The 144179-nt window shown below is 49.9% G+C and overlaps 1 protein-coding gene across 2 annotated transcripts; it reads left to right on the forward strand.

Moving 5' to 3' along the window:
• Nucleotides 1-15565: 15565 nt before the first annotated feature.
• Nucleotides 15566-115687, forward strand: gripap1 (GRIP1 associated protein 1). Of its 2 annotated transcripts, XM_063034673.1 has the most exons (28): nt 15569-15755; nt 28994-29060; nt 31604-31665; nt 36852-36878; nt 37498-37605; nt 42953-43103; nt 46098-46285; nt 46748-46796; nt 55043-55113; nt 56994-57041; nt 58854-58885; nt 59758-59805; nt 61507-61606; nt 62458-62535; nt 67931-68023; nt 73761-73895; nt 93910-93984; nt 94386-94598; nt 95833-95946; nt 98536-98613; nt 99138-99233; nt 101645-101701; nt 105031-105130; nt 106546-106667; nt 112280-112396; nt 112736-112829; nt 113897-114051; nt 114859-115685. In XM_063034673.1, exons 1-28 carry the CDS (start codon nt 15714-15716, stop codon nt 114949-114951), a joined length of 2613 nt encoding a protein of 870 aa, XP_062890743.1. In that variant the 5' UTR covers nt 15569-15713; the 3' UTR covers nt 114952-115685. The 2 variants fall into 2 exon arrangements, with proteins under 2 accessions (XP_062890744.1, XP_062890743.1); XM_063034674.1 differs by lacking the exon at nt 67931-68023 and having other exon boundaries at nt 15566-15755; nt 114859-115687.
• The last annotated feature ends 28492 nt before the right edge of the window (nt 115688-144179 follow it).

A 144179-nucleotide genomic window follows, 5' to 3' on the forward strand; every position in this document is an offset into this window, starting at 1 on the left:
AACCATTCGGAGACTTCCCCAGCCAAAGCCCTGGATGAATCATGAGATATGCAGTAAGCCGAGGGCCAGATCAGAGGCATTCAAGTCTGGTGACCAAGAAAGTCACAAGAGGTCCAGGTACAATCTCTGAAAAGCCATCCCACGGGCAAAGTGACATTTCTGGACTAAACTTGAATCAATGAAGGATGCTCGACATTTGTGGCAGGGCTTGAATGCTATCACCTCTTCTAAAGTAAAATCAAGCAACATAGGTTTGCAGATGAGCTCAATTCTTTCCTTGCTCGCTTTGACCATCAAAAGATGGAGGAGCCAACACAAACTCCCACAGACCCTGATGATTCTGTGATCTTTGAGGCTGACAGGTGAACATCCTTCAGGAGGGTGAACCAGCTGGCCCAGAAGGGGTACCTGACCAAGTATTTAAGACCTGTGCTGATCAACTGGCTGGAGTGTTCACTGAGATTTTTAACATCTTGCTACGGCAGTCTGAGGTACCCAGCTGCTTCAAGCAGGCTTCAATTATACTTTCAGTGCCTAAGAAGGATATGCTAACTCCCCGATGACTATTGCCCGGTAGCGCTTACATCCACAGTGATGAAATGTTTCGAGAGGTTGGTGATAAAACATATCAACTCTTGCCCGAGAAGCGACTTTGATCTGCTCCAATTTTCCCGCTGGAGCAACAGGTCTGCAGCTGATACCACCTTATTTGCTCAACCCTGGAACAGCAAAGATGCTTACATTGGGATGGTCTTTATGGACCACAGCTCGCCATTCAATACCATCATCCCCTCAAAGTTTATCAATTAGCTTCAGGATCCTGGCCTCAATATCTCTTGTGCAATTGAATTCTCAATTTCCTCACTTTCAGACCCCAGTTATTTTAGACTGGCAACGTCTCCTCCATGAGGCTGTGTGCTTAGCTCGATGCTCTACTCGCTTTGCAGTTATGACTGCGTGGCTACGCACAGCTCCAATGCCACAATCAAGTTGACCGATGACACCACTGTCATAGGTGTGACAATCAGCATATAAGAAGTAGATTGAAAATCAGATGTCAGCAAGACCAAGATGATTATTGACTTCAGGAGGAAGAAACCCGAAGTCCACGAGCCAGTTCTCGTGGGGGTTCAGAGGTGGAGAGAGTCACAAACTTTAAGTTCCTTAATGTTATTATTTCAGAGGACTTGCCCTGAGCTCAGCCGCTACTTTCTTAGGAGTTTGCAAGAATTTGGCATAACATCTAAAACTTTGACAAACTTTTATAGATGTGTAGCGGAAATTATATTGACTAGCTGTGTCACAGCCTGGTATGGAAACACCGATGCCCCGAACCGAAAAACCTAGCGGGTGCGGCCCAGTCTATCATGGGCAAAGCCCTCCCCACCATTGAGCACATCCACATGAAGCCTTGTCTCAGGAATACAGCATCCATCATCAGGAACCCCCACCATCGAAATCAGGCTCTCTTCTCACTGCTGCCATCAGGAAGAAGGTACAGGAGGCTCAGGACTCACACCACCAGGTTCAAGAACAGCTATTACCACTCAACCATCAGGCTTTTGAACCAGAGGGGATAACTTCACTCAGCATCACTTGCCCCATCAGTGAAATGTTGCTACAGCCTATGGACTCACTTTCAAAGACGTTTCTCTCACAGTATTGATATTTATTACTTAGTAGTTATCATTTCTTTGACTCTTTTATAATTGCACACTGGTTGTACACCCAGCCGGAGCTGCTTTGATAATGCAACAATAATAGGGTTGTTGTGTTCGGAGATTTTAGCTTTCCTAGTATTGATTGCTATCTGCTTACTGCAAGGGATTTAGATGGGATGGAGTTTGTTAGGTGTGTTCAGGAAGGTTTCCTGATGCAACTTGTAGATAAGCCCACTACAGGAGAGGCTGTACTTGATCTGGTATTGGGAAATGAACCTGGCCAGGTGTCAGATCTCTCGGTGGGAGAGCATTTTGTAGGTAGTGACCACATCTCTATCTCCTTCACCATAGCACTGGAGAGGGATAGGAGCGGACACTTTCGGAAAACATTTAAATAAGGTAAGGGGAAATATGATGCTATTAGGCAGGAACTTGGGAGCAGATGGTTCTCAGGGAAATGCACGGCAGAAATGTGGCAAATGTTCAGAGCACATTTGCATGGAGTTCTGCATGGGTATATTCCACTGAGGTACGGAAAGGATGGTAGGGTTAAAGAACCACGGTGTACAAATGATATGTAGGACGTCTAGTTAAGAAGAAAAGAAAAGCTTATTATGCAAGGTTCAAGAAACTAGGTACCGTTAGAGCTTTAGAAAATTACAATGTTGCGAGGAAGGAGCTTAAAGGATGGAATTAGGAGAGCTAGAAGGGGGCATGAGAAGGCCTTGGTGAGCAGGATTAAGAAATACCCCAAGGCATTCTACAAGTATGTGAAGAGCAAGAGGATGAGCCGTGTGAGAATAGGACCAATCAGGTGCCATAGTGGAAATTTGTGCATTGAGTTGGAGGAAGTAGCGGAGGTACTTAATGAATACTTTGCTTCGAAATTCATCAGTGAAAAGGACCTAGGCAATTGTGGGGATGACTTACAGCTGACTGTAACACTTGAGCATACAGACATTAAGAAAGAGGATGTGCTGGAGCTTTTAAAAAACATTTAAGTTAGATAAGAATGAGATATACTCCAGGCTACTGTGGGAAGTGAGCGAAGAGATAGCTGAGCCTCTTGCGATGATCTTTGCGTCATCAATAGGGACAGAAGTACCGGAGGATTGGAGGGTTGCAAATGTTGTTCCCTTGATCAAGAAAGGGAGTAGAGATAACCCAGGAAATTATAGACCAGTGAGTCTTACTTCAGTGGTGGTGAAGTTGTTGGAGAAGATGCCGAGAGGCAGGATTTATGAGCATTTGGAGAGACATAATCTGATTAGGGATAGTCAGCATGGCTTTGTCAAGGGCAGGACATGCCTTACGAGTCTGACTGAATTCTCTGAGGAGGTAACAAAACACATTGATGAAGGTAGAGCAGTGGATGTAGTGAATATGAATTTCAGTAAGGCACTTGATAAGGTTCCCCATGCCAGGCTCCTTCAGAAAGTGAGGAGGCATGGGATCCAAGGAGACCTTGGTTTCTGGATCCAGAATTGGCTTGCCCACAGAAGGCAAAGGGTGGTTGCAACTAGTTTGTACTCTGCATGGAGGTTGGTGACCAGTGGTGTTCCATTGGGATCTATTTTGTGATTTTTATTAATGACTTGGATGAAGAAGTAGAAGGGTGAGTTATTAAGTATGCTGATGACACAAAGGTTGGGGGTGTTGCGGAGGGTTGTCAGAGGTTACAGTGGGACATCGATAAGATGCAGAACTGGGCTGAGAAGTGGCAAATGGATTTCAACCCAGATAAGTGTGAAGTGGTTCATTTTGGTAGGTCCAATTTGAAGACAGAATATAATATAAATGGTGAGATTCTTGCAGCGTGGAGGATCTGAGAGATTTTGGGGTCTGTGTCGATCGGACGCTCAAAGCTGCTGCGCCGATTGACAGCGTTGTTAAGAAAGCGTATGGTGTGTTGGCATCATCAACCGTGGGATTGAGTTCAAGAGGATGTGAAGTAATGTTACAGCTATATAAGGTTTTGGTCAGACCCCACTTGGAGTACTGTGTTCAGTTCTGGTCAGGTCAGCTCACTACAGGAAGGATGTGGATTTACAAGGATGTTGCCTGGATTGGAGGGTGTACCTTATGAGAATAGGTTGAGTGTTCTTGGTCTTTTCTCCTTGGAGTGACAGAGGATGAGAGGTGACCTGATAGAGGTGTATAAGATAATGAGGGGCATCGATCTTGTGGATAGTCAGAGGCTTTTTCCCAGGGCTGAGATGGCTAACACGAGGGGGCATAGTTTTAAGGTGCTTGGAAATAGGTACCAAGGTGATGTCAGGGGTAAGTTTTTCACACAGTGTGGTGGGTGCGTGGAATGCACTGCTGGCAGCAGTGGTGGAGGTGGATACAATAGGGTCTCTTAAGAGCCTCTGAGATAGATATGTGGAGCTTAGTAAAATAGAGGGCTATGTGTTAGGTAAATTCTAGACAGTTTCTAGAGTGGGTTACATGGTCGGCACAACATTGTGGGCCAAAGGGCCTGTAATGTGCTGTAAATTTCTACATTCTATTATGGTTATTAGATTTTTTGAGTATGCCCACCAGAAAATGCATCTCGGGGTTGGATAGAGTGTCATAAATGTACTTTAATAATAAATTTACTTTGAACTTTGAACATACATCAAGATACAGTGCAACACACATCAAAGTTGCTGGTGAACGCAGCAGGCCAGGCAGCGTCTCTAGGAAGAGGTACAGTCGAGGTTTTGGGCTGAGACCCTTCATCAGAATTGACTGACAGAAGAGCTAGTAAGAGATTTGAAAGTGGGAGGGGGTGGGGAGATCCAAAATGATAGGAGAAGACAGGAGGGGGAGGGATGGAGCCAAGAGCTGGACAGTTGATTGGCAAAAGGGATACGAGAGGATCATGGGACAGGAGGCCTGGGGGAAAGAAAAGGGGCAAGGGGTATAGTCAGAGGGACAGAGGGAGAAAAAGGAGAGAGAGAAAAAAAAGAATGTGTGTATATAAATAAATAACGAATGGGGTACGAGGGGGAGGTGGGGCATTAGCGGAAGTCAAAGAAGTCGATGTACATGCCATCAGGTTGGAGGCTACCCAGACGGAATATAAGGTGTTGTTCCTCCAACCTGAGTGTGGCTTGATCTTTACAGTAGAGGAGGCTGTGGGTAGACATATCAGAATGGGAATGGGATATGGAATTAAAATGTGTGGCCACTGGAAGATCCTGCTTTCTCTGGCGGACAGAGCGTAGGTGTTCAGCAAAGCGGTCTCCCAGTCTGCATCGGGTCTCGCCAATATATAGAAGGCCACATCGGGAGCACCGGACGCAGTATATCACCCCAGCCGACTCACAGGTGAAGTGTTGCCTCACCTGGAAGGACTGTTTGGGGCCCTGAATGGTGGTAAGGGAGGAAGTGTAAGGGCATGTGTAGCACTTGTTCCGCTTACACGGATAAGTGCCAGGAGGGAGATCAGTGGGGAGGGATGGGGGGGGACGAATGGACAAGGGAGTTGCGTAGGGAGCGATCCCTGTGGAAAGCAGAGGGGGGCGGGGGAGGGAAAGATGTGTTTAGTGGTGGGATCCCGTTGGAGGTGTCAGAAGTTACGGAGAATTATATGTTGGACCCGGAGGCTGGTGGGGTGGTACAAGATACAGTGAAAAACTTTGTTTTGAACGTCACCCATGCACATCATTTTATCACATTCAGGAAGTACAAGGGAAAAATCAATGAGTTGAACAGACTCTTTATTTGTAAATTCCTCTGATTCTATGACTACTGACAGGCTGAGACATGTCGGGTCGTGGATGTACGCTGAATCAGGAACTCTTGTAACAGAGTGTTTTTTTAAGGCTGGATCTTGGCCAATCCTATCCTTTAGGTATTGAAGATTTCTGCTGACCATGCATGTTTACACTGGAATGTGTGGTGACATTTTGCCCCAGCACGTCCTTGGTATGCTGTTTGTTAATGCAAACAACATATTTCACGGTGTGCTTTCAATGTACATACGATAAATGAATCTGACTCTGAGTCAGCATGGTAGTGAAGTGGATAAGGATATCACAGCACTACTGGCCCAGGTTCAAATCCTGCTGCTGTCCATAGGGAGGTTTTACAGTCTGTCCACGACCACATGAGATTCCTCCAGTTTGCTCTCACGTTCCAAAGGTATATGTGTTAGGGTTAGTAAGTTGTGGGGATGCTACGTTGGCACTGGGAGCATGACAATCCAGGATGCCCCGAGCACACCGTTGGTGGTTGATGCAAATGATGTTTGTACGTTTCGATGTGCACAGTCAGGATGGGAAGCAGCTTCTTCCCTCAGGCCATTAGGGTTTCTGAAAACTCCCTGACGCATTCAAAGTGTCACTGGATAATTCGTGCTGTGCTTATTGCACCTACAATATTTAATTTATGCACTTTACTTTGTTATTCATTGTTGGTGATAGACTTCAGGACGGAGAAAACACCCTGCATTCCCATCTCCCTCAACGGATGTGGAAGTCGACTGGGACTACAGATACCTGGGAGTTCACCTGGACTGGACTAAAATAATAGGGTCTCAGTACAAGAAGGGACAGAGCCGACTGTACTTCCTGAGGAGGCTCTAGTCATTCAACATCTGCAGTACGTACTCTGCTACAGATGTTGTGCGACTCAGTGGTGGCCAGCACTCTATCCTACACTGTAGTCTGCTGGGGCAGCAGGGTGAGAGCAGCTGATGCCAGGAAGATCGATAAGCACGTCAGGAAGGCTGGTTCTGTTCTGGGGGTGGAACCGGATTCCCTGGTGGTTGTGACTGAGGGGAAGATGCTGCAGAAGTCACGGAGCATCGTGGACAATCCGTCTCACCCCCTCCATGACACACTGGACAAACAGCAGAGCACATTTAGTAAAAGACTGATTCCATGGAGGTGCACCACTGAACACCACAGCAGATCCTTTCTCCCTGTGGCTATCAGACTCTACAACTCCCCCTCCTTAAGCATATGATTTCATTGCACTATTTGCATTCATACCTTTTGTATTTTAAAGTATGTATTTCTGACTGGGTAACCTTGTAACAATAATTTCCTTCGGGATAAATAAAGTTTTATCGTATTTGAAGATGTAATTCTTACTTTCCGTGATGTTTTATGCATACCACCGTGCTTTACACCCCTACACTGTTGTCTCGTTTGACATATATAGTTAAATGACAATAAACTTGACTTGACAAATAAAACTCGAAGTTTTGCATTACAGTACAGTATGGTGCAGTTCGTACTCTGACCAGAAGATGGTGCTGAGTGACAACGTTAAGCTTGTGACCAAATACAGTACCAGCAAGTGGCCGATATGGAATATCAGAATCAGGTTTAATATCCAAACCCGCTGATAAGGGGGGTGCTGTTGTAGTCTGGCGTACTGACCTCTACCTTGCCGAGGCACAGCGACAACTCGCGGATACCTCCTCTTATTTACCCCTCGATCGTGACCCCACTAAGGAGCACCAGCCCATTGTCTCCCACACCATCACAGACTTTATCCGCTCAGGGGATCTCCCATCCACTGCTACCAACCTTATAGTTCCCACACCCGGCACTTCCCGTTTCTACCTCCTACCCAAGATCCACAAACCTGCCTGTCCTGGCCGACCTATTGTCTCAGCTTGCTCCTGCCCCACCGAACTCGTTTCTGCATACCTCGACACGGTTTTATCCCCCCTTGTTCAATCCCTTCCGACCTATGTTCGTGACACTTCTCACGCTCTTAAACTTTTCGATGATTTTAAGTTCCCTGGCCCCCACCGCTTTATTTTCACCATGGATGTCCAGTCCTTATATACTTCCATCCCCCATCAGGAAGGTCTCAAAGCTCTACGCTTCTTTTTGGATTCCAGACCTAATCAGTTCCCCTCTACCACCACTCTGCTCCGTCTAGCAGAATTAGTCCTTACTCTTAATAATTTCTCCTTTTGCTCCTCCCATTTCCTCCAAACTAAAGGTGTAGCTATGGGCACCCGTATGGGTCCTAGCTATGCCTACCTTTTTGTTGGTTTTGTGGAACAATCTATGTTCCGTGCCTATTCTGGTATCTGTCCCCCACTTTTCCTTCGCTACATCGACGACTGCATTGGCGCTGCTTCCTGCATGCATGCAGAACTCGTTGACTTTATTAACTTTGCCTCCAACTTTCACCCTGCCCTCAAGTTTACCTGGTCCATTTCCGACACCTCCCTCCCCTTTCTAGATCTTTCTGTCTCTGTCTCTGGAGACAGCTTATCCACTGATGTCTACTATAAGCCTACTGACTCTCACAGCTATCTGGACTATTCCTCTTCTCACCCTGTCTCTTGCAAAAACGCCATCCCCTTCTCGCAATTCCTCCATCTCCGCCGCATCTGCTCTCAGGATGAGGCTTTTCATTCTAGGACGAGGGAGATGTCTTCCTTTTTTAACGAAAGGGGCTTCCCTTCCTCCACTATCAACTCTGCTCTTAAACGCATCTCCCCCATTTCACGTACATCTGCTCTCACTCCATCCTCTTGCCACCCCACTAGGAATAGGGTTCCCCTGGTCCTCACCTACCACCCCACCAGCCTCCGGGTCCAACATATTATTCTCCGTAACTTCTGCCACCTCCAACGGGATCCCACCACTAAGCACATCTTTCCCTCCCCCCCCCCTGCATTCCGCAGGGATCGTTCCCTACACAACTCCCTTGTCCATTCGTCCCCCCCATCCCTCCCCACTGATCTCCCTCCTGGCACTTATCCGTGTAAGCGGAACAAGTGCTACACATGCCCTTACACTTCCTCCCTTACCACCATTCAGGGCCCCAAACAGTCCTTCCAGGTGAGGCAACACTTCACCTGTGAGTCGGCTGGGGTGATATACTGCGTCTGGTGCTCCCGATGTGGCCTTTTATATATTGGCGAGACCCGACGCAGACTGGGAGATCGCTTTGCTGAACATCTACGCTCTCTCCGCCAGAGAAAGCAGGATCTCCCAGTGGCCACATATTTTAATTCCACATCCCATTCCCATTCTGACATGTCTATCCACGGCCTCCTCTACTGTAAAGATGAAGCCACACTCAGGTTGGAGGAACAACACCTTATATTCCGTCTGGGTAGCCTCCAACCTGATGGCATGAACATCGACTTCTCTAACTTCCGCTAATGCCCCACCTCCCCCTCGTACCCCATCTGTTATTTATTTTTATACACACATTCTTTCTCTCACTCTCCTTTTTCTCCCTCTGTCCCTCTGAATATACCTCTTGCCCATCCTCTGGGTCACCCCCCCCCCCGTCTTTCTTCCCGGACCTCCTGTCCCATGATCCTCTCGTATCCCCTTCTGCCTATCACCTGTCCAGCTCTCGGCTCCATCCCTCCCCCTCCTGTCTTCTCCTATCATTTTGCATCTCCCCCTCCCCCTCCAGCTTTCAAATCCCTTACTCACTCTTCCTTCAGTTAGTCCTGACGAAGGGTCTCGGCCTGAAACGTCGACTGCGCCTCTTCCTATAGATGCTGCCTGGCCTGCTGCGTTCACCAACAACTTTGATGTGTGTTGCTTTAATATCACCAGATAGGTCATCAAATTAGTTGTCTTTGCAGCAGCAGTACAGTGTAATAATACTGTAAGTATCTAAATATTAAATAGTTAAATTAAATAAGTCGTGCAAAAAATTTTTAAAAGGAACATATACAAAATGCTGGAGGAAGGGCCTGTGATGTGCTGTAGATTCTCTATGTTTCTGTGATAACTCAGCAGGCCAGGCAGCGTCTATGGAAACAGAATCAGGTTTAATATCACTGGCATATGTTGTGAAATTGTTAACCGTACGGCAGCAGCCAATGAAATACAGGATATACAAAGACAGAGAAGAACAGATACATTAAGTATACATACTGTCTGTCTGTTAAATCACTAAAAATAAGCAGTGCCAAAATAACAGAAATATAAAAAGTAGTGAGGTAGTGTTCCCCGGTTCAATGTCCGTTTAGAAACCGGATGGCAGAGGGGAAGGAGCTGTTCCTGAATCACTGTGTGTGTGCCTTCCCGATAATAACCGAGTGAAGAGGGTATATTAGGGGTAGAGGGAACACGCACAACACGCCGGAGGAACTCAGCAGGTCGGGCAGCATCCGTGAAAATGAACAGTTAACGTTTCGGGCCGAGACCCTTCGTCAGGACTGTAGAGGGAAGGGGCAGAGACCCTATAAAGAAGGTGGGGGGAGGGTGGGAAGGAGAAGGCTGGTAGGTTCCAGGTGAAAAACCAGTAAGGGGAAAGATAAAGGGGTGGGGGAGGGAAGGCAGGGAGGTGATAGGCAGGAAAGGTGAAGAAGGAATGGGGGAAAACACAATGGGTAGTAGAAGGAGGCGGAACCATGAGAGAGGTGATAGGCAGCTGGGGGAGGGGGCAGAGTGAAACTGGGATGGGGGAAGGGAGGGGCAGGGAATTACCGGAAGTTGGAGAATTCAATGTTCATGCCTGTTGCTTTGACCCCAGCATCTGCAGAGTATTTTGTGTTTAGGGGTAGAGGGGGTCCTTAATGATGGATGCCACGCTCCTAAGGCACCACCCCTTGAAGATGTCCCGGGTACTACGGAGGATAGTACCCACGATGGAGCTGATAGATTTCGTGCAGTAGCCCCCCCGCCCCCCCGTACCAGATGGTGATGCAGCCAGTCAGAAAGATCTCCATTGTACATTTGTAGAAGATTGTGAGCGTTTTAGTTGACAAACCAAATCTCCTCACACTTCTGATGAAATATAGCCACTATCTTGCCTTCTTTATAGCTGCATCGATATGTTGTGCCCAGGATCGGTCTTCAGAGATCTTGACACCCAGGAACTTGAAGCTGCTCACTCTCTCCATTTCTGACCTCTCTATGAGGATCGGTTCGTGTTTCCTTGTCTTACTCCTTCCTGAAGTCCACAATCAGCTCTTTGGTCTTGCTGACGTTAAGTGGAAGGTTGTTGGTGCAACACCACTCAACTAACTGGTATATCTCCCTCCTGTACACCCTTTAATTAACATCTGAAATTCTGCCGACAATGGTTGTATCATCAGCAAATTTATAGATGACATTTGAGCTGTGCCTAGCCACGGGGTCATGGATGTAGAGAGCGTAGAGCAGTGGGCTAGGCACATACCCCGGTGGCGCGCCAGTGTTGATCGTCGTGAGGTGGAGATGCTATTACCAATACACACAGTTTGTGGTCTTCCAGTTAGGAAGTCAAGGATCCAGTTTCAGAGGGAGTTACGGAGGCCCAGAGCTTTTTGATCAGGACTCTAGGAACGATAGTGTTAAATGCTGAGCTATAGTCAATAAACAGCATCCTGACATAGGTATTTGCGTTGTCCAGGTGATCCAAGGCTGCCATTGAGATTGGCTTCTATTGTGGCGATAGGCGAATTACAGTGGGTCCAGGTCCTTCCCGAGACAGGTGTTGATTCATGACCAACCTCTCAAAGCATTTCATCAGTGAGTGCTGCTGGGTGATAGTCACTGAGGCAGCCTCATGCAAATCTTCTTGGGCCCCTTTGAAGCAGGTGGGAACTTCCGACTGTAGCAGTGAGAGATTCAAAATGTCTTTGAATACTTCCGCCAGTCGGTTGGCACAGGTTATCAGAGATACTCCAACTGGCCCTGCTGCCTTCTGAAGGTTCACCTTCCCGACAGACACCCCAACATCGGGCTCTGAGATAAAGATCACAGGGTGCTGCAGGGATCCTCATAGCTGGCTTTATTCTCCCTTTCAAAGTGAGTATAAAAGGTGTGCAGCTCATCTGGTGGTGAGGCATCACTGCCAAACGTCGACTGTACTCCTTCCCATAGACGCTGCCTGGCCTGCTGAATTCCTCCAGCTCTTTGTGTTTTGCTTGCATTTCCAGCATCTGCAGGTTTTCTCGAGTTTGTGATTTTAAAAAAAGCAAGAACGTTTTCAAGGCTACTATTCGTCAATACATACACAAGCTAGAATAAGGTGGGTCAAGGTTCTGGCCCCCTTCTCTTCCAGTCCTGAGTGAAATATCTCAGCCCAAAATGGTTATCCCATTTCACAGATGCTGTCTGACCTGCTGAGTTCCTCCAGCATTTTGTGTATCTTGCTCAGGATTTTAACATCTGAATCAGTCACTGGTATATGTTGTGGAATTTCTTATTGTATAAGTTACAACTAGTCCTGGGTATGACTCTAAACTGCAACCAGGGATGAAGCTCTGACAGGGGACTTTCAGAGCTTTGGGGAAAGTGGAGCTACCCCTCAGTCATCCATTGCTTCCAGGGCCACTCTGACCCAGAATGGTAGCACCTGCAAGGGTTCCTGCTCAGGATACGAGTGAAGGCCAACGGCAGATGCGGCAAGTTCAGTCATTGAACTCATGACGGAGAAGGCCACGACCTCAAATGTCAACGGCCATAGTACAGGCGGATGAACATTTGGGAAGAGAAATAGCAATTTCTTTAGTTCGCCCAACGGTAGGCAATAGCAAACCACCGTTGCTAAATACTAGGTTTCCTAGAATCTATTTGCTAAAAAAACCATGGTCAAACTCACAAAATGTATCACACAACAACAGCGTCAAGAGGATCTTCAAGACGATTCTGAAGATGTTTCGCTCGGTAGGGTTGATCCTGGGCAGCAGGGGATCCCTGACCGTCATCAAGCTACTGCTCATAAAATTCAAGTAACACAAAAGAAAATTATTGCCACTTGGAATGTAAGAACCCTATATCAAGCAGGAAGATTGGACAATGTGATAAAACAAATGGAAAGACTAAAGATTAACATCATGGGAATTAGCAAAGTTCGTTGGATAAGTGCTGGAACATGTTAGAATAGAAATAAAACACTAATTTATTCGTGTGGAACATCCCATACTAATGGAGTGGGAATTCTTACGGATGAAAACATGGCAAAAAGTGTTTTAGGACATTGAGCAGTATCAGAAAGAGTACTCCTTGTTAGATTCAGAGGACAACCATTTGATTTAGCGATTATACAGGTATATGCACCAACAACAGATGGAACAAACGAGGATATAGATAAATTCTATGAAGAGCTTGAACAAGCGAAGAATGGATGCAAATCTCAAGATAGTGTTATTGTTATGAGAGATCTAAATGCTAAAGTAGGACAAGGTGCTGATGGAAATACCACAGGAAAATTTGGACTAGGGGAAAGAAATGAAAGAGGTGAGAAATGGGTAGAATGGTGCAAGATGAATAATCAGGTCATTATGAACACCTACTTTAAAAACTATCCAAGAATGTTGTGGACCTGGAAAAGTCTAGGTGATAACACTAGAAATCAAATTGATTTTGTTACTATAAACCAAAGATTTAGAAACTCAGTGACTCACTGCAAAACATATCCAGGTGCAGACTGTAACAGAGACCATAACCCAGTAGAATGTCATGTGAAAGTAAAACTTAAAAAACTAAAGAAGCAAAAACCTGAACAATTCCTTGACTACTTGCAATTAATTAAAGAAGAAAACTTAAGACAAAAATTTACAATTGAAGTAAGGAATAGATTTCAAAGTCTAGAAATAGGATCTGTTGAAGATGATAGCAATCATGTAGAAATGAAGTTTAACTCTCTAAAGGATGCCTTGGTAGAATCAGCAAAGTTAGTGATTCCTGAAAAAACGAAAAAAGCATAAAGAATAAACGGATGACGGATGAAATCAAGAATCTAATGGAAGAAAGAAGACAGAAGAAAGCAAATCCTATAGAATATAAATCCTTAGATTAAAAAGTTAAAAGCTTATGTCAAAAAGCCAAAGAAGAATGGTTAAACCAGGAATGTGAGCAATTAGAAAGAATCCCTATTACTGATCCAAAAAGGTTACATCAACAAGTCAAGAATATCACTGGTAAAAAGCTCCTTTGTTCTTCAGGTGGATGTTTGAAAGCAAAGGACAGTACCATTATTATGAAAAAAGATGAGATTATGAACAGATGGACTGAGTATATTCAGGAATTGTTTGAAGACGATCGAGGCGAAAAACCAGAAATTAAGAAGAACATTGAAGGTCCAAGTATTTTAAAATCTGAAGTTCGTAATGCAATAAATAAGATGAAGAAAGGAAAGGCAGCAGGTCCTGATGAATTAGTAATAGAACAAATTATCGCCCTTGAAGATTATGGAATTGAAAAACTTACTGATTTAATCAATGACATTTATGAGACTGGAATAATACCAGAAGAGATGAAAAAATCAGTATTTATCACTCTTCCTAAGAAAGCTGGAGCAATAGAATGTGAATTATATAGGATCATAAGTTTAATTAAGCTTATCACCAAGATACTTATAAGAATTTTGATGATGAGCTAAAAGTAAGATACAAGCTGAGACAGGTAAAGAACAATGTGGTTTTGTGAAAGACAAAGGCACAAGAAATGCGATATTGATGTTAAGGATACTATCAGAACGAGCTATTCAAGTGCAAAAAGATTTGTTTGTTTGTTTTACCGACTACACAAAAACATTTGATAAAGTGAAGCACAAGTTATTCGAAATATTACAGGAAACTCTAGATCTAGATTTGAAAGACTTCCGTCTAATCAGAAATCTGTACTAGGAACAAACTGCTGCTGTAAGAATAGATGGAGAAGTGAGTCAGCTTATGAAAATCAAGAGAGGTGTTAGACAAGGGTGTGTTTTCTCCCCTGATTTGTTTAATATGTACAGCGAAACAATATCACAAAAAATAAGAGACATCTTGGGAATCAAAGCAGGCGGTGAAAACATCAATAATTTTGGATATGCGGATGACACTGTGTTAATTGCAAGTACAGAGGAAGAACTACAAAACTTAATTGATATAGTTGTTGAAGAAAGTGCAAAATGGGTCTATCAATCAATTGCAAAAAGACAGAATGTATGGTGATATCCAAAAAGAAGGAGAATCCTATCTGCAGGCTGAGAATAAATGGGGAAGACATAAAATAAGTACAGAACTTTTGCTACTTAGGAAGCTGGGTGACATCAGATGGCAGGTGTGACATGGACATCAAAAGAAGAATAGGGATGGCAAAAGACACCTTTACGAGAATGAAGAGTATACTGACCAATACTAAACTAGGCATGACAACCCACCTCAGAGCACTGAAATGTTACGTTTATCCAGTTATGTTATATGGTTCAGAATGTTGGACAATATCCAGTAACATGAGGAAACGAATTGAAGCAGCAGAGATGTGGCTTTTGAGGAGGATGCAAAGAATATCATGGATGAAACAAATATCTAATGGGGATGTCATGAACAGAGCAAACACAAAAAGAGAAATAATGTATGAGATCATGAAAAGGCAACATAACTTCATTGGATATGTGATTAGGAAAGAGGAGTTAGAATGCACGGTAATTATGGGAAAGATTGAAGGGAAGAAAGCAAGAGGAAGATAAAGACAAATGATGATGGAGACAGCAGCCAGAGAACTGGAAATGAATACCAATGAATTGATCCACTTGACCCGAAACAGGAGTGTGTGGGCCATGACAGTCAAAGCTCAAACTGGGCATGGCACCTGATGATGATGATGATAAATTACAATATACAGTATATATAATTAAATTAGTAGGAAAAAGAAAGGAAAAATAACAATGATGGTGTGGGTCTTCAGACTCCTCCCTGGAGAGGAGAGGGCCGCCTTTTAGAGGTGTCCTCGATGATGGGGAGTTTACAACCCTCTCCCGCAGCGGGGCGCTCCCTCTCTGCCTCTCCCGCAGCGGGGCGCTCCCTCCCTGCCTCTCCCGCAGCGGGGCGCTCCCTCCCTGCCTCTCCCGCAGCGGGGCGCTCCCTCACGCACAATACTCTGTGGCAATAGTAGCTTTCTCAATCCAGAGAGCACCTTCCCCTTTAACACCTCTTTAAGGAATTTACGTCGGTCCAAAAATAACGTGGGCGAGCGCCGACCTCTGACCGTCAGAGTCCCGATTGTTTCTGCGATTCACCGTCCATTTTCCTCAGGATATTGGGGAGGGCGGACGCTAAAACAAAACCTATTTCCCCCTCTCGGGACTGAGGCTGATTATTGTGGTCGGAGGCGCCGCCCGCTCCAGCACGGGTTGGGCAAACGGAGCAAGATGGCGCAGGCTCTGTCGGAGGAGGAGTTCCAGCGGATGCAGGTGAGGCACTGAGGGAGGGTGACGGGGTCCCTGGCCCTCCCCTCACTCACATTCACCGCCCCTTCCTGCGGGGTTGGACACCGAGCCGGGACGGGGTGAGAAGTACCAGCTAAACGCCGTCCGCCAGACCGCAGCAGGTGGTGCAGGCCGCAGGCAGTCCCCGGCCTCGAGTAGCGGCGTCAGCCGGATGAAGGGCGCTGGGGCTCGGCCACCTCTCCGAGGCTGTTTTTTTAGTCCCCGCCCCTTACAGAACCAGTAACTGCCTGGATTTAATGTAGATGTTTTAATCTCTCTCTACCTCTACATAATAAGCAAGACCAGGAAGTAATCCTACCTTTATTTGTAATGTGTGAACATTTCTGTATGTGTTTCTAGTTTATATATACACGTATGTTCTTATTGTACGTTGTGTATATATTTTTCACATTTTGTACAAACTAACTGAAATGTCATGTTTCATAATGCACGATTGGAGATGGTTTTTTTTGTGTTCACAAAACACTGGGTTTGCATGCCGATGACACAAATTGTTTTTTTATTGAGATGCAGCGTGGAATAGGCTATAATGGACCTTCTGGCTGCACCGCCCAGCAATCTTTGCTGTCTGTACGCTCTCCCTGTGACCATGTGGGTTTTCTCCGGGTGCTCTGGTTTCCTCCCACAGTCCAAAGACGTGCCGGTTAGTAGGTTAGTTGTCCTCTGATTAGGCTAGGGTTAAATCAGGGAATCACTGGCTGGTGTGGCTCAAAAGGGCTGGAAGGACCAGTTCCACTCAATAAGTAAATAAAAATAAATCACGGGACGATCTACAAATGCCCAATTTACCTACCAACTGGTCTGTCTTTGTACTGAGGGAGGAAACCTATGCTGTCATGGGGAAAATGCACCAACTCCTTAAGGGCAGTGGTGGGAATTGAACCCATATCGCCTGTACTAAAGCGTCGTGCTAACCGTGTGTTGCCCAAAAGCCAATCTTCAGCTACTGAGGTCGTGTAGGGGGTGGGAGAGAATTCTTTTAAAGAAAAAAAACTGCTCCGCGTGGAAACAGGCCCGCAGCGTCTGTGCTGATCATTTCCCAACAACATACGGAGACACACCGACAGTGGTGGGGGCAGTCCTGGTTGCCCTGGTTACTGGATCTCTCTAAGGCCCTGCAGCTCCAGAGACCCGGGGTTTAATCCCAAGCATAGGCTGTGGACTCAGTCTCTTTCCCCTCTGACTTTGCGAGTTCCCAAAGACATGCAAGGTTGGTTTAATCAGATGCTGTAGACCATAAGACCACAGGAGCAGTTAGTCCATTCAGCCCATCGAGTCTGTTCTGCCATTCCATCATGGCTGAATTATTATCCCTGTCAATCCCTGCCTTCTCCCTGTAATCTTTGACACCCTTACTTAACAGGAACCTAACAACCTCTACATTAAATATATCTACTGACCTGGCCTCCACAGCTGTCTGTGGCAATAGATTCACCATCTAAAGAAATTCCTCCTCATTTCTGTTCTAAAGTAACATCTATTTTGAGGCTGTGCCCTCTGGTTTCTAGATCTCCCCCTCTATTGGGAACGTCGTTCTTCCGTCCCCTGTCAACCCCATTCTCCTGCTTTCTGCTTGTAACCTTTGACGCCCTGACTAATCAAGAATCTGACAACCTCTACTTTAAATATAGTGCATTGTGGTTTAATTGAGCCATTGGTTAATCGGGGCAGCTGCTTATTTGGGACAACTCTTAAAGATCAAAAGTTAATCAAGAAAATTGCTGGGTTCCCTTAGTATATTTCTCCATTAAGTGAATAACATCATACTGGACTCAAGTGTATTGAGGAGTTTTGGGTATTGGGGGTAAGGTATTGGTGTGGGTGGAGAATTGGTTAGCAGACAGGAAGCAAAGAGTGGGAATAAACGGAACCTTTTCAGAATGGCAGGCAGTGACAAGTGGGGTACTGCAAGGCTCAGTGCTGGGACCCCAGTTGTTTACAATATATATTAATGACTTGGATGAGGGAATTAAATGCAGCATCTCCAAGTTTGTGGATGACACGAACCTGGGCGGCAGTGTTAGCTGTGAAGAGGATGCAGGGTGACTTGGATAGGTTAGATGAGTGGGCAAATTCATGGCAGATGCAATTTAATGTGGATAAATGTGAGGTTATCCCCTTTGGTGGCAAGAACAGGAAAACAGATTATTATCTGAATGGTGGCCGATTAGAAAAAGGGGAGGTGCAACGAGACCTGGGTGTCATTGTACACCAGTCATTGAAAGTGGGCATGCAGGTACAGCAGGCGGTGAAAAAGGCGAATGGTATGCTGGCATTTATAGCGAGAGGATTCGAGTACAGGAGCAGGGAGGTACTACTGCAGTTGTACAAGGCCTTGGTGAGACCACACCTGGAGTATTGTGTGCAGTTTTGGTTCCCTAATCTGAGGAAAGACATCCTTGACATAGAGGGAGTACAAAGAAGGTTCACCAGATTGATTCCTGGGATGGTAGGACTTTCATATGATGAAAGACTGAATCGACTAGGCTTATACTCTCTGGAATTTAGAAGATTGAGGGGGATTCTTATTGAAACGTATAAAATTCTAAAGGGATTGGACAGGCTAGATGCAGGAAGATTGTTCCCGATGTTGGGGAAGTCCAGAACGAGGGGTCACAGTTTAAGGATAAAGGGGAAGCCTTTTAGGACTGAGATTAGGAAAAACTTCTTCACGCAGAGAGTGGTGAATCTGTGGAATCCTCTGCCACAGGAAACAGTTGAGGCCAGTTCATTGGCTATATTTAAGAGGAAGTTAGATATGGCCCTCGTGGCTAAAGGATCAGGGGGTATGGAGAGAAGGCAGGTACAGGGTTCTGAGTTGGATGATCAGCCATGATAGTACTGAATGGCGGTGCAGGTTTGAAGGGCTGAATGGCCTACTCCTGCACCTATTTTCTATGTGTCTATGTTTCATAGTGATCACACTACTATTAATGTAAATAAGTCGAAGGTCAGCAGGGAGTCAATGGGCTGAAGGGCCTGTTTCTGTTTTTGGTGACAATTAACAATAAAACAGGTGGTGATGAAGCTGTAACAGGAGCCAAGAGCCCCAATCTTTCCGAATGTCATAGTCATAGAGAAGTACTGCAAAGAAACAGGCCCTTCAGCCCATCTAGTCTGTGTTGAACCATTTGAACTGCTTCCTCCCATCGACCTGCACCGGACCCATAGGCCTCCATACCTCTGCCATCCATGTACCTATCCAAACTTCTCTCAAACGTTGAAATCAAGCTCGCATGTACCACTTCCGTTGGCAGCTCATTCCGCACTCACACCACCCTCTGGGTGAAGAAATTTCCCCTTAAACTGTTCACCTTTCACCCTTAACCCATGACCTCTAGTTGTAGTCCCACTCAACCTCAGTGGAAAAAGCAACGCACATAAAAATTGCTGGTAAACGCAACAGGCCAGGCAGCATCTCCAGGAAGAGGTACTGTCGACATTTTGGGCCGAGACCCTTCGTCAGGACTAACTGAAAGAAGAGATAGTGAGGAAAGTACCCCTTATCTGTACCCCTTATAATTTTGTATACCTCAAAATCTTTTGTATCTCCTCAAAATCTTCTACGTTCCAAGGAATAAATTCTTAACCTATTCAACCTGTCCTTATAGCACTGATCCTGCAGTCCTGGCAACATCTTTGTAAATTTTATCTGTACTCTTTCAACTTTGTTTACATATTTGCTGTAGGTAGTCACTCCTCAGTGCCCCACCTACTGTGGCTGGTTCTACCAAAGTGAAACACCTCACACTTGTCTGCATTAAATTCCTGCCCAGTTTTCAAGCTGGTCCGGATCCCGCTACAAGCCATGATCGTGTTCCTCGCTGTCCACGACACCCCCAATCTTGATGTCATCTGTAAATTTGCTGATCTAAGTTGACCACATTATATTCCAGATCATTGATATAGATGACAAACAACAACAGACCTGCGGCACTCCACTAGTCACAGACCTCCGGTCAGAGAGACAACCGTCTACTACCACTCTCTGTCTTCTCTGACAAAGCTAATGTCTAATCCAATTTACTACCTCATCTTAAAGGCTGATTTATACTTGTGTGTCAAATGTATGCCATAGGTACGGTGTAGCCGTGTACCCTCACTGTACTCTACGCAAACCCTACGCCGTAGCCTAACGCCCACCTCTCCCAAAATGTAACTACGCGTTGCGGTGATGCAGACCGCAACAACTGTGATTGGTCCGCTTGGTGGCATCGCATTTCCTCCTACGCTGCAATAGCTTCCCATTGGGCGACTGAAGGGCAGGGAAGGAACTCTGGCTGCAATGCTTTCCATAAAGCTTTACAGACCTCCGAAATTATGGAGGACCCTGTGCTTGATGCCAGTTTGTAGCTAGCTGCTACAGCCTGTTGACTTCCACCTGAAGCTAAAACTCGAATGGTGATTGCCAGTCTCTGAGTATACTGTGCATACGATGAACCAAATCGTCAAATCTACCTGCCGACATCCGAAAATATTTGAAATGCATTTCCTCGTCCATGTCTCTCAGTGGCCGGACAAGCACAGAAAATTCACCCTCCTTCAGTTCCAGTCACCATTGTTTGAAGTTTGAGTTTCTTTGTGTTGAGTTTCAACACAAAGAAACTCAACACAGTGGCATAGAAACCCCACCGCCAACTAGCGTTTTGGTGGTGAATTGCAGCGTGACGCAGACACACCAACACACAAGTATAAATGCTCACAACGGCGTAGCTCACTTGCGTAGGCTACGGTGTAAGCTGGTACGTACAGGTATAAATCAGCCTTTAAATGTCAAGCAGCTGAACCGTCCTGACCTGTCTGCTGGGAGCCCTCATTCAGTACCAGACATGCCTGCCCATAATCATCGAGTAAAACAGCACAGGCCCTTCAGCCCGTTCAGTCTGTGCCCACCTGGTCTTCTGCCTAGTCCTGGACCCCGTCCAATCGGTGTACCTATCCAAACCTCTCTTAAATACTACAATTGAACACACATCTGGCACCTTGTTCCAACCCTCACCACCTTCTGGAGAAGTTTCCTCCTCAGGCCAATGCTTGAGTTGGAGGAGAGTGAGTGTGTGTGTGTGTATGTATGGGGGGGGGGTGGCGGAGGGAGCGAAGTGATTTGTTTTCCAGTTTTTTGTGTCACATGTGTTCTGTTGTTGTTCTGCCGAGCATTGTGGGCATGCTATGTTGGCCCATCCTTGGGCTGTGTCACAAAAACGAGAAAAGTCTGCAGATGCTGGAGATCATCAGAGGCTTTTTCCCAGGGCAGAAGTGGCCAGCCCGATATGGCACAGTTTTAAGGTCCTTGGAAGTAGGTACAGAGGGGATGTCAGGGGTAAGTTTTTTACACAGAAGGTAGTGAGTGTGTGGAATGGGCTGCCAGCGACGGTGGTGGAGGCGGATACAATAGGGTCTTATAAGAGACTCCTGGACACAGAAAAATAGAGGGCTATGGGTAACCCTAGGTAGTTTATCAGCTAAGGATGTGTTCGGTACAGCTTTGTGGGCCGGAGGGCCTGTACATGGCTGTAGGTTTTGCTATGTTTCTAGAAACACACACAAAACACTGGAGGAACTCAGGAGGCCAGGAAGTATCTATGCAAAAGAACAGACAGTCAACGTTTCAAGCCGAGACCCTTCATCAGGACTTGGGTTGGATTGATTGTTGGTGGAGATGATGTCTCAAAGGGTAACTGATTTTGGAGTGTGACACGGACCCGATGGGCTGTAGTGATTGATGACGGTAAATGTCAGCAGGTTGAGGAACAAACTGGTGCCAGGGGTGGTGTATTGACGACAGAATGAGAGGCTGCAGTGGATGTGAAAGGCCTGGGATTTGTGTTCATTAAATGCAACAGACTGTCAGCGAGTGTAAGTTGCCAGTGATCATTCAGTGATTCATCTGACAATCTGGGAACAAGGCTGGAGGCCCGGAAGTGGCCTGTCCTGGGTTTGGAGGCCTGTCTGTGTGTGAGGGATGGGAAAGGGGTTTATTTTGCTGTTGCTGTCTTGTTTTGTTCCGTTGTTGTGCTTTCCCTTGGCACCAGAATGTGTGGTGACTCTTGCGGGCTGCCCCCCCCGCGCATCCTTGACTGTTGCCTGTAAATGCAAGTGACACATTTCACTGTGTGTTTCAACGTTCACGATAAATAAACCTGAATCTGAATCAAAGTTCAAAGTAAATTTATCATCAAAGTACTTGTAAATCACCATATACTACCCTGAGATTCATTTTCCTGTGGCCATTCACAGTAGAACAAAAGCCTACGGTAGAATCAGTGAAAAACTGCACGGAAAGACTGACACGGTACGGCACGGCAGTAGCGGCCTTTCGGATCTGGTGCCACTTTAATTTAGTTTTTAAATTTAATTTTAAGGCACAATTAGGGTTTAGGACAATGGGTAACAGAGCGACTATCTACCATCGCCAGATACTGCCACAATACAGAGATCGCCCAAAAACAAACCTTCATGAAGATCTGGTTAAATTGCGCGACCTCGGCTTGCTGAGGGAATCGGGCCTACAGTCCTCGGAGTCGCCTGATGCCGGTGGCCGGAGGTGGGGACATCGTAAGCGGTGTGCGAGGAAGCGGAAGCGAGGCGAGCCGGCAGGAGTCCGTGCCAGGAGAAAAGCAAGGCCTAGCCGGCCTGCTCTCCAATGGACATTAAATTGGACTACGTTCGACTCCGGCGAAATACTTGGCGGGAGTACAGAAACAGCCGTCGCCATTCAGCTGTTTATTTATGTAACAGTTTTCCCCCCAAGCCATCGGACTACCAACCTACTGCCCTCCACTGTCTATTGTCTTGTTTATTATTTATTGTAATGCCTGCACTGTTCTGTGTACTTTATGCAGTCCTGGGTAGGTCTGTAGTCTCGTGTAGTTTTTGTGTTGTTTTACGTAGTTCAGTGTAGTTTTTGTATTGTTCATGTAGCACCATGGTCCTGAAAAACCTTGTCTCGTTTTTACTGTGTACTGTGTATGGTCAAAATGACAATAAAAAGTGACTTGACTTGACAACCAATGTGCAAAAAAAGACGCACTGTGGAAGTAAGAACAAACAAATATAAATTTACTTTGAACAATCCCTCTTTAATTTCAGTCATTACAGCTGTCTCGTCAGCCCACCTCCAGCTCCTTCCTCCTTCTGTCATCCTGCAGAGTTTTCGAGTACAGTGGCTGCCACACCACACAGAATCACCCAGCCAAGGCACTGACACGTGGACACAAGAAAGCCTGCGGATGCTGGGATCCAAAGTAGCACACACAAACTGCTGGAGGAACTCAGTTCTGCGGAAACGAATAAACGGTCGACGTTTCAGGCCGAAACTTTTCTTCAGGAGTGGAAAGGAAGGGGGAAGACACCAGAATAAAGAGGAGGGAAGGGGGAAGGAGGATAGCTGGATAGGTGATGGATGAAGCTAGGTAGGTGGAAAAGATTTTGTGCAATTTTGATCGGGGAGAACGGGCTTTCTAGTTTGCAGTTGATGAACGACACAGAGCTAGATTGAACTGAATATGCCTGGACTCGTTCAACGATTTGTGGTTTGGTGTTTTTATATTCTGTATTTGTTGCTCACTTTCTTTTTTTGGCATTTGAGTAATTTGCTCTTTTGTGCGTTGGGTGGGTGGGGTGCGGTTTGATGTTACTTTGAAAGGGTTCCATGGTTTTCCTGTTTTGTGGCTGTCTGTGGGAAGCCGAATCTCAGAGTTGTACATACTTCGATTATAAATTTACTCGGAATCTGTGAAAGTAAAGGGCCTGAGAGGAAGGAATCTGGTAAGAGAGGAGAATGGACGATAGGAGAAAGGGGAGGAGGGGCACCGGAGGAGGTGATAGGCAGCTGAGGAGGGGAGGTAAGAGGCTGGAGTGGGGAATAGAAGAAGCCAAATGCACAACTTAAAATGGGAATCATTGGCTAAAAGTTCGCTGAGACTCCGTGGCACAGTGGGTAGAGCTGCTGTCTCACAGCCCCAGAGACTCAGGTTTGATGTTTGATCCTGGTCTGCGGCTGTGTGTGTGTGTGTGTGTGTGTGTGTGTGTGTGTAGTTTGTGTGTTCTCCCTGTGACCCTATACGGTTCCTCTGGGTGCCCCAGTTCCTCCCACAAACTGGAAATGCGAGGGAGGGGTCATTGGGTTAATTGGAGTTGTCACCTGTACCAAGACCATAAGACGGGAGCAGAATCAGGCTATGCGGCCCGTCACTTCTGTTCCACCATTCCACCACCCCTCTCTCAGTCACCTTCTCCTGTTGTGTGTTGGTCAGGGTTCAACACGCAACAAAGAACAACATTCAACAATTATAGAGAATAAAGAATTATATATAAAAATGAAACAGAAAACCTGCAGCACAATACAGGCCCTTCGGCCCACAAAGCTGTGCTGAGCATGTCCTTACCTTAGAACTACCTAGGCTTACACATAGCCCTGTATTTTTCTAAGCTCCATGTATCCATTCAGGAGTCTCTTAAAATACCCTATTGTTTCCGCCTCCTCCACCGTTGCCGGCAGCCCAGTCCACACACTCACCAGTCGCTGCGTTAAAAAAAACAACTTACCCCTGACATCTCCTCTGTACCTACTTACAAGCACCTTAAAACTGTGCCCACTGATGCTAGCCATTTCAGCCCTGGGAAAAAGCCTCTGACTATCCACACGATTAATGCCTCTCATTATTATGAAGTTAGAGGTTAAAGTGTGGATATGGAATAAAATAGGTATAAATAGATAAATAGCAACTATTTAGAATTTAACTAACTTACTGACCATTACGCCACTGGTGTTTAGGGCAGCAATGAAGGATCCATCTCTGTTGCATTCAGATGTAGAAGGATTCTTCATTGCTTTTTTAAAAATTTATTCATTTACGGGATGTGGGCATCGCCAGCTAAGCCAGCAGTTATTGCCCATCCCTAGTTTCCCTTGAGAAGATGGTGATGAGCTGCCTTCTTGAACCGCTGATCCTGTAAAAATTTTGTTCTACCTGTCGGGGTTGTTAGCCCAGAGGAGAACTCCTGAACCTGGAGGACTGCTGGACCTCTCTTAGTCTGGCCTCTACCCCTTGGCCTGTTTGGCATGGGTTACTCTGCCAAGAGCCAAAGCATAGAGCCCTGACCTCAGCCAACATATCTCTCTGGGTCAATGAGGCATGCAAACCTCCAAACCATGGCAGGATTTACAATTTAAACAACATTGTAAAAAGTGGTTGCAGAAGGAAAACTCTGATGTCAAACCTCCGCTGCCTTGGGGAAGGCTTCGGGAGTAAACCCTGGGAAGAAATCCGGAGCTGGAGTCCCTGAGGCAAGTCCTACGTCGAGTTCAATGCTGACTGGCAACTCCTGCGACACTGCTGGTGCCAAACTCTGCCGTTCCTTTGGATTCATCAGCGGCGTGGAGGGGGAGAGGGGCAACACATTATTATTATTATTATTAAGGCATCCGTTAGTCTTGCGAGACCATGGATCTGCGCCTGGAAAGTCTTCACTCTCCAGGGCGCAGGCCTGGGCAAGGTTGTATGGAAGACCAGCAGTTGCCCATGCTGCAAGTCTCCCCTCTCCATGACACCGATGTTGTCCAAGGGAAGGGCACTACGACCCATACAGCTTGGCACCAGTGTCGTCACAGAGCAATGTGTGATTAAATGCCTTGCTCAAGGACACAACACGTTCCCTCGGCTGGGGCTCGAACTCACGACCTTCAGGTAGCTAGTTCAATGCCATAACCACCTGGCTACGTGCCCACTCGAGGGCAACAACTTGCTCTTCATATTCTACAGCCCAGGCTTGTGTATCGCAGGACACAAAATCCATGGTGGACCCTGACCAACAGAGTACCTCATAAAAAGGGGTTTAAAGTAGTTACAGTGCAGGGTAGTGTCGGGTAATAGATTGGGGGTTTGCTAACTAGAATGGTTGACAAATTAACTGAGATGGCATGAAGTTTTTGTTTTAATAATCCTGTCGTGCTTCCCAGAAGGGAACTGTTGGAGAAGGCAGTTTGCTGGGTGGGTGGGGTCTGTAATGATTTAGCAGCAGCTAGATTTAGAAACCTAGCGCCAGGTGAGCTGAGTGGGGGGCAGGTCTGGCCGATCGACCCCAGCCCGGCAGGGGTATGGGGTCCACAGCTCAACCCCAGAGCACGTTGGGTGCCTGCGGGCGGTTAAGAAGCATGAGGGGGTATCTTATTGAAACCATGACATATGTGAGTGATGATAAACCTGATTCTGATGGGGATCTTTGTGGACTGAGAGTGGGAAGGCGGCAGGGAGAGGGGAGGGAGCGGGAAGTACCAGAGAGACATTCTGTAATGATCAATAAAACAAAGGCTTGGGATCAAATAACCTTGCCTGGTGTATCAGGACCGGGTGTGTCTGCACCTGCAACCCCCCCCGCCCCGTCCCTGACACTCCTTGTCTGTCACCTGTCCCAGACCCCTCCCGTGGTGCTCCACCCTCACCATTCTCAGTGCCCTTTGCTTCTGCTACATTTACAAGCTCGCTCTCCGCCCCACGTTGACAAATTTTTATTTCAAAATATACTTTATTCAAAAATAAATATATACAATAAACCATTCAATAACTTTTCATCCTTTACATACGTTTGCATTATACACAGTACATATCCGTATTTATAGCCACCCACGTGGCACTCCAGTAGTTCAGCTTACCATATCATTTCATTGTTGAGGGGTATACTCCCCGCCCTCCGACCCCTCCCACTCCCGCGGGTGGAGAAATCTATACTGTGGTCCCTCCCACAGGGCCCTTGCGGTGGCTGCACCGAGTTTCAGTGCGTCCCTCAGCACGTACTCCTGCAGCCGAGAATGTGCCAGTCGGCAGCATTCTCCCACGGACATCTCCATGTGCTGGTAGATCATCAAGTTTCGGGCCGACCAAAGAGCATCTTTCACCGAGTTGATGATCTGCCAGCAGCACCGGACGTTGGTCTCCGTGTGTGTCCCCGGGAACAGCCCGTAGATCAGAGAGTCCTCTGTTACGCAGCTGCTGGGGACAAACCGTGACACTAGCCCGTCCATCCTCCTCCACACCCTCTTTGCGAACTGGCAGTGTGCAAAGAGGTGGGTCACAGACTCCTCCTCACTGCAGTCCTCCCGTGGGCAGTGGGGTGCGGAGACGACGTTCCGGGCGTACAGGAGGGCTCTGACTGGGAGGGCCCCTCTCACCGCCAGCCAGGCGAGGTCTTGGTGCCTGTTGGTTAGATCTGGCGATGAGGCATTTTGCCAGATGAACTGGACAGTCTGCTCAGGGAACCACCCCACTGTGTCCATCACGTCCTTCTCCTGCAGTGCCTGCAGGACACTACGTGCCGACCACTGCCTGATGGCCCTGTGGTCAAAGGCGTTCTCCTGGAAGAACTTTGCTACGTAGGACAGGTATGCCGGCAACGACCAGCTGACTGGGGCGTTGCGCGGGAGTGGGGCCAGACCCATCCTTCGTAGCCAGGGCGACAAGTAGAACCTGGGCACATAGTGGTACTTGGTTCCCACATACCTGGGTTCTACACACAACCTGATGCAGCATACATACGAAGCTGGCCATCAGGGTGAGGGCGACATTGGGGACGTTCTTGCCCCCGTTGTCCAGGGACTTGTGCATGGCGGTCCGTCTCACCCGCTCCATCTTGGATCCCCAGACGAATCTGAAGACAGCCCGGGTGATTTCCGAGCTGTAGGAGCGGGGGACGGGCCAGACCTGCGCCAAGTACAGCAGCCCTGAGAGCACCTCACACCTGATGACCAGGTTCTTGCCCGTTATCGACAGGGACCGCCCTCCCCACAGTCCCAGTTTCTGTTTCACCTTGGCAGTCCGCTCCTGCCAGTTCTTGTTGCACGCCTCCGCCCCTCCGAACCATATCCCCAACACCTTCACGTGGTCAGACCTGATGGTGAAGGGGACGCTGGATCGGTCGGGCCAATTGCCAAAGAGCATGGCTTCGCTCTTTGTGCGGTTGACCCTGGCCCCCGACGCTAGCTCGAACTGTTCGCAGGTGCCAATCAACCTGCGAACTGACCTCAGATCAGAGCAGAAGACGGTGACGTCGTCCGTGTACAGGGAGGTTTTCACGTTGACAAATACTCTAGGTATATATGTGTGCCTAAGACTTTTACACAGTACTGTATGTAGTGTAGAAAGAACTGCTCCTCGCTGGGCACCATCCTTTATCTTGTGGCAGCGGTACAGTACAATACATGATTACTACAGTACTGTGCAAAAGTCTAGAATGAAAAAAAAATATATACACACAAACGTTTGTAAATAAAATTGACTTTATTTCTTATATTCGTCATGTACATGAGGAGTAAAAATCTTTCCTTATGTGCAATTTATAGTAATTTGTAGTAAATAGTGTGTACAACAGGACAGTCAATACAACATAGAAATACAGTTGTATCAGCGTGAATTGATCAGTCTGATGGCCTGGTGGAAGAAGCTGTCCCAGAAGAAGAAGTCCTGTTGTGTATACGCACACGCGCGCACACACACACACACACACACACACACACACACACTCTCTCACCCTCACTGCAATTTTTTTTACTGATATTCTATATGGGTTTGTTGGCTTGTATGCATCAAGCTGTGGTGTCGCGGTGGGGAGGGGTGTGAGGTGGGTGTCGGGACACTTACTATGTGATTGTGATCTTGTGTGTGCTTACTGTGTGTGATTGTTGGTAATGTGTCTTTGCACCCTGACCCCATAGTAATGCTGTCTTGTTTGGCTGTATTCATGAGTGCATACACGTATTTTTTTGTTTGCTCAGGACTATATCTACAGTGGACGGGAGATGATGTTTCCAATAGAGGGGGAACCTAGAACTAACTGGCACAGCGTCACAATAGAAGGCCATCCCTTTAGAACGGAGATGAGGAGGAATTTCTTCAGCCAGAGGGTGGTGAATCTGTGGAATTCATTGCCACAGACAACCATGGAGGTCAAGTCATTGAGTGTATTTAAAGCAGAGATTGATAGGTTTTTGATTAGAAATGGTGTCAGTGGTTACGGGGAGAAGGCAGGAGAGTGGGGTTGTGAGGGATAATAGATCAGCCATGATGGAATGGTGGAGCAGACTTGGTGGGCTGATTGGCCGAATTCTGCTCCTATGTCTTGTGGCAAACCAGCAGCCAGCATAGGTCTGTCCGTCTGGGACGAGCTGGCTATCAGATCCCGTATAACTTCTGCTTTTTGTCGCCTAGGCACAGCTGCTGGAGCTGAGGACCCAGAACTACCAACTCTCCGATGAACTACGCAAGCAGACTGCAGGTGAGGGCTGGCGCGCAACTCTGCCGTTTTTCCTCATCCTTTTCAATACCTGCGAGCCCGCAGGTCTGCTGGAGGCTGAAGACGGCCAGTCCTGGGCTTAGCGGACTGTGTATCTGCGTGGGGCGGGCGGCAGGCAGGAACGGGGTTTGTTCTGCAGTTGTTGCTTTGTCACTTGGTATGTTCTGTGTTGTTCTGCCAAGAACGTTGTTGCTGGAGGGTGTGACGAGGATTGCGAGCTGCCCCCAGCGCACCCTTGGGTTGTATTGATTGTTAATGCAAACGATACATTTGTATTTGAAGTTTATTCCGTGATTACCATAAGTCCATAAGAGATGGGAACAGTAGGCCACTCAGTCCATCGAGTCTGTTCCACCATTCCATTAGAGGAGCAGAACTAGGCCATAGGCCCATTGGGTCTGTTCCGCCAGTCCATCATGGCTGATTTATTATTCCTCTCAACCCCACTCCCCTGCCTTCTCCTCGTAACCTTTGACACCCTGACTAATCAAAAACCTACCCACCTCTGCTTTAAATATACCCAATGACTTGGCGTTCGCAGTCGTCTGTGGATCCTCCATCCGCTGGCCCAGTATATTTCCCCTCATCTTGGGTTCTAAATGGACATCCCTCTATTCTGAGGCTGTGCCCTCTGGTCCTAAACACTATAGGAAACATCCTCTCCATATCTACATAGGTGTTTCAATGGGTTTCAGTGAGAACCCCCCCCACCCCCCCCCCATTCTTGTAAACCCCAGTGAGTACAGGGCCAGAGTCATCAACTGCTCTTCATGTATTAACCCTTTCATTTCTGGAATAATTCTCTTCAGCCTATTCTGGACCCTTTCTAAATGCCAGCACATCTTTTAGATTAAGTGCCCAGAACTGCTGACAATACTCCAAGTGCAGTCTGACCAATGCCTTGTGAAGCCGCAGCATCACAGCATTTCTAAATGACAATAAACGAGGACTGAGTGTCCTCATAATCTAATCTAATTGAATATTCTTGTCTTCTTGAAATGAATGCTAACATTGAATTTGCCTTCCTCACCACTGACTCAATTTGCAAGTTAACCTTCAGGGAATCCTTCATGAGGTCTCCCAATTGCCTTTGCACTTCTGATTTCTGCCTGTTTAGAAAACAGTCTACACCTTTATTCCTTCTACCAAAATGCATGACCATACACTTTCCAACACTATATTCCAACGGCCACTTACTTGCCCATTCTCCCAATCAGTCTAGTCCTTCTGCAGACTCCTAGCTTCCTCAACACTCCCTGCCCCTCCACTTATCTCTGTATTGTCTGCAAACCTGCCACAAAGCCATCAATTCTGTCATCCAAATCATTGACATACAGTGTAAAAAGTGTGGTCCCAACACCGACCATTTTATTCCCACTCATTGCCCCTGCTAGTCAGCCAATCAGAAAAGGCTCCCTTTGTTAGCGCTCTTTGCCGGCTGCTAATCAGCCCTATTCTAGCTCCACATTTTTAGATTATTTCAGTATTCTGCTGATTGCGCAGTCTGAACCAACATCTTCAGATTGCAACACAGACACAGCCTTATTCCAGAACACTTTCAGGCCACTGTGGCTCCCTCTGGTACCTAAAGGTCCCCAATGTACCTGTGGATGCCACTTGCTTCCAGTCCAGGGGCACCTGGGCATGGACGTACCCGGGGAAGAGATGCAGACAGTTGGTCCCCGAGCCTCGCCATACCCCACAGCACAGTGCCTAGAGCAGTCAATAGCCAGAGCCAGGAGCAAACTGATGAGGAGGTCTCTGATCCTGGGAGTCTGTGATAGGATGGTGTGAAGTGTCTGAACCTGGGAATGTGTGATATAATGGTATAGAGGGAGCCTCACTCTGTGTCTGACCCCTGGAGTGTGTGATAGGATGGTGTGAAGTGAACTTCCCTTTGTGTCTGACCCCGGGAGTGTGTGATGGGACGGTGTGGAGGGAGATTCACTCTGTGTCTGACCCCGGGAGTGTGTGATGGGATGGTGTGGAAGGAGATTCACTCTGTCTGACCCTGGGAGCATGTGATGGGACGGTGTGGAGGGAGCTTCACTCTGTCTGACCCTGGGAGTGTGTGATGGGACGGTGTGGAGGGAGCTTCACTCTGTGTCTGACCCTGGGAGCGTGTGATGGGACGGTGTGGAGGGAGCTTCTCTCTGTGCCTGACTCCGGGAGTGTGTGATGGGACAGTGTGGAGGGAGTTTCACTCTGTGTCTGACCCCGGGAGTGTGTGATGGGACAGTGTGGAGGGAGTTTCACTCTGTGTCTGACCCCGGGAGTGTGTGATAGGACAGTGTGGAGGGAATTTCACTGTGTCTGACCCCTGGGGTGTGTGATACAATGTCCAGAATGAACACTATGAATACACTACAAATGTAAAGAGTCAACACCCTTTTTTTTGATGATTGTGCATATTTTTTTTTATCATGAATAATGCTTATTCCTGAAATAAAAAATCATCCCTCTTCCTTCCCCTCATCCCCTCTTACCCCCTTCTCCTCCCTTCTACCTCTCCTTCCCCCCTGTAGAGATGAACTCCTTGCGGTTGAAGTCCACCAATGTGGAGAAGGACCTGGCCAAGGCCCAGAAGGTAGGCACCTGACTGTCTGTGTAAGTGACATGGGGGAAGCAGCTCCAGGCGGGGCTGGTGCAGTGAGAAACACGGGTGTCAGATCCCGGACTTGATCTCCGTGAGGAATGGTGTGAACAGGTTCGGGCTCCTCTCCGCAGAACCAGAAGAGGCCTCGGGGAGATCCAGTTGAAGTAGTAAATGCATTAAATCGGTACACTGAGCTCCCGTTGGGAATGTGGGACTCCCCTCCCACTACCCCAACACTCCTGTTTCCCCCCTCCCCCTACGTCCCAATTCATCAGTCTCACTTCCCAGTGTGTGGGGGAGGGGGAGGATCTTGGAGGGGAGTCGATGGGAATAGGCTACAGGACACGAGAAGAACCCCAGAATGGCTGACGGGTATGGGGGGGGGGGAATGCAGTGTTGGGGAGTAGTTTCCTCTGTGTCGTCAGGGCAGGTGGAAACACTTAGCTGGTGCCCCACAGGGGAATCGGACTGGAGCTGTTAGGGGGTTTAGCAGAGTAGGGAGTAAATTAAGTTTGTAATTGGTAAATTAGTTTATTGTTGTCACAGGATATATTTATTTGGAGATTATAGACCCTTCCAGCCCAGCGAGCCCACGCCACCCAATTACACCCATGAGGCCAATTAGCCTTTTAACTCGCACGTCTTTGGAATGTGGGAGGAAACAAAAAACCATTGGCTCCATGATAACATAGCGGATAGCAGGATGTTATTGCAGCTCAGGGCATTCCAGGGTTTGGAGTTCAATCCTGGAATCCGATGTGAGGTGGTTCATTTTGGTAGGTCAAAAATGATGGCAGAATATAGTATTAATGGTAAGACTCTTGGCAGTGTGGAGGATCAGAGGGATCTTGGGGTCCGAGTCCGTAGGACACTCAAAACTGCTACGCAGGTTGACTCTGTAGTTAAGAAGGCATATGGTGCATTGGCCTTCATCAATCGCGAGATTGAGTTTAAGAGCTGAGAGGTAATGTTGCAGCTGTATAGGACCCTGGTCAGACCCCACTTGCAGTACTGTGCTCAGTTCTGGTCGCCTCACTACAGGAAGGATGTGGAAACCATAGAAAGGGTGCAGAGGAGGTTTACAAGGATGTTGCCTGGATTGGGGAGCATGCCTTCTGAGAATAGGTTGAGTGAACTCAGCCTTTTCTCCTTGGAGTGATGGAGGATGAGAGGTGACCTGACAGAGGTGTATAAAATGATGAGAGGCATTGATCGTGTCGATAGTCAGAGGCCTTTTCCCAGGGCTGAAATGGCTAGCATGAGAGGGCACAGTTTTAAGGTGCTTGGAAGTAGGTACAGAGGAGTTTTAACGCAGGACGTGGTGAGTGCGTGGAATGGGCTGCCGGCTGCGATAGTGGAGGCAGAAATGACAGGGCCTTTTAAGAGACTCCTGGATGGACACATGGAGCTTAGAAAAAAAGAGAGCTATGGGTAAAGCCTAGATAGTTCTAAGGTAAGGACATGTTCGGCACAGCTTTGTGGGCCGAAGGGCCTGTATTGTGTTGTAGGTTTTCTATGTTTCTATCCTGTGTCAGGAGTTTGTACGACCTCCCCGTGGATGGGGTGAGATTTCCCTGGTGTTCTGGTTTCCTCCCACAGTCCAAAGGTGTTCCAGGTTGGATAATTGGTCATTGTAAATTAGGTTAGGGTTAAATCAAGGTTGTCGGGTGGTTGCTGGAGCAACTCGGCTCGAAGGGCTGTATCGTTAAAGTAAAAATAATTTAAAAAAGTAAATGAAACCGGAGGATGCGGAGGAAGCCCACGCTGTAACGGGGAGAATGTACAGATGCTGGCAGGAACTGAACCCGGGTTGATGGGGATGTAATGGCGTTATGTTACCCGCTACACTATCATGCCACCTCAAAGACGTGGCGATACAGTGAAAAATCAGTTTTGCCTGCTGTCCATGCAGAGCATTTCGTTATGACACAGGGAGTTATTTACCCATAATACGAAGGAAAACAATAACAGAACACAGAATTAAGCGTCACAATCACAGAGGAAGTGCAGAGCAGACAGACGATAAGATGCAAGGGCCATCACGAAGTAGACTGGGGAGGTAAAGAGTTCATCATTCAAGAGGTCTACTCAACAGTGGGCTCAATGCCGTCCTAGAGCCTGGTGGTACCTGCTTTCAAGCTTTTGTTCATACAGATCTCTCCACCAGTAAAGCTCTTAACAAAGTGCAGAATATACACTCAGTAGCCACTTCATCAGGTACAGGACTGGAGCCTGTCATGGTCTTCTGCTGCTGTAGCCCATCCACTACAAGGTTCGAGGTGTTGTGTGTTCAGAGACGCTCCTCTGCACACCACTGTTGTAATGCGTGGTTATTTGAGTTACTGTCAGCTTGACCCTCTGACCTCTCTCATTAACAAGGCGTTTTCTTCCACAGAACTGTCATTCACTGTATTTTTTTTAAAATGTTTTTCACGCATTCTCTGTAAACTCAGAGACTTATGTGTAAAATTCCCAGGTGATCAGCAGTCTCTGAAATGCTCACACCTCCCCCCACCCCCCCAACAATCATTCCATGGTCAGTCACGTAGATCCACATTCCTTTCCCATTCTGCTGTTGCTCTGAACAAAAACTGAACCTCAACCTCTTGACCATGTCTGCATGTTTTTATGCATTGAGTTGCTGCCATGTGATTGGCTGATTAAATAGTCGCATTAACAAGGTGTAGAGGTGTACCTAATAAACTGGCCACGGAGTGTAGTGTTACAGAGAAAGTGCAGTGCCACAATATGGTGTATTAAGCATCAAATGGACGTTCTTAATAAGTATTAGACAGAGAATTAAGTTTTAACAGTGCAGCTCTTCTAATGTGATACAAGTCTAGAGACATTCTCCGTAAGCTATATAATTGGCTTGTGAATACTGTGTAGAATTTTGACCTTCATATTGAGTGAGGGACGTGAAGGCACTGGAGAGAATTCAGAGAGGGGCAGTGAGACTCATTCCAGGTCTGCAGGATATAAGCTATGAAGAAAGATTGAAAGAATTAAATCTTCTTAGCCCAAGTAGAAGTAGAATGAGAGGCAACATTGTAGAAGTGTTCAAAGTCATTAAGGGTAAAGTGGATAACAGCTGCTACTTCAAACTTAATCCATCAACGAGGACATGGGGCCATAGGTGGAGACTGGTTAAAGGAAGATTTCAGACTAACATCAGGAAGCATTATTTTACACAGTGAATTGTGGACGCATGGAACAAACTATAGTGCCTATAAAAAGTATTCAGCCCTCTTGGAAGTTTTCATGTTTTATTGTTTTACAACATTGAATCACAGTGGATTTAGTTTGACTTTTTTGACATTGAACAAGTGAAAACATCTCTACAAAGTGATCTAAATTAATTACAAATATAAAGCACAAAATAATTGATTGCACAAGTGTTCACCCCCCCCTTAATATGACACACCAAATCATCACTGGTGCAGCCAATTGGTTTTAGAAGTCACATAATTAGCTAAATGGAGATCTGTGTGCAGACACTGTGTTTCAATTGATTATAGTAAAAATACACCTGTATCTGGAAGGCCCAACTGCTGGTGAGTCAGTAGCCTGGCAAAAATACCATGAAGACAAAAAAACACGCCAAGCAACTCCGTGAAAAGATTATTGAAAAGCACAGGTCAGGAGATGGATACAAGAAAATCTCCCAAGTCACTGAATATCCGTTGGAGTGCAGTTAGGTCAATAATCAAGAATATGGCACGGATGTAAATCTACAGAGCAGGCCGTCCTCAAAAACTGAGTGACTGTGCAAGAAGGAGACTACTGAGGGAGACCACCAAGAGACCCATGACAACTCTGGAGTAGCTACAAACTTCAATGGCTGAGATGGGAGAGACTGCACGTACAACAACTGTTGTCTGGGTGCATCACCAGTTGCAGCTTTATGGGAGAGTGGCAAACGGACAGCCACTGTTGGAAAAATCTCATATGAAATCTCGGCTAGAGTTTGCCAGAAGACATGTGGGAGACTCTGAAGTCATCTGGAAGAAGGTTTTATGCTCCGATGAAACCAAAGTTGAGCTTATCGGTCATCAGACTAAACACTAAGTTTGGCATAAGCCAAACACTGCACATCATCAAAAACAAACCATCCCTACCGTGAAGCATGGTGGTGGCTGCATCATGCTGTGGGGATGCTTCACTGCAGCAGGAACTGGAAGGCTTGTGAAGGTAGAGGGTAAAATGAACGCAGCAAAATACAGGGAAATCCTGGAGGAAAACCTGATGCAGTCTGTAAGAGAACTGCGACTTGGGAGAAGATGTGTTTTCCAGCAAGACAATGACCTTAAGCATAAAGCCAAAGCTACACAGGAATGGCTTAAAAACAACAAAGTTAATGTCCTGGAATGGCCAAGTCAGAGTCCAGACCGCAATCCAATTGAGAATTTGCGGCTGGACTTGAAAAAAGCTGTTCACTCACAATACCAATGCAAACTGACAGAGCTTGAGCAGTTTTGTAAAGAAGAATGGGGGAAAAATTGCAGTGTCCAGATATGCAAAGCTGATAGAGACCTATCCACACAGACTCAAGGCTGTAATTGCTGCCAAAGGTGCATCTGATTTGAAGGGGGTGAAATCTTGTGCAATCAATTATTTTGTGTTTTATATTTATAATTAATTTAGATCTCTTTGTAGAGATCTGTTTTCACTTTGACACAACTGTCTTTTTGTGTTAATCAGTGTCAAAAAAGCCAAATTAAATCCACTGATTCAATGCTGTAAAACAATAAAACATGAAAACTTCCAAGGAGGTGAATGCCTTTTTTAGGCACTGTATCTAGTTGTGTAGTTGAGAGTAGTACCTTCTAGACCTTCAAATCTGAACTCGATAGTTATTTCAATAAACAACGTGAATAGGAATTTGCCAAGCTCTGTTAGGTCGAAAGGCCTGTTCTTGTCAGGAACTTACTAATGTTTCCTAATGTTCTGAAGTAATGAGTGTGTGTTTAGAGAGCAGCTTGCAACGAGTCACTACACTCCTGCTGCATTTCTTTTCCTGGGCTGGGCCTGTGGTGGAGGGAGGGGGTGTTGGCAGGGACAGAATGGGCTTGTGAGATCCCATCTGTCGTGCGGAGCTCCCAACTGGTTCCATTCTGCTGTACCAAGACCTCTTGCTGCAAATTTAACCTTCCTCCTCTCTCTCTTCTATCCCACAGGCTGTCACTAAAAGCAAGAAGGCACAGGTAAGGATCCAGAGAGGGACAGCTGCCTGCCCACATACTCCAAGGGTCCAGGGCTCCACAGGTTATTGGTGGTGGTGGGGGGGGGGAGTGGCAAATGGTATGTCACCTGGTCCCACATGTGCATTTGGGTTTGTGTCTCTCTTGCCCGTGTTACTCACAGGGCGCCTTGGCATCTAGTCCCTGCCCTGCCTTTCCCCATTTTAAGATGGCAGTCTGGTGGGAGGTTTTCTCTCCCTTCCCCTTGACCCACCTCTTCCCAACCCCTAGGGTGGTGAAGCCTGCATCCAGAGAGTAACCTCAGGATGAGGGCTCAGGGAGAGGGGGGCGCTGGGTCAACGATTTCAGGTGGAGCTCCGGGGGCACGAAGGATGGAAGGGTCATGAGCCTTTGGGCTGTGGTGGGGGTGAGGAGGCTGGTCCCGAGGCTCACAACTTGGGTGTGAGCAGAAGTGCTTTAGCTCCCTGGGTCATGGGTCTAGCGATGCCCTTTGTGCTGGCAGAAGCGGTGAGGTGGTGTTGGCGTGGCGTGTCTCGGAGCACAGCTTCTCGACTGTGGTGAAGTACGTGCAGGTCCTAAAACCACCTTCTGCCCTCTTGATGATGACCTCTTTCCCCCCCAGGAAGTGGACGCCCTCCTGAGCGAGAATGAGATGCTCCAGGGGAAGTTACACAGTCAGGAGGATGACTTCCGGCTGCAGAACAGCACCCTCATGCAGGAGCTCTCCAAGGTGAGCTGTAGCCCGCCCATCCAACCAGGGTAGAAATTCTTCCTCCCCCCAACTCCCCATCCTCCGGGCAGTGAATCGAATGCCCCCGGCTTTCCTGAGGCTCAGAGAATGGTCACGAGCAGGTTGGTGATCGTTGACGGTGGATTCTGATTTGGGTTCATTTATCTATCATGCATATAGGTTTCCCCCGCTATCCGAAAGTAGAGCATAATGAAACCGTTCGTAAGCCGAAATGACGTAAAGTGAAGAAGCAATCACCATTAATTTATATGGGAAAAATTTTTGAGCGTTCTCAGACCCAAAAGATAACCTACCAAATCATAACAAATAGCACATAAAACCTAAAATAACACTAACATATCGTAAAAGCAGAAATGATATGATAAATACACAGCCTATATAAAGTAGAAATAATGTATGTACAGTTTAGTTTCACTTAACAGAATCGGGAAGATTGAGGCAAAACTGATTTGTAGAAAAAAAATCGGCACGTACACGCATGTGCACACACCTACCGCGCAAGGCTTCACGGTCATGGTAGTCTTTCTTGGGGTAAACACAAGTTTAAAGCGGGCGTCTTTTTTCATAAAAGGAAAAATCCTCTTTTGGTTAGCAAAAACAGGTATTGATGTAGGTCTTTTGTAAAAGCGAACTGTCGTAAAATGAACGTTCGGAAAGCGGGGGACACCTGTATTCAAAAACGTACACTGAAATGAATTATGTTAACAACCAACACAACAAAACTAAGATTGTTCTCAGCCCTGTCATCTGTTTACTCCTCTCCACAGATTCTGACTAACCTGCTGAGTTTCTCCAGCATTTTCTGTGTGTGTTACTAGGGATGAGGAAGGGATACGTGCCAAATGCTGGCAAATGTGACTGGCTTAGAAAGATGATTGATTTTAGGAAAGTTGTAAATAAAGTTCAAAAAGTACTGAGAAAACTTACAAGGATGTTGCCGGTTCTGGAGGACTTGAATTATAAGGGAATATCGAATAGTTTAGGACTTTATTCTTTGGAATGTAGAAGACTGAGGAGAGATTTGATAGAGGCATACAAAATTATGAGGAGTACAGATAGGGTAAGTGCGAGCAGGCTTTTTCCGCCGAGGTTGTGTGGGACTACAACTAGAGGTCATGGGTTAAGGGTGAAAGCTGAAATGTTTAAGTGGAACATGAGGGGAAACTTCTTCAGTCAGACGGTGGTGGGAGTGTGGAATGAACTGCTGGTGCAGATGGTGCATGCGAGCTTGATTTCAATGTTTAAGTGAAGTTTGGATAGGTACCATGAGGGGAGGGGTAGGGAGGGCTATCATCAGGGTGCAGTTCGATGGGACTAGGCAGTTTAAATGTTCGGCGCAGAGCAGAAAGGCCTGGTTCTGTACGGTAATTTTCTATGACTCTGGACAGGCATCTTGGTCAGCATGGTGCAGATGGGCCGAAGGGCTTGTTTCCATGCCGATGGGGCACTGCAGAAGAGTGAGTAGTATTTCCTGTGTAAGTAATTAAGGAACACAGTGACGCGTAAAGGTAATCAGCCCCCAACCTTCTGTTCACAGAAATGAGTGTTACAACCAGGGATTTTGATCAATTTAACTGAGATTTTAAATTTGTGAATCACATGCTACCTTTTTCCACAGTAGAGCCCAATAAAGGGAAAATTGTAAGCATGAAAAACTGAAATGTCAGCAGTTCGAAAGTATTCACCCCCTTTACTCAGTACTTAAATGAACCACCTCTCACGGCTATTACAGCCAGTGGTCTTTTTGGATAAGTCTCTATTAGCTTTGCACAGCGGGATGGAGCAAGATTTGCCCATTCCTCCTTGCAAAATTGCTCACGCTGTGCCAGGTAGTTGGGGAGTGACGGTGGACAGCAATCTTGAGGTCTTGCCAGAGATGATCAGTCAGGTTAAGGTCAGGACTCTGACTGGGCCACTCAAGGACATCGATTTTCTTCATTGGAAGCCACTCCATGGTTGCTCTGGCAGTGTGCTTTGGGTCCTTGTGCTGCTGAAAGTTGAACTTCTTCCTCCACAGTTTAAATTTTCTGACAGAGATGAGCAGGTTTTTATCCATGTATTTAGCAGCATCCATCTTCCCATCCATCCTGACCAGATTTCCAGTCCCTGCTGCTGAAGAGCATCGCCATTGCATAATGCTACCTACTTTGCAGTAGAGATGGTGTTATTGGTTGATGTGCAGTATTAGATTTAGGCCACATGCACGTGCTGTTTAGTGTTGAGGCCAAAAAGGTCCACTCTAGTCTCATCTGACCACAAGACCTTTTTCCACATCTTTACACTATCTTCTCAGTGTAGCTTTTCAGAGTCTGTCTGGGCAAAGGTATGTTTTTTTTTTAGCCAGGGATTCTTCCTTACTACTCTTCCATAAGTACCCTTTTTGTGCAAGGCCTTGGAGATCGTAAAGCCACGGACTTCATCTCCAGTTGCAGCCACTGACTTCTGTACCTCACTCAGAGTGACTCTCTTACAAGTAGCACTCAGTAGCTTCTCTCACACGTGCCATTCGTCTCTGGTGACTGAGTGTGGAGAGGCAGCCCGACCTTGGCAGTGTGGCTGTGGTTCCACCTTTTCACGATGGATTGCACTGAGCTCTGTGGTATATTCAGTGCCTTTAAGATGGTCCTGTACCCTTCCCCAGATTTGTGCTTCTCTGTAATCATTTCCCTGACTTACCATGAATGCTGTCTTGTCTTCAGTTTGGTTTGATCTGTTGACAATCGACCATATTGTTGAGGGAGGGGGTATTTATTCTTATGAATTCACTGAAAGCGGCTGATCCTCCAATTTTTTGCATCAGCAGGATATTATTACAGTATTGCGCCTGAGGGAAATTAGCATAGTAATTACAGAGGGGATGAATGCCTTTTCAACCCTGTAATTTTGCATTTTTTCAATAAATTGACAGGATTTGGAATTTTTCTTAAGATTTGACAATGATGCTCAAGTTTTGTAGATTAACTTAAAAAATCTTACTCCAATATAGTTTAAATTTAGAGAACGAGACAGTGAAGTGTGAAAATAGTTGTGGCGGTTGAATACTTCAAGACATAGTGAAGAAATTTTTTGATTTTTGGTTCCTCTTGCTGGAGAGGAGGGGAAAGCAGAGTAGGCTTTACACGTGAATGGTAGTACACGGGAGAATGCGGTAAACAAAGGAACCAGGGAATAGCGATCCATAATTTCTTGAAAGTGATGTCACAGGTGGATAGGGCCGTAGAGAAACATGCTGGCCTTTGTAGATCAAATGTTGAGTACAGCACATGGGATGTAATGTTGATTTGTATAAGGCGTAGGCGAGCCCTAATTTAGAGTATTGTGTGTAGCTCTGGTCACCTGCCTACAGGAAAGCCATCAATAAGATTGAAAGCATGCAGAGAAAATTTACAAGGATGTTGTCGGGACTGGAAGACCTGAATTTTAGGAAAAGTTTGAATATGTTAGCCCTTTATTCCCTGGAACGTAGAAGGTTGAGGGGAAATTTGATAGAGGTGTACAAAATTATGAGGGGTATAGATAGGGTAAATGCAAGCAGGCTTTTTCCACTGAGATTGGGTGGAACTACAACCTGAGGTCATAGGATAAGGGTGAAAGGTGAGATATTTACCAGTAACTTCTTCACTCAGCGGGTCAAACCCCTAATCTCCACTTCTGCCAGCAGCTCATTCTATACTGTCGCCCTCAGAGGGTGGTGAGAACTGGTGGCTGCGGGTTCGATTGCAACATTTAAGAGAAGCTTGGATAGATACGTGGATGGGAAGCCTATGGTCCAGACGTGGGTCGATGGGACTAGGCATGGACTAGATGGGCTGAAGGGCCTGGTTTCTGTGCCGTCCTGGTCTGTGACACTATAACTGTAACCTAAGGGGGCACACATTTCAGTGCCAACGTAGCATGTCCACAGTATTCAGTAGAGAAGCAACAATAACACAGCCTCAAAACAAAATGAAACAACAGCAGCAAAACAACCCACTTGCCTACCTTTACACCAGCCCATCCCCTCACACGCAGACAGGCCTCCAGCCCCAGGACAAGCTACCTCCAACCACCGACGTCCAGTCCTTGGCACGGACTCTCTGAATTGCAGACATTGGGCCTCCAACCTTGCCCAGACTCGAGGACTCTCAGACCCTCCGACCTTCAAGCTTTGACCTCCAGACTCAACCTTCAGGTTTTGGTCTCTGAGTGGTGATCCCTGGGACTTTGACCTCTTACAACTGACTGCTGGGTTTCGATCCCAGGACTGGTCAATCATATGTATTTGATCACCAGACCTCAAACTCAGGACTCCTTAACTTGGGGGGGGGGGGGGGAGCAGTTAGTCACTGGCCCTCGGGCACGAAACTCGGACCCCAGGGTTTGCTGACTTGGAGGGGGAGTGGGAGGCACATAGGGTGCCTAAGACATTTGCATGGTACTGCTGCCACTAAGTAAAATTAAATTTCATAACATATGTGAGCGTTGGTAAACCTGATTCTGATATGGGTCTGTACTGTGGACTGAGAGTGGGAAAGGGGCAGGGAGAGGGGAATCATGTTTGGGCAAAGGGGAGGGAGCAGGAAGCACCAGAAAAATATTCTGTAAAGATAAATAAATCTATTGTTTGGAATCAAATGACCTTGCCTGGTGTCTCAGAGCTGGGGGTGTCTGCACCTCTCACCACATCCCACCCCTGACGCTCCTTCTCTGCCACCTGTCCCACACCCCTTCTGTGGCGCTCCACCCTCGCCACCCCCAACGTCCTTTGCTCCCTCCAGATTTATAAGCTCGCTCTCTGCCGCACGTTGACAAATACAGTACTGTGCAAAAGTCTTAGACACCCTATCTGTGCCTGAGACTTTCGCACGGTACTGTAAAAGCAAGAATCACATAACGAAGAGTGTCCCTTGTGATCAGACACCAAGGACTGTGCTGGGGACAACCCACAAGTGTCGCCATGCTTCTGGCGCCAACATACTATTCCCAATCCTAACCCGTAGGTCTCAGTAACGTGGGAGGAAACTGAAGCACTAGGAGAAACACATGCGGTTATGGGGGAAAAAATGCAAGCTCCTTATCAACAGCGGCAGGTATTGAACCTGGGTTGCTGGTGCTGTAAAACATTGCGCTGACCGCTGCGCTGGGTGTTTTATTACTAGTAATTCATTCCATGGGGATAGGGCAGTGAACGAGGTCTGCGTGGACCTTGGTACAGCTTTCAACAATGGGGAACAGATTCAGGAGAAGGTTTGAGGTTTGTGGTGATGGTGGAGTATTTGGACACTGGCGCACGGCGCAGATTGAGTCTCCACCCTCTGTCTGACATGGTGCGGCCACCTACTTTCAGCTCTGCACTCAGATCGAGGAGCTGGAGGCGGAGAACAGACAGCTGAAGGAGAAGGCTCCGGGATCTGACTCCAGCCCGGCGGGTACCCCTGTGGACGGGGAGTTACTCAGGCTCCAGGCAGAGAACACGGCGCTGCAGAGAAACCTGGCAGGTAATGTCTCCGTCCTCTCCCACGCACCTCCCTGTTGTAAAAGGGGTCACCAGTGCAGCTAATGACAATTACTTGGTGTCATTCCTGGTAATTGCTTTCTTTCTTTATCAATCTTTTTAATAATTAAAAAAAAAAGTACAAACAAGAGAATTATCTCAAATATCTATATTGATAACAATACATATAAAAGGTAAAATCAACATTATCAAGATCATACATAGTATTAATCTAATAATATATAATAAAAATAAGATAATCAATTCTCTATCATTTCATAAAAAGAAAAAAGATAAAGAAACTTATATAATTTTTTATATATATTAAAAAAAAAGAACCCCACTATTCTCTATAAACAAAAACAAAAGGTTAAAAAAAAAGAAAAGGGAAAAAAAAGGGACTGGGCAGCCCATACTGAGAGTAAAAGCAAGAAGAAAGAGAAACTTTCTGATCAAATTCAAAGTTTTGAGAAAGTAACTGGAAGAGCGATAAATCAAACCAGTACCTGTGCTAAATGATTGACATTTCAACACAAGGCCTGTGCTTCCTGCTAATGGGACAGTGTAGAGAGAGCTTCACTCTGTGTCTGACCCTGGGAGTGTGTGTTAGGACATTGTGGAGGGAGCTTCACTCTTGTGTCTGAATCCAGGAGTGTGTGATGGGACAGTGTAGAGGGAGCTTTACTCTTTGTCTGACCCTGGGAGTGTGTGATGGGACATTGTGGAGGGAGCTTCACTCTTGTGTCTGCATTTAGAGACTCATGGTCTGATCAGGGACAGTCAGCATGGCTTTGTGAAGGGTAGATCGTGTCTAACAAGCCTGATAGAGTTCTTTGAGGAGTAACCAAGCACATAGATGAGGTTAGTGCAGTGGATGTGATCTACATGGATTTTAGTAAGGCATTTGACAAGGTTCCACACGGAAAGTCAGAAGGCATGGGATCCAGGGAAGTTTGGCCAGGTGGATTCAGACTTGACTTGCCTGCAGAAGGCAGAGGGTCGTGGTGGGGGGAGTACATTCAGATTGGAGGATTGTGACTAGTGGTGTCCCACAAGGATCTGTTCTGGGACCTCTACTCTTCGTGATTTTTATTAACGACCTTGATGTGGGGATAGAAGGATGGGTTGGCAAGTTTGCAGACGACACAGAGGTTGGTGGTGTTGTAGATAGTGTAGAGGATTGTCAAAGATTGCAGAGAGACATTGATAGGATGCAGAAGTGTGCTGAGAAGTGGCAGATGGAGTTCAACCCGGAGAAGTGTGAGGTGGTACACTTTGGAAGGACAAACTCCAAGGCAGAGTACAAAGTAAATGGCAGGATACTTGGTAGTGTGGAGGAGCAGAGGGATCTCGGGGTAAATGTCCACAGATCCCTGAAAGTTGCCTCACAGGTAGATAGGGTAGTTAAGAAAGCTTATGGGGTGTTAGCTCTTATAAGTCGAGGGATAGAGTTTAAGAGTAGCGATGTAATGATGCAGCTCTATAAAACTCTGGTTAGGCCACATTTGGAGTACTGTGTCCAGTTCTGGTTGCCACACTATAGGAAGGATGTGGAAGCATTGGAAAGGGTACAGAGGAGATTTACCAGGATCCTGCCTGGTTTAGAAAGTATGCATTATGATCAGAGATTAAGGGAGCTAGGGCTTTACTCTTTGGAGAGAAGGAGGATGAGAGGAGACATGATAGAGGTGTACAAGATAATAAGAGGAATAGATAGAGTGGATAGCCAGCGCCTCTTCCCCAGGGCACTACTGCTCAATACAAGAGGACATGGCTTTAAGGTAAGGGGTGGGAAGTTCAAGGGGGATATTAGAGGAAGATTTTTTACTCAGAGAGTGGTTGGTGCATGGGATGCACTGCCTGAGTCAGTGGTGGAGGCAGATACACTCGTGAAGTTTAAGAGACTATTAGACAGGTATATGGAGGAATTTAAGGTGGGGGGTTATATGGGAGGCAGGGTTTGAGGGTCGGCACAACTTTGTGGGCCGAAGGGCCTGTACTGTGCTGTACTATTCTGTGTTCTATGTTAATCCGGGAGTGTGTGATGGGATGGCTTAGAGGGGGCTTCACTATGTGTCTGACCCTGGGAGTGTGTGATGGACGGTGTGGAGGGAGCTTCACTCTGTGTCTGACCCCGGGAGTGTGTGATGGGACAGTGTGGAGGGAGTTTCACTCTGTGTCTGACCCCGGGAGTGTGTGATGGGACGGTATGGAGGGAGCTGCACTCTCTGACCCCAGGAATGTGTGATGTGTGATGGGACGGTGTGGAGGGAGCTTCACTCTGTATCTGACCCCGGGATTGTGTGATGGGTCGGTGTGGGGGGAGTTTCACTCTGTGTCTGACCCCGGGAGTATGTGATGGGACGGTGTGGAGGGAGCTTCACTCTGTATCTGACCCCGGGATTGTGTGATGGGACGGTGTGGGGGGAGTTTCACTCTGTGTCTGACCCCGGGAGTATGTGATGGGACGGTGTGGAGGGAGCTTCACTCTGTGTGTGACCCTGGGACTGTGTTATGGGACAGTGTGGAGGGAGTTTCACTCTGTGTCTGACCCTGGGAGTGTGTGATGGGACAGTGTGGAGGGAGCTTCACTCTGTGTCTGACCCTGGAAGTGTGTGATGGGACAGTGTGGAGGGAGCTTCACTCTGTGTCTGATCTCAGGAGTGTGTGATGGGACAGTGTGGAGGGAGCTGCACTCTCTGACCCCAGGAATGTGTGATGTGTGATGGGACGGTGTGGAGGGAGCTTCACTCTGTATCTGACCCCGGGATTGTGTGATGGGACGGTGTGGAGGGAGTTTCACTCTGTGTCTGACCCCGGGAGTATGTGATGGGACGGTGTGGAGGGAGCTTCACTCTGTGTCTGACCCCGGGAGTGTGTGATGGGACAGTGTGGAGGGAGCTTCACTCTGTGTCTGACCCCAGGGACGTCCCTGCCATGGGAGGAACTCACTTCTATTGTGAAATATAAACGTGTGATTCTTGTTGACCTGTTTCAGCCCTCCAGCATCGCTATGATCAGGAGGTACAAGCCACGCGGCATGGTGAGGTCCAAGAAGCCAATGGTAGTGAGGTGGCCATCTTGGATGGACAGGGTGTCGATGGGAGCACGAGGGAAGATGTGGCTGATGAGATTCAAAAGGAGGCCCAGGAGTCAAGCAAAGCTACACTGGAGAAAATGGAGCAGGTGTGAGAGGGTTGATCTGGAATGGTCCTCCACAGCTCCAGGCAGAATCGCCGGAGCTTTGCTGCGTCTAGACACTGCCTCAGGGTTGTTTGTTGGTACGGTGCATTGGAGCTTCACTCTCTGACCCCAGGAGTGTGTGACGGGACGGTGTGGAGGGTGCTTCATTCCGTATCTGACCTTCAGAGTGTGCGATGGGACAGTATGGAGGGGGATTTAAGTTTACTGTGACCAGGGAATTGGTGACGGCAATGAATGCTTCTTGTGTCATTGCCCTTGTTGTGGTTGGACTTGGTGTCGCTCTGTATCTCTCTGACTTCTTGTGTCAGTAGCCGTGGTGTGGTTGGGGTTGGTGTTGATGGTCTTGGTTTTTTGGGGGTTTGGTGCTGATGCCCTCGGTGTGGTGGGCACTTGGTGTTGATCTGCCTCACTCTGACCCTGCTGCTCTGTCTGTTCCTCACACAGCTGGAGTCCAAGTGTGCCAAACTGGAGCAGAAGCTGAAAGACTTCAATGGTAGGTCCCTGAGGTATTGGGGGTAGAGTGGTATGCACGAGGTTTACCAAGAGCCTGAGACACACGATATCCATATGGCATAGGAGCAGAATTAGGCCGTTCAGCCTATCAAGTCTGCTCCTCCATTCCATCATGGCTGATTTGTTATCCCTCTCAATCACATTCTCCTGCCTCTTCTGGTAACCTTTGACGCCCTTACTAATCAAGAACCTATCAACCTCTGCTTTAAATATACCCAATGACTTGGCCTCCACAGCTGTGTGTGGCAATGAATCCCACAGATTCACCACTCTCTAGCTAAAGAAATTCCTCATCTCTGTTCTAAAGGGGCATCCTTGTGATTCTGAGGCTGTACCCTCTGGTCCTGGACTGCTCCACGATAGAAAGCATACTGTGCACATCCACCCTATCGAGGCCTTTCAATATTCGATAGGTTTCCATGAGATCCCCCACCCCCCCCCCGCCGTATTCTTCTAATCTCCAACAAGTTCAGGCCCAGAGTCATCAAATGCTCCTCTCACGTTAACTTTTTTAATCCCGGGGTCATTCTGGTGAACCTCCTGTGTCATAAAACAAGGAGAATCACTCGCAGGCTCCCCTGACGTCAGAGAAGGGAGTCAGCTGCAAGCTGCTCCCCAGGTGAGGTCTCCCTCTGAAGGTGTCCTCCCCCTTTACAATGGGGCCATCAGGTGGAGAATGTTGCACAGAGCATTAAAGGCACAGAACCGTGCAGATCCTTTGGCCCACAGTGTCTGTGCACACACACAATGCCAAATTAAATTAATTTTCTGTCTGCCATTGTCATCATCATCATCATTAAGTTTGTATCAGGTCTCCTCTCATGCCTCTGCCAATCCAGAGAAAACAACCCAAGTCTGTCCGACCTCATGCCCTCTAATCCAGGCAACGTCTTCTGCCCCCTCTGTACATGTTTCCTGTCATGGGGTGACCAGAACTGAATGCAGTACAGGTTTCCCCCGCCATCCGAAGGTAGAGTGTTCCTATGAAACGGTTCATAAGCCGGAATGTCGTAAAGTGAAGAAGCAATTACCATTAATTTATATGGGAAAAATTTTTTTAGCGTTCGCAGACCCAAAAAATAACCTACCAAATAACACATAAAACCTAAAATATATAATGTATAGTAACGTATAGTAAAAGCAGGAATAATATGATAAATACACAGCCTATATAAAGTAGAAATACTTTTCTGCAATCATTGCCGCACTGTCCGCCGTAGCGAAAATCTCACACAAGCGCTCTCGGCAGAAACACTCTCTCCAGTAACCTTTAAGCTATGAAACTGCCAAGTCATACCAAATAACACATAAAAATACACAGCCCATATAAAGTAGAAATAATGTATGTACAGTGTAGTATCACTTACGGGAATCCGGAAGACAGCACTGAGCACACTGATGATGGTGCGTTAGGCAGAGTTGTCGGAGGTTGGGGTGCTGCAGTGGTCCCCAATCTCCGGGCTGCGGACCGATACTGATCCGCGAAGCATGCAGTGGTGCAGCAGTAGCCGGGACGCACCCAGCACATCTTTAAGAAAAAACCCGAAATAAGCAAGCTAATTAATTAGGTGCTGCCCGGCACATAAATGTCGGCTCAGATCAGGATATCACGAGCGATTGCCGATTGCGTCGCCTCTGATCTGGGCCGACATTTACTTGCCGGGTGGCACCTAATTAATTAGCTTATTTATTTTGGCTTTTTTCTTAAAGATGTGCTGGGTGCGTCCTGGCTACCGCTGCACCGGTGCATTCTTCGCGGCAATGTATCGGTCCGCGGCCTGGACGTTGGGGTGGTGGGACACTGGGGTGTCATCTCATGGTCATCTGTTTCCATCAGGGCAGGCAGGTCATCTTCTATGTCTGCCTGCTTCGAGGTCGAAGGTCGAGGTTCGTCATCTGATGTGGAAGGCTTGAAAAGCGACAATATGCTTGACTGCTTAGCCTCGCGCATTTTTCTATCATACAGATCTTTGTAAGCACTCAAACCATCCTGCAAATATGCCCTAAACCTACGTACCCTTTCAAAATTAAAGTCGTACTTTTCTGCAATCATTGCAGCGAAAATTTCACACAGTTGCTTCACGTTCCTGGATGACTTCACTTTCGGTCCGTTCGCTACTGCATTCGTTTTCGATTGTTATCCTTTCCTCTTCCAATGGCATCAGCTCTTCATCTATCAGTTCTTGGTCATGGGATGCCAAAACCTCTTCAACATCATCTTCGTCAACTTCCACAAGCCAAACTCACTTTGTTCTTACTTCGTTCACCATGAGCGAAATGCTTAATTATGTCTAGTTTTGCACTAAGTGTAACACCCTTACGAGCTCTTTTAGGCTTTTCCGATACCTTAGAACTCATCTTGCTAACGGATGCGCAAAATAAATCGACATAAAGCACAGATACACACAGGCACGTGTTTAAGCAATGCCGGCTAGAATGCAGTTCCGGGGGAGGAGCTTGGCTGCTCGGGGTGCGCGCTGCCTTTTCTCGTAACAATGAAAACACCTTCTGTTTGCGAAAACAGGTGACTAATGTTGGTCTTTCGTAACAGCGAGGTGTTGTAAAGCGATCGTTCGAAAAGCGGGGGGACACCTGTACTGCAGATGTGGCAGAGTTTTATACTTTCCCAACTCCTGAACTCAGTTCTGCAGCAAATAAGGCAAGCATGCCATACACCTTCTCTACTGCCCTGTCAGCTTGTGTGGCCGTGGACTTGAACCCCAATATCCCTCTGAAGAGTACTGTGCAAAAGCTACGTCCACACTAGACCGGATAAATCCGTAACCAAAGCTTTTCCTCTTCGTTTTGACCCTCCGTCCACACTGAAACGGCGTTTTCCTCCCCCGAAAACAGGGCTTTTCTAAAACGCCCTCCAGAGTGTGTAAATTTGAAAACGCTGATTGGACAGAGTAGTGTGGACGGGGTAACCAGAGATTTCTAAACACGCTGTCATGACGTGCCGGAACAGATGGTGGCGGCAGTGCGGCATTTCATTGTTTTCTTTACCGTAACCCCCCCAACACAATCTAACAATTTCAGAACAGACGGCAATGAGACTGAAGCCAGAAGAGTTAGAAATGTACTCACCAAATACTTTGACCTATAACTTACTGAGTAAATAAGTATACTCACTTTTCCCTGTTTTCTGTCCTTGCTTGTATGAAGGTGATTTACCTATTTATGCAAGTATTTACCTGACAATAGATGTGTAACATTGTATGGGAATACAAGATTAACACTGATGCAGACAAGTTTTATGCATTTAACAAGGTGCTTTATTAATGCAACAGAGTTAGTCAGTTTTTCAATGTTCGTCGTCAGCCGGGTCATTCTGTCACAAACGCGCACTTTCACAGTGAGATTGGACACCAAGCACGCCGCTCGTTTTCTGTAGACGTGTCCTGCGCATGCCCAGTAGGAGGAGGTTCGCCCAAATACCCGCTTTAATGTGGACAGAGGTATTTTCAAAAACGGTTGGTGTGGACGCCTATCGTTTTTACGTGAAAGCAGCATCTTCAAAATTATCCGATCTAGCGCGGATGTAGCCTAAGACTTTCGCACATCACTATAATTTTATGTCTTGCTCTGTACTGCCGCCACCAAAAAAACACATTCATGACATATTTGAGTGATGGTAGACCTGATTCTGATGTGGGTTTCTTGTTGACTGAGAGTGGGAAGGGGGCAGGGAGAGGGGAATCATGGTTGGGAAAAGGGGAAGGGAGAGGGAAGCACCAGGGAGACACTTAGTAAATCAATTGTTTGGAATCAAATTACCTTACCTAGTGTCTCAGGGCTGGGTGTGTCTGCACCCGCAGCACCCTCTGTTCCTGGCACTCCTCCTCCGCCACCTGTCCCACACCCCACCTTTGCCATTCCCAACATTCTTTGCTCCTATCGGATTTACAAACTCGCTCTCTGTGCCATGGTGCCAAATAGTACTGTTAAGGCCCTGCTTGCGTAACAGTCTGCTACACACACAAAAAATGCTGGTGAACGCAGCAGGCCAGGCAGCATTTTGTGTGTGTGTGGCTTGAGTTTCCAGCATCTGCAGATTTCCTCGTGTTTGCGGTTTTAAAATAACAGTCTGCTGTCATCTTCCTTTTATCAAGTGCCAGACCTCACACGTCACTGACATTTTCAACAGAACTGCTCACAATAAGTGCGGCTGAAGCAGATTTGTCTGATTTTCTTGCTTTCCACACCCATCCTGACTGTCCAATGACTTTCTCCGGTCTCAGTCCTTAAGAAGGGTCTCAGCCCGAAACGTCGACTATTCATTCATTTCCGTAGACTTGCTGAGCTCCTCCAGCATTCTGTGTGTCTGATGTTCTCCAGTCCTTCCTCTCTCCCCTCTTGTTTCACTTCCCACTCTTCTCCCGCCTCCAGACTCCGTGTCTCTCCTAGGGGTTTTGTTTAGCCTGGGAGGTTATGCTGCAACTCTACAGGGTATTGGTGAGGCCGCACCTGGTCTGGTCTCCTTCCTTGAGGAAAGGTGTACTGGTTTTGGAACTGGGGGGAGGAGGTTCATTAGGTGGATTTGAAGGTTGAGGGTTTCGCGCATAAGTAGAAATTGAATTACCTGGGGCTAAAGTCGCTGAAATTCAGAAGAATGAGATGCAATCTTATAGAAACTAGTCTAGTCAAGTCAAGTCACTTTCTATTGTCATTTCGACCATAACTGCTGGTACAGTACACAGTAAAAACAAGACAGTGTTTTTCAGGACCATGGTGCTACATGAAACAATACAAAAACTACACTGAACTACGTAAAAATAACACAAAAACTACACTAGACTACAGACCTACCCAGGACTGCATAAAGTGCACAAAACAGCACAGGCATTACAATAAATAATAAACAAGACAATAGTCACAGTAGAGTTTGTATGAGGGGTGCGTGGGGACCTTCATAATGCTTTATGGATGCAGCGTGTGGTTGTAAATGCCTGTAATGGCGGGAAGAGAGACCCCAATGATCTTCTCAGCTGACCTCACTATCCGCTGCAGGGTCTTGCGATCCGAGACGGTGCAATTTCCGAACCAGGCAGTGGTGATGCAGCTGCTCAGTGGAGAGTGGTTGCTCCATGTCCTCCTGAAGTCAACAACCATCTCTTTTGTTGTGTTCACATTCAGAGACAGGTTGTTGGCTCTGCACCGGTCTGTGAGCCGCTGCACCTCCTCTCTGTATGCTGACTCATCGTTCTTGCTGATGAGACCCACCACGGTCGTGTCATCGGCGAACTTGATGATGTGGTTCGAGCTGTGTGTTGCAGCACAGTCGTGGGTCAGCAGAGTGAACAGCAGTGGACTGAGCACACAGCCCTCGGGGGCCCCCGTGCTCAGAGTGATGGTGTTGGAGATGCTGCTTCCAATCCGGACTGACTGAGGTCTCCCAGTCAGGAAGTCTAGGATCCAGTTGCAGAGGGAGGTGTTAAGGCCCAGTAGGCTCAGCTTTCCAGTCAGTTTCTGAGGAATGATTGTGTTGAATGCTGAACTGAAGTCTATGAACAGCATTGGAATGTACGTGTCTTTTTTTGTCCAGGTGGGTGAGGGCCAGGTGGAGGGTGATGGCAATGGTGTCATCTGTTGAGCAGTTGGGATGGTACGCGAACTGCAGGGAGCCCAGTGAGGGGGGCAGCAGGGTCTTGATGCGCCTCATGACGAGCCTCTCGAAACACTTCATGATGATGGATGTGAGTGTGACAGGACGGTAGTCGTTGAGGCAGGACACTGAAGACTTCTTCGGCACGGGGACGGTGGTAGCGGCCTTGAAGCACATAGGAATGACAGCGCTGCCCAGGGAAATGTCGAAGATGTCAGTGAGAATCTCAGCTAGCTGGTCTGCACATCCTTTAAGCACTCTGCTAGGAATATTGTCTGGTCCAGCAGCCTTCCGTGGGTTGACCCTGCACAGGGTTCTCCTCACATCGGCCACAGTAAGACACTGTACCTGGTCTTTTGGAGGAGGGGTGGTCTTCCTTGCCGCCACGTCATTTTCCTCCTCAAAACAGTTGTTCAAGCATCTGGGAGGGAGGCATCACCAGCACAGGCAGGTGGTGTTGTCTCGTAGTAGGTGGTGTTGTCTCGTAGTAGGTGATGTCCTGAATGCCCTTCCACGTGTGCCGCGTGTTGCCGCTGTCCTGGAAGTGGCTGTGGATTCGCTGGGCGTGTGCACGCTTTGCCTCTCTGATGGCCCGGGACAGTTTGGCCCTCGCTGTTGTTAGGGCTGCCTTGTCGCCTGCTCTGAAGGTGGAGTCACAGGTCCTCAGCAGCGCACGCACCCCCGCGGTCATCCATGGCTTCTGGTTAGCGCGTGTGTAAACAAGTTAAACTAAGAAAATTGAGAAAGGGATAAGTAAACCAACAACCTGTCTCTGAATGTGAACTAAACAAAAGAGATGGTTGTTGACTTCAGGAGGACACGGAGCAACCACTCTCTGCTGAACATCGACGACGACTCCATAGAGATCATTAAGAGCATGGTGTTCACCAGGCAGAGAATCTCACCTGGTCCCTCAACACCAGCTCCATAGCAAAGAAAGCCCAGCAGCGTCTCTATTTTCTGCGAAGACTGAGAAAAGATAGACCAGGTGCAGAGAAGAGAATAGGGGTGTCAGAATGGGGAATGAAAAAGAGAAGTGGAAGGGGAAAAATTACTGGGTTAGAGAAATCGATGTTCAATTTGCTGTTTGTCCATTGTTTTGCGTGTATTTCTCTGGATTTCTAGCATCTGCAGAATCTCTTGTCTGTATAGAAGCAAGAAAATTGTTTCCCCTGGTAAGTGAGACTGGAACTGGGGGACAGAGCCTCAAATTTCGAGGAGAGTAGATTTAAGATGGGGATGAGGAGAAACTGCTTTTCTCAGAGAGGTGAATCTGTGGAATTCTCTACCCAAGGCTACCTGGCCAAATATGTTGAAGACACAGTTCAGTTGTGTTTTTGCATGGTTATTGTCATGTGCCGTGACGTACGATGTGGGTGACCATGGTCTCCATAGCCATGATTGTTCTTGGCAAGTTTTTCTACAGAAGTGATTTGCCATCACCGCCTTCTGGGCAGTGTCTTTACAAGATGAGTGACCCCAGTCATTATCAATACTCTTCAGAGATTTTCTGCCTGGCATCAGTGGTCGCACAACCAGGACTTGTGATCTGCACCCACTGCTCATACGATCATCCACCACCTGCTCCCATGGCTTTACGTGACCCTGATCAGGGGGCTCAGCAGGTACGACACCTTACCCAAGGGTGACCTGCAGGCTAGTTGAGGGAAGGAAGGCCTTACACCTCCTTTGGTAGAGACGTATCTCTACACCGACAGCCTATTTTGCGTAGTGGGGGAATTAAGTGTTAAGGTGGGTAGATGCATGGCCTGATTGGCCATGATCATATAGAATGGTGGTGCAAGCTCGACAGGCCACCTGGCCTGCTTCTGCTCCTTGAGAGAGATTGCCCAGACGCTCCCCTATTTTCTGAAGGGTGGACTGTGTTCTGCACTCTGTTTGGGTCTTGTATCAGGATGGGGGGTGGGGTCTGCCTGCGCTGTGAGGCTTGCTCTCTATTTAGTTTAGTTAAGTTGTTGGAGCATATCTGGGCAATCCCAGGGAGGAGCTTCAGTTTTCCTGAACCTTTCTGTTAACAGCTGCCAAATGACTAATTACTCCCAGTTGGTGGTGATGAACCAATCGGTGCCTGTTACATATCTGGTTTGAAACCCAAGTGGGATCCGGCACCAACAAATTTCTTTGTTCTGATTGTTGGAAACCAACACTGATGGGTTGTTCAGCATGATTAGTTGGATCCAACACTGATGAGTTCTTCAGTCTGATTGGTGGGATCAGCACTAATCAGTTCCTCAATGTGATTGGTGGGATCCAAAACTTGATGGGTTCTCCAGTCTGATTGGTGGGATTCAGTATTGATAAATTCTTCAAGTTGAGTGGTGATATCTAACACCAAAAATGGATCCATCAGTCCTTCAGTGACAATTCTTTGGACTAATCGGTGGTCCAATGCAGGAATTCTCCAGTTGGACAGGTCGAGGCAGCAGTACTGATTAATTAGATGGGCCGGGGTGGCAGTGCCTGTTGACTGGACAGGTTGGGGCTGATGGATTTTAATTGCATTTTCTTTGTGGGAGCTTGCTGGTGGGGAGGGGAAGTGGAAAGAATAAATGGGCTTGCTCCTCATGACACTGTTTGTGTTTTTGTCAACACCCCTTTAGAGATGGAGCTGAAGTGTGAGACGGAGCGGGAGGAGAAGAGGCTGGTCAAGGAGCAGCTTCAATCTCTGGAGGTGAGGGAGTTCGAGGTCGTAAGTTAATCGGGGCAGGAAATGAGGTCCTTCTCATCCCAGGGTTTTAGAAAATTCCCAGAGACACCACAGGGCTTACAGAAGGATGGCCACTCAGTGACATTATTATCACCAGGGCACCCACCATTGATGTCCGGGTGACTAGGGGTCATCATTGATTAGAAATTCAAGCGGACCAGCCACACAAACACCTCAGGTACATCAGAGGGTGGGAATCCTCCAGGGAGTGACTCGCCTCCTCACCATCCCTTTTTCCCATGTACAGGTCAGGTGTGTGACAGGGCATTCCCCACTTGCCTGGGTGGAGTTAGTCCATGCACTCTGCATCCACCACGTTACTTTTCTTCCCCTCCATCAACAAGTCAGGATTGTGACTGGGCACTCCCTACTTGCTCCAACAGCTCTCGAGAAGCTTGACACCATCCAGGACAGAACAGCTTGCTCAATTGACACCCCACCCTCCAAAATGCTCCCTCCCTCCACCACAGTGGCCACAACAGACTAGGGGCTACTCTAACAGCTCCACCTGAGCAGCCCTTTAGAACAGAGATGAGGAGGAATTTCTTTAGCTAGAAGGTGGTCAATCTGTGGAATTCATTGGCACAGATGGCTGTGAAGACCAAGTTGTTAGGTGTATTGAAGGTAGAGATTGATAAGCTCCTGATTGGTAAGGGGAAGCACCACCACCCACAGGTTCCTCCCTCCCCCACATCCCAAACAGCCAACCTGAAAGTCAATCCCAGTTCCTTCACCATAACTGGTTCTAAATCCCAAAACACCCCCTTCACCCTCCAGACCACCATTACCTACAGGAACAGAATTAGGCTAACCGTGTCCCCCCCACCCGCCCCCGCCGACCAATCAAGAACCTCTGCTGTAATATACCCAATGACTTGGCCTCCACAGCCGTTTGTGGGAATGAATTCCATAGATTAACCATTCTTTGGCTAAAGAAATTCCTCCTCAACTATGTTCTAAAGGGACATCCTATTCTGAGGATATGTCCTCTGATATATTCCGAGGCTGTGGCTCCTGGTCCTAGACTCTCCCACTACTGGAAGCATCCTCTCCAAAGGCCACTCTACCTAGGCCTTTCAATATTCAATAGGTTTCCATGAGATTCAACCTCATTTTTCTAAACTCCAGGAGCTATCAAACCATCCTCATATTAACCCTCTCATTCCCAGGATCCTTCTTGTTAACCTCTTCTGGAGCCTCTGCATCGCTAGAACATCCTTCCTTACAATCGCTCACAAACTTAGTTCTCCTGCGGTTTCACTTTAACAGAAGTACATCACCTCATACTTACTTGAGTTACATTCCATTTGCCACTCCTGGGCCCGTGTCCCAGTTTGTCTCGTTTCCATTTGTTGTTTTGTAACTACAGATGACCTTCACTATTGACTGCCACTTATTTTCTTTCCCTCTCCCCTGTTTCCCCCCCCCACCCCTGGGGATTGGGAATTCCAGAGATTTGCCACCCTCTGTGAGAAGAAATTTCTCGGTGACTCAGTCTTAAATGATGTGTGCTTGTCCCCTTGTTCATGACCCTCCCACTGGTAAAAGCATCCCAACATCCACCCTGTTAAGTCCCATTAGGGTATCATATGCTTCAACAATATCACCCCTCATTTCCCTAAGTGCCAAGGAATACAGATCCAGATTGCCTACCCTTGTGTTAGGAAAGCCATCTCGTTCAGATTCTGGTTAGTTTACAGTGACACTCAAATGCACATAGACATGCACACAAATGTCTCTCCCTGTCTCTCTCACACACACGTGCATGTAATGAAATTCCTTGCTCGAGTGAGGCGATACGAATCCTCGGGCAAAATCCCACTGATTCTCTTCTTTGCCCACAGATGTCAAAGCAAAGCGAGCTGAGCAAACTCCAGGAGGAAGTTACCAAGGTACAGAGTCCATTTAACTCGTGCTCCCTGCTGACGGGGATGGGGATGGTTGTCGGCACTGTTCCTGCGGTGTCTTGACATTCTTCCACACTGTCGCCGAGTCACATGGCAAGGAATCAGGTCCGTCCATGCCAACCAAGATCCCCATGAACCTCCCAGCATTTGGCCCGTATCCCAGCGTTCCAATCCATTCACCTCTCCATTGTGACTGTCCCTGTCTGCACCAGCTCGTCCCATATACACACCATGTTCTGTGTGGGGAAAAAACTTGTCACTCGGACGCCTTTTTAAACCTTTCCCCTCCCACCTTCATCTGGCGCCTTTTGATTACCTTTCCCTGGAGAAGAAAAGACTGTGCACTCACCCCATTTTTGTATCCTTCTCCTGATCTTGAACACCTCTGTAAAAGCAAATTGAAGGCCATGTGGAGTTGGTGTTTGAAAAACTGTGCGATTTTTGTTAAAAACTGGTGCGCACCAGGATCCACCTGAATGTGAACTCGGTACAGCGTTTACATTCTCAGTTGACAAGGTTACCTGTAAAACTACTTTTTGATAACAGTTTGCGGCTACAAGAATGCTCAATTAAGTAGCAGATTAGGTCCTGGATATAGAATAAAATTGTTCACAAACACAATTTTCTATTACAACAATCATCGTCATGATTATGTGGCATGTCTTGTGATGTGGACAATTACGGTGACCTTTATTGTTCTTGGCAAATTCTACAGATGTGGTTTGCCATTGCGTTCTTCTAGGCAGTGTCTTGACAAGACGGCTGACCCCAGCCATTATCAATACTCTTCAGGGATTGTCTGCCTGGCGTCAGTGGTCACATAACCAGGACTTATGACATGCACCAGCTGCCCCCACAGCTTCACGTGACCCCGATCGGGGAGGCTAATCAGGTGCTACACCTTGCCCAAGGGTGACCTGCAGGCTAGTGGAGGGAAGGAGAGCCTTATACCCTCCCTTGGTAGAGACGTATCTCCACCCTGCCATTCAATGGGTGCACATAATCAGTGAAATTCCTAGAACTCAGGTGTCATCAAAACTTCTTGTCTTTTCTGACCGTGAGACATCGGAGCAGAATGAGTGCATTTTGCCATTCAAGTCTGCTTCTCCATTCTATAATGGCTGACTATTAATCTCGTAGCCCTATTCTCCTGCCTTTTCCGTGAAACCTTTGACTAATCAAGGATCTATCAACCTCCGCTTTAAATACACCCAATGACTTGGCCTCCACAGCCTTCTGTGGCAACAGGTTCCACAGATTCACCAGCTTCTGGCTAAAGAAATTCCTCCTCATCTCTTAATGAACATCTCTGTAGACTGAAGCTGTGCCCTCTGGTCCTAGACTCCCCCGGAGAACTCCATGTCCACTCTACCTATGGCTTTCATGTTCTGTAGTTTTTAATGAGATTCCCCCCACCCCATTCTCTAAACTCCAGTGAGTGCAGGTCCAGAGCCATCAAATCCTCCTCATACATTGGCCCTTCCATTCCTGAGATCATTCTCTGGACCCTCTCCATTGCCAACACATCCTTTCTTAGACAAGGACCCCAAAACTACTCGCAACAATCCAATTGCTGTTCCTTCGACTAGGTGCCAGCTGATCGATTATTGATAACCAAATGCCCCCCTCCCCCCCCCGACAAACTCCACTTAACTGTTCAGCAAGGTGTCCAGGATGGCTGCCCACCATCGTCCTCCGTTACAAAAGCATCCCCCCGCCCCCCCCCCCGGCTTCTCCCTCATCGGAAGTAGGGGGGTTTTCCAGCGTTAGTCTGACACTCGTCCTCTCTGTGCACAGCTCTCGGAAAAGCTGAAGAAGAAGCAGGAGAGGTGAGTCCTTTCCTGAGATCACCAGTTCGGGCTGCAATACGGGTGTTGGGTGGGTCTCGTTCTGTCCTGGGTTGGGGGTGGTCACGACCTCACTTGCTCTGTTAAACCATTCTCATCCTTCTCCCACCTGTTTCCTTTCCAAGGGCAAGAGTTCACTGCCTGACCCTAGGAGAGAACTCTGTATCTGACCCCAGGAGTGTGTGATGGGACAGTGTAGGGGAGTGTCACTCAGTATCTGATCCTGGGAGTGTGTGATGGGACGGTGTGGAGGGAGATTCACTCTGTGTCCGACCCCGGGAGTGTGTGATGGGACGGTGTGGAGGGAGATTCACTCTGTGTCTGACCCCGGGAGTGTGTGATGGGACGGTGTGGAGGGAGCTTCACTCTGTGTCCGACCCCGGGAGTGTGTGATGGGACAGTGTGGAGGGAACTTCAGTCTGTATCTGACCCCAGGAGTGTGTGATGGGACGGTGTGGAGGGAGCTTCACTCTGTGTCTGACCCCGGAAGTGTGTGGAGGGAGATTCACTCTGTGTCTGACCCCGGGAGTGTGTGATGGGACGGTGTGGAGGGAGATTCACTCTGTGTCTGACCCCGCGAGTGTGTGATGGGACGGTGTGGAGGGAGTTTCACTCTGTGTCTGACCCCACGAGTGTGTGATGGGACGGTGTGGAGGGAGCTTCACTCTGTGTCTGACCCCGGCAGTGTGTGATGGGACGGTGTGGAGGGAGCTTCACTCTGTGTCTGACCCTGGGAGTGTGTGATGGGACGGTGTAGGGGGAGTGTCACTCAGTGTCTGACCCCGGGAGTGTGTGACGGGACGGTCCTCTCTTTGTGCTCAGTGCTGATCTTTCACACTCTGCTCTCTACCTAGCTTCCTGCGCCTTCAGACCGAAAAGGAGGCTCTCTACAACGACAGCAGGTACAATAGTTGATAACCGGGACACAGGATGAGGAGACAGAGACAGACACACACCCGGAGGGAGAGAGACAGACAGACACACAGCCAGAGGGAGAGAGAGAGACAGACAACCAGAGAGAAAGCAAGAGAAAGACAGCCAGAGAGAGACAGACAGACAGACAGACACACAGCCAGAGAGAGAGAGAGAGAGAGAGAGAGTGACAGAGAGAGGGAGGGACAGGGACAGACAGACACAGCCAGAGAGTGAGAGAGAGAGATAGATGCAGACTGGGAGAGGGAGACATACTAAGAGAGAGAGGGGGTGCAAGAATCAACAGGGGGGTGAGTGGAGAGAGACAGACAGTGGGACAAATGGAGAGGCAGACAGAGTATGCTCTCTCTCAGCAGTGGTACAGGTCCTGACATTGCTGTTAGATAAGCTGGTGTATGTTCTGCCCCAGGGGCATCAAGCACCCTCGGCAGAGAGTCAGAGTCGAGAGGAATTCCCAGTGTTACTTCAGGTTTCAATCCCAAATGTCAGGGATTCCCTCTCAGCAATAGAGGCAGCCTGGGCCACTGATGTCCTGCTGTGGATCGTATGTTGTTGCTCCAGATTCTCCCGTCTCAGCCCGTTTACCTCACCATTACTTGGCCCTGACTCCACACTAATTCCTCCTGAACTCGGACTCGTTGCCACCCGTTACTTCCCGATCCCGTGGGAGCTACCGTGATGAGGGGTGTGTGAGAAGGGAAAAGGTCTTGGCTAACTGGGAGAGTGCTGGATGGAGACAAAATATCCCCTGGGCCCAGGCTCTGAGAGGGCTGGAACGGTACCACGTGTGTGCAAAAGGGGGAAAGACCATGTGAGTGGGCACGGGAGCCGGGCTCTTTCTTCCTTTTTGCACACACTTACAAGCTTTAACTTCTCAAGCTCACCTCTTTAGACGTCTACAGCACATCCCAGCTCCCTTGTCTATTCACACGATCTTACTTCTCTCGCCCTCTTTCCTCCCCTCTTCCTCCCACCCCTCTTCCTCACACCCCTCCCACCCCTCCCCTCTTCCTCACACCCCTCTTCCCCCCACCCCTTCCTCCCACCCCTCCTCTCTTCCTCACACCCCTCCCCTCTTCCTCACACCCTCCCACCCCTCCCCCTTCCTCCCACCCCTCCTCTCTTCCTCACACCCCTCCCCTCTTCCTCCCACCCCTCCCACCCCTCCCCTCTTCCTCACACCCCTCTTCCCCCACCCCTTCCTCACACCCCTCCCCTCTTCCTCACACCCTCCCACCCCTCCCCCTTCCTCCCACCCCTCCTCTCTTCCTCACACCCCTCCCCTCTTCCTCTCACCCCTCCCACCCCTCCCCTCTTCCTCACACCCCTCTTCCCCCACCCCTTCCTCACACCCCTCCCCTCTTCCTCACACCCTCCCACCCCTCCCCCTTCCTCCCACCCCTCCTCTCTTCCTCACACCCCTCCCCTCTACCTCCCACCCCTCCATTCTTACATCCTTCTTGTCTCCTGTCTCCCCACACCCACCCACCTCCCCACTCACTCCCTTCTTCCCTCTCCCACCTCCCTCCTCCTACCCTCCTTCTCCCCTCTCCCACCCTCCTCCTCCCCTCCCACCCTCTCTCACTCTATCCCCCCACCCTCTCTCCCTCTATCCTCCCCACCCCCTGTCTTCCCCCCCCCCATTCTCCCTGCTGCCCATTTCTCTCCAGGACGAAGATCGATGAGATCCAGCAGAGGAGGGACGAGGAGATGAAGGCTCTGACTGCCCGGAACCAGCGTCTACAGCAAGAAGCCCAGGCAGCCAATCAGGTACAGGGGTAGGGGTGGGGGGGGGCGGGGTACGCGGGCAGCCAATCAGGTACTGATTGTGTATGTGGACAGTGAACCAGGTGCGAGGTTATGCGGGCTGCCAGCCAGCTAAGGGGGCAGTGGGGTGCACCCCTTCATTTTCCCGACTTGTACGGTGATGTGGAGTGCATGGACTTACTTCACCCAGCAAGTGGGGAGTGTCTCGACACACACCTGACTTGTAGAATGGGGGGGGGGGGGTGCGGTAATGTGGCGGATGAGGAGTGCATGGACTAATGAAGGCAAGTGGGGAGTGTCCTGTCATACTTCTGACTTGTAGACAGTGGAGGCGGTGGGTAGGTTTTGGTGTGTTGCAGTGAGTCAGTTACTGCAGGACCCCCACCCTCTGATCTAGCCAGAGTACAGTATTTGAGTGACATTGATCAAGGAGAGATGTTTAAATCTCTCTTTTCAGAGACGATCTCTGACTGGAATTATAGTTGGTGGTTTGCATCCGTCTGTCTTGAAGGACAATGGGTGACGATCATCACAAGCCTGCCCAGAAGGTATGGAGATCCTGAGATGCCCAGTGGTCCAGATCCCCCTCTCAGCCTCATCAGTGTAGTCCAAAGGAAAGATTATGAAGCAGTACTTTTGGCACCAGTTTGGCTGCAGGAGCTGCCTGAACGATGTTCAGTGATGTCCAGCCGCCCCAGGGGCTCCACTTCAAATTTGGTGTCTGGGTTTACTCCCATAGCCTTTGTCTCTCCCAAGGCTGCCCACAAGGCAGTGAGGCTATTTACCCATAGCTGGGGTTCTGGTTCACGAAGAAGTATACTGTTCTTAATTACATGGATCTTCACTTTGTCTAGAGTCTATCAGATCTGAAGGAGCACCTGCAGAAAGTGCAGAAGGAACACGAGGTGGTGGTGCAGGGTGTCCGAGATCAGGTAAGTTGGTGAGGTGTCTGTCAGTGGCCTTGTGTCCCAGCTTCCTTCCCAGCCTCCATGCATCGCTCACTTTCTATGTCCAGCTGAATGGGATTGGTCGGAAAGAGTGCAGATTGGGAAGGGGTGGGGTCCCATTGGGAGTGAATGAGGTGAGGTTTACTGTGAGTTGAGTGGGAAGGGTGGAGTCCCATTGGGAGTGCAGATGTTGGGAGTGAATAGAAAAGGGTGGGGTCTCTTTGGGAATGAAAGTGAATGGGTGAGGTCCACTGTGAGTGAATGAGAAGGAGTCGGGTCCCGATGGCAAGGGGTTGGATCCAGTTGGGATTGTGGATAGTGTGGTTGAGGTGAAGGGGTGGGTCATGATGGGAGTGCGGTCAACGGGACTTAATGGGAAGGGGTCCTGACTGCTCGTGTTCATGGTTCAGTGAATGCATGGCTGCTGGGGGCATTCCTGAGCTGCTGGCTCTGTGCGATGGGGCAGATGTGCTCACCCAGTTGACCCTCCATCTTGCTACATGTTCTGCTCCACAGCAGATCTTCACTTGCTTCATTCTAAACCTCCCCGTTTGAAGCCCAACTTCCTGAGAGTTCAGTCTGCAAGGCAACACTCAGATCTCCCATTCCCACCCTCCCCTTCGTCATCCACACAACATTCACCAGCCCCCCAGAGAGGCATCAGCGGAACAATCGCGCTTTGTCGTTTGGCTGTGTGGATTGTAACGCTGTACAGCAGTGTCCATGTGGCTGTTACTCCTTCCCCTCCCTCATCCTCCATCTCTTCCCCTTCAGCTGCTGCTGCTCCCTCCCTCCGCTTCGCATTTCCTTTCAGAGATCTCTCCCTCTTCCGCAATTCATGGCTGCATAGCAACCCCACCCCAGGGACTGTGTCCGTCCTGCTCAGTCACTCCACCCCAGCACAGGGACTGTGTCCGTCCTGCTCAGCCAATCCACCCCAGCCCAGGGACTGTATCCGTCCTCAGTCAATCCACCCCAGCCCAGGGACTGTATCCGTCCTGCTCAGCCAATCCACCCCAGCCCAGGGACTGTATCCGTCCTCAGCCAATCCACTCCAGCCCAAGGACTGTATCCGTCCTCAGTCACTCCACCCCAGCCCAGGGACTGTGTCCGTCCTCAGTCACTCCACCCCAGCACAGGGACTGTGTCCGTCCTGCTCAGCCAATCCACCCCAGCCCAGGGACTGTATCCGTCCTCAGTCAATCCACCCCAGCCCAGGGACTGTATCCGTCCTGCTCAGCCAATCCACCCCAGCCCAGGGACTGTATCCGTCCTCAGCCAATCCACTCCAGCCCAGGGACTGTATCCGTCCTCAGTCACTCCACCCCAGCCCAGGGACTGTGTCCGTCCTCAGTCACTCCACCCCAGCCCAGGGACTATGTCCGTCCTCAGTCACTCCACCCCAGCACAGGGACTGTATCCGTCCTCAGTCACTCCACCCCAGCCCAGGGACTGTATCCGTCCTGCTCAGCCAATCCACCCCAGCCCAGTGACTGTGTCCATCCTCAGTCACTCCACCCCAGCACAGGGACTGTGTCCATCCTCAGTCACTCCACCCCAGCCCAGGGACTGTGTCCGTCCTCAGTCACTCCACCCCACCCCAAGGACTGTATCTGTCCTGCTCAGCCAATCCACCCCAGCTCAGGGACTGTGTCTGTCCTCAGTCACTCCACCCCAGCCCAGGGACTGTGTCCGTCCTCAGTCACTCCACCCCACCCCAAGGACTGTATCCGTCCTGCTCAGCCAATCCACCCCAGCCCAGGGACTGTGTCTGTCCTCAGTCACTCCACCCCAGCACAGGGACTGTGTCCGTCCTCAGTCACTCCACCCCAGCCCAGGGACTGTATCCGTCCTGCTCAGCCAATCAACCCCAGCCCAGGGACTGTGTCTGTCCTCAGTCACTCCACCCCAGCACAGGGACTGTGTCCGTCCTCAGTCACTCCACCCCAGCCCAGGGACTGTGTCTGTCCTCAGTCACTCCACCCCAGCCCAGGTACTGTGTCTGTCCTCAGTCACTCCACCCCAGCCCAGGGACTGTGTCGGTCCTCAGTCACTCCACCCCAGCCCAGGGACTGTATCCGTCCTGCTCAGCCAATCCACCCCAGCCCAGGTACTGTGTCTGTCCTCAGTCACTCCACCCCAGCCCAGGGACTGTGTCCGTCCTCAGTCACTCCACCCCAGCCCAGGGACTGTGTCTGTCCTCAGTCACTCCACCCCAGCCCAGGTACTGTGTCTGTCCTCAGTCACTCCACCCCAGCCCAGGGACTGTGTCTGTCCTCAGTCACTCCACCCCAGCCCAGGGACTGTATCCGTCCTGCTCAGCCAATCCACCCCAGCCCAGGTACTGTGTCCGTCCTCAGTCACTCCACCCCACCCCAAGGACTGTATCCGTCCTGCTAAGCCAATCCACCCCAGCCCAGGGACTGTGTCTGTCCTCAGTCATTCCACCCCAGCCCAGGGACTGTGTCCGTCCTCAGTCACTCCACCCCAGCCCAGGGACTGTGTCTGTCCTCAGTCACTCCACCCCAGCCCAGGGACTGTATCCGTCCTGCTCAGCCAATCCACCCCAGCCCAGGGACTGTATCCGTCCTGCTCAGCCAATCCACCCCAGCCCAGGGACTGTGTCCGTCCTGCTCAGCCAATCCACCCCAGCCCAGGGACTGTGTCCGTCCTGCTCAGCCAATCCACCCCAGCCCAGGGACTGCGTCCGTCCTCAGTCACTTCACCCCAGCCCAGGGACTGTGTCCGTCCTGCTCAGCCAATCCACCCCAGCCCAGGGACTGTGTCTGTCCTCAGTCACTCCAACCCAGCCCAGGGACTGTGTCTGTCCTCAGTCACTCCACCCCAGCACAGGGACTGTGTCCGTCCTCAGTCACTCCACCCCAGCACAGGGACTGTGTCCATCCTCAGTCACTCCACCCCACCCCAAGGACTGTATCCGTCCTGCTCAGCCAATCCACCCCAGCCCAGGGACTGTGTCTGTCCTCAGTCACTCCACCCCAGCCCAGGGACTGTGTCCGTCCTCAGCCACTCCACCCCAGCACAGGGACTGTGTCCATCCTCAGTCACTCCACCCCAGCCCAGGGACTGTGTCCGTCCTCAGTCACTCCACCCCACCCCAAGGACTGTATCCGTCCTGCTCAGCCAATCCACCCCAGCCCAGGGACTGTGTCTGTCCTCAGTCACTCCACCCCAGCCCAGGGACTGTGTCCGTCCTCAGTCACTCCACCCCACCCCAAGGACTGTATCCGTCCTGCTCAGCCAATCCACCCCAGCCCAGGGACTGTGTCTGTCCTCAGTCACTCCACCCCAGCCCAGGGACTGTGTCCGTCCTCAGTCACTCCACCCCAGCCCAGGGACTGTGTCTGTCCTCAGTCACTCCACCCCAGCCCAGGGACTGTATCCGTCCTGCTCAGCCAATCCACCCCAGCCCAGGTACTGTGTCTGTCCTCAGTCACTCCACCCCAGCACAGGGACTGTGTCCGTCCTCAGTCACTCCACCCCAGCCCAGGGACTGTGTCTGTCCTCAGTCACTCCACCCCAGCCCAGGGACTGTATCCGTCCTGCTCAGCCAATCCACCCCAGCCCAGGGACTGTGTCCGTCCTGCTCAGCCAATCCACCCCAGCCCAGGGACTGTGTCCGTCCTCAGTCACTTCACCCCAGCCCAGGGACTGTGTCCGTCCTGCTCAGCCAATCCACCCCAGCCCAGGGACTGTGTCTGTCCTCAGTCACTCCAACCCAGCCCAGGGACTGTGTCTGTCCTCAGTCACTCCACCCCAGCACAGGGACTGTGTCTGTCCTCAGTCACTCCACCCCAGCACAGGGACTGTGTCCGTCCTCAGTCACTCCAGCCCAGCACAGGGACTGTGTCCGTCCTCAGTCACTCCAACCCACCCCAAGGACTGTATCCGTCCTGCTCAGCCAATCCACCCCAGCCCAGGGACTGTGTCTGTCCTCAGTCACTCCACCCCAGCCCAGGGACTGTGTCCGTCCTCAGCCACTCCACCCCAGCACAGGGACTGTGTCCGTCCTCAGTCACTCCACCCCAGCCCAGGGACTGTGTCCGTCCTCAGTCACTCCACCCCACCCCAAGGACTGTATCCGTCCTGCTCAGCCAATCCACCCCAGCCCAGGGACTGTGTCTGTCTTCAGTCACTCCACCCCAGCCCAGGGACTGTGTCCGTCCTCAGTCACTCCACCCCAGCCCAGGGACTGTATCCGTCCTGCTCAGCCAATCCACCCCAGCCCAGGGACTGTGTCTGTCCTCAGTCACTCCACCCCAGCCCAGGGACTGTGTCCGTCCTCAGTCACTCCACCCCAGCACAGGGACTGTGTCTGTCCTCAGTCAATCCACCCCAGCCCAGGGACTGTGTTCTGTCCCACACTGTCAATCCACCACCACGCCCCCCCATCCTTGAGGTCTGTGTGTTTCACACTCTAACTCCCCCACCCATCATCCCTGAGGATTCTCCCCCGCCGAGGTCTCCTTGCTTACACACATTTCTCACCTCCCCACAAGAATCTATCTCTGTGCTTCTGTTCTCCCCATCCCCTGCACTCTGGTCAGTGCCTACCCAATGCAGTGTCCATTCACCCCACAACATCCCCTGTCTGCAATCTGTCTTCCACTCTGTACTGTTTGGTGTCTGCTTCCCCTGTTCTGTCCTGGATGTCTTTGTGTAACTGGGCTGTTTGAATAAATCATCTCTCTCTCTCTCTCCTTCCCTCTTATAATCTCTCTCCCCTCTCTCGGACCCCTCTCTCCCCTCTCTCGAACCCCTCTCTCCCTGATCTCCCCTCTCTCTCCCCTCTCCCAAACCCCCCTCTCTCCCCTCCACCGAACCCCCCCTCTCTCCCTCCCCCTCTCTCCCTCCCCCTCTCTCCCTCCCCCTCTCTCCCTCCCCCTCTCTCCCTCCCCCTCTCTCCCTCCCCCCTCTCTCCCTCCCCCCTCTCTCCCTCCCCCTCTCTCCCTCCCCCTCTCTCCCTCCCCCTCTCTCCCTCCCCCTCTCTCCCTCCCCCTCTCTCCCTCCCCCTCTCTCCCTCCCCCTCTCTCCCCTCCCCCCTCTCTCCTCCCCCCTCTCTCCCCCCTCTCTCCCTCCCCCTCTCTCCCTCCCCCTCTCTCCCTCCCCCCTCTCCCTCCCCCCTCTCCCTCCCCCCTCTCCCTCCCCCTCTCCCCCTCTCTCCCCCTCTCTCTCCCCCCTCTCTCTCCCCCCTCTCCCTCCCCCCTCCCTCTCTCCCCCCTCCCTCTCTCCCCCCTCCCTCTCTCTCCTCTCTCTCTCTCTCCTCTTTCTTCCCCCCCCTCCCCTCTTTCTTCCCCCCCCTCCCCTCTCTCCCGTTTCCCCCCCCCGCCCTGGTGCGGCCACGCTGCTGTGACCACAGATGGAGTGTCAGAGCGCAGAGTGTCAGGAGCAGGTGGAGAGCGTGCTATCTGAGAACGATGCTCTCCGCACCGGCCTAGCTGCACTCGAGCAGGTACCAGCGCCACAGCGTCAAAGCGGGGTGGAGGCTCGCCGAGGTCGCGTGATCACCATCGCCACTCAGGGTGGTGGTCAGCTTTGAGGTGCCGGAGGGAGGGGGATCTCGCAGCAACCAGGCCCGTCTCCCTCTCTGTTCCCGGCGCTGAGTTCCCCACCGCCCCCACCTTGTTTCTGTGTCCTCCCCTCCCCATTTATATCAGCACCAGTGTGGGGGCTGCTCGGCCCGTTCTTCCTGTGCTCGCCCTAGAGAAAGCGACCTGATTGGTCCATTTGTGCATCGAGCAGTACGTTTCAGTGTCTGCTGCTGCACCGCACCCTGTCCGCTCCTAAACCCGGGAGGGGCAAGGGAGTAAGCTCCGCCAGCCGCTCGGAGTTGGATATCTATTGAACTCCCTCCTTCCCCACACGGACTGCAGCGGTTCATTGGAACATAAGAGCCAGGAGCAGGTGTTGGCAATTGGCCTGTTGAGTCTGCTCTGCCATGTAATTAGATCAAGGGTGTTCTGGCTGTGATCACCCGCCTGCTTTTCCTCCGGATCCCAGTGCAACCATCTAACTAACTGTGTTTTAAATAGATTTAATGAGGTAACCGCTACTGGTTCCCTGGGAAGAGGTTTCCACACCGTCACTACTCTGGGGAAAGTGGTTTCTCTTTATCTCTGTCCCACTGGAATCTGAGGCTGAGTTCCCTACAGTATGCCCCCCACCCCACCCCGCCGCCCCCGATCAAAGCAGAACCTAAATTTTGAGTTGGTGGGTGGGGAGGGGGTGAATTATTCTGCTTTGTTTTTGAAAGCTGGAGTCACAGACCACATTTCTGTGCTGTGTGTCTCTTCTGCAGGATGGTGAAGGCATCCTGTGAGGGAGCATCCAGAATTAGGCCATCTGAGCTGGTTTATTGTCCCTCTTAACCCCCCCTCTCCTGCCTCTCCCTGTAGCCTTTGACTAATCAAGAATCTATCAACCTCCAGTTTAAAAATACCCAGAGACCTGGCTTCCACAGCCATCCATGCAACAAATTCTACAGGTTCTCCACTCTCCTGCTAAAGAAATCCCTTCCTATCACGGTTCTTAAAGAATGCCCCTCTATTCTGAGGCTATGTCCTTTGGTCTTGGACTCTCCCACCAAGGAAACTTTCTCTCCACATCCACTGTTTAAGGCCTTTCAACATTCAATAGGTTATATTCAAGTCACTCCTCATTCTTCTGAATTCCAGTGAATACAGGCCCAGAGCCATCAAACTCTCTTCAAATGACAAGCCATTTAATTCTGAAATCATTTTTGTGAATCTCCTTTGAATCCTTTCCATCTTTTCTAAGATAAGGGACCCAAAACTGCTCACAATTCTCCAGTGAGGCCTCACCAGTGCTTTATAAAGTCTTAGCATTACATCCTTGTTTTTATATTCTAGTCCTTTTGAAATGAATGCTAATGTTGCATTTGCCTTCCTCACCACAGACTCAAATTGCAAATTAACCTTTAGGGAATCCTGCACAAGGACTCCGAAGTCCCTTTGCGCCTCAGTTTTTGTATTTTCTGTCCATTTAGAAAATAGTGAACCATTCGTTTCCTCTCCCAAAGTGCAAGACTGTACATGTCCTGACAGTGTCGTTCATCTGCCACTTCTGAGCTGCGTATATTTCAATGTGAGAAGTATCGTAGGAAAGGTGGACATTGGTGCTGAAGATGAGGTAGCTGGTTTACAAACCGAGGCAATGTGTAGTGAGGAGAGGCTGTTGATGGGGTAAAATTCCAGTCAACAGGGTGAGTTGCAGTGTAGAAAGCAGACGAAATCGAAAAGGGCAAACACAGGACTGAAGGTGTTATGTTTGAATGCACACAGTATAGGGAATAAGGTAGCTGAACTTGTAGCACAGTTGCAGATTGCCAGGTGTGATGGTGTAGGCATCACGGAATCATGGCTGGAAGAAGATTATAGCTGGGAGCTTAATGTCCAAGGATGCACATTGCATCGAAGGAGAGGCAGGAAGGCAGAAGGCGCACTGTTGCTCTGTTGGTAAAAAATGAAATCAAATCATTAAAAAGAGGTGACATAGGGTCAAAAGGTGTGGAAACTTTGTGGATAGAGCTAAGGAACTGCAAGGGTAAAAAGACCCTGATGGGAGTTGTATACAGACCCCCAGACGGTAGTAAGGATATGGCCTACAAAGTAGAATTGGAGATAGAAAATGCATGCAAAGGGACAATATTACATTAGTTATGGGGGATTTCAATATGCAGGTAGATTGGGAAAACCCAGGTTGGTATTGGATTCCAGAGGAGGAATTTCTAGAATGCCTACTTTTTAGAGCCCACTCGGGAATCAGCTTTTCTGGATTGGGTGTTGTGCAATTAGCCAGAATTGATTAAGGTAAAAGAACCCGTAGGGTAAAGTGATCGTGATATGATTCAATTCACCCTGAAATGCAAGGAGAAGCTAAAGTCAGATATCAGTATTACAGTGGAGCAAAGGAAATTACAGAGGCATGAGAGAGGAGTTGACCAGAAGTGATTGGAAAAGAGCACTGGCAGGGATGGCGGCAGAGCAGTAATGGCAGGAATTTCTGGAAGCAATTCAGAAGGCACAGAATATATATACATCCCAAAGAGGAAGTAGTATTCTCAAGGAAAGATGGCTTAATTGTGGCTAACAAGAGAAGTCAAAACCAGCCTAGAAGTCAGAGAGATGGCATATGATAGAGCAAAGGTTACTGGAAAGTTGGAGAATCAGGAAACTTTTAAATAGCAACAGAAGGCAACTAAAAAAGTCATTAAGAAGGTAGAGACGGAATATGAAAGTAAGCTAGCCCGTAATGTTAAAAAAGATACCAAAAGTTTCTTCAGAGTGGTGAGTGTGAATATTGGTCCACTGGAAAGAGATGCTGGGGAGGTAGAAATGGGGGAACAAGGAAATGGTGAGTGAACTGAATAAGCGTTTTGCATCTGTCTTCACTGTGGAAGAGACTATCAGTATGGTGGAAGTTCCAGGTGTCAGGGGTCATGAGTGTGTGAAGTCACCATATACAGAGAGCAGGATCTTGGGAAACTGAAAAGTCTGAAAGGTAGATATATCACCTGGACCAAATGGACTACACCCCAACATTCTAAAGGAGGTGGCTGATGAGATTGTGGAGGTATTAGTAACGATCTTTCAAGAATCACTAGATTCTTCAAGGGAAAATCTTGCCTGACAAATCTGCTGGAATTCTTTGAAGAACCAACAAGCAGAATAGACAGAGGAGAATTGGTTGATGTTGTGTACTTGGAATTTCAAAAGACCTTTGACAAGGTGCCACACATGAGGCTGCTTGATCAGCTCTGAGCCCATCGTATTACAGGAAAGATCCTAGCATGGATAAAGCAGTAGCTGACTGGCAGGAGTCAGTCAGTCAGTCAGTGGGTGCCGTCCCGAATCCGGAGTTGGCGGCTATGCACCTCCATCTTCTTCGATCTTGCGACAGCACCGAGTACAGCCTCTCCTCCAGCTTGTTCTCGCTGGCCACCTTGGCACCGCTGCCTCCGCCGAACTCAAGCTTGTCCCTTCCTTACACAGAGGCCTTGGGCAGGTCAGGCACATGGTGCAGCGCCCAAGTTCATGATATCTCTTCTAACTAGGTGCATAGCATACGATTTATGGATGCGTGGTGAGGCTTTAATCTCTTCCACGGAAGATGGCCATTGGCTCACAAGGAGCTCATCTGCCCTTTGTCAGGCCTTGTTTTTTCAGTCCTGCTGGGTGTCCTCACACCCTCCTCACCAGACTAAATCCGGTGGGGGAGCCGGCCCAAGTCGCCGACCACTCGACCATGGCCCCCGGCCGAGCGCCAGCCGCCCACCCCCGACCAAATCTCTCCGAGCGGCCAGCATCCGACCGAAAATCATGGTCGAGCGGCCGGCAACCAAACCGGCAGGAGACAAAATGGGAATAAAAGGAGCCTTTTCTGGCTGGCTGCCAGTGACTAGTGGTGTTTCACGGGGGTCTGTGTGGTAGACCGATTCTTTTTGTTAACTGTCAATGATTTGGATGATGGAATTGCTGGCTTTGTTGCAAAATTTGCAGACGATATGAAGGTAGGTGGAAAGGCAGGTGACCTTGAGGAAGTAGACCTCTCTCATTAACGAGGCATTTTCACCCACAGAACTGCTGCTTACTGGATGTTTGTTTGTTTTTCACATCATTCTCTGTAAACTTTAGAGACTGTTGTGCGTGAAAATCCCAAGAGATCAGTTCCTGAAATACTCAAACCACCCTGCTTGATACCAACAATCATTTGACAGTCAAAGTCTGATGTTTGGTCTAAACAACTGAACCTCTTGACCATGTCAACATGCTTTTATGCTTTGAGTTGCTGCCACATGATTGGCTGATTAGATATTTTCATTAACAAACAAGTGTACCTAATAAAATGGCCAGTGAGTATACAACCAGCCATTCTGGGGAGAACATACCTCTGCTCTTAGCTGGGAATTAATACTGCATCTTTCATTGGGGAGAAGATACTTATTGACAAACTCTCCTGCCCTCTCCCCACACTTTTGCTCTGAGCTCAGGCAGAAATATCAGTATTTCACAACTTTCTCCCTCTCCAAATGCCTTGCTGACTTCTTGCTGTCTCCATTAGTACCAACTTCTGATTGTCTGCAGTGTGGTGCATTTAGAACATTCACACATATTGCCGTCCTCATTGGCTCTCTCTATTCTTTGAGTGTAGGCGCAGAGTAAAACTCCCTTATCACACATTTCCAGGGTGTAGTTAGACACAATGCAACTAAGCCTACTGTACTTTGCTGGTCAGGCCCCTCTCATACTCTGTTAGAGTATTCACTACCCTCATTGCTCTCCAACTAAAGCTCTCTCTGCAACAGGGGTCCCAACCTGGGATACATGGACCCCTCGGTTAATTGTAAGGCCCCATGGCATAAAACAGTTTGGGAACCTCTGCTCTGCCCTGTCTCACCATGCATTCTAAGGGCCCCTGGTGTCACCCTTATCAGCCCCCTCTCTCACATATGTACAGTATCTACTACACTCCCCTCAGTGACCCTGCCTGATCCTCAGAGGTGGTTTTGCCATGAACAAACCAGTTTCTTTTAAAGTATTCCTTCTAAGCAAATGTTTTAATACTGGTTTCCATCTTGGGAACAGCCTGGTGGAGTCCCAGTCTTGCCTGAAGCATCATCACCGGGAGCCACAAAGCAGGTGGTGAACAATATGTAATCCCCTTCATGCTGACAATGCAGCAGGAGACTTGCTCTGCATTGAACCTAACAGGCAGTGTAGAGGGAGCTTCACTCTGTGTCTGACCCCTGGAGTGTGTGATGGGATGGTGTGGAGGGAGCTTCACTCTGTGTCTGACCCCGGGAGTGTGTGATGGGACAGTGTGGAGGGAGATTCATTCTGTGTCTGACCCGGGAGTGTGTGATGGGACGGTGTGGAGGGAGTTTCGCTCTATGTCTGACCCTGGGAGTGTGTGATGGGACAGTGTGGAGGGAGCTTCACTCTGTGTCTGACCCTGGGAGTGTGTGATGAGACAGTGTGGAGAGAGCTTCACTCTGTGCCTGACCCCGGGAGTGTGTGATGAGACAGTGTGGAGGGAATTCAGTCTGTGCCTGACTCTGGGAGTGTGTGATGGACAGAGTGGAGAGAGCTTCGCTTTGTAACTGACCCTGGGAGTATGCAATGGGACAGCTCAGTTCCTGTGCCTGACTGCTGTTACTTCTTCCGGAACAGATCCAGACAGCTAAGACACAGGAGGTGAACCAGTTGCGGGACCAGGTAACGTCGCTGACCCTTGACATCCAACAGCGACAGGGCGAGGTGGAAGGACTTGTGGCCGAGCGGGACGACCTCAACAGCCAGCTGCAGGTGAGGTCCAGTGTGGAGCTGCTCCCCCAAGGCTGCCTGCTTCTACCAGGTGTTCAGCCGGTTCAAGAAGTTTGGGGTTATTGTCTTTACTATTTTCTGCAGACCTTTACTTGCAGCTCTGAAACTCTGGTCAGATCACACTTGGAGTATTGTGTTCAGTTCTGGTCGCCTCATTATAGGGAGGACGTGGAAGCTTTAGAGCTGCTGTAGAGGAGATTCACTAGGATGCTGCCTGGACTAGAGAACTTCTCTTTTGAGGATAAGTTGAGCGAGCTAGGGCTTTTCTCCTCGAGCGAAGCAGGATAAGAGCCAACTTGATAGAGGTGCATGAGATTTTAAGAGTCATAGATCGAGTGATCAGCGAGAGACTTTTGTCCCGGAGCTGCAATGGCTAATAGGAGGCAGTGCGACTTTAAGGTGATTGGAGGAAAGTGTGTGGGAGTGGGGGGTGTCAGATGCAAGGTTTTTACACGGAAAGTGGTAAGCGTTTGGGCGCATTGCCAGAGGTGGTGGTAGAGGCAGATACATTGGGAACAATTAAGAAACTCTTAGATAGGTACATGAAAATTAGAGGGCTACATTGGAGGGAAGGGTTAGATTGATCATAGAGTGGCTTAAAAGGTTGGCACAGCATTGTGGGCTAGAGAATCTGTATTGGTCTGTAATGTTTTATGTCTATGGTCACCTTAAGATTATGTCCTCTCCTATTAGTCTTTTCTGCCCTGGGAAAAGTCTTGGGCTTTCCACTTGATCTATGTGTCTTGTCATCTTGTACATCTCTCATCATCCTTCACTCCAAAGGGAAAAGCCCAAGCTCGCTCAACTCTCCAACGTAACGGCGTGCTCCCTAATCCTGATATATCTGCTCTGCACCTCCTCTAATTGAGACAGATACATTAGGAACATTTAAGACACTCTTAGATGGGCACATGGGTGAAAGGAAAAACAGATGGCTATGTTTGTGGGTTCGATTGATCTCAGACTAGGTTAAAAGGGCAGCACAACAACATAGTGCTATTGTGCACCAACAGGGTGCTGTACTGCTGTCTCTGTACTGTGCTGCAATGTTTGGCCAGTGGCAAGTTCCAAAAGCTGAATTTCCCAGTGGCCAAACATTCTAATTCCCATTCCCACATGATGGTCCATGGCCTCCTCTTGTGCCACAATGAGGCCATCCTCAGGGTGGTGGAGCAACACTTTTTATTCCGTCTGGGTAGCCTCCAACTTGATGGCATGAATATTTATCTCCCCTTCCAGAAGAAAAAATCCTTCCCCCTTCCTCCTCCTATTCCCTACCCTGACCCCTTACCTCTTCTCAACTGCCTATCACCTCCCCCTAGTGCTTCCCCTCTCTTTCTCCTATGGTCCACTCTCCTCTCCTGTCAGATTCCTTCCTGTCCAGCCCTTGAGCTTTCCCACCCACCTGGCTTCATTTATCACCTAGCTTTCCTCCTTCCCCTCGCCCACCTTTTTATTCCGACGTCTTCCCCTATCTTTTCCAGTCCTGATGAAGGGTCTCGGCCCAGAACGTTTATTCATTCATTTCCATAGATGCTGCCTCCGGCATTTTGTGTGTGTTTCTCTGGATTATCAGCATCTGCAGAATTTCTCATGTCTATGTCGTCGTCATATGCTCACATACCCAGGGTATTTGTATAAATGCCATGAAAAGCTCAAAGATTAGCTCTATTTGTCACAGGTACATTGAAAATATCCAGTGAAATGTGTTTGTATTAACGACCCACACTTTCCGGTGATGTGCTGGGGCAGCCTCCAAGTGTTGCCAACGTAGCATGCCCACAATTCACTGACCCTAACCCATTCGTCTTTAGAATGTCAGAGGAAACCCACAGATGGCTGTAGAGACCAAGGATGATAGACTTAATTAGTAAAGGTGTCAAAGGTTATGGGGAGAAGGCTGGAGAATGGTGTTGAGACGGATAATAAATCAGCCATGATGAAATAGCAGAGCAGACTCAATGGACCGAATGGCCTAATTCTACTCCTATGGTCTAACTTCCAAAGCAAATTTAGGGAAACGCACATGCCCTGACATTGAAGCTGGCTTGGCTTTGGGGAAGGAACCAACCGAAATGACCTAGGATTAGTATCCGGGGGAGCATCTGGGAAGCAGCAATCACAAGGTAAACTTCAGACTAGAAGAATAAATAGTCAGGTTCAAGGCAAGCATAAACAATTGGAGAAAGGCCAGGTTTAATAGAATATGAATTGACATGTCTCGGCAAAGTGGGAATCGAAACCTCGCAGACAAACCTCTAATAGGTTAATGGAAACTTATCAGAGTTGAAACGATGCTTCAGCGAAATTTTGTCGTTCGTAAGGACGGCTTGGTAATACAGCAGTTAGTGTTGATGCCTCAGCTTCAGTGACCTTGCCCACTGCAGCAGTGTTTTCTTGTGTGTGAGTTTGTGTGTGTGAGGGAGAGAGTGAGTCACATACTCCCCATGACTGTGTGGAAAATCCGTGACTGTATGTGTGTTCTGAGACATACTCCCTGCAATTCAGTGTGTGTGTGCGCTACAATTTCCACCCACATCCAAAGACATGGTGGTCATTAATGGCTGCATGGTGTCTCCGCGGTGCAAGATGATTAGAGACCAACTGGAAAATGTACTCCTAGAAGTGAGGACTGCACAGTATGAAACATAACAGCAGAACTAGTTAATTCAGCCCATTGAGTCAGCTTCATTCTCCATCATGCCTTCTCCCTGTAGCCTTTGATGAAGATGGCAGAGTTTATCATCGAAACGTTGGTTATAATTGATATCTGTACCTGGCTGGAAGCCCAAGAAGAGTTTATTCATTTGACACCGTGACTAATCAAGAACTTAACCTCTGCTTTAAATACACCCAACGACCTGGCCTCCACACAAATTCCACAGATTCACTGCCCTCTGGCTAAAGAAATTCCTCCACATCTCCGTTCTAAATGGACTTCCCTCTATTCTCAGGCTGCACCCTTTGGTCCTAGACTCTCCCACTGTAGGAAACACCCTCTCCAAGTCCACTCTATCTCGGCCTTTCAACATTCAATGGGTTTCAATGAGATCCAGCCCCTCCTCACTCATCTAAACAGCAGTGAGTAGTCATAGAAAGAGATAGTATGGAAATGGGCCCTTCAACACCGATTAATCCACCCACTTGTAATACCAATATAACCCCAACCCATCTCATTCTCCCTCACACGAACTCTGGGCTGGGGAGTTTACGGCAGTCAATTAATCCCCCAACCCCACAGGTCATTGGGATGTGGGAGGAAACTGGAGCACCCAGAAAATCACATACTGGCACAGGGAGAACACGTGCACAACATACACACAGTGCCAGGATTCCTCATGTGTACTGTCCTTTCCCTGGGAATCAGTGTATGCAGTGACTTGTGAGTGCCTCTAGGTGGGGATGCCGAGCAGAGAGACAGATTAAGGAACTGCAGTAATAGTGATACACACATACACACACACACACACACAAAATGCTGGAGAAACTCACAAGATCAGGCAGCCATCCATGGAGCTGAATAAACAGTTGACGTTTCCGGCTGAGACCCTGCCTCAGGACAAGAAAGAAAGGGGGAAGACTCCAGAATTTAAATGTGGAGGAATGGGAAGGAAGACAAGCTAAAAAGTGATAGGTGTGTGGGAAAGGTAAAGAGATGGAGAAGAAGGAGTCGGATCGCAGAAGAGAGTGGACCACAGCAGAAAGGGAAAGAGGAGGGGACCTAGGGGGAGGTGAACAGAAGAGTTAACAGACCAGAGTGGGCAAGAGAACAAGAGAAAAGGGGGAGGTGAAAACTTTTCATCTGGAAAAGAAATCAATGTTCATACCAACAGGATGGAGGCTTCTCCACTCTTACAGACCTGTCCCCACCAGTACCGTACCCCAATGTTATATATTGATGGTCCTGTCCCACCGGTACCGTACCCCGGTGTTACACAGTGACAGACCCGTCCCCACCAGTACCGTACCCCGGTGTTACACAGTGACAGACCCGTCCCCACTGGTACCGTACCCCGCTGTTATACGGTGGCAGACCGGTCCCCACTGTTACTGTACCCCGGTGTTACACAGTGACAGAACCGATTCCACTGGTACTGTACCCCAGTATCGTACAATGACAGACCTGATTAAGTTCAGCAAGTTCTGGTTTTGATTTTGTGGTTTGAATTTGACTGCCAAACCGCCTTAATTTCCCCTTTACCTGCTACATTATTTAGAGTGCCATCGAGTGGGTAATATCACCATTGCGGTACAATTTCAGGGTTAAAGCAAGGTTAGACATTCCCATTAATATTAAATGCTCAAAATTGATTTTTTTTTGTGCTTCCTCTGGCTTCAATGAATGGAGTGGGCTATTTGTTGGCTGACCACTGTGCTGACAATGAATTTTACTCTGTCCTCTCACCGGCCGACCACGATGCTGATGATGACTTTTACACCGGCCGATCACCGTTCTTCACCCGATCCATTCCCCGGCTGACAGTGATGCTGACGATGACCCTTACCCTATCTTTTTGCCAGCCACGGTTGTGCTGATGTAGACCTTTAGACTCATTATGCCAGCCGACCGCGATGCTGAAGATGACATTCAGCCCCACTTTGCGCTGGCCGACTGCTGTGCTGATCCTGACCTTTACGCTGTCCTTTTGGTGTCTGACCGCCGTGCTAACAATGAGCTTTACCCTATCCTTTCACCCGCCAAGGCCATGCTGAGGATATCCTTTATACGATCCTTTCATCGGCTGACTGCTGTACTGGCGATGACCTTTACCCTCACCCCAAAGATACTGTATCCCGGCGTTATACAGTGACAGACCCGTCCCCACCGGTACCATACCCCGGTGTTATACAGTGACAGACCCGTCCCCACCGGTACCGTACCCCGGTGTTATACAGTGACAGACCTGCCCCCACCGGTACCATACCCCGGTGTTGTACAGTGACAGATCCGTCCCCACCGGTACCGTACCCTGGTGTTATACAGTGACAGACCCGTCCCCACGGGTACTGTAGCCTGGTGTTATACAGTGACAGACTCGTCCCCACCGGTACCGTACCCCGGTGTTACACAGTGACAGACCCGTCCCCACCGGTACCGTACCCTGGTGTTATACAGTGACAGACCCGTCCCCACTGGTACCGTACCCCGGTGTTACACAGTGACAGACCCGTCCCCACCGGTACCGTACCCCGGTGTTATACAGTGACAGATCCGTCCCCACCGGTACCGTACCCTGGTGTTATACAGTGACAGACTCGTCCCCACTGGTACCGTAGCCTGGTGTTATACACTGACAGACCCGTCCCCACTGGTACTGGTGGGGATGGGTCTGTCACTGTATAACACTGGGGTACGGATTTGTCACTGTGTAATGCTGTGGTGACGTACCGGTGGGGACAAGGCAGTCAGTGTATAACACCAGGGTTGGGTACCGAGATCTTGGAAGCACAATGTAGCACAGATGTACTGAGTCATTTTTTTTTCCCTGGAGACCCAAAACCTGGCCACCTGTATATCACACTAACTAGCCTCCCCATCTGCTCGCTAGCCAATAAGCCACTTGGTTTGTTTCCACAGTACTGACTGTATACTGCAAAGTCCCAGCATTACCGGGCTGATTTGGCCAACGTGAGAAATAATTTGTGCCAAGGCTTAATGTTTCATGGACTGTATATTTCTGGTGTAATGGAATGATCCAAGAGACCTTCTGCCTTCCCTGTATCTTCCTGTTATAAATATTTCATTCACTGCTGTTCAATATTTCATGTTGCCCTCAGCATTATCACTGCTTCAGGCATCTTACCCCGCAGGTGAATGGACAGGGACGTCTTGACACTGTCTGTTTGCCCTGGTGTTGAGCTGGAGCTGCCATACTGAGGACAACTGTCTGTTCTTTACAACCTCTCTTGTTCGGCTTGTCCACCACCACTCAGTGTCACCCACATCCAAGATAGCTTTTCTTCTCTTTTTCACTCCTTATGCTTCACACTCTCTCCACTCACCTACTCACCCTCCCCTATCCTTCCCTTTGTCTCTATTCCACTCTTCTCTCCCCGCTCCCCCCTCCCCTTCCCCATCTGGAGAGGGTACGGGACAGAAACTGTGTTCGGTAAAGACATCGGGACTGGAGTGGGTAACGACACCGGGACTGGAGAGGGTACGGGAAAGATACTGTGTTTGGTCACGGGACCAGGACTGGAGAGGGTACGGGACAGAAACTGTGTTCGGTCACGGGACCGGGACTGGAGAGGGTACAGGACAAATACTGTGTTCGGTATGGGACCGGAACTGGAGAGGGTACGGGACAGATACTGTGTTCGGTAAAGACATCGGGACTGGAGTGGGTAAAGACACCGGGACTGGAGAGGGTACGGGACAGATACTGTGTTCGGTCACGGGACTGGGACTGGAGAGGGTACGGGACAGATACTGTGTTCGGTACGGGACCGGAACTGAAGAGGGTATGGGAAAGATACTGTGTTTGGTCACGGGACCAGGACTGGAGAGGGTAGTGGACAGATACTGTGTTCGGTAAAGACATCGGGACTGCAGAGGGTACGGGACAGATACTGTGTTCGGTAACGGGACCGAGACTGGAGAGGGTACGGGACAGAAACTGTTCGGTAAAGACATCGGGACTGGAGTGGGTAACGACACCGGGACTGGAGAGGGTACGGGACAGATACTGTGTTCGGTAACGGTAACGGGACCGGGACTGGAGAGGGTGCAGGACAGATACTGTGTTCGGTAACGACACCGGAACTGGAGTGGGTAACGGGCCAGATACTGTGTTCGGTAACGGGATCGGAACTGGAGAGGATATGGGACAGATACTGTGTTCGGTAAAGACATCGGGACTGGAGTGGGTAACGGGACAGATACTGTGTTCGGTAACGGGACCGGAACTGGAGAGGGTATGGGACAGATACTGTGTTCGGTAATGGGACCGGGACTGGAGAGGGTACGGGACAGATACTGTCTTCGGTCACGGGACTGGGACTGGAGAGGGTACGGGACAGATACTGTGTTCGGTACGGGACCGGAACTGAAGAGGGTATGGGAAAGATACTGTGTTTGGTCACGGGACCAAGACTGGAGAGGGTAGTGGACAGATACTGTGTTCGGTAAAGACATCGGGACTGGAGAGGGTACGGGACAGATACTGTGTTCGGGACCGGGACTGGAGAGGGTATGGGACAGATACTGTGTTCAGTCAAGGGACCGGGTCAGGAGAGGTTACGGGACAGATACTGTCCTCGGTAACGGGACCGGGACTGGAGAGGGTACGGGACAGAAACTGTGTTCGGTAAAGACATCGGGACTGGAGTGGGTAACGACACCGGGACTGGAGAGGGTACGGGACAGATACTGTGTTCGGTAACGGTAACGGGACCGGGACTGGAGAGGGTGCAGGACAGATACTGTGTTCGGTCACGGGACCGGGACTGGAGTGGGTAACGGGACAGATACTGTGTTCGGTAACGGGACCGGAACTGGAGAGGGTATGGGACAGATACTGTGTTCAGTAATGGGACCGGGACTGGAGAGGGTACGGGACAGATACTGTCTTCGGTCACGGGACCGGGACAAGAGAGGGTACGGGACAGATACTGTGTTCGGTAACGGGACCGGGACTGGAGAGGGTACTGGACCAATACTGTGTTCGGTAAAGACACCGGGACAGGAGAGGGTACGGGACAGATACTGTGTTCGGTGATGACACCGGGACTGGAGAGGGTACGGGACAGATACTGTGTTCGGTAATGGGACCGGAACTGGAGAGGGTACGGGACAGATACTGTGTTTGGTCACGGGACCAGGACTGGAGAGGGTAGTGGACAGATACTGTGTTCAGTAAAGACATCAGGACTGGAGAGGGTACGAGACAGATACTGTGTTCGGTAACGGGACCGGGACAGGAGAGGGTACGGGACAGATACTGTGTTCGGTATCGGGACCGGGACTGGAGAGGGTACGGGACAGATACTGTGTTCAGTCAAGGGACCGGGTCTGGAGAGGTTACGGGGCAGATACTGTCCTCGGTAATGGGACCGAGTCTGGAGAGGGTACGGGACAGATACTGTGTTCGGTCACGGGACCAGGACTGGAGAGGGTACGGGACAGAAACTGTGTTCGGTAACGACACCGGAACTGGAGAGGGTAGTGGACAGATACTGTGTTCGGTAAAGACATCGGGGCTGGAGAGGGTACGGGACAGATACTGTGTTCGGTCACGGGACCGGGACTGGAGAGGGTACGGAACAGATACTGTGTTCGGTAAAGACATCGGGACAGGGGAGGGTACGGGACAGAAACTGTGTTCGGTGACGACACCGGGACTGGAGAGGGTACGGGACAGATACTGTGTTCGGTAAAGACATCGGGACTGGAGAGGGTACGGGACAGATACTGTGTTCGGTAATGGGACCGGGACTGGAGAGGGTACGGGACAGAAACTGTGTTCGGTAACGACACCGGAACTGGAGAGGGTAGTGGACAGATACTGTGTTCGGTAACGGGACCGGGACTGGAGAGGGTAGTGGACAGAAACTGTGTTCGGTAACGACACCGGAACTGGAGAGGGTACGGGACAGATACTGTGTTCGGTAATGGAACCGGAACTGGAGAGGGTATGGGACAGATACTGTGTTCGGTAACAACATGGGGCTGCAGATCGTAACAGGACAGATACTGTGTTCGGTAACGGGACCGGGACCGGAGAGGGTACGGGACAGATACTGTGTTCGGTAACGGGACTGAAACTGGAGAGGGTACAGGACAGATACTGTGTTTGGTAATGACGCTGGGACCGGAGAGGGTACAGGACAGAGACTGTGTTCGGTAACGGGACCAGGACTGGAGAGGGTACAGGACAGATACTGTGTTCGGTAACGGGTCCGGGACTGGAGAGGGTACGGGACAGAAACTGTGTTCGGTAACAGGACTGGGACTGGAGAGGGGACGGGATAGATACTGTGTTTGGTAACGGGACCGGGACTGGAGAGGGGACGGGACAGATACTGTGTTCGGTAACGGGACCGGGACTGGAGAGGGGACGGGACAGATACTGTGTTCGGTAACAGGACCGGGACTGGAGAGGGGACGGGATAGATACTGTGTTCGGTAACAGGACCGGGACTGGAGAGGGGACGGCACAGATATTGTGTTCAGTAAAGGGACCAGGACTGGAGAGGGTATGGGACAGATACTGTGTTTGGTAACAGGACCGGGACTGGAGAGGGGACGGGATAGAAACTGTGTTTGGTAACGGGACCGGGACTGGAGCGGGGACGGGACAGATACTGTGTTTGGTAACAGGACTGGGACTGGAGAGGGGACGGGATAGATACTGTGTTTGGTAACAGGACTGGGACTGGAGAGGGTACAGGACAGATACTGTGTTCGGTAACGGGACCGGGACTGGAGCGGGGACGGGATAGATACTGTGTTTGGTAACAGAACTAGGACTGGAGAGGGGACGGGATAGATACTGTGTTTGGTAACAGGACTGGGACTGGAGAGGGTACAGGACAGATACTGTGTTCGGTAACGGGACCGGGACTGGAGCGGGGACGGGATAGATACTGTGTTTGGTAACGGGACCGGGACTGGAGAGGGGACGGGACAGATACTGTGTTTGGTAACGGGACAGGGACAGGAGAGGGGACGGGATAGATACTGTGTTTGGTAACGGGACCGGGACTGGAGAGGGGACGGTATAGATACTGTGTTTGGTAACGGGACCGGGACTGGAGAGGGGACGGGATAGATACTGTGTTTGGTAACGGGACCGGGACTGGAGAGGGGACGGGATGGATACTGTGTTCGGTAACGGGACCGGGACTGGAGAGGGGACGGGATAGATACTGTGTTCGGTAACGGGACCGGGACTGGAGAGGGGACGGGATAGATACTGTGTTTGGTAACGGGACCGGGACTGGAGAGGGGACGGGATAGATACTGTGTTCGGTAACGGGACCGGGACTGGAGAGGGGACGGGATAGATACTGTGTTTGGTAACGGGACCGGGACTGGAGAGGGGACGGGACAGATACTGTGTTTGGTAACAGGACCGGGACTGGAGAGGGGACGGGATAGATACTGTGTTTGGTAACAGGACCGGGACTGGAGAGGGGACGGGATAGATACTGTGTTTGGTAACGGGACCGGAGGGACTGGAGAGGGGACGGGATAGATACTGTGTTTGGTAACGGGACCAGGGACTGGAGAGGGGACGGGATAGATACTGTGTTTGGTAACGGGACCGGGACTGGAGAGGGGACGGGATAGATACTGTGTTTGGTAACGGGACCGGGACTGGAGAGGGGACGGGATAGATACTGTGTTTGGTAACGGGACCGGGACTGGAGAGGGGACGGGATAGATACTGTGTTCGGTAACGGGACCGGGACTGGAGACGGGACCGGGACGGACTGGAGAGGGGACGGGATAGATACGGGACCGGGACTGGAGAGGGGACGGGATAGTTGTGTTGGTAAAGGCGGGACCGGGACGGGACTGGAGAGGGGACGGGATAGATACTGTGTTTGGTAACGGGACCGGGACTGGAGAGGGGGAGCGGGGACGGGATAGATACTGTGTTTGGTAACGGGACCGGGACTGGAGAGGGGACGGGATAGATACTGTACTGTGTTGGTAACGGGACCGGGACTGGAGAGGGGACGGGATAGATACTGTGTTTGGTAACGGGACCGGGACTGGAGAGGGGACGGGACAGATACTGTGTTTGGTAACGGGACCGGGACTGGAGAGGGGACGGGATGGATACTGTGTTTGGTAACGGGACCGGGACTGGAGAGGGGACGGGATAGATACTGTGTTTGGTAACGGGACCGGGACTGGAGAGGGGACGGGATAGATACTGTGTTTGGTAACGGGACCGGGACTGGAGAGGGGACGGGATAGATACTGTGTTTGGTAACGGGACCGGGACTGGAGAGGGGACGGGATAGATACTGTGTTTGGTAACGGGACGGGACTGGAGGTAGGGGACGGATAGATACTGTGTTTGGTAACGGGACCGGGACTGGAGAGGGGACGGGATAGATACTGTGTTTGGTAACGGGACGGGACTGGAGAGGGGACGGGAAGATACTGTGTTTGGTAACGGGACCGGGACTGGAGAGGGGACGGGATAGATACTGTGTTCGGTAACGGGACCGGGACTGGAGAGGGGACGGGATAGATACTGTGTTCGGTAACGGGACCGGGACTGGAGAGGGGACGGGATAGATACTGTGTTCGGTAACGGGACCGGGACTGGAGAGGGGACGGGATAGATACTGTGTTTGGTAACGGGACCGGGACTGGAGAGGGGACGGGATAGATACTGTGTTTGGTAACGGGACCGGGACTGGAGAGGGGACGGGATAGATACTGTGTTTGGTAACGGGACCGGGACTGGAGAGGGGACGGGATAGATACTGTGTTTGGTAACGGGACCGGGACTGGAGAGGGGACGGGATAGATACTGTGTTTGGTAACGGGACCGGGACTGGAGAGGGGACGGGATAGATACTGTGTTTGGTAACGGGACCGGGACTGGAGAGGGGACGGGATAGATACTGTGTTTGGGACCGGGACTGGAACGGGACCGGGACTGGAGAGGGGACGGTTTGGTAACGGGACGGGACTGGAGAGGGACGGATAGATACTGTGTTCGGTAACGGGACCGGGACTGGAGAGGGGACGGGATAGATACTGTGTTCGGTAACGGGACCGGGACTGGAGAGGGGACGGGATAGATACTGTGTTTGGTAACGGGACCGGGACTGGAGAGGGGACGGGATAGATACTGTGTTTGGTAACGGGACCTAACGGGACCGGGACTGGAGAGGGGACGGGATAGATACTGTGTTGGTAACGGGACCGGGACTGGAGAGGGGACGGGATAGATACTGTGTTTGGTAACGGGACCGGGACTGGAGAGGGGACGGGATAGATACTGTGTTTGGTAACGGGACCGGGACTGGAGAGGGGACGGGATAGATACTGTGTTTGGTAACCGGGACCGGGACTGTGTTGGTAGAGGGGACGGGATAGATACTGTGTTTGGTAACGGGACCGGGACTGGAGAGGGGACGGGATGATCGTGTTTGGTAAGGGACGGGACTGGAGAGGGGACGGAAGATACTGTGTTTGGTAACGGGACCGGGACTGGAGAGGGGACGGGATAGATACTGTGTTTGGTAACGGGACCGGGACTGGAGAGGGGACGGGATAGATACTGTGTTTGGTAACGGGACCGGGACTGGAGAGGGGACGGGATAGATACTGTGTTCGGTAACGGGACCGGGGGACTGGAGAGGGGACGGGATAGATACTGTGTTCGGTAACGGGACCGGGACTGGAGAGGGGACGGGATAGATACTGTGTTTGGTAACGGGACCGGGACTGGAGAGGGGACGGGACAGATACTGTGTTTGGTAACGGGACCGGGACTGGAGAGGGGACGGGATAGATACTGTGTTCGGTAACGGGACCGGGACTGGAGAGGGGACGGGATAGATACTGTGTTTGGTAACGGGACCGGGACTGGAGAGGGGACGGGATAGATACTGTGTTTGGTAACGGGACCGGGACTGGAGAGGGGACGGGATGGATACTGTGTTTCGTAACGGGACCGGGACTGGAGAGGGGACGGGATAGATACTGTGTTTGGTAACGGGACCGGGACTGGAGAGGGGACGGGATAGATACTGTGTTTGGTAACGGGACCGGGACTGGAGAGGGGACGGGATAGATACTGTGTTCGGTAACGGGACCGGGACTGGAGAGGGGACGGGATAGATACTGTGTTCGGTAACGGGACCGGGACTGGAGAGGGGACGGGATAGATACTGTGTTCGGTAACGGGACCGGGACTGGAGAGGGGACGGGATAGATACTGTGTTCGGTAACGGGACCGGGACTGGAGAGGGGACGGGATAGATACTGTGTTCGGTAACGGGACCGGGACTGGAGAGGGGACGGGGACGGGAACGGGACCGGGACTAGATACTGTGTTCGGTAACGGGACCGGGACTGGAGAGGGGACGGGATAGATACTGTGTTCGGTAACGGGACCGGGACTGGAGAGGGGACGGGATAGATACTGTGTTTGGTAACGGGACCGGGACTGGAGAGGGGACGGGATAGATACTGTGTTTGGTAACGGGACCGGGACTGGAGAGGGGACGGGATAGATACTGTGTTTGGTAACGGGACCGGGACTGGAGAGGGGACGGGATAGATACTGTGTTTGGTAACGGGACCGGGACTGGAGAGGGGACGGGATAGATACTGTGTTTGGTAACGGGACCGGGACTGGAGAGGGGACGGGATAGATACTGTGTTTGGTAACGGGACCGGGACTGGAGAGGGGACGGGATGATACTGTGTTCGTAACGGGACCGGGACTGGAGAGGGGACGGGATGTGTTGTTCGGTAACGGGACCGGGACTGGAGAGGGGACGGGATAGATACTGTGTTCGGTAACGGGAACGGGACCGGGACTGGAGAGGGGACGGGATAGATACTGTGTTCGGTAACGGGACCGGGACTGGAGAGGGGACGGGATAGATACTGTGTTCGGTAACGGGACCGGGACTGGAGAGGGGACGGGATAGATACTGTGTTCGGTAACGGGACCGGGACTGGAGAGGGGACGGGATAGATACTGTGTTCGGTAACGGGACCGGGACTGGAGAGGGGACGGGATAGATACTGTGTTTGGTAACGGGACCGGGACTGGAGAGGGGACGGGATAGATACTGTGTTTGGTAACGGGACCGGGACTGGAGAGGGGACGGGATAGATACTGTGTTTGGTAACGGGACCGGGACTGGAGAGGGGACGGGATAGATACTGTGTTTGGTAACGGGACCGGGACTGGAGAGGGGACGGGATAGATACTGTGTTTGGTAACGGGACCGGGACTGGAGAGGGGACGGGATAGATACTGTGTTCGGTAACGGGACCGGGACTGGAGAGGGGACGGGATAGATACTGTGTTCGGTAACGGGACCGGGACTGGAGAGGGGACGGGATAGATACTGTGTTCGGTAACGGGACCGGGACTGGAGAGGGGACGGGATAGATACTGTGTTCGGTAACGGGACCGGGACTGGAGAGGGGACGGGATAGATACTGTGTTTGGTAACGGGACCGGGACTGGAGAGGGGACGGGATGATACTGTGTTGGAACGGGACCGGGACTGGTGTTGTAACGGGAGGGGACGGGATAGATACTGTGTTCGGTAACGGACGGGACTAACGGGACCGGGACTGGAGAGGGGACGGGATAGATACTGTGTTTGGTAACGGGACCGGGACTGGAGAGGGGACGGGATGGATACTGACTGTTTCGGTAACGGGACCGGGACTGGAGAGGGGACGGGATAGATACTGTGTTTGGTAACGGGACCGGGACTGGAGAGGGGACGGGATAGATACTGTGTTTGGTAACGGGACCGGGACTGGAGAGGGGACGGGATAGATACTGTGTTTGGTAACGGGACCGGGACTGGAGAGGGGACGGGATAGATACTGTGTTCGGTAACGGGACCGGGACTGGAGAGGGGACGGGATAGATACTGTGTTCGGTAACGGGACCGGGACTGGAGAGGGGACGGGATAGATACTGTGTTCGGTAACGGGACCGGGACTGGAGAGGGGACGGGATAGATACTGTGTTCGGTAACGGGACCGGGACTGGAGAGGGGACGGGATAGATACTGTGTTCGGTAACGGGACCGGGACTGGAGAGGGGACGGGATAGATACTGTGTTCGGTAACGGGACCGGGACTGGAGAGGGGACGGGATAGATACTGTGTTTGGTAACGGGACCGGGACTGGAGAGGGGACGGGATAGATACTGTGTTCGGTAACGGGACCGGGACTGGAGAGGGGACGGGATGGATACTGTGTTTGGTAACGGGACTGGGACAGGAGAGGGGACGGGATAGATACTGTGTTTGGTAACGGGACCGGGACGGGAGAGGGGACGGGATAGATACTGTGTTCGGTAACGGGACCGGGACTGGAGAGGGGACGGGATAGATACTGTGTTCGGTAACGGGACCGGGACTGGAGAGGGGACGGGATAGATACTGTGTTCGGTAACGGGACCGGGACTGGAGAGGGGACGGGATAGATACTGTGTTCGGTAACGGGACCGGGACTGGAGAGGGGACGGGATAGATACTGTGTTTGGTAACGGGACCGGGACTGGAGAGGGGACGGGATAGATACTGTGTTCGGTAACGGGACCGGGACTGGAGAGGGGACGGGATAGATACTGTGTTTGGTAACGGGACCGGGACTGGAGAGGGGACGGGATAGATACTGTGTTTGGTAACGGGACCGGGACTGGAAAGGGGACGGGATAGATACTGTGTTTGGTAACGGGACCGGGACTGGAGAGGGGACGGGATAGATACTGTGTTTGGTAACGGGACCGGGACTGGAGAGGGGACGGGATAGATACTGTGTTTGGTAACGGGACCGGGACTGGAGAGGGGACGGGATAGATACTGTGTTTGGTAACGGGACCGGGACTGGAGAGGGGACGGGATAGATACTGTGTTTGGTAACGGGACCGGGACTGGAGAGGGGACGGGATAGATACTGTGTTCGGTAACGGGACCGGGACAGGAGCTGTAAGGAGAGGCTGAACAGGAGTGATCAAAGAAATCATGAGGGGCACAGAGAAGGTGAATTGGCTCAGACTTTCCCAGGGTAGGGGAGTCTAAACCCAGCAAGAGGGGAAGGGTTTTAAAGGGGTGCTGAACGGCTGGTTTTCGATGTGGGTGTATGGAATGAGCTGAGCTGCCAAAGGAAATGTTTGAAGTGGGACCAGTAAGAATTTTTAAAAGACATTCAAACAGGTATAAGGAGAGGAACAGTTTAGATGGATTTGGGCCAAGTAAGGCATTAGTCAGACCGCAGTTGGGAGTATTATGTGCAGGTTTGGGCCCCTTATTTTATAAAGGATGTACCGACATTGGAGAGGGTCCAGAGGAGCTCCTCAAAACATGTTTTGGGAATGAAAGGGTTTGGGCATCAGGACTCGTTTTGATTTTATGAAAATGAGTGGAGGTCTCATTGAAACCTGGTTAAAGTCTAGGACCAGAGAGCATAGCCTCAGAATAGAACAATGCCCTTTAGAACAGAGATGAATGGGAATTTCATTAGCCAGAGGGTGATGAATCTGTGGAATTCATTGGCACAGATGGCTGTGGACGCCAAGTCATTAGGTATATTTAAAGCAGGGGTTGATAGGTTGATTAGAGACAGCATCAAAGGTTGCGGGGAGAATGTGGTTCAGAGTGATGCTGTAAATCAGCCATGATAGAATGGTGGAGAAGACTCAATAGGCTGAATGGCCTAATTTTGGTTAATCTGCCAGCCTGCTTTTCCAAAACAAAATCCTCAATACCCGAGAGATTCCCTGCTAAGCAGCTAGAAGCCCAGGATCTCAGCCCAGTTCCAGAGGGGCAGTGCTTGTATCCTCAGCCCTCGTGCGTCAGTAGAGTAAGCAGCTGTCGTAACGTGCCCTTGGTATGTAGATAGTTTAAACTCACAGTTTACCTCATTATGGCCTTGCTCTGCCTGTTTATTGTCTGCCTGCACTGCACTTTCTCTGTAGCTGTTTCACTTTAATCTCCATCCTGTTATTGTTTTACCTCGTGCACTGTGTAATGAATTGATATGTGTGAAGAAGCTTTTCACTGACCACTTTATCTAAGCCTTTCAGTTATCAGTAGATTTCAATGAAATTCCCCCCCCACCCCCATCCATCTAAGCTCCAGCAAATACAGGCCCAGAGCCATCAAATGTTCCTGATCTTACTATTGCGTTTCAAAGATTCATCACCTTCAAAATAAAAATCACCTCACCTGTCTTAAACAGGCACCCGTTCACTTTTCTGATGAGCAGTGATACCAGGACGTGCCCTCTTCTCATCACTACCATCAGGGAGGAGGTACAGAGCCTGAAGGCACACACTCAATGATTCAGGAACAGCTTCTTCCCCTCTGACATCTGATTTCTGAATGGACAATAAACCATAGTCACTACCTCACTACTTTTTTATTTCTGTTTTTACACCACTTATTTAATTTAACTTTTTCATAAATATATTTACTGTTAATTCAGTTTTTGTTTCTATTATTATGTATCACAATGTACTGCTGCCACGAAGACAACAAATTTCATGACATACTTTAAACCTGATTCTGATTTATTTATTTATTGAGATACAGCGCTGAATAGGCCCTTCTGGCCCTTTGAGTCGAGCTGCCCAGCAATCCCCTGATTTAATCCTAACCTAATCACAGAAGAATTTACAATGACCAACCAACCGGTACGCCTTTGGACTGTGGGAGGAAACCAGAGCACCCGGGGAAAACCCACGCTTCTGATACTGACTCCTCACCAGATTCTCGGAGAAGAGAATACCCACTCCTCAGGATCTTGGCTGTTTCTGTCCCAATGCCCTGTCGCGCTAATAAAAACCCTTGGCGTTTGGAACTCCCCTCTAGTCGACCCTCTCCGAACCTGCTCCCAAAGCATTAACGTTCTTCCACACTCAAGGAGACCGATGGTGTCCACAGAGCTCCAGATCTGTAAAACTGAAGCAGAACCTCACCTGATTTTTATTCAATTCCCCTCACAATAAACACTAACATCAATAATTATTAATTATTTGTAGTAACTGCACACTCGCATCTGTGAATCATGCATCAGAACTCCCAGATCACTCTGCTGTCTCCCTGCGTTTAGATAATAGGATTCTTCATTCATCTTGCCAAGGTTTTGATAACAAGTCTGTATCAATATCGGCGATGTCTTCCTGCATTAAGTACTGCTAAAGCTGTTAACGGCCTTCTGTAGCTGGCTGTGATGGGGGGGCGGAGTGGCGGGGAAGAGAGCGAGAGGATCATTGCCCAGTGAACCCGGTGTTGGAGAGGGGTGGAGGGATCAGACTACACACACTCCTGTTCCCCCTCTGCCAGGGTTTCTGCTCCCCATTGCTACCCAGAGACCGATGGATTGACAGGAGAGAGAGGGGAATCGGACAGCAATCCTCCTCCCCATCACTGCCCAGTCACCCCGGGGTTAGAGAGAGAGAGGGGGGTGGGATTCAAACAGGAATCCTATTCCCCATAACTGCACCGTCACCCCGGGGCTAGAGAAACGGAGAGATGGGGGGTGGGCAGGAAGAGAGTGGGGAGAGAAAGAATCAGAGAGGGTTTCTGTTCTCCATCACTGCCCAGTCACCCTTGAGAGAGAGAGAGAGAGAGAGAGAAAGATGGACAGAGACAGCATCAGCCAGCGTTCCTGTTCCCACTATAGAGATCAGTCGGAAGACAAGCAATGAGATGAGAGATTTCCTCCACCTCGGTGGGAAAAATAATCAGTGAGAGAGGCCAGGAGCCAGTGTGAGACAGAGGCGTGGGCCAATCCTTGTAAGTGAGAGCAGGAAGGGCTGTGCAGGGGTGTAGTTGAAATGTGGGACACACTGCCGGTGGGGGTGGAGGAGAACGTCCCACTGTCACCGTCAGTAGGGATTTGGATGGAGATACAGCAGATTGGAAGGATGCAGAGAACGGGCTGGGGAATGGACCGAGTGACTTTCTCTGCCAGCGCAGATCTGATGGGCCAGATAGCCTCTGTCTGTGTCGTAGGTGCAGGTAGACTTCATAGTCAACAAATCACCAGTGATTAGGAAGACAAATGCAATACTGTCCCGCAATGGCGTGCCCACTGGAACACGAGATGGTGAACGATGCCCGGGCAGGGTGAAGCCCGCAGCAGTCCTGACATGCAAATCTGTGGGCAAAGTACTGAACAAGAGCAGGGAATCTGAGCGAGGCCCTCACCAGCAGCAGTGTGTTTGGTCTGTGCTCACCGGGAGCAGTGTGTATAGGTCTGTCTTCACCAGGAGCACCTCTGTCAAGTCTCCCCTCAACCTTCTACGCTCCAAAGAATAAAGACCCAAGTTGTTCAACCTTTCTCTGTAACTTAGGAGATGAAACCCAGGCAACATTTTAGTAAACCTCCTCTGTACTCTCTCAATTTTATTGACATCCTTCCTGTAATTCGGTGACCAGAACTGTACACAATACTCCAGATTTGGCCTTACCAATGCCTTATACAAATTCAGCATTACATCCCAACTCCTATACTCAATACTCTGATTAATAAAGGCCAGCAAACCAAAAGCTTTCTTCTCCACCCTATCCACATAGGTCTGCGCTCACCAGTGTGCAGTGTGTATAGGTCTGCCCTCCGTGTTTCAGAGTCCGAGTCACGGGTGGAATCAGACCCGAATCATCCGTGCCAACCAAGATGCTGATTTCAGCTAACCCCATTGGCCTGCCTTTGACCATAAGACATGGGAGCAGAATTAGGGCATCTGGCCTCTTGGCTGACTTATTTTCTCTCTCAACCCCATTCTCTTGCCTTCTCCCCGTAACCTCTGACGCCCTGTCGAATCAAAATCCTGTCAACCTCCGCTTCAAATATACTCAATGATTGGCTTCCACAGCCGTCTGTGGCAAAAATTTCCATGGATTCACCACCCTCTGGCTAAAGAAATTCCTCCTCATCTCCGTTCTAAATGGACGTCGCTCTAATCTGTGGCTGTGCCCTCTGGTCCTAGGCTGTCCCTATATAGCAAACATCCTTTCCACATCCGCTCTATCTCGGTCTTTCCACATTTGATAGGTTTCAGTGGGATTTCCCTCCCCACCCCACCATTCTTCTGACAACAGCAAATACCGGCCCAGGGCCAACAAGCACACCTTTTATGTTAACCCTTTCATTCCTGGGATTATTTTCATGACCCTCTCCAATGCCAGCAAATCCTTCCTTAAATGGGGGGCCTAAAACAGCTCTCAATATTCCATGAGGTCCGACCAAAGCCATACAAAATCCCAGCATTACGTCCTTGCTGACCTGTCCCTCTTCTGTCCTTTCCTCTCGTGCAGGGTGTGACGCAAGCCAACGGGCTGCTCCTAGAGCAGGTACAGCAGCTGGAGCAGGAGCTGGAGGAGGCTCGGAAGGTGAGATCTCTGATCTGCTGTCCCTCCCCACCCCACCCGAACAGCTTATCCGGAGCTGGCACACACGTGCTCTCCTCCCCCCCCTCCCCGAGATGCCCACAGTCTCCCTCAACCTCCTCTCCGTCCACCCTCTGCACAAGCCACCCTCCCCTTCCATACCTCTCTGTCATCTCTCTTTCCTTTCTCCCCCTCCCTCTGTCCCTATCTCATCTCTCACTCTCTGTATATATCCCTCTATATCTCTATCTCACGTGCATTCTCGAGTTCTCAGGAGTGTGCTAACTTTCTCTGTGTTTTCTCCCAAACCCCTTCTACCCCCCCCTCCACATTCCTGTCCCATCCTGGACTGCGTGTCTCCTCCACCGCCCCCCACCCCCAACTTCTGTTGACCTGTGCCACAGTCAGCGGACAAGCGTAAGGCCATGCTGGATGAGCTGGCCATCGAGATCCAGCAGGAGAAGGGCCGTCACAAGGAGGCGGTGGGCGACCTGAAACTGCAGCACGAGAAGGAGGTGCTGGCCGTCCGCGCCAAGTACGAGAGGGAGCTGCGCGAGCTGTACGAGAACAAGAATCACAGCGAGGACGAGCTGAAAGCCCAGCTCCGGGAGGAGAAGGTCAGGGAGGGAGGAGGGTCCAGCTCCGGGAGGAGAAGGTCTGGGAGGGAGGAGGGCCTGGCTCCGGGAGGTCAGGGAGGGAGGAGGGCCTAGATCCAGGAGAAGGTCAGGGAGAGAGGAGGGCCTGGCTCCGGGAGGTCAGGGAGGGAGGAGGGCCTAGCGCCAGGAGGAGAAGGTCAGGGTGGGAGCTGAGGACCCATCTCCAGGAGAAGGTGAGGGAGGGAGGGAGCTGAGGCCACAGTTCCGGGAGGAGAGGTGAGTGTGGGAGGGGCTAGCTCTGGGAGGTCAGGAAGGGAGGGAGGGAACTGAGGACCCATCTCCAGGAGCAGGAGCTGGGAAGGAGAAGGTGAGGGAGGGAACAGCAACGAGAGAGGGAGTGAGCTGAGGACCCAGCTTGGGGAGGAGAAGGTCAGGAAGGAAGGGGCAAAGAGGGAATGAGGACCTTACTCTGGGAGGAGAAGGTGAGGGAGGGAACTGAGGGCACTGCTCCACGAGAAGAAGGTGAGGGGAATGGCAGAGAGCAGAAAGGGGGGAGGTGAGGGGAAGGGGAGATGATAGGGGAGAGAGGGGTGATAAGGTGGGGGAGGTTATGGGGAGGGGGAGATGTGGAAGGACGTGGGAATGAGGAGGAAGTGGGAAGTGAAGGGTGGTGAGGGGAAGAGTGGAGAGGTGACTGGAGGAGGGAGGGGAAGTGGCTGAGGGGCGGAGGTGGGGGTCAATGAGAACGTGCAGGAGGGAGAAGAGAAGGTGGGAGAGGGGAGTGAGAGGAAAATGGGGGGTTTAGGGGAGGGAGTAGAGTGAAGGAAGGAAGCTGTAAGGACAGTGAATGGGAAGGCTGAGGAGGAGATGAGAAGGGTGAGGGGGTCCTGAGGTGTATGGAGGCCAAGGGGTAAGGGGAACTGTGGTAATGGAGGTGAGGGAGGGTAGAATCAGTTGGAGCTGTGGGTGAGTGAAATTGCAATCAATCAGGCAGGATGGGGAGGGAGGTGTGATGGCGGCTAGTGCCAGTAGGAGGGGTATTTGAGGGGAGAGGGTATCAGGGCCGGGTGTCAGGACAGCAAGGTGGGACCTTCTGCTGAGTGAGAAGGCCTGACTACACAGTGGGGGTGGGGTGGGAGTACGGTATGGAGGCTGGCATCGGTGAGGGAGGGATTTGGATTTGGGCTTGGGGGGAATCCTGGAATGCTGGGGGGTGGGTGTGAGACATTAACCCTGTTGCTGCCTCCCCACGCAGGCCCGGGGCCGGGAGTTGGAGAGCTTGCAGCAGGCCGCTGAGGGGCTGAGGCAGCAGCTGGAGGCCGCGGAGGGAGCCAAGGGCTGGTTCCAGAGGAGACTGAATGAAGCTGAGGTGAGGCTGCGGGGGTGGCGGGCAGCCTCCCTGCCCAATTAGCACAATTCCTTACAGGGCCAGCAGTTCAATTCCCGCTGCTGCCTATAAGGAGTTTGTACGATCTCCCCGTGACTGCGTGTGTTTCCTCCAGGTGCTCTGGTTTCCTCCCACAGTTCAAGGACGTATGGCTTAGGCTTACTATATCATAGGCGTGTTGGTCATGGACACAACTGACATTTTAATGTCCGTACATGTGACACATAGACTAAATTTTTATCTTTATCCATCTTGCCCTCCCACCTCCACCTCCATTGCCCCTCGTGGAACATGATTGAATGGAGGAGATGACACAGTGGGCAGAATGGCCCAACTCTGCTTCTATGTCTCATGGTTTTCAGCCCACCAGTTTGTGCTCCATAGTACCTAATCTGTCCCCTACATTTCCCCCCATGCGCACGGTCCGTCCCCTCCGTCGCGCCCCCCCCCCACATGCGTGCACGCAGCCCATCCCCTCCCGTAATAAAGCAGATTATGCAACATGCTGTCTTTACTATCCTGGTTGACTTTTGCATCCACATGGACCCCAAAATCCCTCGTTGCATCAACACTATGTACTTTTCCTTTATATTTGGTCTCCTAAAGCACAACACCTCACACTTGCCTGGATTAAACAGCATCTGCCATTTCACCACCCGTATCTACAACTGACCTATAGCCTGCTGTATCCTTTGGCAACCTTCTACACCCTCGACGGTGCCGCCAAACCCATCCATGTTATTTATGTACACTCAATGGCTATTTCATTGGTTGTACCTGCTTATTAAGCAAATTCCTTATCAGCCAATCACGTGGCAGCAATACAATACATAAAAGCATGCAGACATGGTCAAGAAGTTCAGTTGTTGTTCAGAGTAAACATCAGAATGAGGAAAGAATGTGATCTAAGTGACTTTGATTGCGGAATGATTGTTGGTGTCAGATGGGGTGACTTGAGTATTTCAGATAGAACATAGAAAGCCTACAGCACAATACAGGCCCTTTGGCCCACAAAGCTGTGCTGAACATGCCCTTACCTTAGAAATTACCTAGGGTTACCAGTAGCCCTCTATTTTTCTGAGCTCCATGTATCCATCCAGGAGTCTCTTAAAGGACCCTACCGTTTCTGCCTCCACCACTGCCACCGGCAGCCCATTCCACGCACTCACCACTCTCTGCATGAAAAACTTACCCCTGACATGTCCTCTGTACCTACTTCCAAGCACCTTAAAACTGTGCCCTCTCGTGCTAGCCATTTCAGCCCTGGGAGAAAGCCTCTGACTATCCACACAATCAATGCCTCTCATCATCTTATACACCTCCATCAGGTCACCTCTCATCTTCCGTTACTCCAAGGAGAAAAGGCAGAGTTCACTCAACCTATTCTCATAAGGCATGCTCTCCAATCCAGGCAACATCCTTGTAAATCTCCTCTGCACCCTTTCTATGGTTTCTACATCCTTCCTGTAGTGAGGCAACCAGAACCAAGCACAGTACTCCAGGTGGGGTCTGACCAGGGTCCTATATAGCTGCAACATTACCTCTCGGCTCTTAAACTCAATCCCACAATTGATGAAGGCCAATGCACCATACACCTTCTTAACCACAGAGTCATCCTGCGCAGCAGCTTTGAGTATTCTATGGACTCGGACCCCAAGATCCCTCTGATCCTGCACACTGCCAAGAGTCTTACCATTAATACTATATTCTGTCATCATATTTGACCTACCAAAATGAACCACTTCACACTTACCTGGATTGAACTCCATCTACCACTTTTCAGCCCAGTTTTGTATCCTATCAATGTCCTGCTGTAACCTCTGACAGCCCTCCACACTATCCAGAACACCCCCAGTCTTTGTGTGGTCAGCAAATTTATTAACCCATCCCTCCACTTCCTCATCTAGGTCATTTATAAAAATCATGAAGAGTAAGGGTCCCAGAACAGATCCCTGAGGCACACCACTGGTGACTGACCTCCTGCAGAATATGACCCGTCTACAACCACTCTTTGCCTTCTGTGGGCAAGCCAGTTCTGGATCCACAAAGCAATGTCCCCTTGGATCCCATGTCTCCTTACTTTCTCAATAAGCCTTGCATGGGGCACCTTATCAGATGCTTTGCTGAAATCCATATACACTACATCTACTGCTCTACCTTCATCAATGTGTTTCGTTACATCCTCAAAAAATTCAGTCAGGCTCGTAAGGCACGACCTGCCTTTGAGAAAGCCATACTGACTATTCCTAATCATATTATGCCTCTCCAGATCTCCTGGGATTTTCACGCACAACAGAGTTTACAGACAATGGTGTGAAAAATGTTTTTTAAATGCAGTGAAATTGCCGTGTTAATGAGAGCAGTCAGAGGAGAATGGCCAGACTGGTTCAAGCTGACAAGAAGGTGACAGTAACTCAAATAACCATACGTTACAACAGTGGTGTTTAGAAGAGCATCTTTGAACATACAACATGTCAAACTTCGAAGTGGATGGGCTACAGTAGCAGGAAACCGCACTGGGTTCTACTCCGGTGTCTAGTAATCTGAGATTCTGTGATCATTACCCTGCAGGAGCTGGTGGAGCAGAAGCAGAGGGAACACGAGGAGAACGTGAAGCAGCTGCAGGAAGCCCACGCTCTCGAGCTGCAGGTACATTCCTTTGTGTGGAGTTCCCTCCTGTAGCATGTCCTTCCTTACCGTTCCTCCCTCCCGTGGTGCGGCTCAGTGCCTTCTCCCCGTCGTCCCTCCCTCCCCACAGCGTGACACTCCCTCATTCCCCGTCGTCCGTCCCTCCCTGCGGAGGAGCATTGAGTTGGTGGCGCCACACCATGGGAGAGGAAATGAAAAGGGAGCACTGCGCCACAGGAAGGCCACCGAGAAGGGAGTGTTGTGCCTTTGGGACGGGTGGTGAAGAGGGCAGGAGGACCGCAGAGTGCGAGAGCAGCCAGGAGGGAGGGCTGCGCGGCGGAGAGGGAGGGGTGACCCGGTCTTCCCCAGTGCCCCTGGTGGGGTGGTGTGCAGAAACAAGAACACCAGATGACAGTCATTGTGTGGCTGTGTGTGGGATCATCCTGTGCCGGCAGCAAGGGGCTGCTGGTTTCTGCTGTGGTCTCGCACCAGCACCTAGTTCACTGATGTCTGTGTGTCTGCCGTCCCCCACTCCCCAATCCCAGGCCAAGGAGCAGGAAACGGCAAGTGTGCGGGAGGAGCTGTCCCGGGTCGAGGGAGAGCGTGACGGACTTGGAGAGACCATCGCCAAACTCCGGCAGGTACCATACCTCCTACCCCCTCTGACAGAGCGCAGAAATGTCCAATTGTAGATGACCCCATCCCCCAGTATCCCCCCTGTTAATAAAAATCCCACCCTCACTTTCTGATACACTCTTAACTCTCCCTCCTGGGATGGAAGTGTGGTCACCTGGTCAAACGAGAGATCAAAATAAGAGGGGCCAAGCGAGGTTGGCAGGCAGTGACCAGTGGGATACCGCAAGGCTCGGTGCTGGGACCACAACTATTTACAATATACATCAATGATTTAGATGAAGGGATTAAAAGTAACATTAGCAAATTTGCCGATGACACAAAGCTGGGTGGCAGTGTGAAATGTGAGGAGGATGTTATGAGAATGCAGGGTGACTTGGACAGGTTGGGGTGAGTGGGCAGATGCATGGCAGATGCAGTTTAATGTGGATAAATGTGAGGTTATCCACTTTGGTGGCAAGAACAGGAAGGCAGATTACTATCTGAATGGTGTCAAGTTAGGAAAAGGGGAAGTACAACGAGATCTAGGTGTCCTTGTTCATCAGTCACTGAAAGTAAGCATGCAGGTACAGCAGGCAGTGAAGAAAGCTAATGGCGTGTTGGCCTTCATAACAAGGGGAGTTGAGTATAGGAGCAAAGATGTCCTTCTGTAGTTGTTCAGGGCCCTGGTGAGACCACACTTGGAGTATTGTGTGCAGTTTTGGTCTCCAAATTTGACTCTTGCTATTGAGGGAGTGCAGCGTAGGTTCACGAGGTTAATTCCCGGGATGGTGGGACTGTCATATGTTGAAAGATTGGAGCGACTGGGCTTGTATACACTGGAATTTAGAAGGATGAGGGGGGATCTTATTGAAACATATAAGATTATTAAGGGATTGGACATGCTAGAAGCAGGAAACATGTTCCCGATGTTGGGGGAGTCGAGAACCAGAGGCCACAGTTTAAGCATAAGGGGTAGGCCATTTAGAACGGAGTTGAGGAAAAACTCTTTCACCCAGAGAGTTGTGGATCTGTGGAATGCTCTGCCTCAGAAGGCAGTGGAGGCCAATTCTGTGGATGCTTTCAAGAAAGAGTTCGATAGAGCTCTTAAAGATAGTGGAGTCAAGGGATATGGGAAGAAGGCAGGAACAAGGTACTGATTGTGGATGATCAGCCATGATCACAGTGAATGGCGGTGCTGCTCGAAGGGCCAAATGGCCTACTCCTGCACCTATTGTCTATTGTTGTTTCTTCCCCTGCCTTTGAAACAATCCATCCCAGTTGGCTGTCATTGACTACTGGTGTTGTTCAGGGGTCAGTATTGGGACTGCTACTTTTCACATTGTTTATCAGTGATTTGGATAATGGAATTTGTTGGCTTTGTGGCAAAGTTTGCGGATGATATGAAAGCAGGTGGAGGGGTAGGTAGCGCTGAGAAAGCAATGCAACTTAGGCAGATTGGAAGAATGGACAAACAAGTGACAGATGGAATACAGTGTTGGGAAATGTATGATAATGCATTTCAGTAAAAGGAACAATAGTGCAAACTAATATCGAAATGGGGAGAAGGTTCAAACATCAGAGGGGCTTAGGAGTCCTTGTGTAAGAGTCCCAGAAGGTTAATTTACAGATTGAGTTCATAGTAAAGAAGGCAAATGGAATAGAATATAAGAGCAAGGAGATAATGCTGAGCTTTTATAAGACACTAGTCAGGGTGCACTTGGAATATTGTCAGTTTTGGGCCCCATATCTCAGAAAGGATGTACTGTTGTTGGAGAGGTTCCAGAGGATGTTCACGAGGATGATTCTGAGAGTGAAGGAGTTAATATACGAGGAGTGTTTGGAACTTAGAAGAATACGTGGGGATCTCATCAAAACCTGCCAAATGTTGAAAGGACTAGATAGAGTGAATGTGGAGAGGACGTTTCCTATGGTGGGGGTATCCAGAACTAGAAGGCACAGCCTAAACATTGAGGGGCGACCCTTTAAAACAGGTAAGGAGGATGTTTTTTTTAGCCGAAGAATAGTGAATCTGTGGAATGCTCTGCCACAGACTGTGGTGGAGGCCAAGTCTGTGGGTATATTTAAGGCAGAAGATGATCGGTCAGGGCATCAAAGGATATGGTGAGAAGGCACGTGTATAGGGTTGAGTGGGATCTGGGATCAGCCATGATGGAATGGCAGAGCAGACTCGATGGGCTGAATGGCCTAATTCTGCTCCTGTGTCTTATGGTCTTATACCCTCTTGGTCTTGTCCTGTTAGGAAGTGCGGTAAAGGCCTCGACCCAAGAGAGCAGCCATTCTTCTGTCTGCAGAAACTGATCTTGTCCGCACCCCCTCCCCCAGGTTCCTCCAGCAGATTTTTCAGTGGTTGCTCTGGGTGTGCTACTTGGGCGCATCATTAATCCACAGCTGACATGTCCCTCCCCCTCCCCCTCAGGAAATCAAGGACACAGTGGATGGTCAGCGGATCCTAGAGAAGAAAGGGAGCTCTGCGGTAAGCTGAAGGGTGTGTGGGCGGCGAATATCGGTGGGTGGGGGGGGGGGACTTGTGATTGGATCACTTCTCAGTCAGGATCCGAGACCTTGAGGACTGGAGAGGGCCTCCTCACCCACCCTTTCTTCCACCACCACCACCACCCACGGTTCCAACAAGAAAGGTTTGGGTTCTTGCTGTGCATGGAGGGAGGGGGAAATGCCACCGTTTCATCTGCATGGTGGCAGCCGGTTCTCCTGGAATCCAGAGCAGGGAAGAGAAACTGTTCTTCATGTGGATTGGAGGGCGGGGGTTCTGCGGCAAGTCATCGCATTTTGAAGCCCCAAGGTCTTTCCCCCATCCACTTGACTGGACACTCCCTCATCTACAATCAGGTGTGTGACGGAACACTCAACACTTGCCTGCATGGAATTGGTCCATGCACTCCACATCCACCACATTACCGCTTCCCCCTATATGCAAGTCAGCAATGTAATGGGACACTCCCCACTTGCCTGGGTGGGGTTAGTCCATGCACTTCACATCCGCCACATTACCTTTCCCCCATCCACAAGTTAGCAGTGTGATGGGACACTCCCACATGCCTAGATGGAATTGGTCCACATTACCGCCCCCACATCTACAAGTCAGGAGTGTGATAGGACTATCCCCACTTGCCTGGGTGGAGTTAGTCCATGCACTCCACATCCACCACATTATATTCCGCATGTCTACAAGTCAGGAGTGTGATGGGACATTCCCTCATGCTGGGTGGATTTTAGTCCATGCACTCCACATCCACCACATTATATTCCGCATGTCTACAAGTCAGGAGTGTGATGGGACATTCCCTCATGCTGGGTGGATTTTAGTCCATGCACTCCACATCCACCACATTATATTCCGCATGTCTACAAGTCAGGAGTGTGATGGGACATTCCCTCATGCTGGGTGGATTTTAGTCCATGCACTCCACATCCACCACATTATATTCCGCATGTCTACAAGTCAGGAGTGTGATGGGACATTCCCTCATGCTGGGTGGATTTTAGTCCATGCACTCCACATCCACCACATTATATTCCGCATGTCTACAAGTCAGGAGTGTGATGGGACATTCCCTCATGCTGGGTGGATTTTAGTCCATGCACTCCACATCCACCAGATTATATTCCACATGTCTACAAGTCAGGAGTGTGATGGGACATTCCCTCATGCTGGGTGGATTTTAGTCCATGCACTCCACATCCACCAGATTATATTCCACATGTCTACAAGTCAGGAGTGTGATGGGACATTCCCTCATGCTGGGTGGATTTTAGTCCATGCACTCCACATCTGCCGCAGTACCTCCCCCGTCTTCAAGTCAGGTGTGTGACAAGACACCCCTAGGAAGGGGTGGTTCTAACAACTGTCAAGGAGCTCAGTACAGTCCGGGACAGGGCACCACCATCGACCGGCACCTTCTGAAACGCTCCCTCCCTCTGCCACTGTGGCTGCACCATCTACAGGAGGCACCGCGGTCCCTCGCTTGGAGCCACTCTGACTGCCCCTCCTGAACCCGAGCCTCTTTCCCCACCAAGGGCAGTGAGCACTGTATTACCTCCCCGGCAGGGAAATCTCTTGGCCGCTCTTTCGTCATCATTGTTCATGCAGCTACCCGAACATCTTTATAAAAGTGGTTATTGTACCTGCCTCTTCCTCTGGCAGCTCGTTCCACATGCGGACCACCCTCTGCATGAGAAAGATGCTCCTCCGATTCCTGTTAAATCTCTGCCCCTCACCTAGACCTCTGCCCTTGAGTCCTGGGTGAAGGAGACTGTGTGCATTCTCCCGATATCTCTGCCCCTCATATTTTCCACCCCCCCATCCCCGAATCCTATGCTGCAAGGAATAAAGTCCCAGCCTGCCCAAACCCTCCCCGTGACTCAAGTCACAGAGCAAGACACCAGAAAAACTGACCCTTCAGCCCTTCTAATCTGTGCTGAGCTATTAATCTGTCTTGCCCCATTGACCCACACCTGCAGTGTAGTCCTCCAAGTACTTATCCAAACTTCTCTTAAATGTTGAACTCGAACCCCCATCCACCACTTCCACTGGCAGCTCGTTCTGTACTCTGAGTGAAGAAGCCCCCCCTCAGGTTCGTTCCTCTTAAATATTTCACCTTTCAGCCTTGCCCCATGACCTCTTGTCTCACTTAACCTCAGTGTTGGCGAGAAAGCTTGCTTGCATTTACCCGATCTATACCCCTCATAAATCTGCATATCTCTATCAAATCTCCCCTCATTCTCCTCTGCTCCAGGGAATGAAGTTCTAACCTGTTCAACCTTTCCCTATAATTCAGGCCCTCCAGTCCCTGCAACATCCTTGTGAATTTTCTCTGTACTCTTACAATTGTATTGATATCTTTCCTGTCGGTAGGTGACCAAAACTGCACACAATACTCCAAATTAGACCTCACCAACTTCGACATAGCATCCCAACTCCTGTACTCAATACTTTAATTTATGAAGGCCAATGTGCCAAAAGCACTCTTTTTGCCTGTGCTGCCACTTACAAGGAGTTATGGACCACCACTCGCACTGGCAGCTCATTCTCCACTCTCCCCATCCTCTGAGAGAAGTTGTTTCCCCTCATTTACTTAATTGAGACACACAGTGTGGAACAGGCCCTAAGCACAAAATACTCTGTAGATGCTGGGGTCAAAGCAACACTCACAACACGCTGGAGGAACTCAGCAGGTCGGGCAGCATCCGTGGAAATGATCAGTCAACATTTCGAGCCGGAACCCTTCATCAGGACGGACACACAGGTCCTGATGAAGGGTTCCGTCCCGAAACGTTGACTGATCATTTCCACGGATGCTGCCCAACCTGCTGAGTTCCTCCAGCGTGCTGTGAGTGGAACGGGCCCTCTACCCAACGAGCCTCACCACCCGGCAACTCACTGATCACAGGACAAATTACAATGACCAATTAACCTACTAACCAGTACGGTTTTGGACTGTGGGAGGAAACCCACGCAGGCTCGGTGGGGACATACCAATTCCTTACAGACACCCCAAGGTGTAACAGGGTTGAGCTAACCGCCGTGATACTATGGCAGCACCTCATTTTCCCTTTCACCCAAGAGTTTTGGCAACACTCTCGATGCTGTGCACTCTCGCCCCTGCTGAGGGGCACCTTCCCTGCGTCCATTTGGACGGGCTGCACCCACTCAGGGTCAGGCGGTGCGATCGCCCCTGAACGCAGTGAAGAGGTCCCTCCGTCGACACTGGAAGCAGGCGTAGCGGGTTGGGTCTTTGTTGCCTGCTGACGCTGTTTGTCTCTCGGTCACCTTCTCTTCCTCAGCTGAAGGACCTGAAGAGGCAGCTGCAGCTCGAACGCAAGAGGGCCGACAAGCTTCAGGAGCGGCTGCAGGACATCCTCACCAACACCAAGTCCAGGACAGGTAGGCTGGCCCCCTCCTCCTCGCCTGGGCAGGCATGGGAGGAAGGGCTAACGCAGACTTCCCCATCCCTGCAGTGTCCTCTCGTAACAAATCTGCTTCATCCCCAGTTCCAGTACAGTGAGTAGGGCTATTGTCTCGCACCACTAGGGACCAGTGTTCGATCCCGAATGCTGTTCTCTGTGTGTGTGTGTGTGTACGCACGTCCTCCCCATGACTCTGTGTGTGCGTGTACATAGAACTGGTACATCCTCTTCATGACTGTATGTATGTATGTGTGTGTCTGTATGTGTCTAATTTCCTCCCAATTTCCAAGGTCGCTCACGGCTGTCTGGTGCCTCCGTGAAAGAGGATTAGCGACCAAATGGAAAATGTACTCCTGGGAGTGAGGACTGTACTCAGTAGTCAAAGAAAGAGCTAGCATGGAACCAGGCCCTTCAGCACACCAAGAGTAAAAACCACACACTTAGATACCAATACAACCCCAGCTCATCTCTTTCTTTCTTTCTCTCTCTCTCTCTCGTGACTGACACACGTCATTTAATTTGTTGTTTTGCAACAGCAGTGCAATGCATTTTTTTTTTTACAACTTTGTTGTCAGAAATAAGCATTGCCAAAAGAGAGGGAAATAGAGAAGTTGTGTTCACGGGTTCCTTGTCTGTTCACAAACCTGATGGCAGAGGGGAAGGAAGCCGTTCCTGATTCGTTGAGTGTGGGTGGGTCTGCCACTCCCTGAGGCTGGTTTTACTCTGAATTTAGAACAGTAAAGTACAGCAACAGTTACTGAAGTTAAGCCAAACTAGTTAAACGAGTACTTAAATGTCTAATCTAATCCCTTCTGCCTACACAATGTCCATATCCCACCAATCCCTGCATCCCTAAGAGCCTCTGAAACATCTCTACCCTCTCCGTGATAGCACACTCCAGCACCCACCACTCTTTGTGCTTTTAAAAAAAACTTGCCCTGCATGTCTCCTCTAAATTTTCTCCTTTAATCTTAATGCACAAGATATAGGAACTGTAGGAGGCCATTTGGCCATTCGTGCCTGCTGTGCTATTCCATTGTGGCCGCTTTATTTTCTCTCTCATCCCCATTCTCCTGCCTTCACCCCAGAACTAATCGAGAGCCTACCAACCTCCGCTTTAAATACACACAATGACTTGTCCTCCCTGGCTGATTCACCACCCTCTGGCTAAGAAATTCCTCCTTATCTCTGCTGTAAAGGGATGCCCTTCTATCCTGAGGCTGTGCCCTCTGATCCTAGACTCCCCCACCATAGGAAACATCCTCTCCACACTGTCTAGGCCTTTCAATGTTCGACGAATTCCAGTGACGTTCCCTCTCATGCCATCTATTGCTAGACATTTCGACCCTAACTTCATCCTAAACCCCCTTTCGTCTTCTCCATCTCTTTCAGGCCTGGAGGATCTGATGCTGGCAGAGATCAGTTCGCCCAGTCGAACGCAGACAGGTGACAGTAGCAGTGTCTCCTCCTTCAGTTACCGAGAGGCCATCAAGGAGGGGGCGTCCGGCAGCAAGGTGAGTAGCCCGCTGGGAGAAGGGGAGAACGGAGAAATGTCCGGGGTGGGGATTCTTGAAGATGCTGGCTGATTTACTGAGTCAGCGAGAAGTTCACGGAGGAGAGGCTGAACCGTGTCGGCAACTGCAGCTTTTGTTGTCACAGGCGTACATCGCCAAATGCCATTGCAGTTAGCTCTTCGCAGAAACAGCACAGTTCATTACAATCATAAATTAGCATGAATTAACATGTACTTCATTAAAATGAATGTGATTAACATAAGATGATATAAATTAACGGGACAGAATAACTCCCAAGTTCAGGGAAATACAGTACGACCTAGCATTCAAGAACCTGACAGCAGTGGGGAAGAGATTATCGTTGAAACTTGAGGTATGGGTCTTCAGGCTCCTGTACCTGACGGCAGCATTGAGAAGAGGGCATGGTCCAGTTGGTGGGGTAGAGGGGGTCACCTTCCTGACACATTGCCTCGTATGTTCTCTGTGGCCTCTTGCGTTCCTGTGCACCGAAGTCCCCACACCAGGCTCTCAGTCAGTGGTTGAATCTTCTAATCTGAGTGTCTCTTTCCTTCCCCAGGGGCTTTTCTCCCTCACGTACATAGAAGCAGACCTTTTGGCTCACTGAGTATGTACTGATCATGAACCACCCTCTCATTCCCCTCAATTCCAAACCCCCCCACCAAAACCCTTCACTCTCACACTTGGGGTGGGGAACAATTCACGCTCTTCTGCACACTATTTGAGTTATAATCACCTTCCTGTCGGCTTGAACCTGTCCCCTGACCCCTCTCACTAACACGGCGTTTTCACCCACAGAAATGCTGCTCACTGGATGTGTTTTTGTTTTTCACGCAATTCTTTGTAAACTCTAGAAACTGTTGTGCATGAAAATCCCAGGAGATCAGTTTCTGAGATACTCAAACCACCCCATCTGGCACCAACAGTCCAAAGGCACTTCGATCACATTTCTTCCCCACTCTGATGTTTGGTCTGAACAACAACTGAACCTCTTGACCATGTCTGCATGCTTTGATGCATGAAGTTGCCGCCACATGATTGACTGATTAGATATTTGCATTAATGAGCAGGTGAACAGGTGTAATACACATCAAAGTTGCTGGTGAACGCAGCAGGCCAGGCAGCATCTCTAGGAAGAGGTGCAGTTGACGTTTCGGGCCGAGACCCTTCGTCAGGACTAACTGAAGGAAGAGTTAGTAAGAGATTTGAAAGTTGGAGGGGGAGGGGGAGATCCAAAACGATAGCAGAAGACAGGAGGGGGAGGGATGGAGCCAAGAGCTGGACAGGTGATTGGCAAAAGGGACAGGAGAGGATCATGGGACAGGAGGCCCAGGGAGAAGGAAAGGTGGGCAGGGTGGAAAAACCCAAAGGATGGGCAAGAGGTATATTCAGAGGGACAGAGGGAGAAAAAGAAGAGAGAGAGAGAGAAAGAATGTGTGTATATAAATAAGTAACGGATGGGGTACGAGGGGGAGGTGGGGCATTAGCGGAAGTTAGAGAAGTCGATGTTCATGCCATCAGGTTGGAGGCTACCCAGATGGAATAAAAGGTGTTGTTCCTCCAACCTGAGTGTGGCTTCATCTTTACAGTCGAGGAGGCCGTGGATAGACATATCAGAATGGGAATGGGATGTGGAATTAAAATGTGTGGCCACTGGGAGATCCTGCTTTCTCTGGCGGACAGAGCGTAGGTGTTCAGCAAAACGATCTCCTAGTCTGCGTTAGGTCTCGCTAATATATAGAAGGCCACATCGGGAGCACCGGACACAATATATCACCCCAGCCGACTTACAGGTGAAGTGTCGCCTCACCTGGAAGGACTGTCTGGGGCCCTGAATGGTGGTGAGGGAGGAAGTGTAAGGGCATGTGTAGCACTTGTTCCGCTTACAAGGATAAGTGCCAGGAGGGAGATCAGTGGGGAGGGATGGGGGGGACGAATGGACAAGGGAGTCGCGTAGGGAGTGATCCCTGCGGAAAGCGAGGGGTGGGGAGGGAAAGATGTGCTTAGTGGTGGGATCCCATTGGAGGTGGCGGAAGTTACGGAGAATAATATGTTGGACCTGGAGGCTGGTGGGGTGGTAGGTGAGGACCAGGGGAACCCTATTGATGGTTTCACTGAACTCCCGTCGAAGAGAAGATTTAAACTTCTTCAGTGTAGGCATCACAGAAGAGGCTTCGCAGTAGTGAATTTAAAAACATAAACACGAAGAATTCTGCAGATGGTGGAAATTCAAGCAACACACATCAAAGTTGCTGGTGAACTGAGTGTGTATAAAAATAAGCACCATTAACACTAAAGTGTCCATTGTAGTGCAAGCTGGTCACAGTGTTGCTGTACTGACGCGGTGATTCAGGTTGTGCAGGGCACAGGTTGTTCATGTGGGGAGTATGGGATATCAGGAAGCAAGCAAGGTAAGAGATGGGCTGAATGGCCTCCTGTGTCGTATTAGCATTGGTGTATTATTGCCATATGTTTGAGTTGTCTTGCAGACTGATCAGATCATTACACAGCGCATAGAGGTAGAACACGGTAAAACAACAACAATGCAGAAGTTATTTGTTTATAGGGTGATAGGGAGCGGTCCTTCAAGCCACTCCACCCATCAACCCCCGATTTAACCCTAGCATAATCACGGGACAATCAATCTACCGACCGTTAGGCACGTCTTTGGAGTGTGGGAGGAAGCCCAGACAGTCGCGGGGAGAACGTACAAACTGCTTACGGGCAGTGGCGGGAATTGAACCCGGGTGCTGGTACTCTACTGCACTCTCAGCCAAAGTGTAAACGCTACAGAGCAAGTGCAGGTAGACGGTAAAGTGCACAATCATAACCAGGTAGGTTGTGCGGTTTCTGCAGAAGTCCGATAACAGAAGTGGAGAAGCTGTCGTTGAGCCTGGCGGGACGTATTTTCTGCTCGATGGGAGAGGGAAGAAGGGAGAATGTCCGGGGCGGGTGGGGGGGGGGTGGGTGATTTTGTCTACACTTACTGCTGCCTCGCTAAAGCAGCCAGCACATTCAAGAGTCCGTGGAGGGGAGGCTGGTTTCCGTGATGTGCTGAGCTGTGGCAACAGCTCTCTGGGGTCACGTGCGGATCATTTGCTGTACCGAGCTGTCGTGCGTTTAGATAGTATGCTTTCTGGGGTGCATCAATAAACAATCGGTAAGAGTCAACGGGACACGCCAGATTTCTTAAAGCCAGGAAGTAGGGGCAACGGTGAGATCAATGGCCTTGAAACAAATGAGAAATTAATTCTTAAACTTTTAGCAAAGGGGAGGAGATGAGACAATAAAAAGAATGTTTACATTTGGGTGCAGCCTTGGAAAGTGAATTAGGACAGGCTCTACCGATTGGGCCAAGGAGATTTGAGTTAGGAACAAACATGTTTTACATAAAGAATCCCAGTGAGACTGGAATACTGTGCATGAGTCTGGTCCCCTTACCCAAGGAAGGGATCGAGGGAGTGCGGCAAACACCCTATCCTCGTTATATGCTGGGGATACGTTCCTCGAAGTCGAATTATTTAAAGGGAGAAAATAGGGATGCGTTCTTGAGGGCTTCCTAATTATGTTTTATGTGTAATTCATTCACATTTTCATACCAATACGACACAAAAGCAGTACCACAAGGCAACATTCATATTATATTTCATCAGTTTAAGGTAATATTCAACGTAAGAAATCATAGAAAGTTAACATACTAGGGTGTAAAGTACTCACCAACAGTGGCAGGTGTGTTGGCTCCGGGAGATGAGTGGCTGTTGTGGTGTCGGGCAGCTTTACACGGATGAGGTGGATGGTTGTGTGTCGTCAGGATCATCAAGGACAGCAAGGGGTGAAGGAAGACTCACAAAACTCTCAGTACTGCCGGGAGCAGGAGATTACATCGGTTTGAAGAAAGTGGTGAGGGTTGTTTGCTTGGCAACATTTTGTTTTTCAGCATAAATTTGCTCGTAGGGAAGAAGGCTTGACTGCAGGGAACGACTGAAACGCTGACTTCATTCTAAACCTGGGTCCATGTCCATCGCCATTTGTGCCAAGTGTTCTGCAGCCTTAAAAAATTCTGCCAGTTGCTTCAGAGTGGAAGACCTGACCTCTTTCCAGGATTCATCAGTGTTGTTGATGGCGTGTCTGATGTTGAAGGACTTCCACCATGCCCTCACCGTTGGTAAACTCCCGGGATTTTCAAAATCATCTGTTGCTTGCAACATCTGAGAGACAGTTCGCTGTAAAAAAAAATACGCCTTGAATGTGGATATCACAGCTCGGTCGAGTGGTTGAATCAGCGATGTTGTGTTAGGCAGCAGGAAACGCACTGTTATGTTAGGATGAGTGCTGTCCAAATGTTTAGGATGGGCTGGTGCATTGTCAAGCAACAAAAGAACTTTAAAGGCCAGATTCTGTTCCCAGCAGCAGCGTTCAGTCTCCACAGCAAAATGATTAGCAAACCAATCTTCAAAGATTTGACCAGTGACCCATGCTTTCTTGTTAGCTGCCCAGTGGACAGGAAACATATTCTTACTCAAACCCTTAAGAGCACGGGGATTTAGTGAATGGTAAACTAAGAAAGGCTTCATCTTACAGTCTCCTTTGGCATTGGAACACATAAAGCAAAGTCAACCTATCCTTTGCTGCCTTGAAACCTGACGCAGTTTTCTCATCCTTACTTATGTAAGTGGGTTTCGGCGTACACTTCCAAAAAAGCCCGGTCTCGTCTGCATTAAACACCTGCTTTGGTGTGATGCCTAACTCAGCTATCATAGCCCACAACTGCACAGGGTGGCGTCCCAGAGCTGTGCTACCTTCACCTGATGCCACCCTGTTTATAATTTCCAGCTTGTTTTCCAAGTGTTAAAGCAGTTCTCTGCCACTCGGCTGATGGCCCAGGACTTGACATCGGACACTTAGGAAGCGTGGTTAAATATTTCAAGCACAAAATCACTGCACCATAGGTAAAAACACAAAAGTTTAAGAGCGCAAGATTGCACATCCACCCGTTTTCAAAACCAATGCGAGACTGGCGGGAGTGAGACTGTGAGGCATGCGCACGTGACTTGCATTGGTCGGTAATCAGTGCTCCTTGCATAACTGTGAGTTTTGGACACATATAATGTGAAGTTGGTAGAATAGGTTCCTCGCATAACTGAATCTGCATAGTCTGAAGACGCATATAATGAGGATAGGGTGAATGTTGATTTCTGGAGGTGGGTCCGTGAGGAGAGTGTAAGCAGACCAAGACTGCTTCCTCCAGGAAGATGTGAGCTTCTAAGACCCTGCAAGACTTGATGAGATGGGGAGGATGGGGCCACGTTCAAGTTCGTGGATGGTATCTCCCCGCTTGGCGAGTCTAAAGCCAGTGGATCTCAAGAGTGTTCAGGACAAAGATGGAGAGAAATCTCTTCAGCCAGAAGATGGGAAGTTCTTCGAATTCTCTGCCCAAGGAGCTCAGCTGATGGGAAATATTCGGGGAGGGGGGTTTGTGGAGGGGTTTCAGGGTGCCAGAGAGAAGGAAAGGATCGTGGAGCTGGTGGAACGCGCGCTGGGGTGTGACCCAAACTCTCCCCATCTCTCAGTTGTTGCTTCTCTTGACCCCACAGTCCAACACAGGCAGTCCACAGTCACAGCGACCGGCAGACCTGTCCGACGACGAGATCTCCGACCTGTTCCAGAGGCTGGCTGAAGCACAGCAGGAGAAATGGATGCTGGAGGAGAAGGTGAGGGAGAAGAGGGATGGGATGGGGCAGGAGGAAAGGGAGAGGGAGGGGAGGGAGCAGGAAGAAAGAGGAGAGGGTGGGGAAAGGGCAGAAGGAAGGAGGGGAGGGGCAGAAGGAAGGGGAAAATGAAGCTAACCCTCCCTTCACTACCCTCTTACCCCTCACCTCTTCCACCTTCCCCTATCCCTCTCCCCATCCCACCCCCTTCCCCTCTCTCTCAATACCACCCATCACGGCCTCCCACCCTCACCCTTCATACTGTCCCTCCCTCTCTCTCACCCTCTCTCTCTCCCGCCCATACTGTGATGGCTCTCTGTGAGATCCCACCTCTGCCCACAGGTGAAGCACCTGGAGGTGAGCTGCTCCTCGATGGCGGACGACCTGTGCAGGAAGAGCTCCATTATCGAAACCTACGTCATGGACAGCCGGATTGGTGAGTGTCCGTCAGGGATGCGTTGACATCTCCAGCACCAGGGGGATGGACAGGACAAAGTATGTACCAGAGGCCTGGGTCCTGGGATGACGAAGGACAACAGGCACTCGGGTCCACTGTGCCGGCCCATTCACCTGGCTCCAGGTTTGACTGAGGAAAGAGGGAGAGGGTGGCGGAGAGGAAGGACAGACAGAGAAGGATGGGACACGGAGGTAAAGAGAGAGAGACGGTCAGGTGTATGAGACCAGCGGACTCCGTTAACTCGCTGGTGACAACAGGAAGAGGAGAAATGGCCAGGATACATTGGCATTGCAGTGCACAGTCCTGACCGACCTCAGGGCCACAGCAGTCCTGGTGACCTCTCAGTCCCTCTGTATCCTTCAGCACAGTCCCCTCCCCACTCCCCCCTCCCCCCTCCCCCTCCCCCTTCCCCCTTCTCCCTCCCCCTCCCCCTTCCCCCTTCTCCCTCCCCCTCCCCTTCCCCCTTCTCCCTCCTCCCTCTCCCCTTCCCCTCCTCTCCTCCCTTTCCCCCTCCCTTCCTCACACCTCCCTCTCTTCCTTCCCCTCTCTCCCTCCCCCTTTTTCTCTGTGTCTCACACTCTGTCTCACATTCTCCCTTCCCCCCCATCCCCCTCTCTGTCTGTGTGTGTGTCTCTCTCTCTCTCCCTCCCTGCCCTTCTCTGTCTCTCACACTTTGTCACACTATCGCTCTCTGTCTCTTAATATCTCTATCTCGCCTCTCTGTCTCTTTCACTCCCTCCTTCTCTCTGACTTCCTTTGTGAGCCCCCCCCTGCCTTTGTGTTGCTCGCTGACCTATGACCCAACCCCTCTGCCTTTGTGTTGCTCGCTGACCTATGACCCACCCCCTCTGCCTTTGTGTTGCTCGCTGACCTATGACCCATCCCCTCTGCCTTTGTGTTGCTCGCTGACCTATGACCCATCCCCTCTGCCTTTGTGTTGCTCGCTGACCTATGACCCATCCCCTCTGCCTTTGTGTTGCTCGCTGACCTATGACCCATCCCCTCTGCCTTTTTGTTGCTTGCTGACCTGTGACCTGTGCCCACAGATGTGACGATGGGCCATGGGCCAGGCGAGCGCAGTGGCCTGGGCAGCGTGCTGCGGGACCTGGTGAAGCCGGGCGACGAGAACGTGCGGGAGATGAACAAGAAGCTGCAAAACATGCTGGAGGAGCAGCTGACCAAGAACATGCACCTGCAGAAGGTACGGCCGCGGGACCGGGCAGGGTGGGGACGCAGGGCAGGGCCCGGCCTCAGGGCCAGGCTGAGCAGGATCCAGTCACAGGACCAGGCAGGGTGGGGGCACAGGGCAGGGTCCAGTCACAGAACCAGGCAGGGTGGGGATGCAGGGCAGGGTCCGGCCTCAGGGCCAGGCAGGGTGGGGGCACAGGGCAGGGTCCGGCCTCAGGGCCAGGCTGAACAGGATCCAGTCACAGGACCAGGCAGGGTGGGGGCACAGGGCAGGGTCCAGTCACAGAACCAGGCAGGGTGGGGACGCAGGGCAGGGTCCGGCCTCAGGGCCAGGCAGGATGGGGGCACAGGGCAGGGTCCGGCCTCAGGGCCAGGCTGAACAGGCTCCAGTCACAGGACCGGGCAGGGTGGGGGCGCAGGGCAGGGTCCAGTCGCAGGACTGCCCTGGACAGGGTCGGGGCACAGAGCAGGGTGATGCCCAAGGGTGCACGGGACAACATCTCAATGGAGGGGCAATGGGAGGACTGGGCCGATTCCCAGCGGAGTGAGGGAGGAGGGGGTCAAGGAGAGTATGGGCTGGATCCCATGGGAGGGGAGGATGGGGCCCGATGCTACAGGAGGGATGTGGGGTCCCAAGGGAGGGGTAGGGTGGGGCTCTGGCACTCCCCTGTTATGATTGGATATCCCTGTTCCTTGTGTCCCACCTTCCCCAACTGTGAATCCCCCCCCTCCTCAATCCATATCCCTCCTGTCTCTGTGACCCCCTTATACTTCTCCCACCCACAATCTCTCTCCCTCCCCCTCCACCCCCCAACCGCAGGACCTGGAAGTGATGTCTCAGGAGTTGGTGAGACTGAGCAAAGCTCAATCAACACTAGGTGACGAAGTGAACGAGCCTCCCGCTCACAGCTGAAGGGCCTGTCAACCAGCCAGTCACTGCGAGGTGGGGGAGAGACCCCCAGCCCACACTGTGCACCTGTACATAATGCGTGTGTATATATAAAGCAGATGTCTATATATATATATGTAATGTATAGTGTGAATATAAAGCAGTCTATGGTTTTGTTCAAATTCCCGAGGGCCTCTCCTCTCTGCTAATCATTCCTGTGGAGCCTGCCTGTCTGTCTGGCTGTAACTGCACCTCCTGACCCCCACCCACCCACCCCATATTTCCTCACTCTGTCTGATAAACCGAGGGATTTTGTTTCTACATAACGTTCTCATCTGTAACAATGGATCTCCTCACATCCTCAAGTGAAGCTCCCTCCACACTGTCCCATCACACACTCCTGGGGTCAGACACAGAGTGAAACTCCCTCCACACCGTCCCATCACACACTCCTGGGGTCAGACACAGAGTGAAACTCCCTCCACACCGTCCCATCACACACTCCTGGGGTCAGACACAGAGTGAAGCTCCCTCCACACTGTCCCATCACACACTCCCAGGGTCAGACACAGAGTGAAACTCCCTCCACACCGTCCCATCACACACTCCCGGGGTCAGACACAGAGTGAAACTCCCTGTACACCGTCCCATCACACACTCTCGGGGTCAGACACAGAGTGAAGCTCCCTCCACACCGTCCCATCACACACTCTCGGGGTCAGACACAGAGTGAAGCTCCCTCCACACCGTCCCATCACACACTCTCGGGGACAGACAGAGAGTGAAGCTCCCTCCACACCGTCCCTCACACACTCTCGGGGTCAGACACAGAGTGAAACTCCCTCCACACCGTCCCATCACACACTCTTGGGGTCAGACACAGAGTGAAGCTCCCTCCACACCGTCCCATCACACACTCTCGGGGTCAGACACAGAGTGAAGCTCCCTCCACACCGTCCTATCACACACTCCTGGGGTCAGACACAGAGTGAAGCTCCCTCCACACCGTCCTATCACACACTCCTGGGGTCAGACACAGAGTGAAGCTCCCTCCACACCGTCCCATCACACACTCTCGGGGTCAGGCACAGAGTGAAACTCCCTCCACACCGTCCCATCACACACTCCCAGGGTCAGACACAGAGTGAAGCTCCCTCCACACTGTCCCATCACACACTCCCGGGGTCAGACACAGAGTGAAGCTCCCTCCACACCGTCCTATCACACACTCCCGGGGTCAGACACAGAGTGAAGCTCCCTCCACACTGTCCCATCACACACTCCCGGGGTCAGACACAGAGTGAAACTCCCTCCACACATGCCTTGAACACTGAGGAGGGACAGGGAGGTTTAAATTCTGTATACCATCCGTGTGACCCCCCCCCGCCCCCTCCCGGAACATCACCACACCCAGGGGAGTGGAGGAACATTGGGATCAGGTGACGTACAAACTCACCGCCTTGGGTCTAGTGCCTAGTGATCCTTTTCTGCCGTATCTTTAGATTTTGCTTATCAGCCTGACTGCTGTGGCCAAGTGTGTCTTCTGATGGGAAGATGTTGGCGAGCACCTCGTGTTGCTCCCCTGCCCTCCCCACCCCTGGGGGAGCTGGCTTGTCCGGTGACGATGGTAGAGTGGGAAAAATCTACATGAGGGTTAATTTCTCATGCTCTCACTTTGTGAGCCTGGCGTCTCCCTGTGACTATAGAAGGGTTAATCCTGTTCCACAGTATGGTGGGGGCAGCGTTGGGCCATTCGGCCCATCGAGTTTGCTCTGCCGTTCCATCACGGCTGATTTATTTTCCCTCACAAGCCCATCCTCCTGCTTTTGGCACTGTGACGCATCGAGAACGTCCGCTTTAGCTATACCCAGTGACATGGCCTCCAAGCAACGAATTCCACAGGTGCATCTCTGGCTAAAGAAATCGCTCCAGGTCTCTGTTCTTTGTGTTGTGAGGCTGTGCCCTCTGGTCCTAGACGCCCCACCCCCACCCCCACCGTAGCAAACATACTGTTCACCTCCACTCCTTTCAGTATTCGAGAGGTTACAATGAATTCCCCCCTCTCATTCTTCTAAGCTTAAGTGAGTACAGGCCCAAAGCCTTCAAACGCTCCTCATATGTTAACCCTTTTATTCCCAGGATCATTTACACCAACCTCCTCTGGAGCCATGCCAATGCCAGCACATACTTTCCTAGACAGGGGCCCAGAACTGCTCGCTGCACTCCCAAGTGCAGTCTGACCAATGCCTTATAAAACCTCGGCAATACATCCTCGCTTTGGCACGGGGTGTAGAAACAGGGAACGCCTACCAAGGGCGGATTACGGGTGTATGCCTGAGGCACTGCGCCTTCCCTGCCACAGTGGCACAGCGGGTAGAGCTGCCATCTCTCAGCGCACGAGACCCGCCTTCGATCCTGTCCTTTCTGTGCATGAGTGTGTGTTTGTGCGTTACTCAATAGGATTGGCGCAGGTCAGGCTCTCTACGGTCGGAGCGGTCGCGGTCGGCCAAAATGTGTTTCCCCCTGCTCTAGCCCCATGTGCTCCGAGACTCCCTCTCCGAGTCACAGCTGGAGGGGGTGAGGTCAGGTGGAGTGTGTCCGGTTCTCTGCAGCCCCACCATCACATCCCCCTGCCCCGTGGGGTAGGGACTGGGAAGATTCTCCTCCCGTGGACTGTGTGGGGGTAGCTCCCCGGGTGCTCGTGCTCCCTGTCCTGTTGTCACTGAGCTGCCTGGAACAGGAGTGGAATAAAGTGTTTCTGCCAGGTTACTCGTCCGTGCACTGACTTGTTCTCTCTCTAACTCCCTCTTCATCAATCTTACACCCATAGTTCCTGAGAATGGACAGTCTCACTAGTGAGTCGTCTCTGACCCCCTCCTCCTCATCCCTCCCCCTCCACCCCATCCCTCCCCCTCCACCCCCTCCCTCCTCTCCCCCTTCCCCTCTCCCCTTCCCCTCTCCCCCTTCCCCTCTCCCCCTTCCCCTCTCCCCCTTCCCCTCTCCCCTTCCCCTCTCCCCCTTCCCCCTCCTCTCTCCCCCTTTCCCCCTCCCCCTCACACTCTTACCATCTCTCCCCTATCTCACCCTTTCCACCCTCTCACCCTCCACTCCCCCTCACTCTTCCTCTCCGCTAAAGAGTTGGTGAAGGAAATTATTTCTGTTTGAGTCTCTGTACCCAAGTGCACACACCACTGGTAGGATCTGCTTAAGCCTATAGCAGTGGTGACTCTGCCAGAGAGAATGTGTTTGACTCAGTAACTGAACTTGCACAACGTGTTCCAGGTGGAGAGGGGTGCAGGTGACCCCCCCCCCCCCAGCACACACTGTGGTTGAAGAAACGAGGAAGCAGTCAGTGGAATATAGCCACAGCTGATAAACCTGCTCGGGCAAGTTTGCAACTGCATTTCAGATCATTTGAAGACTGTTTTAAATCTGACGTTGTATGGTGAGATCACTGAAGGATCTCTTGGGGGGAAGAGTGATCACAACGAAATTAAATTTCAGATTCTCTCTGAGCATCAACCTGCTGAGACCCACAGATTGCTTGTTGCTACTTATTGATGGAAATGGTTTGAACAACGGGGGTGCACAGTGTTAAACCACAGGATTAGTAAAATGTCTTAACCCTTAAAAGACCATAGGTTGCGGAATAAACTAGAAAATATCATAACAGGTGTATAAAGCTGACATTGGCCCCTTAGGGGATTAGTGTGGAACTCTCCATAGACATTTTCAGTGGCACAGTGATAGACCCACTGCCTTACAGGTCCAGACACCTGGGTTGAAAGCCCATCTCTATGCGTGGAGTTTGCATGTCCTCCTGTGACCATGTGGTTCCCCCCTTCCCCACCCCCACCCACGTCCCACAGAGGTGTGTGGTGGATGGGTATATCGGCCCCGAGTGAGGGGGTAGAGCTGCCGGGAGGTGGCATCGGCCTCAGGGTCGCCTTTATTATCACTGACCAGCCTTGTGAATTCCGCTGTTTTGTGGCAGCAGTGCAGTGCAAGGCATAAACAAGTGTTAAAAATTACTGAAATAAATATTGAAAGAAAGGAACAGTGAGTGTGTTGGTGGGTTCACCATCCATTCAGCAATAATAGATAAAGAAGCCATTACGCACAGTGTGAGGTTCACCCGCTCATTAATGCAAATATCTGATCAGCCAATCACATGGCAGCATCTCAGTGCAGGAAAGCATGCAGCCATGGTCACGAGATTCAGTTGTTCAGACCAAACATCAGAATGGGGAAGAGTTGCGATCTAAGTGACTGTGTCCGTGGAATGCTTGCTTGTACCAGACGGAGCAGTAGAAGACCACCAATATACACTTTATCAGATTCAGGAGCTGCCCAATAGAGTGGCCACTGAGTGAGAAAGGGCAGGACTACAGAGCGCAAACAAGGCAAATGAACGAGCCAAAATCCTAGCAAGTGTCTGGACCAGTCGGCTTATTGAAAGTGTTGCCTGCAAAGTTCTCTGCTTTCTGGAGAGATCCCGGAGGACTAGAAACTGGGCGACGGAAAGCTGAAGAAATTCTTCCTCATCTATGTTCTAAAAGGATGTCCCTCTATTCTGAGGCTGTGCTCTCTGGTCCTAGATTACCCAACATAGATCATATCCTCTCAACATCCACTCTATCAAGGCCTTTCAATGTGATCCCCCATTCTTCTAAATTCTGGTGAGTACTGGCCCAGAGCCTGTGAATGCTCCTCATACCCTTTCATTCTTCTGGACCTCTGGACCTTCTCCAATGCCAGCACCTTTTTTTTTAGATAAGAGCCCAAAACTACTCACGATGCTCCAAGTACAGTCTGACCAATGCCTTATAAAGCCGCAAACATGAGGAAATCTGCAGGTGCTGGAAATTCAAGCAACACACACAAAAAATGCTGGTGAACGCAGCAGGCCAGCAGCATCTATAGGTAGAGGTACAGTCAATGTCTTGGGCTGAAATGTCGACTGTACCTCTTCCTATAGATGCACCTGGCCTGCTGCATTCACTAGCATTTTTTGTGTGTGTGACTTAAAAAGCCTCTGCTTTGCATCCTTCCTTTTATATTCTAGTCCTCTCAAAATAAGTGCCTTCCGACTCAGCCTACAATTTAACTCTTAGGGAATCCGGCAGGAGGACTCACAAGTCCCTTTGCGCCTCTGATATTTGAATTTTCTTGCTGTTTAGAAAATAGTCAATGCCTTTATTCCTCCTACCAAAGTGTATGACCATGCACTTCCCTACACTATATTCCATCTGTCACTTTTCTTCCCAGTCTGTCTATGTCCTTGTGCAGACCCCCTGCTTCCTCAACACTACCTGCCCCTCAACCTATCCTCATTCACAAACTTGGCCACAAAACTATCAATTTCTTCAGCTAATGCGACATATAATGTGAAAAGGTGCAGTCCCACACTGATCCCTGCTACTAGTCACCAGAAAAGGCCCCCTTTATTCCCACTCTGCCTCCTGCCAATTAGCCAATCTTCTATCATATAACCATATAACAATTACAGCAGGGAAACAGGCCATCTCGGCCCTTCTAGTCCGTGCCAAACTCTTACTCTCACCTAGTCCCACCGACCCACACTCAGCCCATAACCCTCTATTCCTTTCCTGTCCATATATCTATCCAATTTTGCTTTAAATGACAACATTGAACCTGCCTCAACCACTTCTGCTGGAAGCTCGTTCCACACAGCTACCACTCTCTGAGTAAAGAAGTTCCCCCTCATCTTACCCCTAAACTTTTGCTCTTTAACTCTCAACTCATGTCCTCTTGTTTGAATCTCCCCCACTCTCAATGGAAAAAGCCTATCCATGTCAACTCTATCTATCCCTTCATAATTTTAAATACCTCTATCAAGTCCCCCCCTCAACCTTCCATGCTCCAAAGAATAAAGACCCAACTTGTTCAATCTTTCTCTGTAACTTAGGAGATGAAACCCAGGCAACATTCTAGTAAATCTCTACTCTCTCCGTGATAGTATCTTTCCTGTAATGCCATGGACTCTTATTAAGCTGCCTCATGTGTGCCACCTTGTCAGAAGCCTTCTGAAAATCCAAATACACAACATCAACTATTCTCCTTTGTCTATCCTGCCTGTTATTTCCTCAAAGAATTCCACCAAAATTGTCAGGCAAGATTGCTCTTAAAGAAAACGTCCTGACTTTGGCCTATTTAATCATGCTCTTCCAAGTACCCCGAAACCTCATCCTTAGTAATAGACTCCGACATTTTTCCCAACACTGAAATCAAGCTAACTGGCTAATTTCAAGCTAATTTCCTTCCTTCTGCCTTCTTCCCTTATTAAAGAGTGGAGTGACATTTGGAATTTCCCACTCTTCCAGAACCATTCCAGAATCTAGTGATTCTTGAAAGATCACTACCAGTGCCTCCACAATCTCCTCAGCCACCTCTTTCAGAACCCTGGTGTGTAGACCATCTGGTCCATAAGTAAATCTCTCTATATTATTTATATATTACCGAAGTACGTATATATCACCGTAAACTGCCCTGAGATTTATTCACAGTAGAACAAAGAAATTAAACAGAATCAATGAAAACTACACACAGACTTGCAAACAATGCAAATGTGAAAAAGTACAAATACAAAAAATAAATAATAATAAATATTGATCCCGAGTGGGAAATTCTTTCATTACAGCAGCAACATTTAAAAACACACTTAGCAGACTTAACTAATAATAAAGTACAGAATACTAATATACACAGTAATAATGTAGGAAATAATAAAACAGAGACTATTGTACTATGATGTGTGTTCCCCCGTTGCACAGAGATGAACTGTTGGATAGGCTTATTGCATTTGATAAGAAAGATTTTCTGTAACTATCCTTGTGACAGTAATCTACACCACATTACAGGCCCTTCAACCCACAATGTCGTGCTGACCATGTAACCTACTCTAGAAACTGTTTAGAATTTCCCTACCGCATTGCCCTGTATTTTTCTAAGCTTCATGTACCTATCTAAGAGTCTCCTAAAAGATCCTATTGTGTCCTCGTCTACCACCTTCACTGGCAGTGCATTCCACACACCCACCATTCTCTGTGTGAAAAACTTATCTCTGACATCCCCCTTGTAACTATTTCCAAGCACCTTAAAACTATGCCCCCTCATGTTAGCCATTTCAGCCCTGGGAAAAAGCCCCTGGCTATCCACACGATCAATGCCTCTCATCATCTTATACACCTCCATCAGGTCACTCCAAGGAGAAAAAGCTGAGTTCTCTCAACCTATTCTCCTCACAAGGCATGCTCTCCAATCCAGGCAACATCCTTGTAAATCTCCTCTGCACACATCCTTCCTGTAGTGAGGTGACCAGAACTGAGCACAGTATTCCAAGTGGGGTCTGACCAAAGTCCTATATACTGTAGCTGTAACATTACCTCTCAGCTCCTAAACCCGGTTCCACAGTTGATGAAGAACATCACACCATACGCCTTCTTAACAACACAGTCAACCTGCGCAGCAGCTTTGAGTGTCCTATGGACATGGACCCCAAGATCTCACTGATCTTCCACACTGCCAAGAGTCTTACTATTAATATTATATTCTGTCTTCAGATTTGACCTACCAAAATGAACCACTTCACACTTATCTGGGTTGAACTCTATCTGCCACTTATCAGCCCAGTTCTGCATCCTATCAATGTCCCGCTGTAGCCTCTGACACCCCTCCAAACCATCCACAACACCCCCAACTTCTGTGTCATCAGCAATCTTACTAACCCACCTTTCTACTTCATTATCCAGGTCATTTATAAAAATCACAACGGGGGGGGGGGGTCCTAGAACAGATCCCTGAAACACACCACTGGTCATTATCCTCCATGCAGAATATGAACTATCTACAACCACACTTTTCCTTCTGTGGGCAAGCCAATACTGGATCCACAAAGCAAGGTCTTGGATCCCATGCCTCATTACTTTCTGAATGAGCCTTGCATGGGAAACCTTATGAACTGCCTTACTGAAATCCATATACACTACATCTACTCCTCTACCTTCATCAATGTGTTTTGTTACCTCCTTAAAGAATTCAATTAGGCTCGTAAGGCACGACCTGCCCTTGACTGACTATCCCTAATCAGATTATGTCTCTCCAAATGCTCATAAATCCTGCCTCTCAGGGTCTTCTCCAACAACTTGCCCACCACTGAAGTAAGAAATGCACACGTTTCGTTTGCCAGGAACTAAAGGGCACGGGTTTAAGGTGAGAGGGAAGAGATTTAAGAGCGGACAACTTCCCACACACAGTGAAGCCAGAGGCAATTACATTAACATTCAAAACTAGATTTACACGAGTACGTAGATGGCTACGATTCACAGGCCAAACGCAGGCATATGGGTCCAGCTTGGTGGGTACCTCGGTCGGCATGGACGGGTTGGCCGAAGGGCCTGTTTCCCTGCTTTATGCTCATGCGGTTATAGGACAAAAGAAACTCTGCTTCTGTTAAGGAGGCGGGACGATGAGGTGAGGGCTGATGGTTGGGAAATGGAATAGATGCGCCAATAGTGGAGGAAGGGAAACCCAGTTCTCTGAAATCATGGAAAGGAAAGCCCCATCCTGGGAATTGATGCGGTGGAGACAAAGGAACGGAGAAAACCATTTCTGGTTAGATGCTAACTGCATTTCATTGGCTTTGTATCTGTACTCGGCACAATGACAATAAAGTTGAATCTAATCTAACCTAATCTAAAAGGGGATTTTTTTTTAACTGGAGACGGGGGTGGGAAGAGGTATTGTCAAGATAGCCAAAGGAGTTGCTAGGTTTTTTAAAAATGGGATTGAGAATTGTATAAAGACTGGACGTCAAAGGCAAAGGAATTGAAAGTTGTTGAGAAGATCGAGAGCGTGTGGTGGCCGCAGATGTAGGTGGGAAGGAATTGAACCAAGGGGGATAGGAAAGAGTCGAGGAAAATGCTGTAGTTTTCAGGTGTTCATGGTCCATCAGAAATCTGATGACGGAGGGAAATAAGCTGTTCCTGAATCGCTGAGTGTGGGTCTGTACTGAAGTAGTCACTCCAAGTAACACACACACACACACACACACACACACACACACACACACACACACACACACACACACTGCAGCAGGTCAGGCAGCATGTGGAGAGCAATAAAGAGTCGATGTTTCGGCCCGAGACCCTTCGTCAGGACCTGACCGAATAAACTTCTTACGGACAGTGGCGGGAATTGAATTCGAGTTGCTGACTCTATAATAGCGTTACGCCAACCGCTACGCTCATCAGTAATACTTTTGGACCACAGATGGGGATTGAAATCGGCTACGTACAGAGATGAAAGAACTGGAGAGGGAAGGGTAATGAATTATCATTAAGAAGCAAGGGCAAACGGCCTGTAGTTGCTGAGTGAGTTAATCTAACATAAGGGGAACTATTGAAATTGGGAATTGGTGTGGTGCTGTAAGGAGCGAAAGGGAAAGGTTTGGAGAGGGTGAACAGGGTACTCTGGGGCCAGCCAAACGCGGATAGGCTCCGCAAACTGCAATGGTGGCTGTCTTTACCCACAATCCTTAGCGGCGTCGAAAGTGCTCTATTAAAAGCGATGGGACACACGCCGGACTGAGAGGGGAGATGAGTGCGTCGTGTTCTGCCTCGCTGCAGGTCGACAGGGTCCGGGAATGGCCTTTCCTGAGGAGCCTGTGCGGACGGGTGGGGGTTCTACCCAAGTATCCGCAGAAATGCCCCCAACAACCACCATGGGATCCAGCAGCCGCTCTTTCGGCTCGATCCCGGAGGGATTCGCCGCTGGAAATTTGACCATCAGTCACAGAACGCGACAGCAAAGAAACGGGCCCTTCAGCCCATCTTGTCCGTGCTGAAATAGGCTGTTATTCTGCCTAGTCCCGTCGACCGGCACCTAGACCATAGCTCTCCATACTCCTGCCTATCCAAACTTCTCCTTAACGTTACAAGTCAGCCTGCACCCAGCCTGTCCGCTGGCAGCTCATTCCACGCTCTCACCACGTGAGACGCAGTCTCAATGGCTCTTCACACGGCCTTAGACCACCTGGACAATACAAACACCCATGTCAGGATGCTGTTCATCCGCTAGAGCTCAGCATTGATTGAGAAGTTACAGAACCTGGGCCTCTGTACCTCCCTCTGCAGTTGAATTCCTAACCAGAGAACCATAATCTGTGCGAATTGAAGTTTACATCTCCTCCTCGCTGACGATCAACACTGGGGCACCTCGGGGGTGTGTGCTTAGCCCACTGCTCTACTCTCTATAAACACATGACTGTGTGGCTAGGCATACCTCAAATACCATCTATAAATTTGCTGACAGTACAACCATTGTTGGTAGAATCTCAGATGGAGACGAGAGGGCGTACAGGAGTGAGACATACCAGCTAGTTGAGTGGTGTCACAGCAACAACCTGGCACTCAACGTCAGGAAAACCAAAGAGCTGACTGTGGACTTCAGGAAGGCAAGATGAGGGAACACACACCAATCCTCATAGAGGGATCGGAAGTGGAGAGAGCGAGCAGCTTCAAGTTCCTGGTGTCAAGATCTCTGAGGATCTAACCTGGTCCCAACATGTCGATGTAGTTATAAAGAAGACAAGACAGTGGCTATGTTTCATTAGGAGTTTGAAGAGATTTGATTTGTCAACTAAAAACACTTGAAAACTTGTGGAGAGCATTCTGACAGGCTGCATCACTGTCTGGTGTGAGGGACCGAAAAAAGTCACAGAAAGTTATAAAACTAGTTAGCTCCAACATGGGCACTAGTCTCTGTAGTAACCAGAACATCTTCAAGTAGCGATGCCTCAGAAAGGCAACATCCGTAAGGACTTCCATCACCCAGGGCATGCCCTTTTCTCACTGTCAGCATCAGGTAGGAGGTACAGAAGCCTGAAGACACATACTCAGCGATTCAGGAACAGCTTCTTCCCCTCTACCATCCGATTCCTAAATGGACATTAAACCCATGAATGCTACCTCACATTTTTAAAAAATGCATATTATTTGTTTTTGCATCATTTTTAATCTATTCATTTGATTTACTTATTTATTTCCTTTTTTCCATATGATCATGTATTGCATTGAACTGCTGCTGCTAAATTAACAAGTTTCACGTCACATACCTGATTGTGATGTTCCCCTTAAGTATTTCACCTTTCACCCTTAACCCATGACCTCTATCTAGTTGTAGTCTCACCCAAACTCGGTGGAAAAAGCCTGCTTGTATTTACCCCTCATAATTTAGTATACCTCTGTCCAATCTCCCCTCATTCTCCTATAGTCAGGGAATAAAGTCGGAAGCTGCTTAACCTTTCCCTATAATTCAGACCCTCGTCTCGGCAACGTCCTTGTAAATTTTCTCTGCACTCTTTCAATCTTATTGATCTCTTTCCTGTAGGTAGGTGACCGGAAGTGAACATAATATTCCCTATTAGGCCTCAGCAGGCCGAGATTGAAGATTCAAGGTTGTTGAATGTCATTTCCAGTACACGAGTGTAAAGGAGAACAAGATAATTGTGTGTCTGGATCCGGTGCAGCACAGAATAAACCACAATGAGATAAAGAGCACAATAATAAAAAACACAGTAAATATAAATATTTAAGATAGCTGATAAACGCAGATTGACTGACTGCCCATGAAGTGACGCTGGGCACAGGAGTGTCTGTACATAAGGTGACTGATAGGAATGATAAAGCAGTGGTGGGAGGGGTGGGTTAGTGGGTTAATCAGCCTGACCGGTTAGCGGAAGTAACTGTTTGGAAGCTATGCAGCCCCCTCCCCAAAGGGGGTGTGACAAGCAGTCCATGAGCAGGGTAGGTGGGATCCTTCCTGACGTTACTGACTCTAAGACCATAAGACATAAGATCAGGCCATTCGGCCCATCGAGTCTGCTCCACCTTCCCATCATGGCTGATTTATTATCCCTCTCAACCCCTTGATAACCTGACTAATCAAGAGCCTATCAACCTCGGCTTTAAATATACCCAGTGACTTGGCCTCCACAGCCGTCTGTGGCCATGAATTCCACAGATTCACCTCCCTCTGGCTAAAGGGATTCCTCCTCATCTCATTTCTATAAGGGCGTCTTTCTATTCTGGGGCTGTGCCCTCTGGTCCTTGACTCTCCAACTATAAGGAACACTCTCTCCATTTACCCCCCATCTCGGCCTTTCAATATTCGATAGGTTTCAATGAGATCCCCTCTCATCCTTCTGAACTCCAGCGCTCAGCCATCAAATGCTTCGCTCATATGTTAACCCTTTCATTCCTGGGATCATTTCTGTGATGATTTTCTCCTCTGGACCCTCTCCAAAGCCAGGACGTCATCTTTTAGATAGGGAGCCCAAAGCTGCTCCGAACACTCCAGATGCGGCCTGACCAAAATCTCGGCATTATACCCCTGCTTTTATACTCTAGTCCTCATGAAATGAATGCTAACGTTGCATTTGCCTTCCTCACCACCAACTGGACCTGCAAGTTAACCTCCATCCTGCAGGAGGACTCCCGAGTCCCTTTGCACGTCTGATTTCTAAATTTTCTCCCCATTTACAAAATAGTCCGCGCCTTTCGTTCTTCTACCAAAGAGTATGACCATGCACTTCCCTGTCTCCCATCCTGCCAATCGAAGTCCTCCTGCAAACACCCTGCACCAGGACTCCCAAACCTCTTTGCACCTCTGGATTCTGAACTTGCTCCCCATTTAGTAAGTAGTCTACGTCTTTATACGACCTGGGCATAGCATAACGTCCGAGCTCCTGTACTCAGTGCCCTGATTTGTGAAGGTCAATGTGTCCAAAGCTTTCTTTACGACCCTATCTACCTGTAACACCACTTACAAGGGATTTTGGATCTGTATTCCCAGTCCGATTTGTTCTACCGCACTCCTCCCGTTGTTCCATGGATCCTGTCAAATCAGTCTCGTCCTGTGAAACTCCAGTGAGCGTAGACCCAGAATCCTCAGCTCTGCCTCCGACATCAATAGTTCCCTCCACAGATCTAACTCAGCCAGTCAGAAGCTGCGCTACGCTTCGTTAGGAGTTTGAGAAAATTCGGTCACCAAAGACTCTGGCAAATTTCTACAGATGTACACCAGAGAGTATTCGGACTGGTTGTGTCACCATCTGGAGGCCCCAGTGCATAACCTTTTCATGCAAAGGGAGATATCATGTGGAAAGTAACGCCAGAGGATGTTAAGGCTGGTACAATTTCATCATCATCATTATGTGACGTGTTATATGACATCATCATCATGCACCGTGTCGTACTGTCATGGGCGATCATGGTCTTCCCATGATCATGATTGTTCTTGGCAAATTTCTCTACAGAAGAGGTTTGCCATTGCCTTCTTCTGGGCAGTGTCTTTACAAGACGGGTGATCCCAGCCATTATCAATACTCTTCAGAGGTTGTCTGCCTGGTGTCAGTGGTCACATAATCAGGTCTTGTGATCTGCACCGGCCGTTCGTACAACCATCCACCACCTGCTCCCATGGCTTCACGTGACCCCGATCGGGGGGCTAAGCAGGTGCTACACCTTGCCCCAGGGTGACCTGCAGGCTAGCGGAAGGAAAGAGCGCCTTACACCTCCTTTGGTAGAGACGTACCTTCACTCTGCTACCCAGGTACATTATCGGTCTTTAAAAAACAATCAGACAGGAACATAGAGGGGAAAGAGGTAGAAGATGCAATGCTGGTGAATTGGACAAGCTTGGAAGGGGCATCTTGGCTAGCATTACCTAATGGGCAGAATGGCCTATTTCTGTGCTGTCTACCTCTATCATTCGGAATCAGAGTTCATGCTGCTGCGTTAATTCATTGCCCCAGATGGCCATGGGGGACAAGTCATTGGGTAGATTTAAAACTCTTGATTAATCAGACAGACAAAGATTACGGGGGAGAAGACAAGAATGGGGTCGAGAGGGATGATAAATCAGCCATGATAGAATAGCAGAGCTGACTCGATGGACTGAATGGCCTAATTCTGTTCCTAAGTAAACTCCCTGGGGGAATCATTGTCCACCGTCACCACCTCTCACTGCCCAGCTCTGTCACTATTCCCACTCTCCGTCCTCCCTGGATCTACCCATCACCTCCCAGCCTCTGTCACTATTCCCACTCTCCCTCCTCCCTGGATCCACCCATCACCTCCCAGCCTCTGTCACTATTCCCAACCTCCCTCCTCCCTGGATCCACCCATCACCTCCCAGCCTCTGTCACTATTCCCACTTTCCCTCCTCGTCTGGATCCACCCATCACCTCCCAGCCTCTGTCACTATTCCCACTCTCCTTCCTCGTCTGGATCCACCCATCACCTCCCAGCCTCTGTCACTATTCCCACCCTCCCTCCTCCCTGGATCCACCCATCACCTCCCAGCTTCTGTCACTATTCCCACTCTCCCTCCTCGTCTGGATCCACCCATCACCTCCCAGCCTCTGTCACTATTCCCACCCTCCCTCCTCCCTGGATCCACCCATCACCTCCCAGCCTCTGTCACTATTCCCACTCTCCCTCCTCGTCTGGATCCACCCATCACCTCCCAGCCTCTGTCACTATTCCCACCCTCCCTCCTCCCTGGATCCACCCATCACCTCCCAGCCTCTGTCACTATTCCCACTCTCCCTCCTCGTCTGGATCCACCCATCACCTCCCAACCTCTGTCACTATTCCCACTCTCCCTCCTCCCTGGATCCACCCATCACCTCCCAGCCTCTGTCACTATTCCCAACCTCCCTCCTCCCTGGATCCACCCATCACCTCCCAGCCTCTGTCACTATTCCCACTTTCCCTCCTCGTCTGGATCCACCCATCACCTCCCAGCCTCTGTCACTATTCCCACTCTCCCGCCTCGTCTGGATCCACCCATCACCTCCCAGCCTCTGTCACTATTCCCACTCTCCCTCCTCCCTGGATCCACCCATCACCTCCCAGCCTCTGTCACTATTCCCACCCTCCCTCCTCCCTGGATCCACCCATCACCTCCCAGCCTCTGTCACTATTCCCACTCTCCCTCCTCGTCTGGATCCACCCATCACCTCCCAGCCTCTGTCACTATTCCCACCCTCCCTCCTCCCTGGATCCACCCATCACCTCCCAGCCTCTGGCACTATTCCCACTCTCCCTCCTCGTCTGGATCCACCCATCACCTCCCAACCTCTGTCACTATTCCCACTCTCCCTCCTCCCTGGATCCACCCATCACCTCCCAGCCTCTGTCACTATTCCCACCCTCCCTCCTCCCTGGATCCACCCATCACCTCCCAGCCTCTGTCACTATTCCCACTTTCCCTCCTCGTCTGGATCCACCCATCACCTCCCAGCCTCTGTCACTATTCCCACTCTCCCTCCTCGTCTGGATCCACCCATCACCTCCCAGCCTCTGTCACTATTCCCACCCTCCCTCCTCCCTGGATCCACCCATCACCTCCCAGCCTCTGTCACTATTCCCACTCTCCCTCCTCCCTGGATCCACCCATCACCTCCCAGCCTCTGTCACTATTCCCACTCTCCCTCCTCGTCTGGATCCACCCATCACCTCCCAGCCTCTGTCACTATTCCCACCCTCCCTCCTCATCTGGATCCACCCATCACCTCCCAGCCTCTGTCACTATTCCCACCCTCCCTCCTCCCTGGATCCACCCATCACCTCCCAGCCTCTGTCACTATTCCCACTCTCCCTCCTCGTCTGGATCCACCCATCACCTCCCAGCCTCTGTCACTATTCCCACACTCCCTCCTCCCTGGATCCACCCATCACCTCCCAGCCTCTGTCACTGTTCCCACCTTCCCTCCTCCCTGGATCCACCCATCACCTCCCAGCCTCTGTCACTATTCCCACCCTCCCTCCTCCCTGGATCCACCCATCACCTCCCAGCCTCTGTCACTATTCCCACTCTCCCTGCTCCCTGGATCCACCCATCACCTCCCAGCCTCCGTCACTATTCCCACTCTCCCTCCTCGTCTGGATCCACCCATCACCTCCCAGCCTCTGTCACTATTCCCACCCTCCCTCCTCCCTGGATCCACCCATCACCTCCCAGCCTCTGTCACTATTCCCACTCTCCCTCCTCCCTGGATCCACCCATCACCTCCCAGCCTCTGTCACTATTCCCACTCTCCTTCCTCCCTGGATCCACCCATCACCTCCCAGCCTCTGTCACTATTCCCACTCTCCCTCCTCCCTGGATGCACCCATCACCTCCCAGCCTCTGTCACTATTCCCACTCTCCCTGCTCCAAGCTGTTGTAGGAACTCAGCATCTCAGGCAGCATCTATGGAGCGGACTGTTTATACCCCTCTATAGATGCTGCCTGGCCTGCCGAGTTCCTCCAGCATTTTGTGTGTGTTTGTTGCTACGGATTTCCAGCACCTGCAGAATCTCTTGTTGCCCCGCTCCCCCATCTGCCTGTCACCCCCTCTGGGGCTGGATCCACCCCTCCCTCTGTATACCGGCTGCCTTCCCCCTACTCTTCCAGTCCAGGGTGAAGCGTCTCGGCCCGAAACGTCACAGGTCCATCCCCCCACCCCACCACACACCCTGGCCGACCTGGTGAGCTTTTTGAAAAGTGAAACCCAATCAGGGAGATGGAGGGGGTGAGCAGGATATCACCGGTAAGGCAAGATCAAAACAGTTAATGTGACAATTACACTGAGCAGCCACTTTATTAGCTACCCCCGTACCGACAAAACTGGTCGTTGAGTTTGTCTCCATGGTCTTCTGTTGTTGTAGCCCGTCCACTTCAAGATTCAAGGTATTGTGTGTTCAGAGATGCTTCTCTGCACATCACTGTTGTAACGTGTGGTTATTTCAGTTACTGTCAGCTTGAACCAGTTGGACCATTCTCCTCTGACCCCTCTCGTTAACGAGGTGTTTTTCCCGCTGAACTGCTGCTCACTGGATGCTTTTTGTTTTTCACGCCATTCCCGGTTGTGTGTGAAAATCCCAGGAGGTTAACAGTTTCCGAGATACTCAAACCACCCCATCTGACACCAGCAATCATTCCACGGTCAAAGTCACTTAGATCCCACTCATTCCCCGTTCCGATGTCTGGTCTGAACAACAGAACCTCCTGACCATGTCTGCGTGCTCTGATGTAGTGAGTTGCTGCCACGTGATTGGCTGATTAGGTACTTGCAGTAACGAGCCGATGTACAGGTGCACCTGATAAAGTGGTCAATGAGAGCGAGCAGCACTGAAGATTGGATTAACCCGCCTGCTCTGCCTAATGTGCTGCTAATGGGAAAGCCAGAGGCCTGGCCAATTGGCCGGACCCATACACTACGAAAGAAAAAATATTGAACTCCAAGCCAGAGCAATGACTGGCAGAAACGGACAGTTCCGATGCAGGCGAACTGTGTGACTGAAAAGCCAGATTTCACCGCAGCAGGAGCAGAGGGTGAGGCGTGGGGATCTCAGATTCCACAGATGCAAAGGAGCAGCCAGCCTTCTTCATGTCAGGATTAGATTTATTCTCCTGGTCGGGATCTTGGCCTGGTACATCAGCTCTGAATTTATCTCCATAGATGCTGCCCGACCTGCTGAGCTCCTCCAGCATTTGGTGTGTGTGTGTGTTACTCTGCAGCATCTCTTTGTTTAGATACATTATACAGACTCTGAGGCACATACACATAGCTCAGGTGGCTAAGACTCTGCACAGGACTGTAGTAATTTTATGTATTCCACTGTACTGCTGCCACAAAAAAAGAAACAAATTTCATGTCATGTGTGAGTGATGATAAACCTGATTCTGATCTGGGTTTCTGATGTGGACTGAGAGTGGGAAGGGGGGCAGGGAGAGGGGACTCATGGTTGGGGAAAGGGGAAGGGAGAGGGGAGGGAGCGGGAAGCACCAGAGAGACATTCTGTAATGCTCAATAAATCAATTGCTTGGGATCAAATGACCTTGCCTGGTGTCTCAGAGCTGAGTGCATCTGCCCTCACGCCACCACTGGTCCCTGGCACTCCGTCTCTGCCCCCCGACCCGCACCCCTCCCGCAGCGCTCCACCCTCCCCATTCCCGACATCCTTTGCTCCCGCCCGCTTTACAAACTCGCCCTCTGCTCCACATTGACAAATACTAGACTCTTAGGCTCCCTGTCTGTACGTATGTGCCCGAGGCATCTGCACAGTACTGCATTTGGCATGAGAATTATCCTGCAGCAGGAATGCAGAGCAAAGGCGCAGGATTGCTCCAAAGTACTGAAATAGGTGAACAGTCAGAACAAAAAGGGAAGTGGGGTAGTGTTCACGGGTTCAATGTCCATTCAGAAATTCGATGGCACAGGGGAAGAAGCTGTTCCTGATTCGCTGAGCGTGGGTCTTCAGGCTCCTTGATGCTAGCAATGAGAAGGGGGCCTGTTCTAGACTACAGGGGTCCTTAATGATGGATGCTGCCTTACCATAGGAGATAGAATTAGGCCACTCGGCCCATTGGGTCTGTTCCTCATCATGACTGATTTATTATCCTTCTCAAGCCCATTCTCCACTTCTCCCCATAACCTTTGACACCCTGACTAAGCCTGATACATTAACCCTTTCCTTCCTGGAGTCATTCTCGTGAACATCCTCTGGACCCTCTCCGATGCCAACACGTCTTGTCTCAGATAAGGGGCCCAAAACTGCGCAGAGTACTCCAGGTGCCATCTGACCAGTGCCCTATAGATCCTGGTTTCCTCCCACGGTCCAAAGACGTACCGGCTAGGTTAACTGGTCATTGTCCCGTGATTAGGGGTTGTGGGGTTCCTGCGGCGGTGCGGCTCGAAGTGTCCAACGGGCTTTCTCCTCCTTGTATCGCTAAATAAATAAATACATTCCAGTCCTCTCAGAATTAATTCTAGCTTTGCATTTGTCTTCCTCACCACCGACTCAACCTGCCGGTTAACTTTTAGGGAATCCTGCACAAGGGTGAAAGGGAGGAGGAGAAGATGGCGACGCGACACAGCGCACGGCCACTCCGGTGAATGATATCTGTAATCTGTCAAGTAGGGGGCCGTGCACAATCCTGATTTGATGGAGACGGACGTGAGGGCACGGAGGAGCATCTGGTGAAATTTCTGAAATGCCTGCTTCACTGTTGCTGCTACTGTGTGATCCAGAATCTCCGGAGGGGAAGGCCCCGAATCCTCGGCTTTGCTGGTTGCTTGGTGGCTGGGGCGGAGTTGAAGCGCTCGGCAGAGGATGGTGTTCGGAGAGGCTGTGTCAGAGGGGCTGGTCGGAGGCTCGAAATGTTTGGACGGACTCAGAGTCGGCTGTGGTTGGGTGCTTCCAATGCATCGGCAGTTGTCGGTGCCTGGAGGTTTATGGCAGGGAGAGTTTCTCCCTTCTGCCGCCTGCTATCGGGGACCATCGGGAGTCGATCAGAACTTTGAGACTTTTTTTTACCGTGCTCATGGTCTGCTCTTTGTCAAATTATCGTATTGTTTTGCACTGCTGTAACTATATGTTATAATTATATGGTCTTGTCAGTGTTAGTCTTTGGTTTGTCCTGTTTTTTTGTGATATCACTCTGGAGGAACATTGTATCATTTCTTAATGCATGCATGTATTTCTAAATGACAATAAACGAGGACTCACTGTCCTCATAATCTAATCTAAAAAGTCCCTTTGCACCTCAGATTTTTGAATTCTCTCCCCATTTATAAAATAATAATTTCTGCTTTTATTCCTCCGACGTGACTATACGCTCCCTGACACCGTATTCCACCGGCCACTTCTTTGCCCATTCTCCTAATCTATCCAAGTCCTTCTGCAGCCTCCCTACCTCCTCAACACTACCTGTCCCTCCACCTACCTTTGTATCGTCCACAAACCTGGCCACAAAGCCACCAGCTCCATCATTCAAATCGATGACGCTTAACATGAAGAGAAGTGGTCCCAATACCTACCACTATGCCAGCCAGTATAGGGGGTCTACCTTGACTCCGTGCCTCCTACCAGTCAGCCAGTCCAGGCTATAACCTTAAATGGGTGCATTTAAGGCAGAAGTTGATAGATTCTTGATTAGTCAGGGCATGAAAGTTTACAGGTAGATGGCAGGAGAGGGAAATGGATCAACCATGATGAAATGACAGAACAGACTTGATGGGCCAAATGGCCTGATTTTGCTCCTATCTCTTAGGGTCTTATTGATTAAAATACTTATTAAGTTAATTTGTCATTTCTTTGGCCTTTATTATGAAACCTCCAGCATCGGTCCAATATCCATTTTCACCTTTTTATATATCTGAAGAAACATTTGGTATCCTCTTTGATATTACTGGCTGGCTTACCTTCATAATTAATCTATCTCATGTTTTTTAGTTGCCTTCTGTTGATTTTTAAAAGACTGTCCAGCTTCCTACAACTTTTTGCCCTCTCTTTTGCTTTTATGCTCCTTAACTTCCCTTGCCAGCCCTTTAGAATACTTGTTCAACCCGGGATCCGTACAAAGAATTGCTCCCAGAAACTCCAGCCAATGATGCTCTTGTTGGTGTCCCCTTCCAGTCGACTTTGGCCAGATACAGCCAGTGGTGCAGTGGCATCAGCGTTGGACTTCAAGATACTATCTACAAGATGCACTGCAACAAGACAGCAAAGTTCCCAAGGCAGCACCTTCCAGACCCACAACAACAACCATCCAGAAGGACAAGAACAGCAGATACCTGGGAACACCACCACGCATAAATCTCAAGTCACTCACCATCCTGACTTGGAAACATATCACTGTTCCTTCATTGTCGCTGGGTCAAAAATCATGGTATTCCCCCCCAGCAGCACTGTGGGTGTACCTACACCTCAGGGACTGCAGCGGTTCAAGAAGGCAGCTCATCCCCACCTTCTCAAGGACAACTAGGGATGGGCAATAAATGCTGGCTTAGTTGGCGATGCCCACATCCCGTAAATGAATAAATTGATAAAGTACAGTGAAAAGCCATACACATGAGGAAATATGCAGACGCTGGAATTTCAAGCAACACACATCAAAGTTGCTGGTGAACGCAGCAGGCCAGGCAGCATCTCTAGGAAGAGGTACAGTCGACGTCTCGGGCCAAGACCCTTCGTCAGGACTAACTGAAGGAAGAGCTAGTAAGAGATTTGAAAGTGGGAGTGGGAGGGGGAGATCCAAAATGATAGGAGAAGACAAGAGGAGGAGGGATGGAGCCAAGAGCTGGACAGGTGATTGGCAAAAGGGATATGAGAGGATCATGGGACAGGAGGCCCAGGGAGAAAGTCAAGGGAGTGGGGGAACCAGAGGATGGGCAAGGGGTATAGTCAGAGGGACAGAGGGAGAAAAAGGAGAGAGAGAGAAAGAATGTGTGTATATAAATAAATAACGGATGGGGTACAAGGGGGAGGTGGGGCATTAGCGGAAGTTTGAGAAGTCAATGTTCATGCCATCAGGTTGGAGGCTACCCAGACGGAATATAAGGTGTTTTTCCTCCAAACTGAGTGTGGCTTCATCTTTACAGTAGAGGAGGCCGTGGATAGCCTTGCCTGCTTTTGGCGACTGAGAAGGTCGAATCGTTCGGATAGAGAGGGCGCTCAGTACTCGGAGTCGGAGAGCTGATCAGAGCTTGTAGTTTTCAGATGACTCAGAGTCAGATTGTGGTCGGCATGCCAGGGAGAGTTTTTCTTCCTTCTCCCATCTGTGTGAGATGTGGGACTTTTGAGAAACTTTGAACTTTACTGTGCTCATGGACTTATTCATCAAGTTATGGTATTGTTACACTGTTGTAACTATATGTTATAATTATGTGGTTTTGTCAGTTTTTTCAGTCTTGGTCTGTCCTGTGTTTTGTGATATCACACCGGAGGAAATAATGTATCATTTCTTAATGCATGCATTACTAAATGACAATAAGAGAGGACTACATGTCTTCATAATCATATCATCATATTTATAGTTTTATTTTGTGTGACTGAATGTTTACTGCTGTCTTACATGTGGTCTGTGTGCCTTGTGCTGTGTATGTCTGTTGGTTCTGTGTTTTGTACCTTGGCCTCAGAAGAGCACTGTTTCGTTTGGCTGTATTTAGGGGTATTCATGTCTGGGTGAATGACAATTGAACTTGGACTTGGAACTGAACCTGAACTTGGACTGGAAGTTGGACTGGAACTTGAGGTACAGCACTGAATTGGCCCTCCCAACTGCAGCACCCAGCAGCCCCCCCCCCCATTTAACCCTTGCTTAATCATGGGACAATTTACAATGACCAATTAACCTACTAAGTGGTATGACCTTGAAATGTGGGAGTAAACCAGAGCACCCGGAGGAAACCCACGCAGTTCACGAGGAAAATGTACAAACTCCTTACAGACGGCGCCGGAACTGGAATCTGATCTCTGACGTCCCGCCCTGTAATAGCGCAGCACTAACCGCTACTCTGCAGTAGCGCCCACGGCTGAACTGGAATTGATTGATACCTTCAGTATCGACCTCCAAGTTACACCCTGACTTCCTGCTTCCTATCAGTCCCCTATTATCCGTGAGTTAACACCAACCCTGTGGCACCTTATCAAGTGCCTTCTGTAAATCCAGATACACTACATCCACTGGATCCCCTTTATCCACCCTCTTAGTTACATCCCCAAGAGGACTCGGAAAATTGATCAAATGCTATTTTGTCCGATAGAACTAGGTTGTCTCTGTGCCATTGCCCTGAGACTTTTTTTAACCTTTGTAATAATGAAGCCCAAAGTGAGATCAATTTGTCTATAGTTTCCTACCATCGCTTTCTTCCTTTCTTGGACAGCAGCCTACTGTTGGCCAGTTTCTTTGGGAACTCGCCAGAATCCAGGGCATTTTGCAGTCAACATCTTCGATAAGCCAACCAATTCAGGGACTTGTCTGGATTTAGGCTTGCTAGCTTGCCTCGTTTGTGCTCTCTTGTCTTACTCCTTCTATAATGATTTGTCTTTCTATTATTGCTGGGATAACTGTGATATCTTCCACTGTTAATGAGTTGGGATCTCCAAAATTTCCACATTTAGAAAAGGCTCTTTGGCCCATCATGCCTGTGCTGGCCATCCACGCTATCTCCACCCATGACCATGTAGCCAGGCTCAGCTCAGACCACCATCGGTAAGTTCACTAATGACACCACTGTTGCCAGCAGAACCTCAGATGGTGGCAAGTGGGCATACAGGGGTGGGCGTGCAGGAATGGGTGTACAGGAGTGGGCGTACAAGAGTGGACATACTGGAGTGGGCACACAGGAGTGGGCATACAGGAGTGGACATACAGGAGTGGGCACAAAGGAGTGGGCATACAGGAGTGGGTGTACAAGGGTGGGCATACAGGAGTGGGCATACAAGACTGGGCATACAGGAGTGGGCATACAGGAGTGGGTGTACAGGAGTGAGCCTACAGGAGTGGGCGTACAGAAGTGGGCGCACAGGAGTGGGCATACAGGAGTAGGCATACAGGAATGGGCATACAGGAATGGGCACACAGGAGTGGGCATACAGGAGTGGGCACACAGGAGTGGGCGTACAGGAGTGGGCATACAGGAGTGGGTGTACAGGAGTGAGCCTACAGGAGTGGGCGTACAGAAGTGGGCGCACAGGAGTGGGCATACAGGAGTAGGCATACAGGAATGGGCATACAGGAATGGGCACACAGGAGTGGGCATACAGGAGTGGGCACACAGGAGTGGGCGTACAGGAGTGGGCACACAGGAGTGGGCATACAGGAGTGGGCATACAGGAATGGGCACACAGGAGTGGGCGTACAGGAGTGGGCACACAGGAGTGGGCACACAGGAGTGGGCGTACAGGAGTAGGTGTACAGCAGTGAGGTAGATCAGCTGGTTAAGTGGTGTCACAACAACCTCGAACTCAACATCAGAAAGACCAAGGAATTGACTGTGAACTTCAGGATGGGAAGTCAGGGGAACACACACCACTCCTCAGTGAGAGATCAGCAGTGGAAAGTTCCTGGGTGTCAACATCTCTGAGAATCTATCCTGGGCCCAACGTTTTGATGCAATTGTGAAGAAGGCATGCCAATAGCTATATTACATTTGGAGTTTGAGAAGCTTTGGTATGTCACCAATGACTCTGGCAAATTTCTACAGATGTACTATGGAGAGCATTCTGACTGGCTGCATCACCGTGTGGAGGGGCCACTACACAGGATCAGAAAAAGCTGCAGAAAGTTGTAAACCCAGCCAGCTCCGTCACAGGCACCATCGTCCCCACCATCGCAGGCATTGTCATGAGGCAAAGCCTCAGGAAAGCAGCATCCACTATCAAGGACCCTCACTGTCTGGGATGTGCCCTCTCCACCATCTGGGACGTGCCCTCTTCACCATCTGGGACATGCCCTCTTCACCATCTGGGACGTGCCATCTTCACCATCTGGGATGTGCCCTCTCCACCATCTGGGACATGCCCTCTTCACCATCTGGGACGTGCCATCTTCACCATCTGGGACGTGCCATCTTCACCATCTGGGATGTGCCCTCTCCACCATCTGGGACGCACTCTCTTCACCATCTGGGACGTGCCCTCTTCACCATCTGGGACATGCTCTCTTCACCATCTGGGACGTGCTCTCTTCACCATCTGGGACGTGCCCTGTTCACATTGCTACCATCAGGGAGGAGGTACAGGAGCCTGAAGACACACACTCAGCGATTCAGCAACAGCTCCTTCCCCTTCCCCCATCGGATTTCTCGAAGATCCGTGAATATTATCTTGTTTTTACTTTGCACTCATTACCTGCTTAATAATTTATAGTGATCTTATATCTTTGCAGTTGTACTGCTGCTGCGAAACAAATTTCACATCAGCGAGAGAATACAGATTCAGATTTATTGATGGCCCGCGCATCAGGGCGTCATTTGCGTTTGGCAACCAGCACACGCGAGGATTTGCTGGGGGCAGCCCGCAAGCTTCGCCACGCGTTCCGGCGTCGGCATGACGTGCCGGCCGCGTTCGGCAGAGAAACAGGGAACACGGCAAGCAGCAGAAAAGTAACAGTGAAACAAGCCCCATTCCTCCCTCCCTCCTAAGCACATGGACAGCGCTCCAGTCCCAGGACAGGACATCTTTGGCCTCCAGCCTCCATACAGGGCGTGCAAAAATCTCGGGCGCTCACATGCTATCACAGACACACACACACACACACACACACACACACACACACACACACTCACATACACACACACACACACATACACATACATACACACACACACACACATACATACACACATACACACACACACACACACACACTCACATACACACACACACACATACACATACATACACACACACACACATACACACATACACACACACATACATACACATACACACACACATACACACACACACACACACACACACTCACATACACACACACACACATACACATACATACACACACACACACACACATACACACATACACACACATACATACACATACACACACACATACATACACACACACACACATACACACATACACACACACATACATACACACACACACATACACACATACACACACACATACATACATACACACACATACACACATACACACACACATACATACATACACACACACACATACATACACACACACACACATACACACATACACACACACACACATACACACACAAACACATACACACACACATATACATAACTAGGGTGCCCAAGAATCACAATCACAATCAAACACAAGGAAATTACTTACTAGTTCTTCTTTCAGTTAGTCCCGACGAAGGGTCTCGGCCTGAAACGTCGACTGTACCTCTTCCTTGCCTGGCCTGCTGCGTTCACCAGCAACTTGTGTGTGTTATCAGAATCAAAATCAGGTTTATTAGCACCGGCACGTGACATGAAATTTGTTAACTTAGCAGCAGCAGTTCAATGCAATACTTAACATAGAAGAGAAAAAATAAATAATTAGGTAAATCTCATTCAGTATACTTTATACAGTATACATATATTGAAATAGATTAAAAATCGTGCAGAGAACAGAAATGCTATATGTTAAAAAAAGGTAAGGTAGTGTTCACGGGTTCAAGGTCCATTTAGAAATCGGATGGCAGAGGGGTTGAAGCTGTTCCTGAATCACTGAGCGTGTGCCTTCAGGCTTCTGTGCCTCCTCCCTGATGGTAGCAGTGAGAAAGGGGCATGCCCTGGGTGCTGGAGGTCCTTAATAATGGACGCTGCCTTTCTGAGACACCGCTCCCTAAAGATGTCCTGGGTGAGTCCTGACGAAGGGTTCCTGCCCGAAACGTTGACTGATCGTTTCCACGGATGCTGCCCGACCTGCTGAGTTCCTCCAGCGTGTTGTGAGTGTTGCTTTGACCCCAGCATCTGCAGATTTGTGTTTACGATGTCCTGGGTACTTTGTAGGCTAGTACCCAAGATGAAACGAACTAGATTTACAACCTTCTGCAGCTTCTTTCGGTCCTGTGCAGTAGCCCCCCGACCCCCCATACCTGTCAGTGGTGCAACCTGTCAGAATGCTCCAAGACCTTTCCACAATACTGTAGTAATTTTATGTATTGTACTGCACGGCTGCCACCAAAAAAATGACATGTGAGTGATGGTAAACCAGATTCTGATACGGGTCCCTATTGTGGACAGACAGTGGGAAGGGGGCAGGGAGTGGGGGGATCATGGTCGGGAAAAGGGGAAGGGAGAGGGGAGGGAGTGGGAAGCACCAGAGAGACATTCTGTAATGATTAATAAACCAATAGTTTGGAATCAAATAACCTTGCCTGGGGTCTCAGGGCTGGGGTGTCTGCAACCTCTCCACCCCCACCCGGCACTCCTTCTCTGTCACCTCCAACGACCCATCCCATGGGCATTCCATCCTCGCCATTCCCGACGCCCTTTGCTCCCAGCAGATTTACAAACTGGCTGTCCGCTCCACGTTGACGAGTACAGTGTAGTGTAAAAGTCTTAGGCAGTCTAGCTGTGTACATGCAGACATCGGGCCTTCCCCAGCCGACCCGCAGAGATTCACAAACACCGGGCTCCGGTTACCGGGCCTCGAATTCTGGATTTCCAACTGGCCTTCGAGCTTCGATCTTCAATGTCGACCTAGGACTCACTGGTGACAGGGTTCCCAGCACCAGGCCTCGGACCCCCAGGTCTTGTGGCTAGTGTACTCGGGGGGGCCACCGGCCATCGCTTCTCCATCCCACATGGAACCCCGATGCCGGGACATGCCGATAACTCTTTGGCCTGGGTGGGAGCCGTCAGCCCTCATCGTCGCTCGTCTGCTCGCCTGACATTCTGGTTCGGCTCAGTTACACTCAGGGGCCATTTTATTAGGTACACCTGCTCTTATCTCATCAGCCAATCACGTAGCAGCAACTCAGCGCATAGAAGCACATCGACATGGTCAAGAGGTTCAGACCAAAGATCAGAATGGGGAAGAAATGTGATCTAAGTGACTTTGACCGGGGAATGATTCTTGGTGCCAGACGGGGTGGTTTGAGTATCTCAGAAACTGCTGATCTCCTGGGATTTTCACACACGACAGTCTCTGGAATTTACAGAGAATGGTGTGAAAAACAGAAAAAAACATCAGGTGCTGGCAGTTCGGGATGTGAACTCGGCCGGCCCCATCACAGCACGAGTTTCCCCACCATCAAGGACATCTCCAGTCCTGGTAACATCCTTTGTGAATCTTTCCGGCTTCTGTGGCACCCTTCCCACAGCTGCTGATGAATCTCTGCACTCTGCGCCTCCTGGCACCGAGTCTTTCGAGCAGCGATTAGAGAGGATGTCAGTCAGGCTGGAAAGGACTCTCAGGGAGGGCCGACCCTGCCTTCCGACCTGACTCGACGATTCCTGCCGGAGCAAGTCCTTCACTCTCTGCAGAGTCGAGCTGGAGACTGGACAGTGTGTCTTGCAGCCAAGGTCACCGTGCGGGAAGCCTGGGGGGTGGGGGTGTAGTCAGAATCAGAATCGGCTTTAACATCACTGATATATGTCAGGAAAGTGTTGGTTTGAGGCAGGACTAGGTAATATAAATTAACTATAAATTGCAATACCAACTGTATACTGTGTAGCACAGGTAAGAAGCTACTGACACAATGAAGGAATCAGTGAACTTCACTGTTGTCCTAAACACCAGGAGCCTAACGGGCAAAGGAGAGAGTGAGAGATTCTGTGTATAAAAACTAAATTAAATTAGTGCAAAAAGAAATAAAATACTGAGGTAGCATTCATGGGCTCATTGTACATTCAGAAATCTGCTGGCAGAGGGGAAGAAGCTATTCCTGAAACATCAAGTGTGTGTCTTCAGGCTCCTGTACCTCCCCCCTGACGGTAGAAACGAGAAGAGGGCACGTCCTGGGCTGGGAGGGTCCTTCGTAATGGATGCCGCCTTTTGGAGATGTCCTTGATGGTGGGGAAACTCGTGCTGTGATGGGGCCGGCCGAGTTCACATCCCTCTGCAGTGTTTCCTGATCCTGTGCAGTGGCCTCTCCATGGGCCAGGCGTTAAATTCGAGTAATTTCCTGCGTCTTCCCGCCAGGCGACAACGCCAACTGCGACCAACAGGTTCACCGGGAGAGAGGCCACAAGTGACTGAAGTCCCGAGGGACACGTACTCAGTGAGCATTGCATCAGGCACCTCCTGTACCTAATAAAGTGGCCACTGAGTGTGTGTCCGTGGTTTTTGTTGCTGCAGCCCATCCACGCCAAGGTTTGACATGTTTTGTGCGTTCAGAGATGCTCCTCTGCACTATTGTAACGTGTGGTTATTTCAGTTACTGTCAGTCTGAACTACCCTGGCCATTCTCCTCTGACCTCTCTCATTAACAAGGCGTTTTCACCCACAGAACTGCCAGCACCTGATGTTTTTTCTGTTTTACACACCATTCTCTGTAAATTCCAGAGACTGTTGTGTGTGAAAATCCCAGGAGATCAGCAGTTTCTGAGATACTCAAACCACCCCGTCTGGCACCAAAATCATTCATAGAAACATAGAAACATAGAAAATAGGTGCAGGAGTAGGCCATTCAGCCCTTCGAGCCTGCACCGCCATTCAGTATGATCATGGCTGATCATCCAACTCAGAACCCCGCCCCAGCCTTCCCTCCATACCCCCGATCCCTTTAGCCACAAGGGCCATATCTAACTCCCTCTTAAATATAGCCAATGAACTGGCCTCAACTGTTTCCTGTGGCGAGAATTCCACAGATTCACCACTCCCTGTGTGAAGAAGTTTTTCCTAATCTCGGTCCTAAAAGGCTTCCCCTTTATCCTCAAACTGTGACC

The sequence above is a fragment of the Mobula hypostoma genome, chromosome 28 (assembly GCF_963921235.1).
Source record: "Mobula hypostoma chromosome 28, sMobHyp1.1, whole genome shotgun sequence".
NCBI classification, from domain to species: Eukaryota; Metazoa; Chordata; class Chondrichthyes; order Myliobatiformes; family Myliobatidae; genus Mobula; species Mobula hypostoma.

Excerpts from the sequence above, each read along its gene's own strand:
- gripap1 (XM_063034673.1), top strand. The coding sequence starts at position 15,714 with ATGGCGCAGGCTCTGTCGGAGGAGGAGTTCCAGCGGATGCAG. Across the intron at positions 46,286-46,747 it reads CACTGGAGAAAATGGAGCAG|CTGGAGTCCAAGTGTGCCAA; the intron begins GTGTGAGAGGGT and ends TTCCTCACACAG. Across the intron at positions 114,052-114,858 it reads AGAACATGCACCTGCAGAAG|GACCTGGAAGTGATGTCTCA; the intron begins GTACGGCCGCGG and ends CCCCAACCGCAG.